The 144,179-nt window shown below is 40.9% G+C and overlaps 4 protein-coding genes across 8 annotated transcripts in view; 3 read left to right on the forward strand and 1 right to left on the reverse strand.

Moving 5' to 3' along the window:
* Nucleotides 1–3,275: 3,275 nt before the first annotated feature.
* LOC137790842 (protocadherin-16-like) lies at nt 3,276–75,426 on the reverse strand. Its single transcript, XM_068585393.1, has 21 exons — nt 75,178–75,426; nt 67,690–69,510; nt 22,150–22,338; nt 21,187–21,418; nt 20,765–21,001; nt 19,305–20,333; nt 18,196–18,383; nt 18,010–18,106; nt 17,529–17,686; nt 15,278–16,133; nt 12,563–12,802; nt 11,622–11,747; nt 11,273–11,482; nt 10,281–11,147; nt 10,063–10,176; nt 9,777–9,988; nt 9,303–9,454; nt 8,809–8,939; nt 8,238–8,524; nt 7,970–8,111; nt 3,276–7,591 (listed from the first exon to the last, which is right to left on the reverse strand). Exons 2-21 carry the CDS (start codon nt 69,487–69,489, stop codon nt 5,001–5,003), a joined length of 9,858 nt encoding a protein of 3,285 aa, XP_068441494.1. The 5' UTR covers nt 69,490–69,510; nt 75,178–75,426; the 3' UTR covers nt 3,276–5,000.
* Nucleotides 75,427–91,052: 15,626 nt separating this feature from the next.
* urb1 (URB1 ribosome biogenesis homolog) lies at nt 91,053–103,500 on the forward strand. Of its 2 annotated transcripts, none has more exons than XM_068585651.1 (39): nt 91,053–91,271; nt 91,417–91,556; nt 91,643–91,794; nt 91,899–92,028; nt 92,132–92,228; nt 92,312–92,397; nt 92,487–92,612; nt 92,713–92,843; nt 92,928–93,123; nt 93,239–93,376; nt 93,498–93,671; nt 93,764–93,872; nt 93,971–94,096; nt 94,212–94,324; nt 94,446–94,565; nt 94,850–94,966; nt 95,084–95,222; nt 95,317–95,475; nt 95,695–95,894; nt 96,010–96,228; nt 96,309–96,494; nt 96,594–97,431; nt 97,550–97,754; nt 97,833–98,019; nt 98,100–98,158; nt 98,265–98,446; nt 98,539–98,649; nt 98,730–98,793; nt 98,879–99,047; nt 99,232–99,334; nt 99,430–99,590; nt 99,683–99,794; nt 99,882–99,988; nt 100,183–100,326; nt 100,430–100,539; nt 100,659–100,865; nt 101,028–101,269; nt 102,053–102,628; nt 103,255–103,500. In XM_068585651.1, the coding sequence occupies exons 1-39, from the start codon at nt 91,148–91,150 to the stop codon at nt 103,443–103,445; spliced, it is 6,750 nt and encodes a 2,249-aa protein (XP_068441752.1). In that variant the 5' UTR covers nt 91,053–91,147; the 3' UTR covers nt 103,446–103,500. The 2 variants fall into 2 exon arrangements, with proteins under 2 accessions (XP_068441752.1, XP_068441753.1); XM_068585652.1 differs by having other exon boundaries at nt 93,974–94,096.
* Nucleotides 103,501–105,457: 1,957 nt separating this feature from the next.
* LOC137790729 (SR-related and CTD-associated factor 4-like) lies at nt 105,458–125,452 on the forward strand. The gene is made up of 18 exons (XM_068585213.1): nt 105,458–105,651; nt 106,962–107,045; nt 107,350–107,394; nt 107,500–107,661; nt 107,765–107,882; nt 108,019–108,152; nt 108,247–108,393; nt 108,490–108,560; nt 110,225–110,321; nt 110,631–110,702; nt 110,920–111,005; nt 111,810–111,997; nt 114,013–114,113; nt 114,218–114,331; nt 114,436–114,592; nt 114,693–114,787; nt 124,005–124,147; nt 124,374–125,452. Exons 1-18 carry the CDS (start codon nt 105,622–105,624, stop codon nt 124,798–124,800), a joined length of 2,271 nt encoding a protein of 756 aa, XP_068441314.1. The 5' UTR covers nt 105,458–105,621; the 3' UTR covers nt 124,801–125,452.
* Nucleotides 125,453–126,097: 645 nt separating this feature from the next.
* LOC137790558 (rho guanine nucleotide exchange factor TIAM1-like) overlaps nt 126,098–144,179 on the forward strand; it is a 42,189-nt gene continuing 24,107 nt past the window's right edge. For 2 of the 4 annotated variants that reach the window (XM_068584904.1, XM_068584908.1), the window contains exon 1: nt 126,098–126,207. The gene's annotated coding sequence lies outside the window, so the exon portion shown is untranslated. Of the gene's footprint in view, nt 126,208–126,975; nt 127,033–136,209; nt 136,280–144,179 lie in introns of those variants that run through there. The other 2 variants (XM_068584907.1, XM_068584905.1) reach the window with 2 other exon arrangements.

Consider the following 144,179-nt stretch of genomic DNA (forward strand, 5'->3'; position numbering starts at 1 on the left):
CTGGTTAACTACATTTGAAAGTCTGCCTATTTTGGTAGCTTCATTATAGAAAGTGCTTTTGAGCATAAGACAGTGTGAAGGACCCGTGGCACAAGTTATTCTGCAGAAGCAATGTTAAAACCATTATATCCTCCTGTCGTTAAAGTCATTATGCCTTCAGTCCTCCCCTGCTAAAGAGCGTGAACGTTCTCTGGAACATCTGAGCGAGGGTTTACTTTTTGGCTGCCTTTAATGTCAGGTAAGCACGCCGCACAAAACTATCGGTACGCAAACAACATGTGACACTCTGGACCTCACCCTGTGTTTTGAGTTGGCAACTCCACAGAATGATTTCTCCAGAATTGGCCTGAACAAAGCAACTTGTTGGAGAGTGTAAATTCACTATTAAAAATATGTGAAGTCCGGTATTTATGCTATTGTTTTTCAGTGTCGATAGTTTGACATCTCCGAAGCACAACACAATTATGACACATGCATTTACAGTCTATTGGTATGTTTATTATGATTTTTTTGGTTCAGTATCTCTGTTTGGTAAGTGGGATTCCCACCCTGGCATGTTGAGCATTTCTGTCCCTCTATATTTTTACGAATGCAAGAACACATGACAAGACCAAAAAAGGACAAAAGGCCCATTTTTTTAAACCAAAAGTCAACAGCAAAGAGGCACTACTTTGCATATATTCAACAAAAACAAAATCAACCAAATTTGACTGCAGTGCTGTTTCTGAATGATGACCTTTAATTAACACAGTGTTGATCAAAAGATTGGCATCTTTCAGGTTGATTAAAAGGTCTGACCAGCACTGTTGTTTTAGTCACCTGCCAATGCCTAGTACGATAAATATTACCGATAATTTAAATTCTTTACTAGTTCAATCAATCCTCCATGTTTCTGGTAGAACTACATCGCTGCACCGTTTTCCATGTGGTCTATTTAAAAGGTGATTAAAATCTGCCATGTCTTGATTTTAGAATTGCTTACTTAGTTATATAATGGATTGAGTTTCTAATTCATGATGAAGCGTACTTGTGCATTGCCAGACCTCCATAATGTCAAGCTCACAGATGTCGAGAGAAAATAAAACTCAGCATTTTAAAGCGTTAAGGCGAACACTGTGTCCATACCAGACACTAATTGAATGCAACATGCAAAATTACATTATAAGACTTGTACCAACAGATAACTTGTACTGATATAAATCCATCAAACTATAAGCTAGAATGCAACCATGAAATAGGATTTAAAAAGAAAATACCTTTTTTTTTTGTTACTGATTGACAGTACGTCATGACAGTTACAAAGACAAACGTAAAATCATCTTTAGGCATGAATTCCTTTTGTTTACAGATGAAGAAAATAAAACAATATGAGACTCATCAGATGTTTACTAATGCTGCACCTTCACAAAAGGTTATCATGTAATTAGGGAAGCTATAAAGCTTTCAGCTTGCACGTTGTTTAATTGAAACAAGCAGCACCTGGATCATGAAGCTCAAAAAATGCTTCACAGAAATTGAGCATTATGTTAATACCGGAGCGGTAATAACTCATTCTCTCAAAGGGTTGCAGAAAAAAAGAGAATATTGCATTTATTCAGAAGGCTGTTCTACCGCTAACACAGGAAAAACATTCCACAATGCATGAAATTAGTGGATTGGCATATTCTTTGATCAAAGTGTGGAACTGATTAAAATGAATAACGACCCTTATATTCACCAGCAGGTTTAAGGATTTCAAACGCTGGACACTCCATCCGTGAAAAAGCAGCTTTAAGCATGAACAGCAGGATCACAGGTAGCTTAATGGCCACACCAAGAATAGAATACCAATGAGCTGTTTATCACCCTGATTGTTATCCTCATATTCATGTCCACAACTATTTGTCATGACAAAAGACAGCCACCAGCGTAGAGGTTTGGGAACTGTGAAGAGCAAGGGCAATGTTGTTTTGGTCACGGGGCGCACGCCTCCCACAGCTTCATAAACACTTAGATCTAGCAGATTATTTGAAACTCTTTTCTTTGCTTCCAACTTGAAGTAAACACAGAAACTACTCCCCTGGAAATTGAGATTGTGGTTAATTTTTTATCAGCAAATGCAAGGAATGTGTAAGTAGAAAGTAGGAAGAAAGTATCCTTTATAAATCCCCTTGGGGAAATTCTTCTTTGTATTTGACTCATCCTTGGTTGAGGAGCAGTTGGCTGCCCTGTGAGGCGCCCGGGGAGCAGCCAGGGGTTTAGCGTCTTGCTCGGGGACACTTTGACATGTGAACTATGGAAGGGACTGGGGATCAAACCGGGACGACTCGTTTCCAAGACATGTCAGCATTGAAGATTCCATAAGACACACACAGGTTGACGGGAAAATGGCGCTCTGGCACTGAAGATTGCATGTTAACAGAGCAGCCTCCTGTGTAACCACTTTGCGTTGACTGGGAAATTATAGATTTCATTTGGTTTACTCCCACCCTTTAATTTAAATTTTGAGTAATGACTTGGCTTTTGTCCTCCTACTCATATCATCTGAGTTCTGTTGTGTAAATACTGGCCTCTGATCCAAGGTGCTGGATTCGGGTCACAGCATTTGTCTCATAACCCGAGTCTGCTGTGACACTGAGTGTATCATCAACGTCCAATCCAGCCCGCTCCGCCCATATTTCCAGTTCTGGGACAACAAATACACAGACGAATTTGCCTCTGGAGAGCGTGTATGTGCGTGCATGTGTTTGTGTGTGTGCGCGTGTGTGTGTGTGTGTGTGTGTGTGATTACTCAGAATACCACAGGGTTTAGGTTTCAGCTCCACATCCAGTCAGAGGCTGGCCTTGAAGCCGATAAACAGCTCTGTTTCAGATCTGTTTCATCAGGCAGTGGGAACTGTTGTCCTGCCGCAGGCAACATGAAAGTGATGCAATGAGCCCCCATGACAGGTGGGGATAGATACTACAAAATAACACCCATTACTAACATTTGTTGACATGCATTAATTCTAACATGTGAAACAGTTTAAAAGAGCTCTGACAAATGCCTTTCTAAAGAGAGATTATTACACGACTTTAACTTTAAGAGTTTGAGAGGATAATACAATTATCTTGTTTAGTATCTTTGAGTTTGTGTTAAACATTATCATTTGAGTGCAAGTCTTTCGTTTTCGGACCTTTCGCTTGCTTTCCAAAATCATACAGCTCTGAATACATAAACATACTAGCTGCTACCAGCTGACAAAGATGTGACAGAGACAACAATGTGTTCACAAAAGTACTTTAATCAGGCACTTTTTTCTCAAAAACATTTTTGTGGACGAGTCTAGAATAATGTTGTGGACATTTGGAGGAATTCCTCTTCTATGGCACTATGATACGCACAGTTTGGACACATATTAAACTGAAGTGGTAGGTAACACTGTTCAATACAAAAATAAAAAATAAAAAAACAACAAGGTACCTTTTATCAAATAGGTAGTGTTCATGTATATTTGGCCATAGTCAAAATAGCATCCTTGTAAATAGTCTACCATGCCTCTCATTTTCCGAGGTCTACCTATATAATAAATAAAAATACTTTAGAATGTTAGTGTTGCTTATACAATGTTAGAAAGGGTCTAAAACTGGGGATTGAGCACATGGAATACAATTATAATAATTTGAAGGTGAGAGGGATCCACAGTAGGGCTCTATACATAGTTAAAAATATGAATTATTTTATTTTGTAAAGGCTGCCAACAACACAATTATCATCACGAATGTATCTATGGCGTAGGCATTACGTGAATTATGGCATAGATGTATTCTCATCAACTAGGAAACATTCTCTGGTGGTGAACATTCATAAAACATACTTTTTTTTTCATACTTCCATCATCGTATGTAACATGTGTTAGTATTACTCTTAATTCATATACTATATTTTATAGTGCTATTGAAAAGAGGGGGGCAAATGTGATCCAATGACATTCATTATAGTGTGTAATTAAATCTATACACAAATTATGGAAAAAAAAATAGAAAACCTGTTGCAAATTTTAATGACAAGATGGCACTGAGCTTAAATAACTTTTCTGAGGACATTTGATGAGGAGACAAATGGCCGAGACCCGCTTACATTCTCTGGAATGATTATGCTGCTGACAATCCACCTTTAACCTTGGAGCTGCTTAATGTTCTCTCTCACATGGATTACTTTCACGATGCAAAATGAGAGCAAGGCTCGCCGTGAGAGTTTAAACCACCGCACCTGAAGGACGAGATCATTGGATGTCAAGTTCCATTTTCCTCGAGCAGAAAATGAACGAACGTGTGTTGAGGACGAAGACAACTTTTCAATGTTTCACATTCAAGATTACCTTTTGATGTGAGATCAAACACTAGACACCCGAGAAAATCTGATCATACAATAGTCTATTCCGATTGATGTTTCATTTGTTTAAGAAAGGACGTCTCTTCCTCTATAAATATTTACAATGACCTGTTACAAAATCCCAATCGATAAAGCATTGATGAAGAGCTTCATTAAAACCACAACGTTAAGAATTACAAGAGAGAAAAAAAAATCTTACAGTACAAACAAGTATACAGTACAAACTACAAATATACAAATATAGAAATATATTCTGAGGTTTTAGCAACCTTTTGACACTTTAATGCCATTTCTTGTCAGAAACCACATGTAAATATAAAAATATAGACAATGCATTTGTACAAAATATTGACATCATGTATGAATCTCCTTTTCAATGTGCAAAATAACACTGATCAACAGAAGAATGAGGAGCTTCTTTCACAAAAACACACACAAAAAAAGGCGTAGTCCATTTTGGCCTGGTAGTCGTGTTGTTGAGTTTTTCTTCAGTAAGCACCACAATGTCAGCTATTTGGACTTCTTAGTGTAACCGTGTGTACTCTTGAGAAAGAGAACAGCAGTGACTCATTTAAGGTTGCAGCCCCTGTGGTTATACAGTAGAACAAGTCTGGGACAGCAATGACTCAGTTTGAATTCACTGATTTTAAATCCTTAACTCTGCCTCCTCGCTGTGTTCTAAATTGTGTTCAGTTGTGCTGATCATTGATGCCGAGGGGCCCTGGGAGACATTGAAGGGTGTGATTGCAGGAGAACGTGCCGCCAATGGTGAAAGAGAGGGAGAGAAACTCGGAGACATGGCGACTGAGGAGATCGATCCCTCTGCGCTGAGGGGAGACCTTCGGAAAGAAGCCAAATGAGAGAACGTCCTCCCCACGGCAGGCTTCGGAGGTACAGTTTTGGCCCCGGGGTGGGCCACAGAGGTGATGAGAGGTGGGGGGTCGATTCTTGACTCTGCCTTTGCTTTGTGATGAAATGATCTGCGAGGATGAGGAGGAGCCGTCTCATCTTTTAAACGCGCTATTTCCGTAAAAACGTTAGCGAGGGGTTGAAACTGGGGACACCAGTTTAGCAGGTAGTCCCAGTTATAGCTGCCCCTCAGTTCCTCATCACTGGCCACGATGGCCGTCAGGGAGCCATCTACAGCAGGCTTTCCATCCTCTGGGAAAGTATAATCTTTAGGGTGGGAAATGCTGAGTCCCCGTCCCACACCCACGTACCCACCCCCGTCATCCCTGTAGACTGGCACCTGGCCAGATAATAAAGAACCGTTCAGACTGCCCAATTTCTTCCCTTTGAACCAATCTATGGAAGGCTCACAGGACACGTCCGACAGCTGATCTGCATCTTGCTGGATTCCTGAGTCCGGACCTCGGGCAGAGATGCGCTCCTGCATCGAGGAGGAGATACTTGACACCCGAGGGTATTCATTAATCATTCTGATCTCATCATCCTCTGCTGCCTCTGCCTCCGCAGAGCCACGCCCACTGGAGTGGGATGGATCCAGGGATCCTCCACGAGTGTATGGACCCCCGGCGCTGCCACTCTGATCGGCCGTGTATCCAGGAAGGGCCTGATGGTAAATCATTTCACTTGCTGCTATCTTTGTTTCCTCAAACTTGTGCAGCATGGTACCTGGGGCTTGTGTTCGTCCGTGTGCCTTTCGCTCCTTTCTCTGACGCCTTAATTTAACAAAAAAGAGCGCCACAGCAATTATTATTAATATGACTATGGTCCCAAGTGAAACTGCAATGACACTGACAAGCAGCATATTCATGTCTGTCGTGACACCAAAGGATGTATGGGTCACATCCACGGAAACTTTGGCCACTGCTACACGGGACGTCTCCAGAGGGCTGTGAGCGTTCACCTCCAGTGTCATTAGACGCACCTCTCTTTTAGAGCGACTCCCATGTCTACTGTAGCTGTCCATCGTTAGATAAATGGCTCCTGTTGATTTATTGACTTCAAAATAAGGTGAACTGTCTGCGAGAGAGTAGAGGACAATGCCATCAACGCCCTCGTCCTCATCTCTGGCTTGTACTTTGCCAATGATCTGACCTTTTTTTGCTCCCTCAGGCACTTCAAATGAGAACTCTGACGAGGTGAAAACGGGATCATATTCATCCTCCCCAGTAACATAAATCTGCACGGTAACGGTAGCGGAGTAGTTGCCAGCATCCATGGCAAGAGCCACAAAACGGAAGGAGTTTACCCTCTCAAAGTCAAAAGTAGAGCGAGTCCGTACTTCCCCTGAAGTTTGGTTCATGAGGAAGGCATCTCTTCCCTCTTTAGGGTTGTCTAACATGTAATACCTCAAATGTCCAAAAACGCCTCTGTCATGGTCAATTGCATGAAGCATGGTGACTAAAGCATTCTGGGGCTGGTTTTCTCTGACGCTCGCTGTTACTAGTTTAAGGGGAAAGAAGGGCCGGTTGTCATTGATGTCCTTCACCTCAATGCTGACTGTGGCCAGAGCATAGTGACCTTGACCGTCTGTGGCCTGGACAACAATCATATGGGACCACTGTTTCTCGCTGTGCAGAGGCCTCTGCAGCCTCAAGGCTCCGGTCCACTGGTCCACATGGAACAGGTCGGTCTCGTCCCCAGAGCTTATGGAGTACTGCACCTCGCCGTTAGGAGCAGAGTCTGGATCTGTGGCAGACAGATGCAAGAGCTCTGTCCCTGCTGCCGCGCCCTCATTCAGTATGACACTGTACTCTGCTCGGCTGAAGGCTGGAGGGTTGTCGTTGGCATCTGTGATACTGATAATAATGGGAACGCTGGAGCTGCGCTGAGGAATTCCTCGATCTGATACCACAACCGTCAGGTTATAACTTGGCACCGCTTCAAAGTCGAGCTCCTCCACCAGGATCAGGCTGCCGACTGTCTGGAAGCCCTGCCCTTCCAAGAAGCGCACACTGCTTTCAATCTGGAAGGTATTACCTGAGTTGCCACTGGCGATGGCAAAATCAAAACCGCAGTTTTCCCGCGACAGGTCTACGTCCACAGCTTCTAAGGTGAGAACAGTTGATCCAGGCAGCCCATCTTCACACACAGTGGCTCTGTACTCTGACTGGTGGAAGATGGGGGCGTTGTCATTGACATCGGATACTTGTACCTGGACAGTGGCAGTTGATGAAAGGGATGGGGTGCCCTGGTCCCGCACCTCAATGGTCACCAAGATGGAAGGATTTTTAAAATCAAACTCTGTTCGTTGGTTGACAAACAGAGTGCCTGTGAGATTAAAAGAACACGGTCACAAAAGGAGAAACTTCATTTTAATCTTCTGTCCAGAGCCCATCATTTAATTATCCAAGTTAGATTTGTGGCTCATTGATATAAATAATTCAATTGCAATTTCATTTTCATAACTCCTCTTTTAAAATGTAATTATTTTGTGATGCTATCTCAAGCTAAACATCTGAGGCAAATCATATTAAATTTGGCTTTTAATGACTTTTAATGAACAAATATGTCGGCAAAGCCTGTCGCAAATATATCCAAACCCCAAATGTGTATCCAAGAAGAGCCTCAGGGGATAACATTTTTTATGAAGGCTAATTAAGGAGTTCGAGAACTGAACAACTATAAATGTGCACACAGTAACCTCACCGTTGCTCGGGTCGATGTAGAAGATGCCCCTGGTTGATGACGTTACTCTGTAGGTTATCTTCCCGTTCTCCCCAGAGTCACGGTCAGTGGCTGTTACTGTGATGACTGCACTGCCTGCTGGGAGGTGCTCTGATATAGTCACCTAACAAAAAACACATCATGCAGATAAAAGGCATACATCTATTAGAGATACTTTAACGATTTGACATGTTAATTCTCAAAAAGGTGGAGGTAAATGCAGGTGTGAGGACCGGTCAGGTAGCTGTACCTGATACAAGTCTTGAGTAAAGGTGGGCGCGTTATCGTTGACATCGTCCACCAGCACAGTGATGTTAGCCTCGCTTTGATGTATAGAGTCAGATGAGCGGACTGTCAGAGTGTACCACGTCCTCTCCTCATAGTCCAGAAGGCCAGTCAGAGACACCCCTCCTCCATAACGATGAATCCCAAACATGCCTTCGATGTTTGTGTCCAGGTGTAGCGTGTAAGAGAGAGCTGGCCCTGAGTCAACGTCATTTCCTGTGACTTGGGTAATAACGGTGCCAATCAGAGTATCTGTATGAAAGAAAGGTGCAGAGACAGGAGAGAAACAAAACATTTAGGTTGCAGCTAAAATAAAGAAAGAAAGATTTTTGTTTTTCATTATTCAGAAATATCCTGTTTCTGAGAGCCTTGATCTAATGGACAGGAAATGAACAGGGGAACTTGGCAATAGCCTGTTTCGTAATAGGGTCAGACTTTCTTTCTCTCTGAGCTGTACTGAGTGAGCTGCCAGGGAGTGTGATGTGAGGCTTTATGATAAGATCACTGGACTAACTTCCACTGTGAAGCTGACTTACCCTCGGGCACTCGGATCTCCCGATGCAGAGGAATCATGGGACTGTTGTCGTTAAGGTCGATGATGATCACAGTGAGAGTGGCAGAGCCAGCCAGCCGCGGGGATCCTCGGTCTGTTGCCGTAACAACAAGTCTGGTGGCAAATAATGAATGTCAGTGTCCAAACTTTTAATGAACCCAGTTATCTGACAATTCACCCCCTACGAAGATCAGCCTAGAATGACCATTAGAATATATATATGTATATATATATATATATATATATATATATATATATATATATATATATATATATATATATATATATATATATATATATATACATATATAAGGCTCACTTGTTGCCGTAAAATAAAAGCCAATACTTAAAAAAAATCCTTTCCACTTTTTAATAAACATATACAAAATAAAGGATCTAACCATTTCATCTACCATATGTTCATTATAATAAACAATAAACATGCACGTGTCAAGAGATGGAAAAAAAAACACTAACTTTGTTTGAGTCCAGATCTCTCTGTCCATTATGGCTGCTGTGGTAATGCTGCCGGTCTGTGGGTCTATTTTAAACAGGCCACTCATGGAAGATGACCTGATAGAGTAGGTCACCTGACCATTTTGTCCTTGGTCCAGGTCATCAGCAGCAACCTGAGGAAATGACCAACCCATTTTAGACAATGAAAATATAGAAATATGTGCTGCAGCTGTTTCAGTGTAACATGAACTAGTGAGCAATATTGTACTTGGAAGTCAAGAGTTAATAAAAAAATGGACCTGGCTTCATGCCACAAATGATTATCTAGTATATTCAGAGGGGACACTGACAACACATGCACTTGAACAGAGTCATTTCTCTACACTGCTGAAACGATCCAGATTTCTGAAGCATGAGTAACTTTTTTTTAACCAAAAACGTAACACTTTAAAGACAGCCAACCATAATAGACGTGTGGGGGACAGCCTACTGCACCTGAATAATGGGGAAATCGTAGCCCTGTGCCTCTCTAATGTAGGCCACATAGTTCTGGAGTTGGAAGCGTGGCAAGTTGTCATTGACGTCCTGCAGGATTAAGTTGACAGCCATGTAGGAGCTGGAGGATGCAGTCTCAGCTTTCACCACCAGGCGGAGTTTAGGGGTCTCCTCAAAGTCTAGTTCTTGAGATTTCTGGACCCAGATTTCCCCTAGTTCACAAAAATAGTCAGTTTAGATTTGGAAAACATTGTTGTCTAGCGTATGCTGCCATCTCAGCACTTACCAGTAATAGAGTTTATTCCAAAAGATTGCATTCTGTTTCCACTGAAAATATTGTAGCTGATACCCATTTGGGAGCCATCTGGGTACTGGGCCTGACTCTGCGTTACTACTGTGCCTGAAAAGTGAAAAACACACTTGTTTGAAACATTTTACTTCCACTTAATGTTTAATTGGCACATTCACAAATTCACAAAGTAAAAAGATTTGTCTCTAATATACCTTTTGCAGCGTTCTCCTGCAGACTGACGTCCCGAGCCGTGCGAGAGAAGCGAATCCCTCTGTAGCTCTGTTCCCTGATGTAAATGATAACCACCCCCAGGGAAGATTGAGCCGGGTTGCCTTGATCCATGGCTTGAACTATCAAAGTTCTCTGGTTTTGGGTCAGAGTCTGTAGCTTCTCTGTGGCCTGAATGTCTCCCGTCAGTGAGTTGATGGTGAAGCCCCTCACAGGGTTGGCAAAACGATAAAACACAGAGCCATTGGCCCCGAAGTCCTTATCCTCTGCCCTCATGGTGGCCAGCACTCGACGGCTGGATACACTGCTGGCTGAGATGTTCACAATAAGTGGGTCCTGAATGAAGAAGGGTGCATTGTCGTTCACATCCTGAATGTAGACGATCACCTGAACGGTGGCGTTACGTGGATTTGCAGGGGAGGAGTCAGTGGCACACACATCAAAGGTGTAAGAGGCGGTTCTCTCTCTGTCTAGGGGTGCTGTTGTAATGATGCGGCCTGTTTTGGGGTCAATGATGAACATGCTCTTTGTTCCGCGGCTCAGAAAGTACAGCACCTGGCCGTTGGGGCCCTGGTCCAGATCAAGGGCTTTCACCTCAAGGACCAGTGAGCCGATGGGAACATCTTCAGAAACGTCTGCAGTGTAGCTGCTACTCTGAAACTGGGGGCTGTGGTCATTGATGTCCATAACGGTCACTTCCACCGTAGCAGAGCTGCTGAGGGGAGGTTGGCCCTGGTCCTGAGCTGTGACTGTGAGCGTGTATCCAGCCCTCCTCTCTCGATCCAGAGGCCTTGAGGTGGACAACACCCCTGACTGTCTGTCCAAGCGGAAGTCTCCCGATGGATCTCCAGCTGCGAGCAGAGCAAATGGCAAATGGTTGTGAAAAAGGGATAAATGTCTAAGAAATGTTACATCCTGGAAGTTGCACTTATCATTTAGAAACGCGATGGTACAAGAAAACAACATTCTAAATCACCTGTGATTTTGTAGTTTATTTCCCCACTATCTCCTGCATCCTGGTCTGTGGCTTTCAGGGTAAACAGAGGCAATGTTGCCAGGTTTTCAGGCACCTCTATGCTGTAGTAGAGACGTCCAAAGAAGGGGGCGTTGTCATTCTCATCAAGCACTCTGATCTTCACCATGGCTTTGGCATAATTGGGGGGAAGGCCTTCATCTTTTGCATAAACTGTCGAAAAATAGTTTGGAAAAAACACACACACACAGTATGACTTTAAAGAGATGGTGAAAATTGAATATTTCCTATCTTAAAGCAGTCATCTTAGAGCATGTTTTATCTGTGCTGGTGAACATCAGTCAGAGGTTACCTGTCACGGTGTAATACTCCTGGAGCTCCCTGTCCAGCGACTTAGTGGTAGTTATTACACCTGTCACTGGGTTGATGCTGAATCCCTCCTCTGAGATTCCCCCATATATCACCTGCCCATTGGTCCCTATTGAGAAATGTCATTGTTAAAAACAAAGCTACCAGATGTCACCATAGATCACAAAGTTAATGCCAACGACCCGTAAATAATTGATTAAAAAAACAAAGCGGATTTGGCTTTCTCTTGTTAATGGCTTGTATACCTATTTGTTTGTTTGTCATTAGTTTAGCTGACAAAGCGTTTTGCTGTGACGGGCCTCCCTCAGGTGTCTGGATGCCAGATTGGCTGACAGAGAGTAGTCTGGCAAACTCCCCTGTTTTCTTCACTAATTGCTTTTGTGGAGAAAGTTTTTAATTCTTCTTTTTTTATGTGTTTCTGACTAAGGCTGAGAAAATGCACCCTTTATTTACCCCCATGCTACTGTGTCTTCAATTGAAGAGAGAGAGAGAGAGAGAGAGAGAGAGAGAGAGAGAGAGAGAGAGAGAGAGAGAGAGAGAGAGAGAGAGAGAGAGAGAGAGAGAGAGAGAGCATGATTTAGGTAAATAGTGCAAAATATGTCTGCTTGTCTTGGTTAAAACTAGGTTAAATTGAGCTAAAACCCTTTTTTAGACATCTGGGTTACATGCCAACATTTCTATGATGATGATTTATCATGTAGTTAGGACCTTTTTCACATCAAAATATAGTTATTTCAATTATGTTGAAACAAAAGTTATGTAAGTTATGTACATTGATTTTCCAACAACTCAGTTTTAACCTTAAGGTATTCTGACCTGAAAATGAGCAAATCAGTTATTACTAGACAATAAATGTTGATTTATAGGTACGATTACCTGCACCAAAGCTGCAGTAACTAAGTCAGTGCACGTTGCATGTCTCACCTTGGTCCAGATCAGAGGCGGACACCGTCAACACACTAATTCCTGGGGGCTGGTTCTCAGAGATCTGGGCTTCGTACTGGCTCTCCTCAAACCAGGGTACCTCATCGTTAACATCAATCACGTGGACACACAGCAGCTGGCTGGACGAGTGTTGGGGTATCCCATGATCCTCAGCGGTTACTGTGAGGTTAAAGACGTCCTGCTCCTCACGGTCCAGAGGTTTGAAAATAGACAGAGAGCCTGCAGAGAGATGAATCAGGGGTGAAATGTGAGAAGAGATTTCCTTAATGTGCGTGTGTCTGTGTGTGTGTGTGTGTGTGTGTGTGTGTGTGGGAGTGCTTTATTATAGCCCGTTTCACTGAGGCAGTTACAAACGACAACTATGGTACGACAGAAAGCTATATCAGAGGCAATAAAACTTTCCACTTTCCATGGTTGTGTGTAGTCATGTGATTTAAAAAGCGAGTGTGAAAAGATGCCGTGTGAGGACCAAATCAGAGCTAATCTCCTCCACACACACAGCTTTGCCTACCTGAGCGTTACCGCCACCACTGCTCTAACAGCCCAACAGTCTGGCCACAGTTTACGAGATTTTCCATTGGAGAATGCCGCAGCCATCGAAAAAGAAGCAGTAAACACACGCTCTAGACACGCAACAGCCAGGCCTGCCGTGCTCAGTAGAAATTAGGGGCACCCTTGCCTTTTCATTATCCCGCCTTAAGAGAGTAGAGCATTGATTCAATTTCAATTTCATGTTTTAAAATGAGCTGCAACTGTTAAAGAAATAGCTTCAAGGCTGTATTGGTTTTAACTTTTTTTGTGAATGTTTTTGCTTTGTATTTTGCTAGGACTGAGATAACTTGCCCCTAAGCCTTTAATCTGGTAGGAGTTACAGGCTGGAATATCTTTACAAAATTTGACTCCTCTGTGATCCTGCCGTATCCTTGGTCACTGATAACACATGGGCAGAAAAAAAGAATAGGTTGGGAACAGGAGAAAGTTTTTATTTTGGATGTTTTCAATTCCAACATCTTGACCCTTTGGGAGCCTTTTTGGCGTAGAAACGTTGGACTGCCGTGTGAGGGTTAGCTGAGGTTGCTCATACAAAGAAAACATTGTTCTTGTCTTATATGCAGAAGTCTTTTATCACCATTTGATGTGTTAATCCATAAATGGTGCTGTCTTTTGCTAAGAAGCAATTCACCATATTGCCGGTGTAATCTCCCTTTGCTCCAAAAGTGGAATAAATAACCTCTCCTCTGACAATGAGTGATGACAATCACTCACTATGACTTTATACAGTCCTAATAATAGCTTGATAGTTCTCTCTATTGTGGTCAACTGAAGGTAGAACTACTGAAAACATAGTGCGCAAAGATGCTACCTGGTCTCTGGTCACTGACCCCAAAACAGGAGCCGACCAGGTGCTCAGAGGATTAACACTGTCAGTATTCTAACAAATAACCAGTGTGCTAGAAAACACTTCAAGATGGGAGTACATTCAGGGCTGAAGCAGAAGTGGCATGCATGACAGACGCTGAATGTTTCCATCCCCGAGTTGCTCTCAGGGCCATCCCGGTTGGCGACTTGAAGGGGAAGGCGTAGGCAACGTTGACACGTGTCTCAAACGCCACAACAAAGCCCACCGGCCTAAATAGCCCAAGGTCAACGTTGACTAAGTGACAGAGTCTCATGCAAGCAGACAAACACATATGTGCTTGCCTACACACACACACACCTACACACACGTGCGTACACACAAACACGCGTAACTGATCCCTTCTCTAATGGTTCCCAGAAGCCCGAGCAGGAGGTTCTTTGGTCTTTCATGGGAATAGATCCACAATAACAGATGATAGGTTGTGTGTGTGTGTGTGTGTGTGTGTGTGTGTGTGTGTGTGTATGTGTGTGTGTGTGTGTTTAATACTTGGCAAGCTGCTCTGACTGTCTGGCCTCCAACTGAGAGAAATAAGTCAAGAAAGGTGAAGCAAGAGTTGTGCAGCACTAAGATTTAAGCAGAGTATTACAAGAGTGTGTGTGTTTATATAGCGGGAGGTTTGGTAATTCTTCTAGGGGGCTGTGTGTGGGAGCACATGGGAAGGTGGGTACACATGCTGTGAATGTGTGAAATTCAGAGATGGCACAAATGCTTAAAAAGTACACGAAAAGACTCAAACAGAGGTGAACAGATGCAGATTCGCTTGTCGGCTTGAATTGAAAATATTTCAACATGAGCAGAGAATTTGCAAGATACAGTAATTCTTAAGCACTGGGTTTCCCCACAGGTGACCGACATATAAAGATAAAGGACAAGCTAAACATTTGAACATTATTATAATGAAAAAAACAGGAGTGAAAAAGAGTGGACCTGGTGGAAAATAAGTAAACAGCTAAAAGTCCAAGCTCTGAAAAACTTTCCGTGTAATACCCTGGTAACAGTAATCGTCTCAACATTTACAAAATGGTGATATACAATGCAAAATGTGCTGTTCTGATATTGCATAATGCACAAGGAAAGACATTACAGAGAAGGAAATAAAACTTCATCTTCATAATTTTCTTCCAAAACGTTCTCTCAGATAATACTACTTACGCTACACTACCACCCGACAATACATGTTGTATCCCTAAATGATGTTCGATAGCATTATTTTTCAAATGATCTAATTCACCAATATCAATATATTCACTGCATTGGCACTGGGCTGGACTTACCAGTGTTAGGGTTGAGGCTGAATGTTCCCCCAGTGTTGCCTGACTGGATGCTGTATGTCACTCTGCCATTCTCCCCCTGGTCTGCATCTCTGGCCATGACGTACAGCGCCACGAAGCCCACCGGCTGGTCTTCCATCACACTGACAGCTGTTGGCGAGCTGAACACCGGTGGATTGTCGTTCTCATCCGTTACATACACCCTTGCCGTGACCGAACCCCAGCGCCTCTGGCTGGCATCGTGGGCGGAGTCTGTTGCTTTCACAACTAGAATCAGGTTGGACGTGACCTCATGGTCCAGCTCCTGGCCCAAGTAGAGAACCCCGGTGGAAGGATCGAGGGTTAGTAGGCTAGGGGTGTTGGGCCACTGGTGGAAAATAGTGTACTTCAGCTCGCTGTTGGGTCCACTGCCATCCTTATCTGTGGCCTGGAAGGTATAGACAGAAGAGCCGGGCTCCATGTTTTCAGAGATGACAATTGTGATGGGGTCCTCTGGGAACTGTGGGGCGTGGTCATTGCTGTCCTCTATGTCAATGTCCAGGTGGACCAGGGTGCTGCTGGGAGGCCTGAGAGAGGTCTGAGAGAGATTGTCCACCTCAATCTCCAGGGTGTATCGTGCGTCTCGTTCATAGTCAAGAGGACGGGCGAGGTACACGTCTCCGGTCAGACGGTCCACGACAAAGGTCCCATCTCGGTCCGTACCCCCCACCACCGTGTAGGTCACCTCCCCTTCTTCAGGGGTTTCTCTGTCATGAATGCGGACTGAGCCAATAACAGATCCGGGCTTGGCCTCCTCCACAGAGTTGAAGGACATGGCGAAAGAATTGGTCTTAGAAGTTGGTCTGTTCGTGCTGAGAACCTGCATTGAAGAAGAACACTGTGTGATTATTTGAGGAAAGAGTTACATAACAGTGTAATGTTTCATTGAGATGCCTTGTGGCAACTTAAGTTTGTAAATGTCAATACAAAGTAATATTTAATGGATTTGGGGCAAAACAAAAACAGATTGTGTCCTCTTGTCTCACTTTATGTCTTCACTGGGAACAAATGAAACCCATTACAAGAGAGGTTTTTATAGACTTAAATAACACGTCTGCTAACCTTAATCACACTTAATCTGATACTCATGCCGCTGCCAGGAAAAATAATAGATGATAAAAAGTAACACAATCAAGAGGTGAAAATGTTGAGAGGGTTTGAATCCAACACTGGGACATATCCCCATACTGTGTATAGCTTTACACTTCCTTTCATGGGCAATTCAAGTGTCTTCAAAGACTAGAACACTACTACTTCTCTCCTTTGTATGAAAAGAGCACCATAAGTAACACACATGACACATTGTTTGAATAAACCATAAGCAGCTGTGAATGGGGAGGGGAAGGGAGAGGTTATGCTGATCACATTTTCAGCAGCATTACTGAATGCTTTTCAAGCTGGAGGCGTGATCCAGATACTCAGCACTGTATCCTACAGAAGAGTTCCCACAGTAAGTAGGCACGCAAAAAAATATGCTGTGTTTGTTGTGAAATCATACATGACAAGCTGTAAATTGCTTCCATATTTGATGGAAAAGGAGTGTTCCAGAAATAAATTGGTATGGTCCCGTCAACGGATTTTAAAAAATCAGTCTCAAAAGATGATTAAAGGAAATTACAGAAATGCGTCAGCAGGCAAGAAAAACACTGCACTGTTTATTCCAATTAACTAATAATTATGACTTTCATTTTTTGTTTTTGGAAAGGAGGAAAAACTGAGCTGGCACTTAATGGAGCTGTTTATATTGCAACTCATTTTTACTGGAACACATGAACCTATGTTCCTTCGAGGCTTCTTCCATTGTGTAGCTTTTCTGTTCTAAATTACATATTAACTGAATTATGCTGTGTTTTACGTGAGTGTATAGCCCTGCTGCTTGTTGCGAAAAGGGCTACTGTATTAAAAAAGTGTTGAAGTCATTGAGTATGACCTTGATCAGAGCCGTCTACAGCTGGCCCTCATCACAAGCCAGCTGGGAGTATTTGATTCAGACCCACTTTTCCATTTCAGAAAGAAAGTTCCCTTTTGAAAAGTCACAGGGGAAGAAAAGGGAGGGGATGGTAGGAAGGCTTGTCAAAAGTGAGGGTGATATGTCTGCAGCTAGTCTGAGGGGCCCACAGACATGGATCCTCTCAGCCCCAAAGTCTATTCTTTGATATTAAATAGGTGACTAGTGAGGGTGTTTGTGCTGGCCGAGCTCCAAATAAAGTCTGACCTGAATGCTGAGGGGGCAGGAGGTGCTGCGAGGGGGAAGTCCTCTGTCAGTAGCTGTCACCGTCAGAGTGTACTCCGCTCGCTCCGAGTGGCTCAAAGGGGACGATGAACGCAACTCCCCGGTGGTTGGGTTTAAAGAGAAACGCTCAGCTCTGGGACCTGGGAGAGAAAGACGGTCCCAACTTAGACTGGAGACCATGTACATGGGGGAGCCAAATGCACTTTACTTCACTGAATGTATTAGACAAAATCTTTACAGTATGTTTACACTATTTAAATACATTGACATCAATAATGATTCATTTTATTTATTTTAAAATCTTTAAAAACATGTGTGGCAGATAGCCCTTAAAGGTGTCCGGATATGTTTTCTTCTTTTCCTTTATTATCAGGACACCTCACCGAGTTCTTAAAACACAACATGTACTACATTTGCATACATGTATTACATATTTTGCACACATGAGTACTCTCTGTACTACCTGACAAAGAGTAGAATACGGTTCCATTCTCCCCTTCATCTGGGTCTTTGGACTGCAGCATGCCCAGTAAAACCCCAGACGACTGACCTTCCATCACCTACGGGTTATAACACAAATCGATGTCACCAAAGCAATGAAAGCAATTTCCTTTTATGTCTGTCTGTGTTTTGAGTCTTATTGCATCACCTGTATGATGAGGTTTTTGCCCGACTGGCTGTGGGTGAAAGCAGGATCATTGTCGTTGTCATCCAGGACAGTGATGAAGGCGGTGCCTGTGGCGCTGCGAGGGGGCGAACCTCCATCTTGAACCACCAGCGGCAGCTGGTAACTCGACTGCTGCTCCCTGTCCAGAGCAGTCCTTGTACTGATCTCACCTGGAGAGAGAAGGGGGTGGATGAGAGGGATTTTATGCCGAGGCACAAGTCCAGAGCGTTGGAATAATGATGGGAGACTTAAGAGCCAGCAGACTATGATCAATGATACACAAATAACAGACGCGTGTACGTCTGCATGCATACAAATAGGAATTTTGGAAGACCGGCAGATGCTGTAGACAGTCACAACTCAGCCAGAAAGTAATCACAAATCAGAGTCGGAGTCTCCACCCACAGACTAACAGGCCCAGCAGGCCAATTAGGGCTCAGCAAGATGCTTAGTGCTACAGTCACCATCATCTGACTAATTTATGACGGTGGGGAAGAGGCAACTGTATGATCTCTCATCTTTTAGAGATGAATAAACATTGAATGAGATTATTTCACAAATAATTTATATTTTCGATGATTCAAAGTCATTCTTGTGGAATCATGACAGCTTGTCCTTCACACTGATGGATGATTTTAGAGCCCAGCGACTTGCTCGGTTGTTTTTTTCTCAATCGACAGAAACTACATTCAATACATAAAAAAAACAACAACTGAGCATTCTGCATTTTTGGGGTAAACTGCCTTTGAATAATCTAGATAGAAGACATCCAATATTTACCAGCAATATCTGCAGCCTTTCTGTTCTTGTGCTGTCCTTAGTCAACAGCAGCTTTTTTCAAATATGGCATATCAGTCAACTATCTTTTTTTTATTTATACCTGCTCTTTTCTATAAGCATCTCGCTCTTAAATATCTCCAAACACATCTTTACACAGAGAGTGTAGTTTTTCTGCATAAATGCACATATTCTTTTAGTTGCCTTGTTAAGTAAAGCTAAACTATCACAATTTTAACACTCTGGTTAAAGAAGCCAGCAGTGACTCCTGCAGGGATTAATTTAACAATTACTACATCATATTTTTAATTAACCTGTGTGGGAGTTAATCTGGAAGTGTCGATCGGGGTGCAGAAAACGGTAGCTGAGGCGTCCGTTGGGGCCACTGTCTCGGTCTGACGCCGTCACGTGACCAAAGCCGGTTCCTGCGGGCAGGTTTTCTCTTACAGCCATGAAGACCCTCTCCTGTGTGAGCCGAGGAGAGTTGTCATTCTCATCAGTCACCGAAATCCGCACCGTGGCACTACCCGTCTTCTTCAACTGTCCATGACCTTGGCTGGCCAGCACTGTTAGGAGATACATGTCCTTGACTTCTCTATCCAGGGAATTCTTCACAAACAGCCAGCCACTGTCTGCAGCAATGCCAAACCCTGCAGCATCTCCATCGGGACGCAGGTGATACGCCAGGGGACTGAAGTAACCTGACCCAGAGGTTTCTCTGTTCAGAGCCCTGACCTGCAGGAAGCGTGTGTTTATCAGAGTCCCTTCCTTTAGCTCCACACGGTAGGTGAGGGTATCAAAGACAGGTCCCTGGTCATTCTCTGCCTGGATATGAACCACAAGCACAAAGGTGGCGCTGAGTTGGGGTACTCCACCATCCTTGGCAATCACCTGGAGGTCATAACGGGGAACACTCTCATAGTTGAGGCTCCCTACCAATCGGATCTCTCCACTGCCGCGATCTATGCTAAAAGTCCTCTGGATTCCACTTGGAGAAGACAGGTCAAAAGTAAGTTGTCCGTTGACTCCGGAGTCTCTGTCCTCAGCTTGGACAACATACACCACTGTGCCCATTTCTGTATGTTCAGGCAGCAGCAGGGACTCAGAGGACGAGGGCAGGAAAACAGGCAGGTTATCGTTGATGTCTGCAATGGTAATGTGGACACGGGTCTGGCCAAATGCAGGGGGGTTGCCACTGCGGGCTTGCACCTCCAATTCAAGAGCTGACTGGGCTTCGTGATCCAGGGACAGACTGGTTCTTAGGGCCCCAGTGTCTGGGTCCACTGTGAAGTAGCCTCCTGGGTCTCCAGAGCTGATGGTGTAGGAGATATCTCTAAAGGTGCCTAGAAAAGGAAAAAAGATGACACAAACCAGAGACTTGTCACCATGGCCCATGAGGCTGTGCTGAAAGCATTAAAGTAACAGTATTCTTCAAAAATGTCATTTTTCAATTTCCATGGCTGTAATAGAGCCTTAAATACTTAAAAAAAATGAATATATAAACACAGTTGTGAAATGTTTTTTTTGATTGATGTTATTTCAGACTAAAGTGTGTATAGTGGCCCAGCGCCTATTTGTAAAAGTGATGTCGGGAGCAGAAAAGAAACTCTTTTAAGCCTGATCCAGTGTGAATTCTAAATGTATTCTGAAGTATTCAATATGGTCTGTGGAAGTCAAATGTGGGTGTTTGTGAATGTGTGAGTGGATGAGTGAGTAAGTCAGCTAGTGAGTGAGTGACAAAGAAGAATAAAGGGCATGTGTTTGTCATCCCCACCTATCTTACTGCTGGCCTGGACGATGCCTATGACTGTCCCCTGCAAGACGTCCTCTGATACAGTAAAGTGGTACTGAGCCTGCTCAAAAACAGGTGGAGCCACCAGCCCTGCCACCACGCTAATGTTGACTCTGGCACTGATGAGGGCAACCAGACCGCCACCATCCTGAGCAGAGATTCCCATGGCAATGACAGAGTTGGCCTTCCCATAGACAGATCGAGACAGGGAGATCACTCCTACAAAATTAAAGCCGTAGATAAGGTTGAGACAAACGTTGCACAACGGTATAAACCACGAGCAATAACGATAATGTTATGGAAATTTCAGAATTAAATTGCAGCACAAAATCATTCAGCTTAAATAATTGAAATAAAACAAAACGAAGTATGCAGGAGGGAACTGTAAAATGACTTGTGCCTACCTGTGTCTTTGTTGAGAGTGAAGTAAGGGGAGGCCCCTCCAGGGACTGTTTTGTATGTAATTCTACCGTTCTCGCCTAAGTCTGGGTCATAGGCAGTCACTCTGACAACAGATGTCCCAGGGGCGCTTTGCGTGCTCAAACTGACAGCATAGCTGACTGGGTAGAAGGCGGGTCTGTTATCATTAATGTCGGCCAGATCTACCTTCACATAGGCTACTGAGCTCAGTCCACCCTGCAGAGGAAACAAAAAGCTCCTTTGTTATATCTTCAGTAGCCATTAAATCATGAACAGTAAAAACACACCTGAAAGCAGGATTTAGGCCAAATTAATGGTGCAAGTAGACCACATTAACAGTGAAATTCAGTAAAAGTAAAAACCAGCAGTAAACCCTGTTAAAATTTAAATGTATAGCAGCGGCCTCTTAAATATAGTCCCTGCAGTTTTGTGCAGGGATACAGAGTGATAGTTTCCCTCGGGACAGAGCAATATGTCATGACCCGTGAAGGGTGAGAGGGCTCGCCGCAACAGAACAATCAGTTTCAAAGGCTTTTCATTTGCAGAAAATACAGTGCAGGCTTTTCATTTCGACCAGGTGGCAAAAACGAGGGAGGCGGCAGTCCAACTTGTTAAAATATTACTGCCTTGACAGTTGAAGCATTTCTCCATCTGATTGCTTTAACATTGCTGCAATAATTTTCTTTCATTTTAAACCTTTTATTTGTTAAGTATTATTTGGCATAAAGTGAACAGGATATACAGTACTCTTTTGATTAAGCCTGCCACGGTGAGCCATTCAAGATTCAGTTTTATTTTCTTGGCTGCTCAAATCATAAGTTTTTCTGCGCTGTTGGCCATGTCTCTGCTCTCCCTTCTGTATGAATAGCATGGCTGCTGTGTTTATAGGATTACTCTGTGGCTCAACCGATTCATATTAAGCATGATTTCAAAATGTGGTGGCTCACCCCATCTACTGCAGTTACAGTAAAGTCGAAGCTGGCTGGGCCTTGATCTCTGTCTAGCGCGGTACTAGTGCAGATCTGGCCTGTCTCCTTGCCAATGGTGAACTGAGATGGAACCACACTGGAAACGCCAGAGCCAAGGGAGTAGGTAATGGAGCCAAAGGAGCCGCCGTCTGCATCTGTCGCAGTCACCTACAGGGAAGAAAACATGCTATTGGTTAAACGTTCCAACATTGTGCATTAAAATGTGAATTTATTAACTTGGACGAGAAACATCCTACTGGATAAACTCAGCAGTTTCCATACTCATTAATAATACTACTCTAAAGCCGCAGCAGATCAAATCTAAATTATATTAGAGGGATATAAGAGTGATGGCGATCCACAAACTGAAATTAGAGCACCATACCAGGTGCCTTTTGAAAGCATCTTTGGACCTGGTCTTTGTTGTTTATCTGAACCTGAGCATGAGCCAAACAGGCCCTTTGGCAGAAAGGGTCTCCAAGGGAATGAAGGAGGGTATTGAGGAGGACGATGACTTCTACAGGCTCTGGGAGAGTTGCCAGCAGGGAAAATTGCCTGCTTCGGGAGTGGCGTCTGTCTGCAAAGGACAGTGACAGGGATGGCAGAGGAACAATGGGATACCACACAGTATGCTTCAGTGCAGCGCATTAGACCCCACTGTAATATCCCACTTGCGGTCTGGTTTTAATAATGCAGCACATCTACAGAGGGCTGCAGCTATAAAAGCAGCTCACAAGCCATTGACCAGGGAGCCGACTCAATTACCACAGGATCTCCCAAGACAGCGCAAGAGCAAATACACCAATCAGATTGGTCCCCTCGGTACCAGCAGTATAATTGTTTGCAAGTGTTGCCGCTGGATTGCAGTTTGCCAGAGATTACAGTCGGCCTAAACTTCACACAAGTTGATTAGAATGTTCCTTCCTTCCATCTTTTATAAATAGATCTTTTTAGGAAAACACTAATTGTAAGAAGAAAAAAAAAAAGCTCAGTTTGTGCTCTCGAGCTCCGCAACACTCAGTATCAGGCAGCCTCCTCTGTGTAAGACAGAGTAGTTATCAGGAACATTGCCAAGAAAAATAAGGCAAGCCATGCTTATCATCAAGAGCCGACTTTTTTTTTAATAAAGATGTCTTAAGTATGAGTGTGAATAGATGAAAATCATTCATTCAAGGCAATGAAGGTTTGGCCGCTCCGTCTCTTTCCTGAGCAGATGGCAGACGGGGGACTCAGCAGAGAGCATGCTCCACACTCTTGACTGTAACTCCTAACAGAGGGTGAGTAGTGTGTAGGAGTGAGGGAGTTGTAAAGCTGGCAAAGACGCAAGCCAAAGAGAAGAATAATAAACCGCATGAGGAAAGGGGAAACCAAGAGAAATACAAGAAAGCCACTCCATCTTTTAACGTGCGAAGGCTGCAGCTTACTGTAATATTTTATCATTTTGCAGTGGGACAAGTTATTTATAACAAGCCCGCAGCTTTATATGCTTGTTTTCTTTCACAGTTTTGTGATGAGTGTCAGCTGGAGAGAAAGTTGAATGAGCGTTCTTGCAATACCTAGGTAAGGAAATATTTCCCCCATTGTGACTGACTCACGTGGCAGACATTGAATGTACGAGCTATTTGAGGAGACTCTGTGTTACTATCCATAAAAAATATTTTTACAAAAGTACACCCACATGCAGTCAAAGAATATCCAGTGTAAAAACCTCACATTTACTGTATATTTATGATACAAAAACTTAAAAAAGGAAGAAAAAAAAAGATGGAAAAAAAAGAAAGGATCATTAAAGTTACTTTTAGTGTTCTGGAAGTCGAAGCTATTTTGAACTCTAAGAATCCATAATGACACACAGTAAAACGTACTGCCGTGTTCAAAGTTAGCTCACAACTACATTACCAGTCAGGGTTCCCAGTAAGTTTAAAAAGTTTAAACTTAAGCAAAATGTAGTGGTGCAGTGTGTGCACCAGAGATACTGAGCAAAGAGACAGGGGATTGAGTGATGCGTAGGCCATGAAATTACTTTGCATGAGGAGGATCCAGTGCTTCAATAATTACACTTCTCCCAGTGCTGCGGCACTGCACAAAGTGGTGAGCAAATTTGAAGCCATATGTGGTTTGAACAATATGTTCCATGAGTTAAGCGTATGGCGTATGGGTAATCTAAGATAATAAACCACAATCACATTTGCATAAATCCTTACCCCTGTAAGTAGAATGCCTGAAGCAATCAGTCTATTGTGAAATCTGTTGAGACTGTGATTTCAATTCCACTCTCATTTCTGAGTTAATAGCAGCCTATCACTGTCATCTTGCTGGAGTGCAGACTTCTCTGTCCAGGAGATTATAATTTGCCAGTCACACATATGAATTGACAAATGAGGCCATATGAAAAGGAGAAAATGAGCAGGACAATTAGCCAAACCCCAAACCATGAAGCCTGAGGGATAAACCAATCTAAATGTGGCCAAATCAAAGATCAAGATAAATCAGTAACAAAGTCGGTATGAATCTCAACAGATGAAACCAGATTCTCACAGAATCTTAGATAAATTCTGAACGTTTCTCAGGATGATACATAATGCTTCAGTTCCGCAGCATTGTAACAGCATAAAGTCATCCAATATTCATTTCAGTTCCTAGACAACACACTTTTCCCCCCATTAAAAAGCTTGTTTAAATTAATTCTTTTCAGAAACAAAGTCATATGTACGCATGAGTACATTATTATTGATTAATGCCTCCGCTACGTCTGCATACTGTACATTTTGAGGAAAAGGAAATAGCTCAAACAAAAAACATTTTTGAAGATGGGCCAGTCATAAGTAGGAATTATCGACCCTGCAGGGGCGGGACAAATACCACTCACTACCTAATGGTATCCATGGTGACATGGATATTAGGGGCCTCACATTTGTTTCGCACTGACTTTTTACACTTTCTACTGCAATCTATAGGTATTATGCAAAGTCTCTATTTCTATTGGATTGAAAGTTCAAAAGCAGGAGTAATCTTAGATCATCAGCAGCAGCCTGCAGTATTCTCCCTACACTGTGTGTGTGAGTGAGGCATGATGGGAGCTGTCTTATCAGCAGGGGAATGGCAACGTTTTGCCAAGTCCTTAGTTAAACAAGCTGGGGGAATCCAAAGATAACTGGGACACTTGTGGTTCTCCCATCAGATTCCAGGAGCCTTCCACAGGAGACTTTCTGACTGACTGACTGTCCAATCAAAGAACAGGATTCACACAAGAGAACATGTTTTGTATGTTTATGTAGAATATGTTCAAATGTAATAATGATCCAGAGGTTTTTAGATGCTCCAAGTGTTCTGGCCCATGTCCTCACTCTGTGGTCTGAGAGAGAGCCAGGCCTGGAAAAGAAGAAGCCCAGGATTTAGGCGCTTTCTATTTTTAGAGTTGCATTTCCCAACAGGCCAATTAGAATGATCATACATGATTGACCACTGTGGCTTTCTAGTTCTTGATCTTATACTTTTGTGGATAAGGCGAAAGCACGTATGTCAGCAAGCTGCTCTGCTTCTATTCATCTCCACTGTGCGAGCATGCAAAACAGTTCTCCCGTGGAAAGAACTGGTGCAAAAACCTGTGAAATGAATGATGTAGAGCCGAAACCATTGAGGCAAACAAGGGGTGAAATGAAGGAGATGTAGGTTTTCAATCATGCTCCCCGTATTTTAGAGTGCCCATTCAAACAAATCTGTCTCACGTAGTCTTCAGTGAGACCAGCCAATCAGGAGTCCTCCTATGCCAATCCAAATAGGCCAGAAATGACGCAGTGCTCATGGAGATGTTTGCCAACTGGGAAATTATCACACACATCAATCAAACTCTGCATGCATGGGGCTTTGAGTATGGTCCAGACGCAGAAGCAAAGACACCAACCTACAAGCACTCATTCTGCACTCTGATTACACACAAAAATCCTCTCTGTTCCACCAGGATATGCATGAAATACTGGATCACATTTCTAAAACCAGTTGGCCATGCAACTGTGATGGGCATAAAGAAGTGATTCAATTGCAGAAATCAGTGTCAATATTGAACCAGAACACGTTTCCATCTCTTCGGGTGTAGAATAAAGAGGACTTTATTTGCCAAGCTGCGGAGACTTATAAAAGTTGAGGAAGCTGAGTACTCCACCTAATCGAGAGATTCTAGTTGGCATCTTTAGTATGAAGGATAGGGTGCCTTAAACTCAAGTAATGCCACAATTTACTGTATGTCAATACAATTTACAGCAATATCAATCCCAATCATTTGCCTATTCTCCAAAAGTGGAAACTATCCAGATATTAATTAAATAATGTTAGAAATGAATAGTGACAGTTTTACAGACCCGAGCGATTAATACTGTAATAGCATGATTCCCACAAGAGCAATCACATGCAGGGTCTGATAGATTGATGGAGTGACATGGAGATCATTAAAAGACAGTAAAGGCAAAGAGGAAAGCGTAGGCTCAAAGAACTCAAAAGAGTGGGTGCGTTGCAGAAATCTGGACCGGGAGTTTCTTTGAGCTTTCACAGCTGGTGTGAAGCCGTGCACACTCCTCTCCCTCCATTGTCCTGGCATCACTTCTGAGGAGAGCAGAGATGAGGAAAGCAAGGCAGAGACTTCCTGAAGCCCTCATTCAAAGTAGCAGGCAGACAGGATAGGGACTTCGTGACATGTCCACCACCACACTAAAGACCGAGACAGAGACCACAGCGGTCCGGTGGAAGTAAGATGCCCACACATTGTTGACAAATCCATCCAAAAATGTAAACATTTGCCCCACAAACAGGATTGTCTGGATCATAAGCAACCATGTGTGAGAGATGGTGACGGTTACTCAGGAGACAAAAAGCTGTAATAGTCACGGCATAGGTTAAGACATATGCAAGGTCTAAAAAATTCAATGAATACTACCAAACTGTGATGTGATGTCTGGCTGCTTTGTACAAGGAGGACAAAATATAGAAATTTCAAAAGAATATCCCAGCTGAAAAAGAATGAAGGTTGTTTGAGAAGCATGCCAGCAGCCTTCTAGTGTTTTTCAGTTTGTCTAGTGTTAAACAATTGAAGTACTGAAGGACTACTGGATGCTATGTGACACTCTTCTGTGCTGTCTAAGGAACAATTGATGTGAGGTGAAGGTGACATGAAAAAGGTCTTTCGGTTCTTTTTTTGTTTGTTTTGTGCTTTACTTTGTATTCCACCAATTTCTGGTGTTAGTACATTTAAGTTTGAAGCCAAAAACAGAGCTTTGACTGTGTAAAAGTGACAGTTTAACAAGTGGCTATATACTACATGTTTAGATGCAATTTAAAGGTGTGTGGCACTTGAGAAATGCCATGATTTCAGTCATGGCATCTGTCTGATAGATTTTGATTTTTTTGCCTACAAATGGAAATATTGGCATGAATTCAACAAAATCAAGCCAACTGTTTCTGAGACATTGCATCATGTGCCGGTGTTTGAAAAAGGCAAAATGTTGACCTGAAGGAAGCACAAAACAAAAGGCCACAGGGGCCATGTGTTGAAAGGTTAGATGGACTGAAACACCAACATGCTTCAACCTCCCTGCTGTTGGCGAAAACATATTTTTGATTGTGAGCAAGTCTTTGTGTGTGGTCTTCCAAACAAATGCTATTCACAAGAAATGTTCAAAAACAGCAATTTGAGCGTGACTCCTTTGAATGAAAATTCTCCATCAGCTCTAAATTACCCTTTGCATGATTTCATCAATTTCTAAGGTAAAAGCCTCAGAAAAGTTTCACTGGCAATTGGAACAGCAACATATATGTTAAAATTACAGACCAAGCAGCTATGTAGAGCTGTATTATTAGCAATTCAAATACCCCAAACCTCCTTAAGTATCCCTACAAGACTTCACATGAACAATCTCTTCCAGATTTGTCAAGCGCTTTTCTCCATCCAGATGGTCATTAAACTACATCTGTTGTATTGGGGTATCCCTGTGAAACACCATATAACTGTCAAGGTCAGTAACCATCTTAATCACACTGATTTCTCTAAAAATATACAGTTCTGTGCCAGTTGCCAAATCATATCGTCCAGACCTGTCCATTCACTCTGGAAATGAGTTCCAAGTGTCCTTACAGGGCTAATGAGTCGACCAGACTAGAACTTTATTACGCATGTGCTGAAGGATAAACATGACAACAGATAATACTTCACATTACATTTTCCAGAATGACATGGTCTTGATATAATTCAGCTAAGTTACTTTTGGCTGAAACGAGCAGTCTGCAACAAGAAAGCAGCATTTTGCCAAGACTTTGGTCCCAGCAGGTCTTCCCGTCCTAGTTATGATGGGATTGTCTAAGTTCAAGACATAAAAGAACCACAGTCTGACAGGAGGAGACAAAAAAGGTATTGATTTCTAAATCAACAAGGGTCCCATGAACTGCAGCGTTTCATGTTTCTCTGTGTAGTTCACTGACATGAATGTGGAGGACTTGTGTAAAAGGAAGGTTAAGGGTTAACCCTTAACCCTTAATGCCATACCCACCAGCAGGTTGGTATGGTGTTCGGTCAACATATCTGGCAGAGGAACAGAGGCGAGGAAATACAGCAGACATGGATATAATCATGCTGCTAGAGTGCAGACACAGGACAGGATAAGGTTTCTGTCCCTTTCCTTTTCTCTCACAAATCACTCACCAGAGCTACTAAACTGCAGGAAAAAGTCAGTCAAAACATTGTGACAGTTTTTGTGTGTGAAGCAGGTAGTAGGTCAGTGTGTTGATTAATTCATTGCGATTACACATACCATTTAAGAATATCAAGCAGAAAGGGAACAATTGTTTACGTTATCAAATGTTGAATTGGCTATTTTAGTAACTGTTCCCATCTTTTAGTATAATTAATGCTTCCGCTTTGGAAACAAATGCATTTCTGTTGAGTAATAAAATCAAGAACAACCTGTTGAGTGGCATAAAGCTTCCAACAGAAGACTGAGAAGTAGTTCAAAACTAGATACCTTATGAAGTTGTTTGGCATTCATTCTCATATATTTCCCTAAATGAACCTCTAGTAAACAAGCAGCATGTCGGGGGGTCTATATCTAGTATCATCTAACAACGTAAATGTAGAGTCTTCAGCATAAAAACACCTCAAGATGTTTCTGAACCTGTCTGGTTCACCACACATGCTCACAATACTTAAAACATATATGCAGGCACTCTTTGTAGTTTGCAATTTAAGAGTTGTGACAAAGTTCAGTTGTTGGAAGTAAGGTGGCCTGACTTTTTTTTTAAAACTTTCATTAGACTTTCTTCTAAAAATGAAGCATCTGTCATTAATCTAAACCTTGCATCTGGAGGTGGTTAGGCATCAAACCATTTAAGGAGAAAAAGGTTCCAGAAAAGATATTGTGCAGCTAAAGAAAAAGGTAGCGCCAAGGACAACGGACTGCAATAGTGACAACAAAAAGCCCCACTAAATGCAATAGGTAGTAGAAACATGTACACTCTATACAAGTATTCAGTCTTCATGCAAGTTTGTGGTCATCAAGAAGGAATGTAACTTTACCTTGAAAATAACTTCAAGGTGTTTTTAAAAGCCCTCGTGTGTGTATACTAACCCAGTCAATATTTGATATAAGCCATGATCCTAACTGAACTTGGGTCCTTTGATTTGTAGCCCTTATTGAAAATGTCCTGTAGCAGAACATGCAGACATGTTGCTGACCTCTGTGTAGGCTCACAGCTCGGGAGGACTTTGCCATCATGTGTAGCATTCGCCACCGCTTAAAAACTCACTCACAATATCAGGGATAATTCTCAATGGAAGTTTAGCTTTAGTTGGAAAAATAAATATGACAAAAACTCCACTGAAGCATATACTGGTGCGTTAACCCTCGGCCGCCTGAAATGACAGAGGCAGCTCAAGAACCCATCTGAGAGGCTCCTGCTTAAAACATTAGCCTGTTTATTTTCAAATGGGAGAAACATAGCTGCCATTATTTTTTCATGCATGCTGACCACTAATTATCCAATGGAAAGAAAATAAAGAGAACATTGCTAGTTTGAGGATGAATAACACTTTTGAATGACAATCTGATAACAAAATGTGGAGGTTAGAGGATTTAAAACAAACAAGTGGTTAGCAGGAGCTTGCCTTTAACCCAGATTTTTTTATTCCAATGGGTGTAAAATTGTTTGCTGCCTCGCAGATGTGGAACTCCAAATAAAAAATTAAAAAAGCACACCCAGACCTTTTTTTCAAGAGGCACAGCACTGATAAAATGCTCATTAATACCACAATAATGTATGCAAATGCACTAATCTGAAGTATAAAGTCAGATTGCAGATACACGATATTTGATTCTCACTTGGTTCTCACACCTCTGAGGTGACTTCCGGTAAGCCAGAACAGCACAAAGCCACCAGTACAGCCAGTTAAAAGCTTCTGAGACCTGCCCAACATTGAGTGTGGGGGGGTGAACTGATGCTGGAAGCTTGCTGAGGAGGATCACTCTCACGAGACATCTAGCAGGGGAGGTGACCTCGTACCATGAAGCCCAGCCTGTCAGGCTCTAGCTTGGCTCTGTTTCAGCACGTTGTCCTTTTTACAGACATCCAATAGCTGCACTCAGCTCTGATCTGCTGAGGCAGGCCAGGCGGTGGATCCCAGGGTCTGGCGAGGTGGGAGGAGAGCTAATATGAACCATGCACAGTGTGTGGGGGTGCAGGAGCACTGATGTGGGATAGGCTAATGCTACAGCTGCCTGCAGTGGGTGGTAGAATGCCCACTGAGCATGGCATGCACAAACACAGCGCAGATGCGGTATCAGAGCCAGATTGGACCCTGATTCTCAGAGATCCACGAGCCTGTTTGATGAGGCGTAGGGAGAGACTCAACGCTAGAGTTTGTCCTCTCTTCTCGGTGTGAGCCAAGTCTACGGTGAAGGCTGATACATTCCTGTGATCAAGCTGTCTTTCAGTAAATTCGTGATCACAGTTGGCTACAAAGAACCCTGCATTCATCAATACGGCACTCGTGGAGACATATCTGCCTGAACCCTCTAGGAAACAGAAAACTATTCATTTTGACATGGTTCTATATCCTCCAATAGAAACATTTCAAAGCAAGTACCATGCAACCACGAGCTAATTTTATCTTTTGGTGGTAAACTCAGGGGAGCGATATAACCGCTGATAATGAATAACACACTGAAGACATCACATTTAAATTGTCTTGTGTGCGCTGAGTTTGGCTAATAACGGTACAGATCTTTCTCTTCTGCTTTGATGTTATTTAAATGAGGATTTTAATTTGCATGAAGAATTCTCCTGCACATACAGAATCACATACAGATGCTAATCTTGCAACACATATGGACATTGATACCAACATGTAGACACAAATACACACGTGGTATTCACTTTGTGTGCATTTACTGTAAAGTATTGACCCTGAAGCACAGCTGAGCTCAGCCGGTAGAGTAAGCTTGGGATGGATTGGTTCAGTTTCTCAACGCAGCAGAGGGAGCCAGATCTGTGGCGTGGCAGGGAATCAAGCCTGCAGCTCTTATTAAACTGTACCGAACCAGTAGGGCCATCATGAACCACTTTCATCTTTCAGGGGACAGGAAATGGAGAAAAAAAACAAAAAACGTTGCACAATAGGCAGCTTTCAAAATGTTTGAAGGACATGTTTACTGACGATTGTATTGCCATTGCAATTTAGTTCCAACTTGCTGGAAAACAGTAATTAAAAAAGCTAGTTTGGAAAGTATTTTGCCACGGTGTGTACTCGCTTATGTTGGAGTGTCTAGACCTGTCCAGTCTCCTGGGAGGACAACACAAACACACTTTCAACAGGAGGATGTTCTCCATGAGATAGCCAAGCATGAAGATTTTTTTTCCCGAACAATTAAGGTTTCTAAATGACTTTTTTTTGCGTGTGCTTAAAATACATAGTTTGGCATAATTGCATTTTAGATTCATGTCTGACGTGTGTTCAGTGATACACCGAGGTTGGTTCTTGAAAAAGCTTGACAGAGCCACTTACTTCAGTGTGTAAACTTAAATAAATCAATAGGTCATCAGTTCATTACTTAAATGTTTTCTAAATGCGTTAGGAAGGGGTTCCACGATGTGACATTGGACATCATTACTCAGACTTCTCGCCCCAGGCAGTGGGTGCTCCCCATAATGATGAAGTTGACAGACTCCTGCCGTAATTAATCAATCAATTAATGTTTACTTAGTGAAGAAATCAGTCAGCCATTTTCATTGGTGACCAAAGGTTTCACTGTATTCCTACTATTGAAGGGTTGATCTTCATTCTCCTGTGAAATAAAGAAGGCGATGCATTTACACATGTAAAGGGATATTGGCAGTAAATGTTCAGCTGCTTTATTAAAAGACTTGACGTCCCAAACCAGCTTATTAATATTTTCAGTTGACTGCCCTTAAGTCCAACGCCATTAAAAGAGTATCATGTTACTCACACCGAGCATATTTTCAGGTTGAGTTTTCTGACATAGTCATGGAAACTAATTTAATCAGCCATGTAAATGTTCAAGCATATTACTGAAAGCCTCCTGATTAGAAAGAGGTGATTACAACTGCAACAGCTTTACAGCACTACTACTCGTGTAGGAAAGAAATCCATCCAGAGAGAAGAGAACTGAAAAGGCTCACCCTCTAGTGTTGCTCTCGAGGAGAGGAAAAGGGGGGAATCAGGGCATCGGGGTCATAAAGGCCAACTGGAACCGTACACATAAACAGTCCCCATCAACTGATAAACACTGCAAACAAATGAAGACTTCCCAGGCGGGATTATGGCGTGCGCAAGGTTTCTCCACTGACGTCTGTTTAACTGTAAGCCCGGTCCTGAGGGAAGTCATCCCTGGTTCAGACGTGGGCTGGACACGTAACACGCTCTGGCAATGGCTGAGTGTCTGTTTGGATCGCTTTCTTTTGTTTCAACGAGTCGCATAATTGTGAATCAACACAGATATATCTGGAGAATCAAGCATGGATAGACAAATGAGTAGACACACACACACACACACACACACACACACACACACACACACACACACACGCAATATGCACTGTAACTGTCCAAACAGTCCCCTGCCAACCACAAACAGCTGTTCTTTACATAAAACTCTGGCTTCGTCACATGGAGATGGATAGAGATACTGGTGCTCTGTCATCGTTACACCTTTCATCTTGTTTTCAAACTGGAAAAACACAATGTGATAATGAGATTTTACATGTTTCCACATGTAAAACTACGTCACCACCTAAACTGGAGCATTTTCTGTTATGGTAGTACGGTACTATGTGATATTTTTATGTTTACCATCTCAGATGTTCAATCTGATTCATGAGCATTTTTTTTCACACAAATTCTTTTGAAAGCAAAGCAATACATATGTTTCATTTCCTCGCATGGATATTTATTTAGTTTCCAGCAAAATATTTAGGTGATAGAATAATTATATTTTATCTTGTATACATGTCCAGTCCCCTCCTTCATGTGATTCATTTCAAACAATCCCTTCTGAGTATACATAAGGTAGTCAGTGAGCACTTTGGTTGTTTCTCAGAGGAAAAGGGACTTCCACAGTAAACATGTCCTCCGATAGATTACACTCACGCAAGCTCCTAAAAGGAACACACACAAGTCTGAATCAAACACATTTCATCTATTTAAAAGAAAAAAACCTGTTTGGCGTTTACAAAAACTGAGCTTTGGACAGGACTTTCCCCCCAATGATCCCAATGTTATACTCATACACACCTCAAATTTACCTCACACACTATGCAAGAGCACTTATCCACAAGCCTGTGTCCGTTCAGTGATTACATTTCCTGCTTTTTGCTGAGCAATGAGACTGACATAGGACGGGGTTGTTAACATCAAGTGTCTGGACATTTGCTTCAGTATTAATTGCTTGTCCAGCTGTGCAGGAGAATGCCCTCTGTGTGCATTTGGTGGAAAGAGGCTCAGTGATGAAATTCCACAAGCTTTCCGCTCCATTAGTGATAACAAATCAGAGGTTCAGACCTATATTGGTATTTTGCCGTTCACCATTAGTGGTATCAAACATCTTTTTTGAAAGAAAAAACTGATTGTGTCCCATCAAGATTCACCAAATATATTTCCCATAAAGCAGAAAGGAATAGTGGTTTTGATTGGAGCAGCAGATAGCCAATGTGAAGGCATGCAGAGGCCACACCCAACAGATTTGTTTTGTATATTCAATAAAGGTTTTATTTGTTTTTTACAAAAAAATAAGGAAAGGGTTTCCTTCCAAAATTAGACTCTCAAGAGGCATTATAAAAATGGATGCTACTAAAACATTATTCCTTTATTGACAAAAAAGCACATGAACAATGGATCTCTCCTTTCTCATTCTTGAAAACATTGCATTCTTTGTTCTACTCGAGACCTTAATCAACTCAGTGTGACCTGCCATGAGATGAACATGAAGCCTTGGGTGTTTTCTTACCCTCTACACAATGCATTCTGGGATATGCTACAGGCTCTGTGACATCGAAGTAGACATACGTATATATTAATGACAATGATGAAATCACCTCTCTAAACCACCTGCGGTTAAAATGTTCTAAATAATTGTATTGGGCCTATACATTAATACTAATTTCTCCCATGGTTTTGTCTGTTTTTTTTCCCATTCCATTCTTGTATTAATACATATGTGATTAAAGCTAAAATTACATCTTGTCTTAGTTTAGGAATTTGCTAAACTAGTGGGCAATCTGTTAGCTCCATGCTGTTCTTTACACTAACATGTGCTTGCCATTTACACAAAAAAAGGATACGAGGCATTTCCAATCTAATCCGTTCAAGCAAGTCCTGGCTAACGTGAGGTCATAGGTCACAGGTCAGCCAAACGTCTAGCTGCCCTTTGTGACCTTTGGCCTGAAAACCTATTCTATCTTTCATCTAGTGGCCTGCCAGCCGCCACTTGTGTCAGGGAGCCACATGAGGTTATTCTGCCTTCATCAACAGCCATGATGTCAAGGCAGACAAGTGAATTATGTCACAGAAAAAAAGGAAGGGTAATTTAAATCACAGAGACATTGGCACCTAACTTCTCCCTTGAGTCTTTTGTGTTGTTCCATGATCCAAGTAAATGTTGCTCTGACTTTGTAATTAAAGACTGCTCTGATGTCCTTAAGTATGATATTACAGGGCATCTTAGACCAGTACATTATCTTCAAATAAACCGCGAGATGTAACCCATTTATTAAACAAGCGAGTGAATCCAAAAGACTACATTTCAACTAATGCTTTTATACGCAGGTCTACCATTCGGTAGCATTTACCCTCTGTCATTTAGATGGTGGAGGTAATGCTTCATTGGCTATGCTAACACCCCATGTCCAGCCTTCCTCTATGTTTCATTTCCTCTAAATTTGTGGCTACTTGTTCTTTGAGTGACGAAATTGCTGAAACGATCCGAACGAACTGAAATGAGCTAAACTGACCTCAGAACCACAGCAGAAAAACACCATCATTGTGATTGAATGCAGACATCATACACAGGGAAAGGGTCATCATCTAGCATCTCCCTATCTGCAGAGACATTCAACAAGTCCAATGCCAAGAAGTTAGTTTGTTTACGGTTGGACAGTGATTCAACAAAACATGATGTCATGGTTCTGTGGGGAATCTCAAATCCTTTTATTGTGTGCCAGCACAGCTTCACCGTCATCAGTTTCGTGTCAGTACATACTCTGCAGAATCAACCATCATCTGATGTACGTCTTGAAAGATGTATGTTGCTGATGTCAGTATGTCTCTCTTCTCTCATTTGGTCCAGAGGAACTTCTCCAACTCCAATAATGCTGATACGACTCAAATTCTTCAGTTGGTCTTTTTGAACGAAGGAGTAACAACTGCTCCTCTGTGACTGAATCCATGACATTGTACATGCAAATTAATTGCAAAAATTGTTGCAAAGCCATCAAAGTAGAGCTATCAAAATTAAAAGCTCAACAATTATTTTTTGGTATAGTATAGGATAGTATAGTATAGTATGGCATGGCATGGTATAGTATGGTATAGTATGTGACACTGTAGAGGTCATTAGCAACATGTCCTCTCCATCCTCACGCATATCTTTCATAATACTGAGCAGAAGAACATTAAAAGTGTCTTTCTTTTGAATACATATTGTATTAATAAATGATTCACAAACTCAAAAAGTATATTTCACGCTTCATTGACATGTGTGTAGAATAACCCAATTACATGAGGCTAAGCCTGTTATAACCAACTGGCAGTGGTCCTGTGTGTGGTTGAGAAACTCATTACTCTGCATTAGTTCTTCTGTCCTGCAAATGCTATTGTTCAGTTAAACTAATTATTCATAGTCATGCATATTAGTCTTCAAACCATGCCCATAATAGTAACAAATTAGCCAACCAGAGCAGTGTTAAGAAGACATTACGCATGAATTGAATGGGTTAATGTATAATATCCTGCTGGTAGACCCTGGGCACTAACCTCTGTAACTCCCTGTTGAGCACTTTGACTCAAGACCCCTGTGACAATGGCAAGAATAAATCAAAGTTTGATTCCTGAAGAAAGATTTATTGTAATGAGTGGAATGTGTCACTGGATGTAAGGACAGCCTGACCTAACAGACACGACAACAGTCAAAGGTCACCGTTTGTCTTCCTTCTCTATCAGACCTTTATAAAAAAGGAGGACGGCAAGGTTGTTATGGTGCAGTCCACGAAGCACAAAAAAGGAGGCTTAAGATCAGTGGTGAGCTACAGGAGGCCGTTTTCTAACTGCAGCAACTTTTACCAACAGACAGTAAATGTTTACTTTAATAGCCAGAAATCATATATAGATATTTGATCTTTTTTTTACCAACATAGCTGCACTGTGTTTCTCTATGTGGAAGGACACCAAATTAGGAGGAAGAAAAGTCTTTCTTTGGATGTCACTAGCTTGCTGTTTTAATGAGGCAGTTTGATATTTTGCTCATATTTAAAATGTTACTTCTCATGGGTAGCAGACAGTCCATAGACAAACCAGACTCGATCTGTGCAAATGTGGGGTTGTGAGTAAAGGGGATGTGACTTGTCTCCAGCAGCCTCTTTGATAAGTTGTATTTTCACAGCTTGAAAAGATTTTCCGCTGCAGTCATTCTTGCCCTTTTCGTTCTTCGTGTCTACTGTAGCACACCAAGGGACTAACTATGATCAAATGTGTTTCTCCTTACAGGTATGTGCTCTTGCTTTTAAACCGACTGCAGATTAGTCCTCATATGTTCTTCATATTAAGGGCAGAAATTTGTACAGTTTCTCTCGGCACCTGTTACATGAAAAATGGCCAGAGCATGTAAAAGGCTGCCTTGTACTTCTGATGAGCCTATTCTTGATATAAAACTGTCAGTATATATGAGCCATGATGTTGGTGTAGAAGCTGCGGCGTATCCTCATTTGGAGATAACAGCGGTTGTAGTGATATTTCAAGGGAGGTCACGAAAGCAGTAGAGCAGATAGACAGGGAGGACACAGACCTTGACCAGATCCAAGAGAGTAGGCTGTTTAATGACCAATAATGGCGGCTACGTGGCTATTCAAGTCGTGTAGGGAGGATAAGCTGTCCAAATAACACATGCACCCGTGTCTTACGTTTCTGGTGCCTTTCTGAAATGGGAGACGAGCCAAGACGAACACAGTGAGGTTGCCCTGGGGTCGGCAGTTTATTGGATAGTTGACGAGCTGGTCCGAGTGGCAGAGCAACTCTAAGCCAGCCAGACAAAGAGAGCAGTGCTGCAAGATTAGCTAAATAAACAACCCAATGAAAATAAACAGCAGACAGAGATTTTGCTTGGGATGAAAAAAAAAGAAGAGAGATGTTTTTCCATTTGTGACACGAAAGAAGAGGGTCATTAAACACGTTTGCCAGACTTAGCATTATTGTCACATGTCTCTGTTTGCAGCACTGAGTGATGCATTTCAAATTGAAACTGATCTTGATGAGCAGATGTAGTTTTGAGGAAAAGATACAAATGGCCAACTGTGCAGGAGAATTAGATGTAGCTCATGGCACCCCCATGGTGCTGATTAACCGTGCTTTATAAAACCATTGTCTTCATTTAAACACTACAGTTAATCCCTGAGATCGATCACATACCATAAAGTATTGTTTGAGATAGTAATGCTTTGGTGTTGGTGCCATCCATTGTTGTCCATCCTAGTTTTGGAAAATCATTAAATTTGAGATGTGGCATGGAAAAGCTATACGGTTCTCTCAAACTGTGGACCTCAAGACTGACATAAGCATCTTGCTCACATGACAGAGTAAGAAAATGATGGTATAAACTCTATTATGGTTTGAAAACTGCTGATGTCTACTCTTTATTGAAAGCATAGGAATGGAAAATAAAGCCACATTAAAGAACATCAACAACACTCAAGATAATGCATAACCATTATGTGACCGCATGCTCATAGTCTCAGTCTAAGGTTCCCTTCTGAAAGTTGAAGTTAATCTATCTGTTGATGTCCTCTGTTGTATTGATTTGGGTCTAAAAACTCAGACTGCAAACTTGATCAAACTTGATAAGAGGGACTTTCATTGTAAAGTACTTCCCTTCTATCTTAAGAAAACATGCAACAGTAACTTACATCTGCCAGTCATCCTTGTCTGTGAATGTAAAGGGTGCATTGTACGATGAGAGCAGGAGCAAATTTAGTACCTCTTCACAAAGAAAGGAAACGGGGGAAACTGTAGGGAAAAAGTGGGGGAAAGTAAAGCCAAAGACTGAGAAAAAAACACTCTAATCCTCCAACCCCCTGTTCCCAGTTTCCTCTGAGGCTGGGGCCTTCCAGGGCTCATTCAGCAGCAACTATACAATGTTTTCCTTCCCTTTAATAGATTACATCAGCACACTAGCGTCTATTCCCTTCAAACAGTTGCAGGATCTAACAAAAGTGTCTTTAACTGCGGCTGCTGTGAGGGGCCCTGGTTTTCATAGATCAGCATGATGGCAGAGACACAGGGGCGAACACACAGGTCATTGCAAAGAGCTACTAAAAGAGGCATTATCCATATGCATGTAATGCAGATGCATTGGAGATTCTCAACTGTGAAACGCTGAATCCACTAATCCAGCAGGACCACATACAAGGCTTGCTAACATTTCAATAAACGCCTGAATGTGGGGTAATGAGGGATTAGACGTGGCTTTCATAAAGAAACCCAAGGCTATGTGGGATGTTTTAGTCTTAATAGCAGAAAAGAAAAATGGTACAAAGAAAACATATTGTAATCCAAAAAGCCAATGGGAAATGGGGACTGTGGATTATTGGCAAGTCATGGGATCTCTCGAACTTTGTATAACTTAAGCTCATTTGATGGGTTAAAGATTCAGATGTCACATGATAGATTCTTTGGGGGAGAAACTGGCTCGGTGTGTAACGAAACGATAAGCAGATCAACCACTTCTCAAAGGGATTACACCTAATTTCAGGGGGCGAAGGCTCGAAACTGAGAATACTGGGTGCATGGCCAAAATTGGACGAGATGATCTTATATCGTACATTAAGTGAGAAAAATAACTTCTGAAACTCTCTAAGACACATCAGTGGCATAATATGCAAATGCACCAGCCTTTGAAACAAAGGGACTAAATACAAGTCTAAAAGGACCTTTCTGCCCGGCATGATAAAATACACAGATTTTCCTCAAGATAAAAATCTGCAGTAATGAAATGTTTCCATTCCAGTGGCTTTTCATTTCTAATGCTGATTTTGAAGTGTGAAAGCGCAAAAGATGACCCAAAAATATCAACTCTGAGCAAAAGTTTCATTCAGTGATTCATAATTAATGAGGGACGACGTCAACATCAGTTTGCACCACGCGCACAGAATGGGTCACCATGCCAACAAGCTGTTTGAGTGCTTGTAGATGACGATTACGGCCTTTTCTTAAGCAGGTTTGTGGGGAAACGGTTGTGTCTTTGCCAAACACTCACTTTGGAGATCAAAGTGTCAGTTTTAGAGCTTTTTCACTTTGTGTTCTGCACGCTGTGTGGCCTTTGCTCAGAGGTTTAGGGACAATACGGTTGGTTAGAAAACACCCTTTGCACATTTAAAGTCCTCCGCCTTTTTATTAGGAATTGACTTAAGACCTTTTGGCTGACCAGAGACCGGCTTTCATGTAAGCTTTTCTTTGTTTGATATTATACTACAGTTTGAGGTGAGGTGGGGGGAGTTTTCTATTTTTTCTTCTTTTTATAATAAGGAAGGCAGGATTATATGTAGACATTCCCGAAAATATATAACGACAGAATTAATACCATTTCTCCATTCACGCACCTGATTAGTAATTAATTAAAATAAACAAAGAACAGATTCCGCCAAGCTAATAAACCTAGTTCTAAACAATGTTTGATCATCTTTATTCTCTTCATCATTCACGATCTCTTAGATCACTGTCACTCCAGAGACAATGACTTGGCGGGTGGAGGGGCGGCTATAAACTTTCCCAGACCCGACCTCAGTCGAGTATGTGTTTATGAGGTGCTTTTGAAATGTGATGATGTCACGCACCGGCTGTGAAAACAAGTTCGGCAGCCGTCCCATTGGTCCTAATGAGAATATTAGCAATGAACACGGAGCAGGGAGGAAAAGTGCTGAAAGAGTACAGGGAGTGTGTGGCTTGTTATCACTCCCGCCTCTATAGATGTAATATTACAGATGGGTGGTACCAGACATATTTCGAAGAAGATACTGTACCATTTAATAATGATTCCAAATCAGGTTGGCAGAGAGATGTAATGCAATGCATATTGTATTGTCCCTAAAAGAGGAAACTGTTATATATGTCTTTATCAATATTATTGTTGCATATGCTTCATGTTATCAGGTTATTTTTCTTTTTAAAAAAACACACTGAGTTTCTTGGTAATGAAATGTGTATGAATAAAGTTGCACTGCCTCATCTATTTTATTTCACTCCTGGTGATGTTCAAACAGGTGGAAAAGCTGACCCGAGATCCGACTTTGAAATTGACTTCACCACGGAGTGTCTTTTATATCTTATAAACAGTACACTATGGTTTATGCTGAATTTTTATCAGACACACAGTAGGTGCATGTATTTATTTAAGGGTCTTGTAAATTTGACAGCCTCGAGAGGATCATGTCGGTAGTCACAGATGGATAGAGTTTACGTTCAACAGCAATATTTAGGTTTGCTCTATTTATAATTCAGTGAGTAAGGAGCATTAGCTGTGACAATTGTTTATCTCTGAGTGACTTTGACACATCAATGAGAAGAAATGGTTTCACATCGTCTTTAATCTGGTAAATTCATAGCATGTAGTCATTAAATTCAGTTTCACATCTCTTTAATCAGATGTGATTATTTTTATGAAAGGAAGCCGGAGGTTAAGATAATAATTGCAGAACATAGCAGTGATTTAATCACGTCCAATTCTTAAATGTATTGCACACACCTGGACTTGGTGCTGGCTTTCTGATTTTATTTTTTTCTTATTTTTCTTACCCACAGTTAATTATCTGAAAATTGACATTCACACTTATTCCGGCGGAGATGTACCTCCTCAAACTCAAAGTGTGAATGGACAGTAGAACTGAGTGTGTGAACACATGTGCCATTAAAAACACGACAAAAAGTACAGCTGTCTCTCAATGTCATTCTCTCTTTCTACACTCTTTGTGTTTCCCTGGAGTTTAATTAACTGTTCAAATGTATTCATCGGATCAAAACATTTTCTACAAGACACAGATTCTAACTCATTATTTTCCCACCTGGGTAAGGGCTGTTTTTAAAGCAGACACTTCTGCATCAACGTATCTCTGTGATCCATTACCTGCTACAGCTGTTAAGACACTAGCATTAGCTAGCTAAAGGTAGCTATAGCTGTCAAGTACATAACCTAAAGCTTTGACGCTACATCCTTTCAGATTCTGGACTCTTTTTTTTTCTAATACTGTATGTTTTCCGGTGGGACCTTAGACATGATAAATGCTTTTCCCCTTGCTGATATTTTTATGATGTACATTCTAAACAGCAAGTCATTGCTGGTGCTGTACGTGCCGTTCCGACCCCAAGTGTGGTGCGAGTTAAAAATGGCCGCCAGAAGGAATAAAGCATATTCACTACTCCCATCTTGATGTTGTTGGACACAGAATGTAAAATTCCTGTAGTAAAAATTGTATTTTCACACCTTGTCCAGAAAAATAAATCCAAATAAAAAAAGGGTCAAGGCTGAGCAGTGATGGGTCATTGTCTGATCTCACAGAATCCAGTGAAAAGTTGAACAAAGCAGTCTGGCATATATGGTAAAAAAAAAAATTAAAAAAAGAAGAAGAAGAAAAAAAGCCACCACAGATTATGAGACTCATGGACTTCAACTTCTACAACCCCAAATAAAAGCATTCCTCTTCAGAATGATACACATATACGGTCACAGGATAATTTCCAGTTATACCATTTCATGATGATCAATATAAAAATAGACTGCTGTGTTCTGGTGATCTTGTTAAAAACCACCAGGCATGACCCTGGAGCCACACATTTTGTGACCATATGTTCTCATAAGAGTTTCCCCCACAGCAGACCCCTTCATTCTCTGGGATTAGGATCTTTCCTCACACAAGCCTACTGGAGGGAGACCAAAGAGTTCCACGCCAATCTAATCAAAGGGGAAATTAAAAACTATTCTTGTTTTTATGCCGACTTATTTGAAAGTCCAACGAGGAGGACATAACAATGGAAGCAAGATGTTGTTTTTGCTCCATGTTGTTAGAATTTTTCACTCCCTTAGTATCTACTTGTATAAAGGTAAAAGCCCTTTCTGTGTGTTTATTCCCCAGCACTGCATGCATGCTTAACACTGAGCCTCAAATGTATAATTCACCTTCAGTTCACTTGTATGGGCAACCTGCCAAGGAACTCTGGTCGCTGTACTAGAAGGCGAGTGGATCATTTGTCTTTTGGTTGTTGTTCATCTCACTTATCAGAAAAGTCCAACTCAACACTAGTCCAGAACGAAGACTGTCAAAACCACACAAATTAGCTGAAATTAATTCAAGAGGTGATCTAATTAATATATCACTTTTTCTTTTTTTTCCATTATTTCCATTATTACAGCCCAGTGGCTACAAAGCAGCACATGCTTTTCTCCATCCCATGCTGTTACTTTATGTTCTCATTTTAATGAATGTGACAATAAAGCATTCAATATATAGTCATGGAAATGGAAATCAAGCTGTGAAGAGATGTCCCCTGAATTGACTGAACCAAAACTTTAGCTCGGAGCATGTGAAGTCAGTGTACCAGATGCAATCCAAAGCTAGGAGACTTCAAGATATTTGTAAGCCAGAGAGAAATTTGAAACCACGAACTCTTGCGGGGAGAGGAGGTGGGGGGGAGAAGAATAACAAAAGGCCTTCATAGAAAAGCAGTGAGAAGAAAGAGGCAGTTTTCATGCTTTACCAAATTTCAGATGAGATTTAAAAACATCAAAGAGGAACTTAAAATATAATGTGCGTATGTATTAGGAGGGCTGTTAAAGAGTCTCGGCCATAAGGAGTAAGTGAATACTTTCTTTAGAGTGACACTTATCTAAGCTTTATATTTCTGAACCCCATTGGCTGGGAAAGTTTACTTCAAGTCGAGATTTCAAAGATTTCATGATGGCTGCTTGTATTCTTTGAGATTTTTCCTTTTTGTTATGTTTTGTCTAACAGAGTTTAGTATATAGTCATTAAAAATGACCACAAATACACAACGTGAAAACCAGAAAGTATCGGTTTGAATGGAGATCATGGTAATCCTACAATAATAATATCAACCTTAACAGGGAGTTCTCCAGATAGGACAGTGTGTAACCACTGCTTGGTCCGGTACCGAAGAGCTTGACTGCGCCTTTGCTCGACAATGATCTTTGCTTTTACATAAGAGTTGTCCTGTTAGACGTCTATGTGCGGGACAAGATTCAGCCTGTCTTCTACCGAATGCAGACTCAAAGCACACCACTGTCTCTGACACATCTTCATCTACATTTTGAGTGGAGGAGCGAGTGGGAATATTTAGCCACTGTAAGTAAATGTTAGCAGTGATTGACACATGAGGCTGTGGAGAAAGACTTACAGGTATGGGCCTAAAACGTATGTGTGTGTGTGTGTGTGTGTGTGTGTGTGTGTGTGTGTGTGTGTGTGTGTGTGTGTGCATGTGTCAATATGATATTTAAGATCATGTACATAATATGTATCAATCACTTTTCTGTCATATTATTTCTTGCCAAAAAAAAAGACAAATTATCGCCAAGATTGTTAAAACTTTCAGGATATGCAAAGTTTTTACGGTTGACTATTTTGACAGAAACACAGTTTGGTTGTCTAGGGAACATCTATTGGAGCAGCATTGTTATTCTAACATCTTAGTTGGCACTTACAGACTGGGTCTGCTTTGATGGATCCTGCTGAGATAATAGGAAGAAGTCTTTGATTTGAGGTAATTCAGGTAATAGTTTCCAGAGAGAGCCATTCACCACTGAGGAATGCAAACTAATCTGGTCACATTGGTTTTGCTGAACTTCTCAGATGACCCCGGAGGGTCGTCACCCTCATAATACTAGCCCACATTTACATCCCTCTAGAATAGAAAGTTAAAGGAGGAGGGATGAAAAGGGGATGGAAAGAGGGAGGGGCTCACACATCATCAAGTGAACCATAGCTACTGTTCACATGTGCAATGGATGCATTGCAGCATGCCATTATCTGCAGGTGTGAGTTGCTGGTTGGCAAAACGGAAATAAAGGTTAAATCGCTGGACAGCATTAATGCAGAGTTAAAATAACAACTGTGGAAAATGAGTAAAAGGCACAGCTAGTCAAAACTGACTACTTTTACTTACAAATTATATTTAAGATTCTGCTTCTTCTTTATGATTCTCAAGTGAACTGCTAGGGTTTGAAAAGTCACTACTGCATAGCGAAGGGAAGACAACATCTCAGCTGCCAGAGCCCTTCTGTTTGGTGGTCTAAGCCAACAAATTAAGAACGCCTGGGATACTTTGTGAAATCCTGTTAAGGATACTGTTGATGGGCAGGGACTTTGTCACTGTGGAGACAATGGCTTCACTCTCTACCCCAGGGTCATTTTCATTAATTAAGCAACGTGGCGCTCAAAAGCTAATCCAATCACACAGCAGTCTTTTCTCACGGTTTCCGGCCCAGCTTCTGGATGACTTTGGTGGACCTGCTGCTTGACACCAAAAGCGACTTAACAATGAGCGCTGCCAAACAGAGCAGGGAGTGAGGAGTGGGATCTGGACGCAGCGGCGGAGGCATTGGAAACAACAAACCACTCATACATAAACCAACAAAGCTAAGGCTTAAGAGTTGCCGACATTCACTGCAGTATTTCAAGATTTTCTTTAATGCTCCATGGCAGCAACTCTGGACAAAAGATGAAGGACATAATACCTTCTTTCAAGTATTACGGTTTACCCTGACATGACAGCAGGCGTTATGAGTCACCGATGCACAAATACTGAGTATTATGTTGAAAAGGACTTTGAAAGGAAAAATCTGCTTTATTGTTGTAACTCGACCGTGCTCAGTTTCTGGAAAGACATTTCTACATTTTACATCAATGCATTCCTTTGGGTCAGGCAATTTTCGAGCCATTTTCCGCAGTAAGACAGTTCTGCACTGGACACATGCTCAGTGTCTTGCTTAAAGCCACTGTGCTCTGCTAAAGGGTTCCCAAATGGACTTTTTTTCTGTATTATATCAGAAAGCTTTATAGTCACTAATGAATTTGATTCGAGAAGTGGTTGGTGTTTAACCCACATTCGATTTAGAGCCCTGACAAATTCAGGCGCCTCCTTAATCCTCATTTTCTCTGTAGCTGTTTAGCTCTAAATGCAAAGGCTTCAGTATTTTCTTCAGTTTTGGCTCTTAACACTCAGGGGGGAAAAAAAATTGTACCTGGCATTAATCTCCAAATTACAAATTATTACCTTATGTTTTAAATGTCAAAGCTGAGACAAATAGTCTCCATGATTATTGGCTTACGGACCATTCAAGTTGTCTGTCAGCCTTTTAGCGATTTCTCTTTTGAAGTGCATGCTTCAATTCTCTGCTTGATGTTAAGTGCCAATAGGCTATACACTGCTAACAGTTTGACATATCCCTTCAGACGGGAAAAAGAGCCACAGGCCTCCTTGGACTAATGTATATAACAGATCACACCAGACCCAGAAAATACAAAAGTTCAACTGGAGAGAGCAGCAGAGGTGGAAAACCTGGTGAGAGAGTGTTGTATTTCTTCTTGTTACCGTTTGGAGCTTGGATTTGATTGAGGATCCTGGAACACAGCTCTGAGTAGTGAGCATGTCTTTGATTTACTCGTGTTTCGGGCTCTGCAGAGTTGCTGAGCCTATGTTGGCCAAACTCTGACCCCTGACCCTTGGCCTCACCCTGATGATCTGTGGCCAGACAAGAACAGAATAAATGCATCCAACTAATATTCAACTATTTCATGCCTTTGCATTACATTTGAATTATGCTTAATGTGTATTTTGCCACTGCCAGAAGTTAATCCTGTCTTTTCTTCTGTTTCCTTTTCTCATATCCTAAAAATCTTAGGCGGCTCGTGTTTTAAAAAGAATCTATTAAAAACAGCTGCCATTAACATGCTGCTGCACTTACTTCACTTTAAACTGTAGTGTTATATTTTCAGAACCAGCTCACCATAAAAAAAAGTAACATGGTACAAGTGTACATTCATACTATGACCAATGTATCTTACATTTTCAACAGTCTATAGATCAATCAATTTGACATTTTGGTTTTGATGACAGCAGTAATAAAGGATATATTTGTTTTCAATCAAGGGAACAACTGCAGGATTATGTCAGAGGACTTCCATAGACCGAATCAATGAAGGGAGATGTACTATATCTAACAGCCCTATTTTTACAACTGTCGGCTTCAGATTAGTGCGGCTGACAGATGACATGCGGGTGTTGATGGAATTCGTGCTAAAGCTGGCAACGCAAGTGTGCCACTCTCTCTTCAGCCTAGTCACGGATACTCCCACCTGGGCATTGTGCAATCCTAGACTGAGACAGCTGCCCAGAGAAACCACCGAGCCAATCCAAATCAGTTGGCCACTGGAGGTGTGCATGATTGCCCACAACAACTTTCTAATTTGCTGCTTAAAGAGGAGGAAAGAAAGTCAACCATGGGAACTATTGGATTTCATTGCATGGGTATTGTGGGATTGGGTGGGCCTTCACCTCAGACTCAAACAAGTCCTCATTCATGCCAGCTACTAAAATCACATTCTCTAGTTTCACATGCTAGAGATTCAATGCTTTGGCAAGAAATGTGGGACGCTGCTGATCTTTTGTTGAGAACAAATTACGCAGCCTAAATTACCTCTAGTGAAGCATTACTTGGTGGTGCTTTGGTTGTCTCGTCCAAGAAAATGTTTAGTTTATTGATATAAATGGATTCTTAATTTTTTCCAGAAAAGAAAATCTGCTTCTACATCTGATGAGCTCAAACAAGCCTGAAAGGGTAATTGAGCTTCGGGACTTTGAGAGAAAGTCCAGTGGGGTGTAATATGAGAAACTGCGCGAAGCACAACTGAAATCGATTACACAGGCAATTGTGTGTTGGAAATATATTACATCTTACCCCCAGTAAATGCACCATCCTTCAGTCAGACAGTAATCATGCAGTCTGCCCGGTGCATCCTGCGGATAAGGATAAAAGTATGCAAACCTCACTGCAGCTCCCTGTGTTGAAGGGGTAAAGTGAGACTGATAGGCTGGCACAGACAATGCATAATAATGAACTGGAAAATATGCATAATTAAACTTCTTTCAAGGATACAGTGAAAAGATGGACCAAGAAAATATCATGCAGAGTAACAAGAGGAATGTGCAAAAGTTTTGATGCCAGCATCCTTCCATTTGGCTACTGACACTTTTGGGCAATCTTGGAAAAATATTGTTCTCCAGTCTAGCCAGATATCAGCAGACTGCTGGACTAACTCAACGTGACATCTACTTGTAATGCAAAAAAGCAAAAAAGGCCCACCCTCAACACACAAATGTATAGAACTCTCTCTTTCTCAGACACACACACACACACACACACACACACACACACACACACACACACACACACGGTCTGAAGAGAAGCAGAGCAAGCCCACTGTTCACTGAGCCACTGGGGACTCTGCAGGAACACAGAGGTGAGGGGGCTGCAGACCTTCCTTCTCTGTTACGTCCCAGAGGAGTCCTGCGCTACTTCCATTTCACAAACAACCGAAGCACCGTCGTGCAGGATGAGGGAAGTGGAGGAGCCATGTAGAGGGCCAGTTTACAAAACAGAGAAACACATATAAACCTGAGCCTGGCAAGTGACCAGGTTTATAGCTGAGCAAGTGACCCCTGACGAGACAAAAAGGGAGCAAAGCTCTTAGCAGGATGGGATTGCGAAGAATGAAGATGTTACATTGAATGGCAGTTGGTGTCCAATAATGGTGAGCTTACACAACAGAGTTCACAAAGTTGCATTTCCTCCTTTGGGCTTTAGTTGAACTCTTGAATTAAATAAGAATTTCTTGGTTATTGTTTCTGACATGCAAGATTGGAAAACGTATCTGAACAGTACCTTCGTATGGTATGATTATTGCAATACGCAACAGTCAAATTAAATAAAATACTGATTACTTGGGAGGAAAATTCCTTGTATTCATTGTGTTACCCCCTTTACTTCCAAACGTGTTTAGTCTACTAAACAAAACTATAATTAACAAGGACAGATGCACATTTAAAATGTATTCTGCCACAAGCTGGTCTTTAAAATGCAGATACAGCTGCAATATTGAAACAACCAGTGCCTACGGCCCAGTCTCAAAGGGCTGAGGAGATACAAGGGCGTTATGGGATACCCAATCAGAGCGAAGCCATAACACACATGCTTGTAGAGAGAGATGAGAAGCAGCTGCTTACTGCTAGCTACTTGCTGGGCCTCACTTCGCCCTAGCTGGTAAAACCACTCTCAGTTATGTAAATATGAAAACAAAGAGGACGACAAAAGTCACCTTAAAGTATTGTTCAGGTTCTTAATCTTTTTCAAAAGTTTTCTGTGCAATTGTAGCCATTTTTGGTGAAACAGAAAGTCCCCTGAAAGCCCCCAAATTACCACAAAAGAAGTCATTTTGCTGATCACATAAAACTGTCTTCGACACATTTTTTATGTTTTTACTGTGACATGTCTGTGGCATTAGGTTGATGCAGTGTCTCAATAGACCCTCCCATGGATTACTGTTTTCCTTGAAAGGAAGGAAGAGAGTTAGCTGTTATTACTTTGTGTCTGTTTTGTTTTATAATGTTAATAGACAACTATGTTTTGTATAAAAATGTAAGATTAGGCGGAACCCCAGTATTTTCAGATTTAGCTGCATTAGTACAAATAAAAACGAAGCACAGACAACATTCAAGAAGATCTAGTTCATAAATGAAATTACAGAAAAGTGAGGGTTTCAGGCTGTTCGGAGATCTTGAAGATACAATCCATCCACCTATCCATTTTCTAAACCTGATATTCCTGATCAGGGGCCTCTCGTGCTAGAGGTCAACAGCCAGCTTTAGCTTAAATCTTGCCTCTAGTGTGCTGACATTTTCTAAAGGCATCAATCCAATAATGGCATCTGATATATAATATTACAAAGCAGTACACTGGTTGTAAATAACAATCAGCAAAAACAGTTTTTTCTCAGTGTCAGTCCTTTTGGTGGCTCTGACCAACGGACACTGGAACTCTACGGCCTTCATTCCTCGACAGGAGACATTCAATAATGTTGAAAAGAACGAGTCAGCTTGTGTTTCCAACAGCTGTGATTTGCAAGATTGTATCTCCCTGTCTGTTGCCTTTGTCTTTCCCTCTTGTTGTTTCTCGTCCTTCTCTCTCTGCGTCCCCGTATTATCCTTCTCAGTGTGTAACTTCGTCTCATCTCAAGCCACAAGTCAGTGCAGCATGCTCACTTTTCGTCTGACTCATTTTAACTGGCTTTATTTAGACACCGCTCATTTCCTTTTCTCTGTCTAGTAAGGGCAGGTATGTTGCATCCCATAATCCCATGATGCAGCGCTTCATTGACCTTCACGAGGGGACGCACTGCAGCATGGACCGCATGCTCGGGAGGGAGTGAGGAGGCTCCACGCTCGGACTGCTTTTCATCTGTTTAGACAGACATTTAATATCACCTTTTATCCCAGGTCTTACTCCTTAAGGTTTAGCGGATATGATTTGTTTTATGTGTGGGAGATAGCTGAAGGCTGTCCTGTCCTTCTATGACCTGCTGTGCTGCAATCATCTGTCCACCGGCTCAAGGCCATTTGAATTGAAAAGCATGGAACCAGTTAGCCGCCGTAGGTAAATATGGCTGCACTATGCGATGACTTTGGGAGGGATTCATAAAAAAGGAAGTACGGTCTACTCCCTTAAAGGAATACATATGGAGCATATAATCTGGCAACAATCCCTTACATTGCATGCACACAGCACCTATTTTCCATGTTTGCTTTAGAGTTTCGGCAATCTGCTCCTCATTTTCTAGATCAAACCCAAATACATTGTGGTGACATTCTCATAAAACATGAAAGAGGAACCAATTAAAACCAATGTGTTGTGTATGTATGAAATCATTTGACCATAATCCCACTGGTATTTTAAGAGTAATGAGCGGGCACGTTTAGATGTGTGTTGTTTAATGCTCTGTGTTCATCTTGAAATAAATAAGGGGTTGTTTTAAATTGATTTCCTTATTTTCCTGTTCTTCCAAAAAGCAATTATGCACAAATTAAGTTTGAACTGGTATTTTCCATTTTAAAAGAACATTATGCCTCTATGCGTTTACGCTCCCTTTCACGTTTCATTGCGGCACATGACAGTGGCTGATGGATTGGGCTTTTGGTGGCTGAAACTACTCACGGGGAGATTGCTACCAGATGAAAAGGTCTCAGAGTGCAAACGGGGCGGTTTTGAATAAAGCTATAACTCTACACTCTCCCTGGATAATTATCGAAGACCACACTAAATGAAGAACAGAAGCGAAATTCAGCTGAATTTGCTCCAAAGGGTCCCTTAATGAGAATTTGTATTAATAAGAAAATGTCTTCTTCTTGTTTGCCTGTAACCCAAAGCAACATGTTATGTGGTATTTACATTATTTTGAGGTCAACCATTTTTAAGACAATTGAAAAATAAACGATGAGCTTTACAAAAATCTGTCAGCACCATCATTTGTTGGGTGAGTTTGTAGCTCGATGAAAACACATTTTACGTAACTTAACTTGTTTACTTTTTTACTCCGACTCGGATCACCTGTGAGGTATATTGGATGACGTTTGCATTTTTAAACATCTACCAAAGATACTTTTGTCTTGGCAGACACTGAGTTGAAGAAGGAAGTGTGATACAGGTATTTGTGTATTTTTTAATCTGTTTTTAATTATCTGTCTCTTACAAAACATATTTAACCACATTTACGTTACTTTTTTGTTTAAAAACATCACATTAGGATAAACTATGGTCAGTTTGCAAAAAATCTGACACTACTCTATACGACTGTACAAAATTTGGACAACTGGATGAACCTCACACATGCTTGTGAAGAACATACACTTGACCCTTCAGTGGCAAATGCTAACAGAACATTGTGTATTTTATTTTAGTCCTCCAACATCAACATCTTTGCTTTGTAGTGAAAGGAAGTCAGCGATAAGGCTCGGGCTACAGAATCAGACTGTAATCTTGCTGTTCTTTGGTAACAAAAGAAAGACTTGACTTAAAAAATTGCTGAAATAGAAGTGTGCAGAACATGTCTCACTTCTGTGGCTTTAAAAACAAGTATAGGTATCAAATCTTGGCCATCTAATTATACTGTATGCACTTGCCTTACACGGGGAAAATGCGAAAAGGAGAAAAAAACTAAACAATAGAATTTCATATCTATTTGTTCGTATGTGCTGTATACTTCATTGCCTGATGTAATCCAGATGTTCTTTTTTTCAATTTAGGGAAAAATGTGTGTACAGGCTCCTTAATCTGCTTAATATTTAAATCTTTAAACTGTTATCAAAATATATTTTCCATCTATGTCTGGCAATATATCACAGATGACAGTAGACTTCCTGATAGATCCAACTCAGTTCATCATCATTTTTTAGTATTACTATTCGACTGCAGTCATGGTTTGTAATTGGGCAATCTTTTGCTTGCTTACACATCTGATGACCTATATAAAGGAGTTGTTGATTTTAATCACAAGACGAGATCATAATAAGATTTTTCAATTTCATTGAACGACCAGGTGCACCTACATTTTCAAAAAAATCGACTACACTCTCATTTCCAGCAGCCACATCCACTAGTAATCTCTGGATGAAAGGAAGGGATGGCAAACCTGTGGATTTTCACTCTCAGGTCAGTGACCTCCTTCCAGGTTGATGTCTGCTCCGCCGACCACCGACTTGCTGTGATTGATGTGACCCACCCTGCAGCATGCGGTCATATTGCCAGAGCAGTTCAAATGTCAGGCTTCTAACTCAGTAGCAACCAGCTCACACACTGAGTCAGTAACTTTGCTAAACCAACAGAACCAACCCAACAGTCGCAGACGTCAAAGCAAAAGAACCCTGCAGGTCTGTTGTGACACCTGGCTGGGAGCTCATCGCTCTGAAGCGTGAGGGGCTGCCCTGTCATCCTGAGAGGGGAGCCTCAGATGCCTGGCCCCTCCACGACCAGACTGGCGCTGGAGCCTTGGCAGTCAGAAAGATCTGTGGTGTGGCCCCTCCTTTTCACTGGGCTGGGATAAGCCAGGGAGTGTGGCGCCTCTGAGGTTAGTGGGCTGCCTCATCGAGACACCAGCTCCATCATGAGCCTATTTTTATTTCATTTTCTCTCGCTTCCTTTTTTTTCTTCTCCCCTATTCAGACCTCTCTTGCTCTTTTTTTGTTAACTCTCTACTTTCGCCTTCCCTTCGTCTATCTCTTTACCGCTGTCCTCTTCTTCCATGGTGTTGGGATGTGTTTCAGCCTGTATGCATGACAGAGGAAAAAGAAAAAACCTACACGGCTCGGTTTCTGGTTTGGATCCCAATATTCACTTGCTTTTTTTCCCCGCTTTCTTTCTTGCTGTATTTATTTTACGCAGTTGCTTGCCAAGATGGCAAGAGCTCCCTGTCATTGGTTTGGCAGTATCCATGCAGTGTATATATTCAAAGTGCTTTAACCCATATAGACAAATGCTATTTATCTGTATCTACAACGGAGCCATTGTAAACCCCAAAACTGTCCCATTTCTCATGTTTGTCTCCTTCCAATTTTGATTCAATCTCAACATGTAAAATCTTCCATAGAGTCACAATGAGAAGCATGATTAACATGCAGGTTGCTATCTTCCTCACAGTGGGCCAAGTATGAACAAGAAAAGAAAGCCTTGAGAAAGATTTGAACAGTCTTTGTGAGTATGCCAATGCCCTAAATGTCACGATTGTACATTTGAGGGAAATAATCACTGTATTTAACCAGCTAATCCAACATGTTGAGTCAATTCACGTACAATGTGGTTATGCTGGCGAATTAACAGGGGGTCCTCAGCTTTCAGGGAAGGGGTTTACCATCAGAAAGCAGCTGTCCCACATCAACAGTCCCTACAGACACAGACAGTGCCGTGTTTGTGCCATAAGCCATTCTATACAAGCACATTGTGGCAACTCCTCCGGCATTTTCTAACAGCCTGGCAACAGCAAGCTCACAGAGTGAAAAGGGTCTAGACTGGTCTTCTAAAGGGTCCCTCAGCTCACATTAGCACTCTGGGTTAAAAAGAAACATTGCAACAAGGATACTGATTTGTAAATAAAACCTTAATTAGAACAGGTTACAGAACTCTAGATCAGAACAAATAGTAACTACAGTATGTTTTGTAAGTAGTGAGGGGGTGAAATGGGGGGCATGACCACAATTATCAAGGTCCCAAGCACAACATAAGGTCTGGAACTATATATATATCTTCAGCACTTGAGGCGAAGATTTTAAAATAAAAGACGAAGGCAGAGTCAGAAGGTCCCTGGCAAGAGATAAAGGAATTATTTGATTTATTTAGAACCAATCTGCTTTCCTCTCAGCATCACCCATCACTCTGCTAACAACCATAGCTAAATGAGCTCTGTATCTCAAAAAAGGAGTTTCACACAAAGTATTCTATGAGCTGTCGTGGCTCACTTGAATTCATTTGAATAATTTACTTTGCAGAATAGCATGAATATGGGGAAATAGTTGATCCATCAATCTAGCCTGACACTCGGCTTTAGAAAATCACTGTTTCCCCTCTGTCCTTTGTTTTTGTATACCTAATGAGCTAAGAAATAGAAAACAAAAGTAGTGGGTTATATAATAAAGTCTTCTTTGGTGAGCTTGGAAAGGATTTGGATTTGGAAACCCTGAATTAGTTTGGTGCTGTATGAGCAAGCAATTTCCTCTCGCTCATCCCCAGAGCACACCATTGCCACGGTGTTCATTTCCACTAGCTTCCCTCTGTGCCCACATCTGAAGATTCCCAGGCTTAAGCAGGGATTGGAAACTATAGTGTCCAGCATGAACACAGCTATGTGAGCATATCATGCCACTCTTTCCAGTCAGAGCACTCTGACGTCACGCCGTTAATCTCTTTCACCATACCACCCAAGCCTCGGGGAGACCACACCAAATCCTAGAGGAGTGAGTACCACTGGGGTTGAATTAATTAGATACTGTAAAACCACTAATGAACTTAACAGAAGACAAAAGCAATGAGAGCTGCAACAGAAAAGAGGAGGTCACATGAAAGCTGCCATTGTTTGCCAATTAGAAGAGCTGATGGAAGAAAAACTCTGTGACTACAAAATCTCAAAATGACCTAAGTGGCAGTCTACAAAGGCCTGGAAGCTGCATCGCCAACTCTGAAGCACTTGCCGCAGCTACACAAAATATCCACTGGGATGGTCTTTCCTCATATACTTATTCCCATAACGATGGCCTGCCATAAACGAGATCCTTCGTTTCAGACAGCCCAAGCAGGATGCGGATAGTGCAAAAAAAACCTGCAGCTGTCTTCCATTGGCTCAAGTCTTCCACAACAAAAAAAAAGTTGTCTGTTTTAACATTTTGTTAACTCATATTTGTAGTTATCCTTGAGCGTTCATAGCCTCCATTGGCCACTACGAGACATGGCAGCATTCAGATGTCACTCTGAATTTAGACTGCAGAGTTTGTTGTTTTCTCTCTGTTGAAGTGTGTAGGGTGCCTTGCATCAAAGTAACCTCATTTCCCTCAGTAAGCTTTAAGTATTTGCCCTGTCATATAATATCATTAGCAGGCCAATGTTATGACTCAATCAGAAGCACTCTCACTGAAGATTTTGGTCAATTAAGTCATGGATCGCTTTCAGATCCCAGTGGTATGGATCTGCCGTGATTGAAGCATTGTCTCTTGTAGGTCCAGGCCAAAAATCTTTTCAGCTTGTGTGCCTTGTCCTCTTCTTGATGCACCCTTCTCCTTCTGCACAAACAAAAGACAAAACCTGCACCTTTGTTCCACCTACTAGCATGCAAACTGCTGCGCAATTCATCTTTTTCGTCCCCTCTCAAAATACAATATTCCTTACAATGTTTTAAATGCGACACACACATATCACTTAGCTAAGCAGTTGCTTTGGCTTTAAGAGGAAATCAATCTTAAGCTGCTCCATGCAAATATTCTGACAATATATATCATTACATTCATTTTTTTTCCGTAATACCTTTAATTTTATTACTTCCTGTCATGCAGTAAACATTTCCTGTCAGTAACCAGACCCAAGACCAGAGTTACATTTTTGAGAAATAAGGTGAAAATAAAGTCAAAGTAACAGTAAGTCCTCTTTTATGGAAAACCATGTTCTTAATTGGACTAACAAGATGTAGTTGAACTATTTCCCAAAGAAATAGATTGCAGGAAAACAAAGTCTCTTTGCTCAGACAGACTCCCAGCAGTCCAATGAAAGTTTAAATTGTTGTCCGGGGTGCCCATACAGGCTTTGTCCGGTCTGAGATAGCAGTTTGTTTCTTCACATGCCGAAACTGGGAGATAAAGGCTGAACGTTAGCAACCGTCTGCTCGTTTCAGTAGGTGTGGGATAAGTCTGTTTCTGAAGGGAAGTGTTTTTAAGCCTGATAACTTTTCCCTCCCAAAGTGGAAAAAGAAGGACAAATTTAATCTAATCATGCCGGCACTTTATTAGGATGCCCCCGATCTGTTATTAAAACCCAGTGGAGCTGAGTGGGACCGAGTGAAGGGAAGTCCCAGCAGCGTGTCCAAAAGCACGGACAAAGACGTCGAAGCAGAGCTGGAGTTTGAGAGAGAGAATACCTTGCGAACTCTCCCCCATGCCTGTCCCTCATGACAGATGCAGAGGCCCAGCCACTGACAAGATGCGAGGGTGGGGGGCTGAGGAGGGTGAACATGTTGAATAAACATATCCAGTCCTCTGCTACCCCACTGATCCCCCCCCTCCAAATGAAAACCTCAGTTGATATACAATATAGATTCATCTGATAGCTCAGTTTATACTCTGTGTTTATACACCAGGATAAATGTACCTTCTCTAGCCAAGAGATCATGATGTTTCTATCTCCAAACAAACATCCAAAGACCCTGCTACATGTTCCCCAGACCTCGAAAATGTGTTGATAATGTCGTGCGATAGCCGAGACAGCAGGACAGTCCAAAAGGAAACAGCGATGAACTCTGGAAAAAGGACAACTTAACTCTTAAGAATCCAGTGCTGCAGAGTAGTTTTCAGGGTTTCATGAGATCTTGTTCTCTTAGTTCAGTTCCCTTCATGATTAATTTAGGGACCGTCCAGCCGTGTAAAAACTCTTCCGTAAATACAACAGAAAAACAGACACTTGGGATGATGTGTCTATTTTCTGATGTTTTTGTTGCCACCTACCTTGTTTCCCAATATTGCCATGGTAACAAACCACCACTTCAGCTTCATCTGCACGCCACTTTTGCACATACACTGCATGAGGTACATCTCTTCTTTTTCCCCTTAGCATCTGTTTTCTTTCTCAACCTTCTGTACTCCGCATTTCCCATTTGTTTCAATGGTTTTATACTTTCTTGATTTATTCTGTTCAAAATAGAGCAGGTCGGAGTACTGACCTTTTTCTTCTGCTCAGGTTTGAATTCAGCATCTTCATGGCTTATTCTTTTCTTTACTCTGTTTGCCCAACGTTAGAGTTTCCAAACTCAAACTTTATGCATAATGAATAGCTGTAGGTTAGCTATGTAGAGATAGGCCTACGTGGCCACTATTTAAAATCTCATCATCAAATTATTGTGTTATTTTAGAGCTTTAAATCATGGACAATCAATCACAAACTGGTCTGACATGTATTTCTCCGGCACTAACAACTTTCTGCAGCGTGTCAGAGCTTGGCCCAGTCCCATAACAGCAGTGGTGCCCTTCCCCCGGCTCTTTAGCAAAAACATTCACAATACTTCTATGTGCATGTGTCCCAGTGTGATGAAAAAAGAGCGGAAGCAACAGGGCGAAGGGTGACTTCACACTTAAACAGACTGTTTACAAGTCATTTACAAAACTACAGGAGGGAGAGAAGCTCAGAGAAGTCTCCCAAAGAAAGCCCTCCTTTCACAAATACACAAGAGAGGGAAACAGGGCTGCAGAAAACACTGCCGCATGTTAAGAAAGGTTACATGAGCAGAGGACGTCTATGCAATTCACTTCATATTCTTGGGGACGATAATTCAAAGATGTATCCGTGGTAATAAGAGAAGAAAAATTCATAGATACCACTAAGCCTATTAGAGTGTAGAATTAGTATGCGTAGGGTAAAAAAGGAAGGCCCATAAATAAGAAATGGTGCAGTAGCAGCGATGACAGGAATGGTGACAGGGGAAGAGCACTGACTGAAACTAGCTAAGATTTAAAACCAGAAAACGAGCCTTCTCATCATCCCCCTGCACGGCCATGATATCGCTAATACATGAATGTTGACCAAAAAGGTAAATGTCAAAGTATTGTGACTATTCAAACCTAGAAGACCTAAATCACACGTAGTGGTATACCATGAATGCTGTGTGCCTATGGGGATGGTTAGGATGTTTAAAGACATTTTAATTTCTTTCAGAGACACCGATGATTTTTTTCATTAAAGGTCTGGGGATCTTTGAATAACGATAGCTCAAGCCTGATCCCTCTTTGAGCTCCATTCACTATGTGATGAAAGTATGTGATATACTATTGGTTGCTCCGTGATTCTATATGTTTTTTGTCTGTATACATTGTGATTCAACCCTCTTTTATGTTGTGTAAGTGTGGCATCCACTTGTAAACCTCTCAGTACTACATTCAGCACTATAAAGCTATAATTAACAGGAGGCGGAAGTGTGCGCAGGTGTTCTGCATTCGGTGAGGACATGTGCCATTCCAGCGAAATCATTTATGCTCTCATGAAGGTCCTTACGGCGGAAAGATAAAAAGTAACATCTCTGCATAGATTTAAGTGTGCGAATATCTATTCTACAGACACACCTGTGAGTGACATTTCTAATGCAGCGGCGAAGAATACCACAGGTATTACATGTTGCTCACAGTGCTGGAGTGTTACATCTTAGGGATGTACTGGAATAATAATGTATCAGCTTTTACAGTGAAACATGATCATAAATGAGCAGTTCTGCATCTGAGTATTATCTACCTTGCAACACGTGTCTGTACATCTCAACTGTCTTATAAACCATTCTGTTTGCTTTGGAGACCATGTCTATTGGATTAAGCCAAGGAGACGTTTCAGATGTTGTCAAAACTCAACTTTAAGCACCATGCAATGGCTTCCCTTGGTTGAAAACAGTATTTATGTATTAATCACAGCTTTTTTATACTTGTGATACTGAAACTGCTTCCTGTATTCACAGTGTTATCTAATCTGTCAGAAGACAAACAGGCCGAAAGCTGTGAATGAGACGCAGGAAGGCAACAATGCAATCAAGTTACTATTGGTTGACTTCCCCTGAATGAATAAGGAGTTAAAAAGACACACTACCGAATCCAAAGCAGATCTTGGCTCATAGAATAAGCTAGTGTTATTCCAGCATGCCGTGACTTTACATACAAAAGGCAAATTACAACATTAATCACCATATCCGCAGTCTGGGCTAATCAGGTCCCGTGAGCAATAAGTTGTTGACAGTAAAAATTGAGAACAGGTGACTGTTCAATTCTCTCCAGATTATTTACATCTGCACAGACCTTTTCTTTGAGATTACACGCAAGTATCCCCGCCCAACATATGAGTAAAAGGTTGAACTCAAACCCCTCCACAACTATGACGCAGAAAATAAACCTCTGAAAGTGTCCTGTTACTGGAGCAGCACTGAAACAACAGGTGATTAGAAATATTCCTTGCTTGAAAAGACGACAGATGAATCCAGAGGACATGATAAAGTTTTCTGTAGCACACGACATAACAGCAACTGGGTTGTTACGCGTCTGTGGTTGGATTGGGAACCTGATAGAATTGACTATGCATCATTTCCAGGGAGCCTCTATAAAGACACAGCCAGGTTGCAGAGCAGACGGCTTCTGAAACCAGATGTCTGGATGCCTCCAGTCATTGCTATTGATGAATTGGCTTGTTGAAAGCATCAACAACTTGTTTCTCCATTATCCCAGCTACTGACCAGCTCCTTGTCTGCATCCATTTGAGTAGTGAGTTGACTTTGCCATGGCTGCTGGAGACGATACATACTTTTGCAGGCCACTTAGCCATAACATATCTTTTTTATAGAGCCAATGAGGGTGATCAGCCTCGCGAAAGCCTTTGTACAATGTACACATGCCACTCTATGTAAAAACTAAATGTAAGTACTTTTCACTTCAAATTCCAAGGTGCTGCAACTCACTATGGTTCTGCCTCGACTGGATCATATTGTCCAGCCTTCAACCTTTGCTGGAATGGAAAGTTGGTGCCGAGCACTGATAGTTTGACCATGGGCATCCAAAACCACATGTGCTTTATACATTTCCCCACTCCTAAATCTCCTGTCTTGATGCTTCGAATCTCACAAGATGCATTTTCAAAGCAATCTGGGAGGAAACTTCCTCAAGGCACTGATTAGAGAATTTCTTCCACCCTAAAAACCCTGTCTACATCAAGACACGCATATACACACACCCCAGTCCCTGGCTTTCTGTTCGTCTTTTCTGATACCACATCACACATCTTGAGTCCTGCACTCCTGCGTACCGGCTCTGCCTAATTACAGCCGAGAGTCCCACTGCTCCCCACGCTGCCTCCGGGCTCCTCACAGCACCAGGCTATACACAACAATCTAAACAAAGATTTGGCCTTTCAACACGCTGGTTGAAAGAAGAAGCACACCACTCTCAACATAAACTCTGCAGCACCAGACCAAATTAGCCTTATTGATGAGTTAGGCAACTCTGTGGTAATTAGTTCCCCCCTTTAGTCTTTAAATCACCTTCTAGCACTCAGAGGAAGACAGCGTTAAGCTAAGCAGTTGTCTCCTTATTACGACTAATCTGCAGGGTGAATTCATTACCTTAGAATAGATAAGGCATAACAGATGTCCTCCCTTATAACAAGAGGGGCGTTTCTGCGAGATGTGGCAAGGGCTTCAAGATATAGCAACCAGCAGTGTGAGGGTGGACCACCATGGAGCATCAGTACTCACAGACTGGGAGTCTGGTTGGAGCAGCCCTGGGTGCCTCTCTGTCTGAAGCCAAGACAGACAACTCTGGGTAACCGCAATGTAAAAGTGGAGCATCTCTCCCAAAAACCTCCTTCTCCGTGTGGTTTGTTGCTTTGTCGCTCCCTCTCGCTATCTTTTTCTAAGTCTTACAAAGGTTGAAAAAAACATACTCACTGGAAAACAGAGCCAGATATATGTGTACCAGAAAATACCTTTTTGCTTGATATATGAATTGCTTTGAAAAAGAGCACAATCTAAATATCAATACTAATACAATAACAAAGTATTCATACTATAACTATGTTTTTTCTAGAAAACCCTTTTTCCATGTCAGAAAATAACATCTGACATGGAAAAAAGCACCAAATGTTAAAAGTTGTGATAAAATAAGCAGCCGTACAACAATTCTGGCTGAATAAAATACTGGCTAAAATTATCCAAATAAGCATTTTAATCTAAGAAAATGTCTGCTCAGAGACAAAATAAGGGGTAATATAAATCAGTCGTAAACCAAAATGCATCTAATCGAGAGCAGAAATAGGATGATCTGACCACACGCTCTGTAGCTGAATGCTCTACTCTTTCCATGAGCTTGTTGGGCTCAGAAACATTCTTTTCAACCGTTATTTCAACTGGCAGTCAGTGCAGCTAGGCTGGAGCAAAAGGGGGGGGACTGAGGTGGCTGGCAGACTAAAGCGATGCATTCTTTGTAACAGTCAAGTTCTGGATACGGAAACAATTTGCTCAGCGGTGAAGATATGTTAGGGCTGTGTATATATAGCGCGTGCTTTTCGAGGAAGAGGCAGTTTTGTCATAAGTGCAGAACACAACAGGCTGCCGACTAGCATCACAATACCTGCACTTCATCATCACACTAAAGAATTGGTTTGTTGCCATTTGTTTGGGACCTAGTTTCCTGGTTACTGATTTGTGTAACCTGGCAAGCTGTCACTCAGCGTCTGCTTTCCGGTCTGGTGGCTTCTGATGGACAGCAGGGGACTGGATGGATGATTTAGCACAGATTTGCTTTGGAACAGAATGAATATCGTGAGCAGATGATGCTTCCTGATGCCCAGCTTGTTTAGCAGTGCCAACTGCCTCGCACATGTGCAGGGGGACCACGGGCTGTGAGAACAGAAGGCCTGGCAGCCCTCAACACAGCGAGCCTCTCGGCCTGCTCCCCACTTCCCATTCAGTCGTCTCAAAAGAGGAGGGAGGCAAAGTGAATAATTGTCTCTATTTACAAAGGTCGAGCAAAGGTGCCTCTCTTGAGCCTGAACGCAACACTAAGACAACGTGACTGTGAAGGCACATACACACCTGCAGTGTGACTTCACTCTGTTGGTAATTTACACCCATTTCTTTCTTGCATCATCAAATTGGATAAGCCTGGTCGCGGTCTGACTGGGACCCACAAGGCAGTGTGTTTGCATCACACGAGGGAGGCCTGAATGTGTCGGCAGGCAGATGTGCTGCTCTCACCTGCTTTAATTCACATGTCACCACTCTGGAGGGAAACAGGGGGAAGTGAAGAGGTGTAATTGGATCACGGAGGGGACACAACAGTGTGGGAAAAGGAAGTGGGAAGAGATAAGATGTCTGGACGGACAAGGTGACCGAAAAAAGAGAGACAAACGTAGACAAAGAAACAGGAAGAGTGAAGGAGATCCCACCCCTCAGAGTCAGAAGAGAGATCAACAGCTGGATTCAGCTGCTGAGTCTGAGCTTTGTCACAGCTGCCAGAGTCTGACTGTCCCTCTGGAGACTTTCGACTGTTTTCTTTCTCCCTCTCTCACTCTCCTTTCACTACACTCACATCCTTTCATAGAAAGTTAGAAGTGGTGCTGAGAGGTCTGCCTCACCAGCAGCAGACAAACTGTATAGGCTACTAATGAATGTCTTGTCCTTTGAGAAAGCCGTATAAGTCCATCTTCCTTCCTTGCCAGATGTGGACCCCCTCCAGCAAACTTTTATCTCTCACACCTAGCATGTCTCATCTATATATATATATATATATATATATATGTCTAAAACCCAAGGAAAAGGAGACCAGTTCATTATTCCAAGGAAAGTTATCAGAATCAGTAATAATACTGATGGAACATTTCAAATAGTCAATTAATGGTACATTTTGATAAGTGGTACGTATACTGTTAAGCAGTCATCTTATCAAGCAGAATATGTTCTCTAGTTTCAGCTTCTGAAATTTGCTGCCAACTGAAATGATGTTGTTTAGGCAACACAGCAATTTGAGATGTCACCATTGGGCTCTGGGGAAAAGTGATGGACATTAAGAATTCAGTAACTTTCTGTCATTTTTTGTACAAGTATGGAAGCGATACAACAAACACTAGTATTTGCACTACGGTGGTCCTTTAGTCTCTTTCACAGTTTGGTGTATAAACATCCAATGAACACTATTCCCTCCTACTTGTTTTAGTCAACCTTATAATATATAATATGCATTTTACCACAATTTTTGCCTCCTTCTATATTGGTGGAAAGAGAGAAGCAGAGGATTTGCTGATAGACATCTGAGCACAATAAAATGCGCTCAGCTTTCTCAACCACAGCCACTTTGACCTGGACACCCACACTCTATCCAGATGTACATCAGTGTTTATGTTCGCTTCAGTGCCCCTGCAAGGCCCAGGAGTAAGTGTTCAAGGAAGTATTACATTTTCGAACACATTAAGTAGCACATCCAGTTTCCTGCAATTTTCCCATTCCCTGAAAATGCTGATTTACCGCAGAGCCACAGCGGCGCATGGTCGTTAGCAGGAGGACAAAGACCAAACAGCAGAGTCAGCTCGCCTCAAGCAAAACCAATCTCACGGCAGACAATCCAGTCTGGTATCAAAACAGACAAGTGGACATTTCAAGTGACACAAACCATCCCCAGAAAAAAATGTCTGGTCAAAATTGATGACATGGTTTGTGTACACAAATTCCAGTCTGAATATGTCAATTTCCTTATCATCATAGTTAGTCTCATTTGGATACTCTCAAAAAGCTTTCATTGGGATGCTAGCAAAATCCATTATTGAAGAAAAAAGTTTCAAAATGGAGCCAGAGTAGAGCAGTCCAGTGTTGCTTTCAGTCACCAAACCGTTGCATTTTACATGGAAGTTTTGCAGAACTTTAGTATGGGTGAAATAAAAAAAAATTTAAGCATTTTGCCAACTTTTGAGACCTGCAGCTAAAACACAAAAAGGAGAAACTTCTTGTAAAGGAGCAGTTCCCTACGAAACAAAATGTTGCCTATTGTTTACCAATATACCAATTGACCCCGAACTTTTGTTCTGCTTTTAATCGCAGATGACACTAAAGGATGGTAGGAGGATATATTATACAGGGAAGGTAACATTGGTCTTCTTTAACATAAAATAATAACGGCAGAGACAGAGAGGTACTGCAATTGAGCAGCAAACACCAGCTCGTTATGCTGCCGCAGCGAGCATTATGAACATTTCTGCTTTCGGGAAACTATTACACTGCACAGCACATTCTTTCATCAGGTAATTGCAGCACAAGGACAGCATGGCTGAAGATATTGGAATCAGTGTTCATATCATCTGCCTGGTGGTCACTAGTAGGTGGTCTCTGTAGTACAAAAAGACTGTGGAACATCGAGGAACTAGTGTGAACGAAATACATTCTTTCAATCATTCATACTTTTTCTCTGGGGCAATTATGAGTTTTCCTTTTCCCCATAGACTGGTAGCTTTTATGTTGGCGGGAATGGAGAAGCAATTCAGAGTGCCACTTCACTGAGGTATCTCTTTCAACTCGGCTGCCTTTCAAAATTTCCAAGAAGTAATGAATGTGTTTGAGTGGCACTCTGCATCTGCAGTTATCTAAACTAAAAACTAGCAGGCTTAGCATTGTTGCACACAAGAAATCCTAGCCAAAGCATAACAATCCTACACAATATCACCAATGTTTTTTCAAGGGAAGTGATGTGTTTAGTCAAAAGGTTGCCAAGACATCACTGCGACGGGAAGCAATTTGGGAGGCAAAGGAACTGATAGATGCAAAAGTTTGTTTTTACAGCTTCAAGAAAGAAAAATGGGAAGAAAAAAAAAGTTTGCTCCTTAACTCGCAGCAATCACTGTTGGTCTCATATTGCCAAGGGGGCTGCAGCGATGACAAGTGGCCCATTCTGTCATTAACATGGGGGAGGCCAGTTTAAAAATTAGGTCTGGCCTATCTTCACACCCAGCTAATGAGAAATGAAGTGAGATCAGATAAGAATTTGGGACAGACCAACAGACAGACGAGGAAGCCCCCCTGCCCATGTCACCTCCGCCACTCATGCCAGCGCTTGTCAGGGCTCATTTCCCCCTCCGCTGCCTGGAGACCCCCTATCCTCTTTCTGCTGGAGCCAGAAAGGCCCCCCGAAACAGACATAGGGACAATTCTTAGCAGGGACACAGTCCAAACCAACCAAAACCCACCATGATATGAGGTGTAAATTATTCCCTATTGCGAGATTCAGCCAACTGGAGAGCTTCATTACTTCACAATTGAAATAACACGTAAGGGAGTGAATGGAGAGTAATGCTCCAAGCCAAAACAACCAGACTTTGCGTTACTGAATTTGTAGATATTAAGGCTGGCTAATGTGCCTCATTATCCTTAATGACATCTTGTATTACTCGTCTTCCTCTATGTCAGGAATCAAATTAATCTATGCTTAATTACTTAATCAATGACCTTGAAGTAATGATTTTTACACAAAACACTCACAGGCAGTGTACAGTGTAACACATCTTGAGTGAATGCAATCCACAGTGTAACACTGAGATAGTAATTGGTGCAAGAGAACTTCATTTGCTATATAAATAGATAAACTAGATGAAAGCAAAGAGTTACGTTGGTATTGTGGTTCCTTCACTGCATCACCATACACAGTTTGAAAACTAATAATAGAGAAACACATTCCACAACGCAGATCGTGGTTTTAAAGAGTTGATTTTCAGGTCGTATTTGATTTCCTCTATCAAAGATGACCCATTTTTGTTGCATTACATCTTGCATATTAAATTACAAGATTGATTGCTGTTAATAGGATTAAGTCCTTTTTTTAGTAATCTTTCAGCTTCAAAAGTCATCCATAAACCAAGTGATGTACAGCAGAAAGTGACAAAATATCACAGGCACAGCTCTTTGGAGCCAGACTACATTAGAATAATCACAACCTGCTGTGCTGGTGACCTGGTGAGGGGGGAAATGTAGACACTTCAAATGTTTAAATTGATTTAAAATACATATATCGTAATGTGTTTTTGGACAGAATTTTGATGGAAAAAGGGGACATTGGGAATTTCATTTGCAGGGAAAAAAAGGCAGTGATCAGATGTCTTTCTGAGATGTTTGGATGTAGAGCTGGCCCCCTGAGTAAGAGCAGTCTGTTCTCACATGGGCCGCCAAACACACGTCGTCAGCATCCAGGAAGGCCCGAGAGAGGCCAGAGAGCAGTGGCTTTAAAGAATTACTTCATACTTGGATCCTGTGAGGCCACTGATCAACGTGTCATACTCTGAGAGTTGTTTGAGAGAAGGTAGTAATGCCCTTTGGCGGAAAGAGCAAAGGAATAACCAAATTCTGACCATGTCTAGAAAGAAAAAATACATATATTTTCATAAACATAAACTTAAACCCACATTGGAAGGAGTAAACGAAAGAAACATTTAAAATATATATATTTTGAAGAGCTGCAAAGCCCTTACAATCATTTCCAAATTCCATAATACATTTGAGTACATTATCTTATCCTTGTGGTTCCTGTTATTTATAATTAGGGGACCTCACACAAGGAGCCCTCAAAGCTTCTATTTCTGCTTTCAAGCCAGTAGTAGCGGTAAGGCCAGCGTCTCCCTTCACCCTCCCTCTCCCAAGGCCAAACCTTGGGCCAAGATCCCGCCTGCTAGGCCCTCTGTCAGAACTGCACTCTGTATCCAACTCCTTGATCCATGCAATACTACAGCAGACACTTATGATAATTGAATGAAAGTCTATACTTGTAAAGAAAACTAGCTTTCTGACTTGAGGAGTCACTTGAATGATTTAAACAATGACGAGTAGGATTTAAAAAAATTTTTTTTATCAGATTGCCAAAAAGAACTTGAGAAAAAAAAGGTTTTAACGACACAGGACTGCAGTCACTGGGGGTGCTGTAATTTGTCTGAACTGTAATTCATCTTGTCGTCTATGGCCATTTTTTCTCACGCTCAACTAGCCTAATTAAGGTGCCTTTTGAGAGTGAAGTGACAACTATTTCTTTGGATAAAGCCTTGAATTTGTCTCTGCCTGTGGGTATGTGAAAACCTCCTTTGTGCCTGGGCTGACAGAGGACTTTACACCGCCTCTGTTACCCTGGAAACCTTTTGAGAGGTGAAAGGGAGGACATCCAAAAAGGAGATCATCTTGGCCCAAAACCGCAGGTAAATCCACACCAAGGGAGTCAAATTTAAATAGTTTTACCAGTAACAATGACTGAAATCTTATCTTATTAATTTCCATTTGTTATGCTCTTCTCTACTGCGCCCAAGTTAAGTTGAGATTCTTCCATGAGCTCAGCGTTAAAGTGTGGGAGTGTGTTTATATAATTAATCAATTCACAAACTATTAATGAAATACATCTGCAAGCAAATGTCCTACCTCAAGAATGCAGGTCCCTGGAGCTGTGCTCTCCTTGATGGACACATTGTAGAAGTTTCTCTCAAAAACAGGTTCATTGTCATTTATATCCTGAAGCACAACGTGAACCACGGCAGTGGAGGACAGGGGTTGTTTCCCTCCATCTGTAGCCACCACAGTTATACTGGGATTGGGGTTCTTTTCATAATCCAGTTGGGAGAGAGTGGTGATAATTCCCGTAATGGAGTCTATACTGAACCAGTTGGAGTAAGAGCCGTGGTCTTGAAGGATGCTGTAGTTAATGTCCCCATTAGGTCCCTGGTCTTTGTCTCTAGCTGTCACCTGTAATACAAAGCTCCCTGGGAACACCACTTCAGGGATCACCTGCCTGTACACTGGCTTGTCAAATAGAGGAGGGTTGTCATTGATATCAATCACCTGGATGATGAAAGAGGACTCTGCCCTGAGAGGAGGAGTGCCTGAATCTGTTGCCATCACCCTCAGCTCGTAGCTGTCTCTCTCCTCCCGGTCCAGAATCTTGTCCACGCAGATCAGATAGATAATGCTATCCTTAGTGGTCAAGGCAAACTTTCCATCTCCGCCCTCTAGCGACACATTGACATTGGCGTACTCGCCATAGTCTGGGTCAGTGACAGAGATCCTGGCTACATACTGGCCTGGCTGTGCACCCTCTGAGATTCTGGGAGATCCATCCTCACTGAGAAAGATTATGGTCATGGTGGGCTGGTTATCGTTGTAGTCTCTGACATGGATGGTGACGAAGGCATTGGTCACTTCTGGCTGGGTAGCATTGTCTTGAGCCTGGACCACCAGCTCGTGCACTCTCCGCATCTCAAAGTCTAGCGGCTTGTTGAGCGTGATGATGCCCGTGCGAGAGTCAATGACAAAGTAGTGGTCCGGGTCGCTTTGTCTCCTGTTGATTTCATACAGCACCATTCCATTGTCTCCTTGATCGACATCAGTGGCAAACACCTGCAGGATGTTGCTTCCAGGCTGAAGGTTCTCTGATATAATGGCATGGTAGCGGCTCTGGTTGAAAATGGGAGCGTTGTCATTAATGTCTTGTACGGTAATATCTAAAGTCATCTGATCAGTCCTTTTGGGGGAACCACCATCAAAGGCCTCCAGAGATAAAGTATACGTGGATCTTTTCTCTCGGTCTAGAATGGCATTGACCACCAAATCCAGATAAAGGACCTCATTGCTTCCCCTCCTGGTCTCCAAGGTGAATGCCTGGCCAACATTTCCATCCTTGATAAGGTAACCTTGTGTTGCAAGCTGTCCTTTATCAGCATCAACAGCTGGCTCGAGAGGAAACCTGGTGCCGATGGCGGTCTGCTCAGGGATTTTAAACATGGCCCTTTTTCTCTGGAACGTCGGGGCGTGGTCATTGATGTCATTCACATTGATGGTCACTGCCACAGTCACGCCTGTCATGGTGACTGCAATAAAGTTGTATCTATCCCTCAGTTCCCTGTCCAGAACTTTGGCAGTTTTAATAATGCCTGTGCTCTCGTCTATGTCCAAATCACTCCCCACACCGGTGCCCTCATGGTCTGAGATGAAGTACATGGATGCTGTGATGCCAGGAGGAAGTCCCGCACTGATGTCACCGACAATTGTGCCTGCTGGCTGTTCCTCATCTAGCTGTAGTTCAAGAGTCCCTTGGACCATGGGCGAATGAATTGTTAGAAGCTCCAAGGCCACATACACCATGAGCACAATCCTTCTGTTCCACCAACCCTCACGGTGCGAAGGGTCCATTATAGACTTCCCAAAATCCTTGGCAGCTGTCTTCATTTTGGCTCCTTCTTTTTAAACCTGGAGACACACAAAGAGGAAAAGCTGAGCAATATCAAAACCTGACAGCAGCAGAAACTAAGAAAAGGTGTATTATGTCTGTGTTGAAATACAAAGTAAGTTAGTTTAAGAAAAATAAGGTGCACGCCTTAAACACTTTCCCATATGTTTCATGGGCTGTGTTCCCAACCACAGCACACACAATACACCCTGCACATAACACTTTCTTACACCTCTTCATTCAGGTAATAAGTCAACACCTTGTCCCTCCTACCAAGAAGGTTTCCTTTGCTAAAGAAACATCAAAGCCACAGGCCACAGCAGACCATCTCAGACAGGGAGTCTTGGCTGTGGTTATTAAACTTTGATTAAAAAGATGCAAGAATTACTCAATGTGTTCACCATGGCAATCCCCTCTTGTGTTAGGATTTTATATATATATATATATATATATATATATATATATATATATATATATATATATATATATATATATATATATATATATGTGTGTGTGTGTGTGTGTGTGTGTGTGTGTGTGTGTGTGAGTGTGTGTGTGTGTGAGTGTGTGTGTGTGTGTGTGTATACGTGTGGAACCACATTAAGCTCTCTGAGGGTGAGCAGTTTTGAAACACTCTCCCCAAGCAAACATACCTATCTTTCAATATTTCTGAGAATGAAATTCAAGCTTCAAGTGTTAAATCAAGGTGGGAAATATTTAAATACTGATACTTAAAAGTAAAAGGGTGTTAGAATTCTTTGGATAAACAATCGGCACACTCTGGAAATGGACCACACCACTGCACAGAATCTGTAACTGAGACTGAGAAACACTTTGGAGCAATGTGGAAATTATTCAACAAGACTGTCACCATCTGCAAAATAATCCAAAACCGCCAAGTGTCTGGCACACAGAAAATTATTGTGTCCTTTTTATTAAATAAAGAGAGCAGCTTCCAATTGTCTGTGGTTCTGTCTAAACGTATGTAAATCATACCTACTTTGACTTGTTTGAGAAGTAAATCTAGCTTTATTTTGAGGAAACACATTTAGAAGCACATTATTCCGATTCAATGTTGAGAAATTGAGCGTCTAGTTAAAGCTCTTTAAAGCTCCTCCCAGTGGTTAAACCGATAACTGCAAGGAAACATTCACAAAACATCTGTGTATCTGTGTGTGTGTGTGTGCGTGTGTGTGTGTGTGTGTGTGTGTGTGTGTGTGTGTGTGTGTGTGTGTGTGTGTGCGCACCAAATGCCTCCCATGTGTCCAGTGTGGCGGTCTGCCTCAGCCATGGTGGTGACAGTGTGTTTGAGCGACAGAGCAGTACAGTAGAGTTGAAGGGCTCCATGCAGTCTACCTCTTTCCCTTTTTCTGGCTCTGCAGCATTGTAATTGAGGGTTGCTGGAAATTGGCCATGAGCACACAAGATCCCGGGGCTAATTTCAGTCTGCCCTGATTCAGAGCCCACAACACGGAAGACGCTGACTTTAACTTTATGAGTTGGTTTGCATTCAAGCATTATTTGCAATATTGAAAGAAAATCTGAAAATCAGGGCTGTTAACATAGTTCTTATGTTTCGAGTTCAATATCATTTAACAGTTTAGGAATAAAAAGGAACTCAAATCAATTTGATCCATCAAATCCTAATTCATATTGCCTTTACTTTGACTGTAATGATTGCAAATGTCAGTCTCTTAAAAGCAAGCACTACAAATTCCCCGTTACATTTCGTACTTTGGGATGCTTTGGGAGTGCTGATCTTGGCAAAAAAAAAAAAAGCACATTCATGGAAGCCTGAAAATCTTGACAGCACTTGAACTTTAAAGTCTCACTATTGATTTACTTTACTGCAACACTGGGGATGCACTTTTACAAAGCTTTCTCCAAAGCAGAAAGTGAAGCTTTTCAAGGCCAACATTTTTGTCCAAATGCCACAACTGAAATCATGCACTCTCTGGTAAAGCTACAGTGGAGGGCCTCCGCCGAGCAGAGCAGCTTAATGGATATAGCAGACACAGTCGGGTAGGCTAATTGCAGAATATCAGGCTAAGAAGGATATGGTTTTAAAAGATGCAGGTTGAAGTTAAAGTAAAATGTCTGCACTTTAAAGCTAAGATATTCACCAAATATTAAATAGACTACACACCCAACCAACCACGACACCTCCATTGCTGAGGATTTTCATGTCAGAAAGTTAGTGGCCAGTTACCAGACAGGATATAAAAGGTAATTTCTCCATGCATTGGGCTTCAGGGAAAGCAATGCAAAAAAAAAAACTATTCAAAATAGCTGCTGAGGTTGGAGCCTGTTGCATTTAGTAAGCCGATCCCATTGTTGCTACTTGGTTTCAGATGTTTTTCTTGCATCACTGTCCAAGATCATTGTGAGTCCCTCAGCTCGTAGTTAAACCTCAGTAAAGAGTTGTGTTTAAGATGATGCAACTGGTGGGGTATTAAGCCCTGTGTACTGTGAACAGTGTCTAAAATATTGTATTATTACAGCTTTCCAAAACCAGCACGTGTTTGTGTGTCACAACATGTACTCATTGTGAGCAATAACTACAACATTGACCCACTTTCTATCAAATCCTGTAAACCAAGTCAACCAACCAAGCGCAAGATTTCAAGGATTTACATGCAGAATGAAACCTCTGTTTGAATACCGTCAATAGCATTCTAGGCACTTTGCTAGCATGACTGGAATCAGCATCAGAATCCTTGGCAGTAGTGAATGTTGGGCACATAAGGCCTGCATTTCTACGTCTCCACTGTGAGCTAGATCATGTTTGGCAAAATGTGTCAGATATTTATTTTTCATGATAGATTTAAATTCCTTTGCTTATTTTTTTTTTGCTTTTCAGTTTTCTGGGGAGTACTATTTGTCTTTCCTTCACGACAAGATCAAGACAAGCAGGCCTCTGGTTTGGCAAAACCTACAATCGACAATACATCTGACCAAACACGGCCGTCTCCCTTCTGAGCCAATACCTACATTACAGAAAAGAAGGCCAAAACTCTCATGAAATATAAATATGATGTCGAGAAAATGATTCTGTTAAACATCATAATAAATACAGTGGATTTATAATTTCTTCTGAGAAGGTATATCGTATGAATATTGAACAATCATCACATTGTTATCCAAGCTAATATCTGAAATTTTAATCACATATGATATGTGTGAATTAAATATTGTGCTTTTCCTGATCGAACTAGAATATCTAATTGACAGGATATAAACTAAACACTGCCGAAAATATATCCCAAATCATAAAAACAAAAAAGTTCTTCAGCTGCACTATATTAACTAACACAACCAGACCATTTCACCACCAGTAGGCCAAGAGGGACGCCTATAGTGACAGAGTATGTAAAATGAGCTCCTAATTCCACGTCATGATTCCAGTTAACTCAAAGAAAACTTCTGCGCTTTCGAGAACATGCCATGCTGCCTGAGGCTCAATGGAGCCATAATGGAAACCACAGACAGAACTGCAGATTGACTGGACACGAGGACGACAGGCTTAGCACGAAGCAAACTAAAACTCCCTGAATGTTGGCCAGACGATTACCTCTCATAAGTGATGCGTTTCTGTGCCCTGCATTAGAAACGCCAGTCCCTCGGCATGTAAAAGCCAAGAAAAGCCATCGTGCCTGAGATACACATGCACATCCAGGCCATAACAAACACAGCATTGGGAAAACACATCGGCTCTTTTTCATCACGATGAGCTAAAGGTTTCTTGGGGTCCGTGACAAAAAGGATCATCTCTTTCCCACAGCAAGAGCAGCATGGGCTACTTCAGCTGTTTGTGTAAGATGTTCCAGATAAAAAAACACACACCTCAAGTCTTTGAAGATGACACCATCTGATGTTACCTAAAAGGGGGGTACTTGTGGTTGCATCATTAGAAACACATGTGCATCGAGTTACAGTAGCAGGGGTGCAAGGAGAGTTTAGACCACATGACCAAAACTCAAGGGGTCAGAGTTCACCTCATATGTGGAAAGTCACATAAATGTGTCGAAAAACTTCAAATTGCATTGATGTAAATTGTTTATTTCAGGTGACAGAGTCTGGTCACAAATATTGAAGCAACCTCCAGAGATGTCTGACTGCTTTCTGGCACGACGCACTCACGCCATGGTTGATGTTCACTTGATTCACTTATTTTACTGAGAACAGCACTGCACGATGAGTAAAACCGCAGCGACTGCAGCCAAGCAGTCTTCAAACATGTAAGGCAACAACATACTCTCTGGGTGGAGTTGGTGTGGTCGTCCTGGGAGAAGCATATGTTGTGATTTTCATTCCTTTTTAGGAGTCTGGAACATTAACCTCATCAACAGCATATGCAAGCTACAAAGACGAGACTAGTAAAAAGATTACTTCATGCACTGCACCGAGCGTTTATGACATAATCCTTGGATTGTTATAAAAGCTGTGGAGGTCTACATTTTAGTGGTTTTGTCCGTCAGCGCTGTGTTTTTGTTTGTTTTCTTTGTGAGTTATAAGAACTCCACCCATGCAGTCGTGGAAATGTCCCACATTAGAATAATTCTCTCTATAGCTATTATCACAAACATCATTACACATGGATGAGTAATTGATTAGGTTAGGTGAATGGATGAAAACACTGTTTATTAAATAATAACAATTTTTAAAAAAAGCTTAGTATTATACAATGTTATGGCCATTTTCTGTACAATTATTTAGCAGACTGCAGCGACAACTGCTAAACATTGACTAACTTAACAGTTGTAGAGGTGGAACTCAAGTGAAACAAACAGCAAGCCTTTGCCCTGCACCTCAAACTGGGAATAAAAGCGAAAGGAGGAGCCTGCTTCTCGTGGCTCGAGTAAAAAAGAAGAAAAAAAAAGAAGAAAAAAAGCTGCATAATTACGCACAACACCATGGCAACCCATCACATTCACAAGTAAAGTGCGCGGTGATGGGACCCACTGGAGACTTAATTAAGGTATTAATTGAGGGAAAGGAACACCTATTCATGCTCAATGAACACGAGTCTGCCGACACAAGAACTGTGTCGACATGTGGATAATCATTTGGTATGTGTTCCACTGGAGGAGGAGGGAGGCCCAAAGGCGCAGCGGCAACAGCAGCACGCGGAGGACAATAGAATAACTCCGTAGGTTGACCTGTTGGAGAGGAATGTCTCACAGGGGTTTAAAGGGAGTGCGACCCGACAAGCAGCGGGAATATTTGGCTGCTTTTCAAAGTAAGCGCACGAGCTGAGCTTGTTCTGTGCAGCGCTGCGACCACGACCTCGTATCTCATATGGAACACGCAAAGTGAAAGAGCTCATGCGCGAACTCACATAATAAACTTCACCAACAGTTTGAGCCATTGATCGCTAAGACAGTTGAAGGACATTTTGGAAGTGGGTTTGATTAAATCCACTGTGTAAGTTGTTTAAAAACGAAAGCGTATAACTGTGTTTCCATTACCGCTTCAGAGAAGTCTGACTGAGCATAAAAGAACTGAGGGAAAACACTCTTCCATAAAAATAGACTATTACTGCACGCATGGGATCCACGAGTGAGTTGTAACGTGTGTTAAACATTACACAAGGGAGTAAAAGGTGTGGTTAGTATTACGGAGTTGCACTGATGGACAACTCCATCGCATGTGAGAGGATCTGTGACCAGCTGTGTGGTGATACTCACATTCATCTGTTGCTCTGCTGTGTTCAATAGAAGACGAGACGGGTCCCAAGATGTCCAGATTCTGTTCAGTATTCCCCTGCGGAGTCCAAAGTGAGAGTTACATCCATGTCAGGACTTGTATCCTTTGCCAGTGGCTGTATTGATTCCTCCTCGCTGTGTCCTTGCTCGATTCCTAATTAGTTCTCTCAGATTCCTTCCAGGATGAAATGTTTAAAAGTCAAATGGCAAACTTGTGTCTCATAAAAAACTTTCCTGCCGTCCTTTCAGACGCGGTCAACTTATCGGCCTCCACTGTCTGTGTGTGCGTGTGTATCTGCTGCTGCAGCACGCTGACTAGAGCCAAACAGTGTGGGGCTCAGCGGTGGACGTCCCTCTCCAAATCTGATTTATTCAGCACGTGACGGACGGAGCGCAAACTCCTGCTCCTCTCTTCTTCTCCAGGCTGCTGCTGCTGCTGCTGCTGCTGCTGCTGCTGCTGCTGCCACACGGAGCCGCGCCGGCTGCGGGGAGGCAGGACGGCGTACTGCTGAACTCTGGTGCCACCATGCTTTGCAAAAGGGAATTGTAAATCAGTGCCGGTGTGCGTGCGGTGTCCCATGCGTGCTGGTTTAAATGATCTAGAAGGCTGTAATAGATTTTGAAAAATAAATTGTCCAAAAGTTTGGATCGATGTGCTGTCGCAATGTGTGGAAGCACATTGCTGCGGTTTAAAACTAGCTGGAGTGAAGCTCTGAAATGTGAAACATCCCCGATTTTATCTGGCAAAGCATTCACAATATGTGCATTTTTTTCAAATATTAAGATCCTTTTGTATTAACTCTCCCAAAGGAAAAAAAAACAACATAAAGACTCATTTTGACATGAGTATGAGATTGAAGCACAAGATTTGAAATGCATTTCAAGAACATCGTTTCTCACTGTCAACGGTAACTTGCAATGGACATTCTAAGCAAATCTTCAAAAAGTATATATTATTCACAAACCTTCAAGCTTTCGAATGCCATAGTGCGGCTCGCCTTGTATCCATGCACATCATGCCTTTGACAAAACAACCTTAACAAATCCACAGTATCAGAAGGAAGTCTAGCTATCAAACCGACAGCCTATTCCTTCAGATGTTGGGAGTCATGAAACCTCCTGGAGGTATTTTCCATCTCAGTCAACAATAGAGAGGAAACAATGCCCCTAATCTTTCCTCACATCTCGTGACTCTTTAAAGAAACAATATTTATATCAACAACTCGGAGCTCAACTTTGTCTCCAATGCTGGAACCATAAGCCTGCTTCACTTTATTGTCAATCTGAATCGTTCCATTTGTGCTGAGTAAGAAAAATACAAGTTTTGAGAAGTTTGGTCAGTGTCAGACCTACAGTTCAGAATTTCTGCTGGCTAAACGTTTTCCCCTCCGAGCAACCTAGTTATGTCTCCTCACTCTCACTCTGAACCACTATATCACCAAGTTAAATGATTTCCAGCTCTGGCAGCTACTCATTATTACTGACAGCAGAGCGGAGGAAGCAGACTCACACAGACATGCACACACATTGGCGCCAATCCACACAAATTCACATCGACACGCACAATCACAAAGTCAGATGACATTCATTTATTTGCTAAGTCAGAAGGGCATCCAGCTTTACCTCTTCAGGGACAACCACAAGAATCATCTGGTTTTAATGTCACTTATACACAAAATAATGGTGAGAGATTGCAAGAAATGAAGTGGAGTCATAACGGGTGTCTAATAAATACAATCCTGTGAAGACGTAGAGTTGAAAAGGAAACAAAGGACTTTGTTGTCTTGTCTCTTCTTAGATAATATGTAGCGCTGTTTCACATCATTAACTCAATGTATGCCTAGACTCACTATCTATATAGTCTGTCACTGTGTGTTTGTTAAGCAAAGAAAACAATACACTTACTTGTCTTGTCATTTTATGACAAATATTTTCTTTCTAAATTATTTTACAAATATGTAAAATAAAAAAACCTGCCTGTTGACAAGACAATAGACTGTCAAATATCCCGTTGACAGCAAACTAATCCCACAAAGACACAAACAGAATTGTCTATTCTGACTTTGATAAAGGATGAAAGATGAACTGATGTACTGAAACTAAATGTAAAAATGTCAAACGGATGCGTGTATGTATGATTTTAAAAAAAACATCAACAAGTAGATTAGGTATTTTACTGTGGATCAATGAATTGCATCAGAACATCAGAGGAGCGTCTGTTGTTTATTTGACGGCAGCACTTTAGTTCCATACATAAAGTACGACGGTTTTCAGCTCAGATTTTGCTCTGTACATTTTAAAACTTAATCCGCACTCAAGGTCCTTCTGCACTTCAAATCAATTTTTCATGTAACTTTCCAAGCACAAGTTAATAGAATCCACTGAGTTCAGAGCCTCGTCTCCACTGAGTGAGAGAATCTTGACTGCTGCTTTGAGTCGGAGGAGACCCTGAAAAAAAAGGCAAGGTGCTGTAAGCTTGGAGAAATCTGCAATTTTACTTTGAGGTTTGATGCTGTCCACATCACAAGCCTGTGGTCTCAGTCATTTTTCTGTGATGGCTATTTTAGTGACATTTGACCATGGAAAGCACCACAGAGCTTGGCTACATTAGCCCCGCTGAAACTCCATGGACCAAATAATAAACAGATCCAGTTTAATCAAGATTAAAGTAAAGTGTGCGACAGGCCGGAAATACATGGGCATCCAACCTAATGAAATGAGAATTAATAGGTAATTAATGAGCTGGCCATGCATAATACAGTGGGAAGCTGAATATTATTAATCTGTTCCTATATTATCCTCCACAGTTATATAAGATAGTAAAATGATACTTTTTGAGATTGTTTTCTTGTAATACAATTTGTATCTTGCTTATGTTCAGCAGTCGACCCACAGATCACTGAGATCTTGTCTTTGTTACACTCACAAGATTTTTATTGTTTGCATTTGCAAGTGTGCCATAGGTAAGAATGAAATACACTTTAAATGTGTGATGCTTTGGAAAGCAGGCATGAAAGCAAATCTGAAATTCATCAAGAGTTAGAGAACACAGTAGATTATGATCTGACCTCATTGTGCTGATTCACAACAGTGAACGTGTGTGGCCTCAGTTTATTAGCATTCATCAAGACAATAAAACAAATCACGTGGACAATTCAACTTAAGCACCACTCAAACAAACATGCTCTTTCTCTGTTTCGGAAAACTGTCAAAACCATTTGAGCATTTCTTAAATTAAAAAAGTATGCATTTCACTTGTCATCATACTCAGAGTTGTTCATTTGTGTTTCTTGGATGTAAATATTCTTTTAAGCAGACTTAAGTACAAATACTGATTACAACTTACTTCTCTACAACAGCTCGATCTCAAGACAATAGATGGTCTCGGTATGAGTTGGAGGCTTTAGTTAGCTATGTGTCTCCAAGGTGGACTGTGTAGAATATTTGATGATGAAGCCAGACTGGGGGTTTTGGGTGGTTGGGCATATGCTTGAGCAGGACCCTAATGTGGAGCTTTATTCAGGCGAAACACTAACCAGAAGCACTCGTGGACCATTTCCTCCAGATTGCTGTGCATTTGAGGAAATATGAGCTTTGGTTTATTGAATGTAACTTTTGAAGGAATGTACTTCACACGCTTGATGAATGAGAAGACCTGAGATCAAGTTAAAGACTATTTTCAGTTGCTATGTATTCAAGCACATAATGTGTGGTTGTGTGTGTGCATGCATGCGTGTGTGCGTGTGCGTGCGTGTGTGCATGCGTGTGTGTGTGTGTGTGTGTGTTGTATACCCTAGGCTTACACTGTGTGAGCCTTTCCATGGGGTATTAGATCTTAAGTGCACAGGTGGTTTTCATTTGGTGAAGAACAATTCTAGAAGTTCTAGCTCTTTGTCATCTTCTGGTTAATCGTGATGTAAAAGCTCTTTTATAGGGTTCTGTTTAGTGTTACCACTGCTTCCTGACTCCAAACATTGCAACAGTAAATCTATCATGTACAGAAACATATAATCTACATTATTTAAGATACCCTGTAGCCTGGAACTGAAATCAAGGCCCACATCCTCATTATATATCAAACAATACAATACGAATGATCTAAATTTGCTCTCGGACAAAAAACAGACAGTATTTTCTAGTCCACCATGGCGGTATAGGGGAATACGTACAGTTGTTATGGATGACAGTCACAATAAATTATATGTCTTGGCACAAGAGGCCAGACCAAGTAAATCCAGTCTATAAAACAAAATGAAAAAATAAATTTGGTTTCCAATTTGTTCTATATATTTATAATAATATATGCATGGGTAGTTTGTGTTATTTGAAGGATCCTTTTCTGCAGAGCTGATCCTCCCATCACTACTATTGCTTTACTCTTATTCGCTGCTCTCTTTGAATTATGAACTATGGTATATACATATATATATATATATATATATATATATATATATATATATATATATATATATATATATATATATATATTTGCATAGTATTTTCATTGCAAAACAGATTAGATTTCAAAACAAAACCAAAAAAACGGCACAATAGTGCCATGCACATTTGCAGAATCTCACCCTCGAGCAAAGCATAACTCTCTTCCTCAACACTTAGTGTCGAGGGACCGTTGAGGAAAGCTGTGGCCGTGCTGTGGTTGTGCTGTGGTTGTGATCAGCAAGTCCGAGGTGTGAATCTGTGTTACATAAATACAAAGCAGGGCTCTGCTGACTCTGCTCTGGATTAAAAGGGGGACTAAACACAACAATATTCTGTTTCTCGAGCCTTCTCTGAAGACAAAGCCAGTAAGTTCCATGCGACTCTTCTATTTTTCTTCTACATGTTGTATGTAGATGGGCCAAATCTGTCCATCCACTGCGCAGTACGGGATCAATCAGTTTAAGATGCTGCTGCAAAACAGCCATGGGCTATATGCACCCAGTATTCCCTGGCCAATTTGGTTGTTTCTTGGTGTGTCTTCAATAATTCATGCATTTAACTGGTCAAACCGGGAGAACTTCACAACAAGGCTTTGTTGGGGCTAGTGGGTACACTTCAAGACAAAATGCATCAATGATGAATGACAAATAGTGAACAAAGTAAATCTTCCCATCAGTAGATTTCATGCTGTTTCCCCCCCTCCTCAGGCTGTAAGCGTATACAGCTGTAATATGTAAAGACTCTGACGTTACAGGGTTGAATCTGTCTTCAGTGTTGACACATGGTGTTATGGTTTCACTTTATTGGAAGTCACAGAGATTTCTCTGACACGTGATGCTAAATAACCAACCTTAAATAACAGTATTTTAATCCTGTAACCTTAAAAGGTGTTTCTAATGTCCTGCTTCAAAAGTAGAGCCTCATTGAATTGACCAAACTGGATTGTACAAACAGCTTGAATACATAAGAAAACATATGAAGCTTTTGACACCAGTCTCAGGGAAGAGAAATACACAGAACTTTTTGGAAAATCAAGAAAACTGCAATTTTTCCCCAGAGTCACGCAGCAAAGAGTTCTTCTTGTCAGTCTAAGGAATGAACTCTGCTAAAAGATCTACCAAGCTTGAGAGTAAATTGAGCATGTCAGCGAAAGGATTTATCTTGGAGAATGCAGCTCTATAAAGTGATTTGGAAATTGAACCTTGGGGTTGAACCGTCCATTGCTCAAAACCTGAGCATTTGTATTCACAAGAAATATCAAAATAGATGAATTTGTAATAATCTTTAACCTATGAATTCCACCGCTTCCAAATACTACACAGGATAAGATCTGCCTCTGGCTCTTGGCCAGTTAACAGCCGTCTGGTTTATAACAATGACACCCACTTTAGAAAAAAAAAAAAATCTTTTGGGCTGTCCAGTGTGAATGCTTTCTAATTAATATACTATCAATCAAACAGGCCAGCGTGTCGTTCTCCTGCAGGACGAAATTCCTCAGACATTGTAGGGAGTCTGAGTAATTCTGATGGAGATCACTCTTATTCTTCAGGAATGCATTCTGTTGTTGAGGCGAGGAATGCACAGCATTGAGAGAGATGCTCTGGAATTCCCAAAACAATTAAATTGTTCAAGCAAACATTTCTTTGAGAAAAGAAAGACAAAAACGTCTAATCCCATTATGCCACACTTTACAATGCCCTCACATGAGAAAGTTTAGACAAATGTTGACTCTGCCGCGGCAGTAAGACTTGGCATTGAAGTGAACAATCGCTATCAGGGTCAGCACAGAGCAACCTGGGAGAATTCCTTCTCCTCTTCAGCTTCACTGAGCTCTTACAACTCCATGCCATGACCACACAGTTTAACAACCAACATGACTAAAAAAGGGGAGCGCATTCAAACCGTCCTGCAGATGGAGCGACAGAATCAACTGAAATAATATATATTACCGTGGAAACATTTTTTTCTGCCATGAGTCAGTTGCTGTGATCATTTTCTTTGGCAAGACGTGAAATGTTGGGTTGGTTCCACAGGAAACATAAATGATCCACACCCTCCTATCACTAATAAATCATATGAACTGTATTCATGGCAAGGGGAGCAAATGTCATCTTATTCCACAATGTATTTCACATGGTCAAAACGTAATCAATACTGAAATAAAGTAAAGATTTGTCGCACGCTGTCATTGACCTTGCTTGAGTAGTTGTAAAAGGGAGGGGAAACAAATTCATGAAAATCCACGATATTGTTAACCTCTTTAAATCAGACCCATATGGGGAAGCAGATCTAATGCAAACGGTGGCTGAGTCTCATTATGCTCCACGTGAACCAGAGGTTGCCACAGTTCTTCTGAGCAATGCAATTACATTGATGGTGGAAGCACAGGTTTTTAAAGACATCAGGAGGAGTTTTTTTCGACACTGTGGTTATGATTTCCAAAAAACACATGTGCAAAGAATGTTGTTTTGCCATTTATGTATTCAGGGGAGAGGCATCAGCTCCCAAGGCTGCCAACTTCTCTAACAATTTGTCACATGATCATATGGTCATGCTCATGAGCAAACATTTACATAACAAGAAACAGGACTGAATCGTTAGAAATGGTGAGCAGTTCCTTATGGGAGATGCAAATACAAAACAGCTTTCTGAATGACGTGCATAAACCAGTTAAAAAAACTGAGGATTTTCATTTTTTTCATTTGTTAACTCAAAATAAGAAAACAACATATTGATCTAAAAGCTGTGCATACTCATATTGTTTTGCCCGCTGCTCAGCCATCGGGGGTTCTTGATTTATTCCCACAGTTTTGTTGTGATGTTTACAAAACAGTCATGCTCAATTTATTTGTTTTTTTTGATAACGGCGGCAGTTTTTTCCCACTGCACAACTCGTCATGAAGCCTATATTGAGTCAAAACTGGGTGGTTTTCCAATAAAATATGTGAATCCTGGCTTCATAAGACTCACTACCAGGTGCACAGATAAAAAGAGGGAGTGCTATTGACATCATTCAGCAACAACCAGAAACCGCAACAGGAATATGGGATAGGAATTCAAGTGTATCTGGCCATTTGTCTGAGGAAGTGTGCGCTGGAACGCATCTTTTTGGACAATTAAATTAAGGCCATCCCTCACCGGCCCCCACAGCGATGACGGAAAGAAACAGCATGTGATCAAAACCTGTCAGCCTGGAGAACTACACACTGTGTAGATGTATATATCTTCAGGGTTTGCTAGACTCCCTCTGGTCGAGTCAACGTATACTCTATGGTCCAATACTCTTTTATTATGTCTGCTCTTCCTTTGTCTGTCATACATTTTCTGTAATTCAAATTCCTCAGGTCTCAAATGTACACCTGTTCAGAGGTTTATATTTGTATAAAGTATAAACAAAACATGAATTAATCATACATTTAATAACATGAGAACAATAAAAGTAGAAAAAAATACAAAAGTGACCCCAAAAACACATGGGTAAATCGTTCTTAGATACTTATAGACGTAATACAGAATATACAATGGCCTGTTTGGCAATATCATATTGCAATTCTGTTTATCCCTAAAGGAGCTTAACGAAAATACTTTGGTTGCTATTGATAATAAGGTCTCTCATTTTGCTTCCTCTGAGGGCATCACAAACAGAAATATTTAGCAAATATAAATATTAACTGAGAGATGATGTGCTTGTGAAAATACAAAAACATCAGGCTTGCATCTTTTCTGGCTCCTTCGTGCTCTTGAGTATTTAACATCACTATTCAATCAATACCATAAAAACATATGACTCGCTGCGGTTTAATGTTTCTGCTGTATTCGTCCTTTGGGCGAAGCCTTCAAATTATAAAGACTTGTGTTTTGGCTCGACTGCTAAATGTTGGAATCTTACCTCAAATTCAGATAATCATACTGTGAGAATCTCAGGAATATAGCCACATCAAAGAGCAATAACACAGCTGTGACCATAAATATCTATTTACTGAAGTCTGAACAGCTGGTCAGTTTTGATCTATGATTTTAAATCACCAAAGTGAAAACTGCTATACCATGCATGCAACGTGTCCTGTTTTGTAAAATAAGCCCATCTTGGGAAACATAATAAAGGCTTGTCAGTAGTTTAGGAACAAAGCTACATAGAAAAGCCAAAGAAATCCATAGAACACTCGAGCTGAGGGATAACGTACAAAGGTGATGGGGAGTAAATCTTATATATAAATGGTCCAAATGGGTCGATCCTACATCAGAATGTCATATTTCAGTGTTGGCCCTGAACAGATGTTTGAGACAAAAGCTGCTATGATACCGTTAAAGCCATATGTGCTTTGGTTTGAACACACACTATAATCAGAAGCTCTCTATAAACCAGCTGCTGAGCCCACAACTAAAAATACACAAACAAGGTTTCACATCAGAAGCTACAGATATATATAGTGGTATAATAATTTTAATGGGGAAATGAATGATTATGTAACCTCAGATATAGCAAATAACCACATCCCATTTCACCCTTTGATGATTTGCTGAGGTTTTGAACCCAGATCCTCTTCCTAAAGCACAGGGAGCCATGTTATTCCTTGACTCATCAGCTCAGGAATCGAGAGCAACCGCCTGTAGCCAAATAATTAACAAATGGAGAGGCTGTCGTAAGAGGTACAGAAGTTGTATGATCAAGGAAAGTTGGAAGAAGCTTGGGATACAAGATGGGAGACAGCCCACGGCTTCTGCATGTCAGTAAGGCCGTAGTCCGGTTACCAGTGCAGAATCCATTATGAAATAACTGCAACTGAAAACACATATAGCGAAACTAGATATTCAACAAATGCTTCATTTAGTTTGAAGCAACATTTTTGATTTACATACATGCACTTGCCCGACCTGCACAGCACTTCCCATAGAGTCAAACAGCATGCATGAAAACACAAGAAAACTAATGGCTAAACCAGATCAGAATGGTGTGTTCTGTCTTCTTCCTCTTTCCTCATCTTTAAGTTATAGTTCTTGTTCTGCTCTTTCACTGCAGCTCTTGTGGGCAATGGAAGTTGAACTTTCAGATGACTGCAAAACAAAAACTACAAACAAACGTGAAGTGCGAAACTTAACTGGCATTTCTTTAAAGTATTTGAGTCTTCTTCCATTCACATTGGCGTTTCTAATACTTTTCAGTGTTGTAACATCTTTTCTCCCATCGGTTTTCTCCATTTCTTTATTTGGGATCCCAAACAAATCCTTAGCTAAAAGATGTGATCCCTCCAGTGTCTTCTGGGTCTCCCTTTTGGCATCTCCCTAATTGGTTCTACCTAAAACCCCTGCCAGGAAAAGAAGACACTTAACAGACCTCTATACCAGGAGCTCAACAGCTAAACTTATAGAGGCCACACCTCGTCAAAGTCTGCTGTAAAACCAACCAAAGTGCGGTTTCTACTGGAGAGACGCATTATTGTAAAAAACTGTGAAACACACAAGTAGTAGATCCAAAGGTTTTGTCATACCGCAATGTCAGAAAAATGGTCTGAGCTTTGTGTATCATAAAAGAAGATGTTTTGTGACACTTACTCCAAAGGAAATCTGAATGAACACGAAAAGAAGATACAGCTCCTAAGTTATTTTAAAAAGAATGGCTCAGATTCAAATAATAATTCTTCCTGCGACTTCTGCTTCATCAAGAGATTAGTTAATCATGATTATCATTGAATTGTCATCATGAGAGAGGCCTCTGAGAGATGTACAACTGTGAGGAAGAGCTCCTATATGACATCTGACTGCTGACCCTTTAACTCTCCCCATACACCTGCGCATGTATGGACCTTACAAGTAAAAAGGGAAGGATTCACTTAAGGTGACGTCTTCTGACTGATAGCCATCCCTTGAGATTCAAAGGCCCTTGGGTACCGGCATGGTCCCACTTTAAAGACCACCTGGAGGACAGGCTGGTGAAGCAGTCAGCAAAAGCAGTAGTAGAGACATGGGATCCATGCTATGGGGGAATCATCTGAATCCGAGACCAAAAACAAACGTGTATCAGGAGCACCGATGTTATCACGACCCACAAGTCTTACAAGAAGACTCTAAATCATCATGCTTACACTGCAGGGGAATCCTGAGGAAGCGATATACAGAAAGTAAAATCCAGAACAAACAGAAGACCTTCCTTTGATGTACATAAGAAAACCATTTCATTCATGAGAATGGGGAGGAGGGGGTCACGGCGAGGGTACAACACTAAACTTTACTTCCTATGTCATGCTCGGTGAGCTTGGGCCAAAGATGTTGTTTTAATGGTGTGCAGAGAGAGGGAACAGGCAGAGACAGCAGAGGGATAGAATAACAGGGTGTAATATCCACTGAAGTGTTTTTCTAATCACCACAGGGAGCCTGCAGGAGCAGAAGACTCTCTCAAGACCCTCCCAGGTCTGGTATTAACATCATATCGAGTGCATTAATATGTCAACCCTGCAAACACTAATAGGTGTCTTCACGTCTATGTATCATTAACTTTACGTCTCCACAATGGAGTCTGAAATATAATGTACACTGACACTGTTTTTATCTTCTATGTTCATCTCTCCTCGGATATCAGACTGTGTGAAAAGTTTCTTTGGACAAGTTTCTTTCAACAACATGAGAGCAGATTTGCTAATACTGTTGGGAAACATGAAAAAACCTAAAAGCTAAAATGTGTGAAACTCTCATGTATTCACTCATGGCCTTCCAAACTCATCGATGTTAGTTTACAATTTATATTTTTGATGGAATAATTGAATGTTTTACTGCACTGCATCAGAAGGTTGCACTTAATCATTTTGTAGTTACATAATTGACATAATTCATATCTGCTCACACCAGTGGTGGGCCGTGTGTTTCAGACCTTGGCCTTCTGTGAGTGCTGTATAGTCCACATCACGGGCGGACTGGGGGAAAAATAGTGTTCCGGGAGTTACTGTCACAGACCGACGCGTTCATACAGTCCACCAGCCACGCGGCCACACGGCACCACCATGAGCATCCGGGCGTGGGGACCGACCCGTGGAGCCGCTCCAAATGACGAGAAGAAAATAAAGGAGACACCGTGATCAGTTTCTGTGAAAAAAAAGCTACAACTTTTGATTCTGTTTAGGCCATCAGAGAAGGCTTCGAAGGCCGCTGGCTCACACATTGCCCTAGTTTAAACTGCTCAACACTATATGCATTAGTACAAATCAGCACCAGCTGAACCGGCTGACACATCAATGCATCAACAATTTAACACACAGAAAGGAGTACTCATCCTGAGTATATTCTATAATTACATATTACAGCTGATACTTTTTTTTTTACCGCGTATGTTTTTTCGACTTTTACCTGCAGTTGAGTGCCATTTCTGCACGTTCTGCATTTTTCTACTGTGTGAGGGTCACGGCAATAATCCAGTGAAACAGCTGTTTGGATTCGCCATTGAGGGAATATGGGACGTAATAAAGTGTCCCGTGGTAAACATTACTTCAAAAAGCCCCAATTTTAGGCTGCATATTTCCAGAAATACAATATAAGTGCTTATTATGTAGATTTAAAAGGTTCTGCAACATTCTCGCCTCTATATCATCAGTAGGGTCAGACTAGGGGGATATTTAGTGGTTCACACTCATGGATTTGTAAAGAATTTCCATTTTTGCACTGTTTTTCAAAAGCATTTTGAAAGCAGCGCTGTTTTCAATCAGCTTGCTAAATAGTGACAACCCACAAGCCAGTGGCATATCCCAAAGCACTGAACCCAATCTGGGTGCAGTACAAACATTCTAAATATAATGGTACTTCAGAAAACATCCTCCGTTGCCTTGGGCTGAGGAGCAGAAACATCTGTACCTTACGTGAGATGATCTTCACATCTGGCCTGAGTCCTGATTGGTGCTAGGGTGTGGGCATGCGCCAACAGCTGCGGCCAACCACTCCCAGATGTTTCTGATAGGCCAAGTGTCTCGCTGTTTGTTAGGCGTAGGGTGATCTTTGATCCTTCGACAGCGTTGGCTGTAGTGTTATTGTGAAGAGGGCCTGAGAGGCTCTCAGAGGCACACAACGGAAGCGCTGCAACCTCACAGAAGGGCCTGTGGTGCACTGTGGTGGAAACAGGCATGGTAAAGTGGCTTCAGCTGCGGAAAAGAACTCTTTTGGAAACCACCCAGCATCTCTATCTCGACCCAGTCGCGCTACTGGCATCGTAATGTAGGAAGTAAACACATAAGTATAGTATATAACCTTGTGATTTACAGTTGTGCCAGTTAAAGAGAGGGGTGTGGAATATGTAAGTGTGTTTTATATGACAGAAATGAAAGCCTCTGAAACGTTGTCATAAAAACTTAAAAGATGATAACTCGTAAAAACATCAATGTTAATGTATTCAGCAAAAATGATTCCCAATTTCAACATTGAAATGCTTTTTCCATCATTTATCAGTGCTGAGTAGTGTAGCACATTGTGGCATAGAGGACACCAATGTCATAAATAACCTTTTTCTCTTTTCCAGAAGGGAATAAGTTTGCCCTTCTGCTGACATGATCACTCAGCCTGAGCTCCACGTGGCTAAAACCTCTTTGAACTGATGAACATCCTGCTCCTACATCCCAGGGCTATAAAAGCCTGACCATCCCTGTCAGCGCTGTGACAGGCGTTATACACCCACCATTTTCTTTAAAAGAGAAGTGGTGCACGCCAGGCCAGAACTTCAAAAATAAACATGGCATTTATGGACCGGAAAAGGCTTTGCATAGCTATGCCACTCCTGCTTCCTCTCACATCCAACATGGTTTGGTTGGTCCCGCTGCAAGAGCATTTCAATAACAGGTCCTATAAAAGCAGCGCAGCAGATTTCTCTCATATTCATTAAATGCCCATGCCTTGAGGATCCAATACACACCAGTTTAGAGCACATATCCAGAAGCATTAATAGAGAACCATGTCTCACCAGATTAGACATGCCAGCATGAACAGCCGCCCACAAGAAGGGCAGGAAACAGCTAACGGTCAGAAAAAGCATTCATGACAAAGTGGATGGAGTTCAACAACAAATATTTAGTCAATACTTCTGGTCAAGTAAGTATCACCAGGAGCAATTTTAAAACAAATATTAAGCCATACAAAGTCTCAAAAGTATCTGGCTGGTAATAAAGTAATAAAGTCCAGAAGCTTATCTCAAATGTCAACACACCATATTTCTTATTTTTCAAACAAAGAATGTACCATACACATACATTCAACCTCAGACCAACCTGAGGTAGATATGGAGAGAACGTGTCTGTTCTGACTTTGAGCCTCTCCTACGAATGGAATCATGAAGAGCATAATTTATGAGTGCAGTAAACGTATGCATGGTTCAACTGTGGAACAAAAGTTGGAAAATGAATATTCATTACAACAAGAGCCCAGTCAAGTTTAATTCATGTGTACAGCTCAATATCACAACTTAGACTTTAAAGTCAAGCCAAAACTCCTTGACAAAACACAGTAAAGAAATTCTGCCAAATAATGTCGCCTCCGTCACAATGAAAACATCTTGCAGCTTGCTGTGTATCAACAAAGGATAGTAACAAGATATTATCTCACAAAATCCCTGAGACCTGATCTATATTCTAATTTCATATTGGCATTGTGTTTCTTTTGTCATTCATTTCAAAATACAGGAAGAACATGTGGAATTACTGCCAATCTTCAGATTATTCAGACCCCAAAATATTTGCTCAGATAGGACTCACATAAAGGTTCCTTATTTCCACGGGCCGCACCCAGGACAGCTGCTAGAATTAGAGTCAAAAAAATAAAGAATCAGGTGTAAAACTGAGAAAACAGAAACAGACCCTGCATTATATGAGCAAAGACTTTAATACTTGTTCATTCTGCTTGTTTTTTTACTAGCCAAACATTATAATGTTACTATAATACATCATTGCTCTATGCAATTCATTATTCATCATGTTGTATTTTGCATTTATATATTATCTAGCACAGTTTGGTATTCATGAACCACAAAAGAAAGACATATTTAGATCATATATCACTAAATATTCTGCTGTGAACAAGCTAACAATCACTCTATAACTATATGTTGCATCAGAGAGCAGGTTTTATTAAGTTTTAGCAATCATTAAAAGAAATGTGGTCTTGTGGACACACACACAGTATATTGTCTCTTTCACTTTGTGCACCTCAGAAATACATCACACTTTGTGTTACAGTGCACACAGTGTTGGTCTCATAACTTCTGATGTTTACTGTAACATAATTAAATATTTGTTAAATTAGTTATAATACTTTCACAAGTTTGTTTGGCTGAATATTGACAGGAGCTGTGTAATAACATTGTAAAAACAGAAGCATGAACTCAACGTGAAGCTTTACTATGCTCCGTCCTGTCATATCGCAGATAGTTCAGAGGGTATTGCATCAAAGGTAGAGCCAAATTTGCCAAAAGCCAAGAGCCAAAAGTTTAGGACCTTCATTCTATAAATGGCTTCTGAGTAATTTGGTGGTTTCTGCACCACAGGCAGATGTGTTTTATAGCATGTGCAGCAGTGAGCTGTAATCAAATTACCAGAATCCCAAGTAACATCCCAGACAATAGCAGACTGCCTGCAGGCCCAACCTCACAGTGGATCTAAAATAGTTATGTCTTACCACAGTGAATCTGGAGGCTCCTCACAGTGACTTACCTTACAACATCCATCATGTTGCACCTGCATCCCACGGTGGTCCCAGAATGTCTGTCTGACTCGAGTGTATCCTGTATCCCTTCTTGAATAATCTGGACAACTGCTGAATACACGTCTACCTGATCTTAATTAACGCAATAATGCCCCCTGGTGGCCATACAACTGAACAGCAACTAAAATGTATATTTATACTGGAGAACAAGAACTGTATAGATTTGATGCTGCGATTTTCCTTTTTGAGTGGTCAGGCAATGTCTACAAAGGTTTACTCTGCAAAGAATAACTGAAAAGAGGCTGCCATTTGGTTGTAAAACACATTCTTCAAATAGCTACAAAGCTAAACCACGTCGACATGGTCTCCAAAATTTCCCCAAAAAGATGCTGTCATGGAATGGAAGTAATTTAGTAAAGTGTCAAAACTTTACTAAATGAAATACAGTTCCTTCTGAAATAGTAAATGCCAGAATGTGAACGTGAGAGACGTTTCTATCAAGTATGTGCTATCTTTGCTATTGCCTAACCTAAACCGGATATATATGAAAAATGTAAAACACTCAAAGTGTTATTTTCGTTGTGCTTGGATATGTTGTTATTGAATTTATACACTTTCTATAGCTAGAGAACTGTATAGAAATGAGGAGGGATACGTTTCCTTTAGGAAGCGGAACACTAACAATGCGGAACTGAAGTTCAGGCGCAAACGTTTCCGACCGGACAACATTTTCGTTGGATGGATTTCTGTTTACAGACCAACGTGGGTAAATGTGACAGAACTTTTATGGCAGTGGTGTAAGAACAACTAGAAGTCACTATTATCGATTTGTATTCGTATTAAAATGGGTAAAAAGCGCCAAAGCGAAGACTCTGCGGAGTCAAACACTCCGGCGAAAAGAGAAGTCCCGGAGTTCAATGGGACTGTATTCAAAGCCATGCTTAAGGAGCCCACCACAGCCATGAAGGGTGAGTGTAAAACTTGTTACTCACGTCTCACAGCGGTGATTCGTACATTTATTTCTACATCCGTCCATCCATGTGTGCAGTTAGTATCATGTCCCCTACCCTCAGCGTATGTTTTGCTTTGGCTAATTCTTACTTTGTCCTGCAGGCCTGGAGACTTTTATCTCTACTGCTAAGAAGCTGCCATGCGCTGACCTGTATGATGTGGTGGAAGGCTATATTAAAATCTCTATGGAGTGTGCAGAAATATTTAAATTGCTTGAGAGCGAAAAGCATGTAGAGGGCGAGGTGAGTACTTTTTTCAGTGGAGGAGACAGAGGTTTTATGTGTCCTGTTTTTGTACTTGTAAAGCTCTAAATCCTGCTTCTGTCCAGATGATGCTGATTTTTGAGAGCCTGGAGATGATTCTTCTCAGGACAGCGAGTGACTTGTCCCACTTCAGCATGGTTGGCAATGCTATTGTGAAAAAGACTGTTTCTAGCTACGTGAAACTACTGCAGGGATCTTTCCATTCAGAAAATCACAGGTTAGTGGAATGTCTTCAGTACAATGCCATCACATGTCAGTCTTCAGCACAGTTTATTTTTGTCCTCTGCCCATTGCAATAATCTTGTGTTTTCCTTTGCACAGGTTTGTCCGTCAGTGCCTCAGTTTCCTGTCTGCCTCGGTCACTCAGGGCCCAGAGGCTGCCAGAGAGATCATAAGTCACATTCACATCAATAAATCTCTGTCTGGACTGGCAAAGAGAAAGGATAATAGGGTGTGTTGCCGCATTTGTCTTTTTTTTTCCCCCTTCCGTTTTCAGCATGTTTGTTGGGTTCTGCGGATATGTTTGCTTACATTCTTCTCTGTGAATTCTTCAGGGAAGACCTGATGTCCGCATGGCTTTTATCCAGTTTGTGCTGTCCTTTTTGGTATCTGGAGACAATGCAACAGTTGGACAGATATTGGAAAGCAAAGGTAATAATTAGATATGAATTGCAATTCACACAACATCCACTCATCTCAGGTTTGTTGATTACATGTTCATTTTGGTGTGTCAGAACTCCTGCCAGAGATCCTGAGCACAGGTGTGAAGGAGGACAGGATGTCCATCGTCAATCTGATTTTGTCCACACTGAAGACGAGAGTAAGTGCTTGGCAGTTCACACTTTCCATTTCAAATGAATGAATAAATGGATTCAAGGATTCTATGTGTTGGTATTTGTTTTGCTGTAGGTTGTGCTTAACAAGGCCATAAGTAAAACACAGAAAGTGCGTTTCTTCACGCCTGTTGTACTGGCCAACATAGCATCTCTGTATAAATGGAATGGGATTGTGGATGCAACCACTGATGATGACGGAGTGAGTTACTTACTTTTTTTACTTCTTGTTTGAACAAAGCCTCTGTTGTCTAAATTAGCTTTTCAACATGTGGGTCTAAATGTTATTTATTGTCTTTAAGCTGTTAGAGAACTCGGAGCATGCTGGGATATCTGTCATCCGGAAACTTGTCCACGGTTTCCTTCTCGACCTGTGTTGCTCTCGTAAGCATGGGATCAGCTTTCACGATGTCAGCTTTGGCACAGCTGGCAGGTAAGTCGCCAGAGATTCAAGTTTACATTATACTCTGCTGGAGACTCCTCATGCTGATGAAATAATTTACATTTTTTTTTACAGATCTGGAAACATTATCTTGCTTCAGTTCTTGGTGGGGCAGAAGCAGGCAACAGAGGATGAGTTAGTGACAGATCTGGTGGTGAATGTGCTGAAAGCTAGCCCTGACATACTCGCCAGATACTTTCAAGAGACTCAGTATTCATACAACCCCCGCCTCAAAAGTGCTTGGCAGGACAACGTCAAGTTACTGAAAAAGGTAATAGTTGCTAGTAGATTTGGTTTTCATGAGACTCTTTCAGTGTTTGATCATATCTAGCTTGTCTATTTCCAAAAAAACAAATCAATAATCCTTTTTTGAATTCATATGTCAGATCTACGAAGCCCAGCCAGAAATTTCCACCATCTTCCAAACTCGTGAGGTTATTCCCCTCCCTCGCCTGATGTCCATGATTATGATGATATCTCTTCCTCCGGTCTGCAACAAGGCCTTCTTCACACAGGGCCTCAGTGTAAGTGATCGAGCCACATGGTGAAGTGAATTGATCAATGCTGTAACTGCAGTGACACAAAACACTGAAAGCTAACACAACTTTGCCACATGTTCTGGATATCTTTTCTTGTATCTGACAGCTTGCCAACACAGCAGTTCAGCTCACAACTCTGTCTATGATGAATTTCATCTTGAAAAGGGCCAACACAAATATGGAGTACCTTTTGGATAAGTCTCAGTGGCACAGCTCTGATGTATACACTATTGACATGATGGAAGATTTGTTACTGCAGTACAGAGATACCCTCAGCAAGGTAAGCACAGGAAAGAGCCGTAATAACACCCACAGATGATAATGATGCACCATTAAATAACTTAAGTCTCCACTGTTCATGCTGCTTTCCAGATTTTGCCCGATATGACAAGCATAGTTGCAAAGTGGCAGTCGCTTAGCATGAAGAAAAAGAAGACCAAAACTGAAGGGAATGCTGAACAGGCGGATGATAAAGTGCCTGGTAATAACAGTTATGTTACATGTATATTGTTTATTCTAATCAGTCCTCTAAAGTTAATGGTATGACCAGCTAAAACATTAGATTTATTTTGTGTCCAGCAGTTGCAGAGACAGGAGAGATAATCCTGCTGAAGACTCTGATTCTTCAGGGCATATGTCTTTACCAGAAGGTAGTGCCACATCTGGTTAGCCAGTGCAAGTTTGACTTCAGCAAACTCTTAAAAGGTGATGCTTTTATTTTCTTATTGAGTGTATCTAAGTTATGTTTCAAGCAGGATGCAGATTATTCTCCAACAAAGCCTTCAAAGTCGTTATTTTCATTTTTTGATACCTCCTCCAGGGATTGTGTCAGAGAAAGGAATGAGAGAAGAAGTTCCTCCTGTGTTGCAGTATCAGATATTGCAGTTGGCTTTAGATCTTCCCGCAAGCAAGTTCACTTGGTTTCGCATCCAGGTGAAAACATTGCACCGTTTTGTTTAATAACCCAAAAAATGTACAGCAATTTCTGTTCAGACGGTTTTGCTTTATTGTCAGCATTGTTCCTTATGTGTTGTGAATTGCTTTGTCTTTCTAGGATATTGCGGATACAGAATCGTCAACTGGAGAGAAGTCAGTACTTTACCTGCTTCTCAAGATGTTTGTCAGCAGCAGCAGCAGCCATCTGAAAACATCCACACAGATGCTGGTTCTAAAAGTGAGGAACTTTAGATGACGTCATTTCTAGAGGATATGTTAGCACTTCTTCCGTAACGTCAGGAAAAGGTTCCTTTCAGTTGAGAACGGTTTGTTCATTTTACTTAAAAGGGCCTGACGCTAAATTATTATGTAGTAAACTGCATAATAGTTGTTCATGAACTTCATTAAGTTAATGAAGTAAGAGCAGCATCAGCAAAATGAATAATCAACTGCAAAACATCCTATAACTGAGTTTTATGGGGGGAAATGGCTGCCGTTTTCTAATTCCTTCCTCGTATTCAGGTGCTGAAGGACAGTGGAGTGTTTGAGTACACCTGGACTGAGCTTGAGCTTTGGCTCGACCAGCTTGCCAGAATAGAGGCACACCAACAAGAGGCCGTCATCCAGTTCTTGGAGAGGGTGAGCCCATCGACGTAACATCTGTGTTTATGCGTCAACTTGTCTGTCTATTACTGTTGGTTGGATATTGTGTCTAGTCGTTATAGTTGGGAATACATTTCTGGTCTCTTTCTCTAGGTATTAGGGAAACTGGTGTGTAATTCTTACACATACACAGATAAGGTAGCCAGCCTGGTCCAGGAGGCAGCTTATCTGCAAGCAAACCTGAGTAGCCAGGAGGGCGACGCTGCGAGCATCCCAGTCTCCCACATAGATGGTGAGCATTAGAAGATGGAATCTAAGTTAATTTCTTCCAGTCACATGCGTGCCTGTGTTTTTCTTTTTTAATCTGACAACTGGCTGTCTTCTAGATGTCTTAGACATGCTGGATGTCATTCTGGAGGGTAATGAAGGTGAGATGGAGGAGCTTGGGCCATCCCTGAGTGAAGACCTCATTATCCAGACATTTCCATTCAGTGTGATGGTACCTGCTGCTCTGGAGGCCCGGAACAAACTGCCAGCGGACAAGGGTAAAGCACTTCTGCCTTCATTGGGACGAATAGCATAATGTTCAGAGCCGTGCATAGATTGTAAAATCAGTATCGGGTTGATTGCAGCTTGACAATTTGCTGCATTTAAAGTGCAACTTTACCTTTTTTTTAAGTGATTTCTCCACCCTGATAAGTATTTAACATCTAATTGTGTAGTATGATGTGACATTGATAACAATTTGTGTCTTCTTTTCTCAGGGGTGGTATATGAGTACTTGTCCGCAGTGCTTTCAGATGTCCTGCACTGTCAGAGAGAGCCGCTCCCCCTCTGTTTGGCTCTGCTGCAGTACGATAAACAGCTTGTGTCTGCAGAACTTTCCGCGTCTCCTCATCCCTCCGTCATACACCTTCATCAGTACTACTCCAAATGGCTACCACAGCAGTGCCGGGAGCAACTGGTTCGTTTTTGTTGGAACGGAGAAACAGTTTAACTTAAAGAGTGACACACTTGTTATTTCTTTCTGTAGAAAATAAGAGTTGTCTTTGCGGCTTTTTTTTTTTTTTTTTTTGCAGTTCAAGTCCTCTGAATGCCATTTAAAGGGATTGACAACCCCCGTTTCCTTCACTGCACTGATGAAAGATGCGTATAGCCGAGGACCAAGCACTTTGCTTGAGGCCACCTTCCGGGAGAATGTGGAAGGAACTTTGGCTTCCATGCTGATGACTGATTTTCCAGTAGCTATCAAGCAGATGTTACTTTACATCAAATCAACAGTGGAAAACCTTGGCACGGTAAGAGCACAAAACAAGTTTACTACTCATTCCAATACTGGGTTAAAAATAAACCCAACACGTCATATCCTTCTGCACAGTTCTCCAAAGACGTAGGAACTGCCCCTCTCAAGACCTTAATGGGGATACTCCTGGATTTGGTGATCAAGCTTCAAGGCTTTCAGAAGAACACCAGTTCTGAGCCGGCAGAAGAGAACTCCGAAGAAAGATCACACCTCTTCCTAGAAATCAATCAGTCGTCCACAGCAGAATGCAATAAAGAGCAGGTTTGGAGTTCAGCTTTTCTATGGGGAAAAAAAATGTACCCATGTTATCACGTTCATTTTGAGAACTCTTGATTCTAATATGGCACTGTCTGTGTTCAGATCCTTGTTTCTGCCCTGGACTCCATCTTCAAGCATCCGTGTTTTGAGCAGTGGTTTCTGTCTCTGGAGCTGGCTGCTTTGCCTCCTCACACTTTGGACCCCGTCAGGATAAAGCAGATGTGTGCTCAGCTGACTGATGATATTCTGGCCTTGCTGAAGACCAGCACCCCCTCTCTCCATGATCTTGGTCGCCTGGAGCTTATAAGTTGCTACATGGAGGCTATAGAAAAGGCTGTGCTCAAGGAACTGATAGAGAAGGGCTCCCAGGCAGCAACAAAACAGTCCAGACCTTTCCAGGCCCTCCTGTCTTTGCACAGCTACATGGACTCCTGCCGTCTCAGGGAGGTGGTTTCCAAGTTGCTGTTCCTCCCCCAGGAGAGCCTAATCTGCCCCAGCAGTGAGGGCACACAAGCCGAGCTTAGTGTCTACGGTCACGCAGCGCTGCAGATCCTCACAGAGTCCAAAGCGAACCCTTCCCAGGACCACGCCCTCTGTCTGTCTCAAGCACACCTCCGTGGCCTGATCACCCTGCTGCTGTCCTGCTCCAGCTCCGCTCTGGAGGCCTTTCTGCTGCAGACTCTGTCGAGTGAGCCCGGCAGTGCTAAGCTCATCCACACAGATGTGCTGCTGCACTGTCTCCAGTGGCCTCGCTCAGACACTCAGGCCATCAGCGCTCTGCTGCTGCAGAACTGCTCCACACACCGCCTCTGCTTTGAGACCTGGTGCTTAGAGCCCGCCAACACGGAGAGGCTCTCGGATCAGACGGAAACATTCCTTCCGCTCGTCAACACCTACCTCCAGGTGGCCGGTAGAGAGGATCCTGCCAGACCTAAAGATGGTTTGTACTGATACAAGTCATTTTTGGTCTTAAAGCATTGAAGATTTATGCCACTATTTTAAACCCTCAACACTACCGGTATATTCATTCAGATATGCTCCAATTCTGTGTTTTGTAGTGCAAAAAGAGGTTGTAAAGACCTTGAAGCAAGCACTGCTTCCCAAATTGTCCCAATGTGTTCTGGGAAACCTGACTGAAGACTCTGGAGCCCAGCTTCCTGAAACACTAGCCAATCTGGTCAAGCTCTCTGCAAACATCAAGGACATCCGGGACTTGATCAACACTCTGCCCAGTGCTCTTGAAAAAGTGGACAGTTTTGAAAGGTAGTAATTAACTCTCTGTACTTGTATGTAAATTATCAGTGTCACACGGTATAGGCTGAGTGTTGTTTTCTCTTTCAGATGGCAACTAGTTGATGTCATCACTGAGAAACTGGATGATTACCCCGAAGAACAAGAAACCTGGAGGAAGTCTGTCATCAGTGCTGCTCTAAAGTGTCTTCTAGCTGCTTTCAGTCACTCTAAAGATCCGGCCACTTTGTGGTTGAAGCAGGAGCAAAACATCCTGGAAAGACTGCAAGGACTCCTAGTGGGTTTATTTTCCTCACACATACTGTATGTTTTACGTTTTTTATTTCATGCATTTCATAATATATCTTCTTTACACAGACGTCAGCTGAATACATCACTGCATCTGAATGGAACAGCTTTGTAAAGAATGGACTGAAGTAAGATATTTGATATACATCCAGTTTGCTGGATGTTGGTTCAAGGGCATTTCAAGATGATGCTTCTTTTTAAATGTATAATTTAAAAGACATTATTCCACTGTAGATATCGCTACAGAGATCATCACTTTTTGAACACACTGAGCAACCTGTTGGAAGTGATGTACGGGAGCAGTGAAGTCCAGAAGGATCTGATTCCTTCATCCACCCTTCACATGATGACCAGCAGCCATTCTCTGTTCCTGCCCACCATGTTGGACTGTGATGAAGCGCCGAGCCAGACTAAAGGTACGTATGTAGCAGAATGGAATGGAGAAAAACAACAATTTACTCATCCCTTATTTTATTATTACACATAACTTATTTTGTTGTCATTTCAGAAGCGCTAGTGTCCCTACTTCTCTGTCTGGTGAAGAAAAGCCCAACAGTTTGTAGCATGAATCACTTTGTTGTTCTGTTAGGAGCATATGGAGCTACACTGAGTACTTCAGGTAAAACAGGAAATCTAAATGTTGTTGTTTATGTGCGTCTTTTTCCCTCCTTTCCTCTTACATCTTGTTTTGGTTTGCAGATCAGAAACTATTACTGCTTCTTCAGGAATATGAAAGAAACAATGTCAGTCTGCTGAAATTTCAGTAAGTTCTAGACATATTTGTAGTTTACACGTGGAACAAGCGCGCTTGTTACTCGCAAATGCTGAATGTTTGTTTTCAACTGCAGGTCGTTCTTGTGGGGTCCAGCCGCTGTGGAGCACCACAAGACCAGGAAAAGCCTCGGAGCTTCTTTGTGGAAGCAGGCGAGCTCAGACGAGCTGTTGGCCCTGCTGAGCAGTGACCAGATGCTCCACACAATTGCACACTTTCCCCAGCAACGCAGAATCATCCTGAAGGTGGATATTCATTGTTTTTAAATTGTTTGAGCATCACAAAGGAAATACTACATGCATTTTGATCAGCTTTAAAAAGCTCAAGAGATGGATGTCAAAGAAGTTTCAGCAGATAAAGGGATGAATGAGAAACATATGTTTTGGTCTTTGCATAAACCCTGGATATCTAAATATATCTCTCTTATAGGATGATAAGGAGCTGCTGTACTGTGACAAGGCAGGAAAGGACCTTAAGAATGTGTATGATCCTCGTTTTCTTTTGCCTCTATTCAGCACCATACTGCAGCCAGGTGAATATATTTAATTCACGTGTCATCGCTTCGAATCAGTTCGGGTAATCACTGCTTTATAAATGCGTAATGTATTTCCCTTTTCTGTGTGACAGAGTGTGTGATTGACTGCCTCAAGTTTGTATCCAGTCATGCCCTCGGTGTGACCGTGATGGCTCTAAGCAGCTACGACCCAAAAGTGAGAGCGGCAGCGTGTTACGTGCTGAGCTGTTTCTACCAGCACTTAGAGGCAGCTCGGATCCGAGAGAAGAGACAGGTAATATGTGAGGGAGGTGGTGAGTGAGAGTATTTCAATATTTTCTGTGTGTGAAGTCACTGAGTGTCTTTTTTTCTTTTTTTTCCGAACAGTTGCTATACTTGATGGACACGGTGAAGAATGGGATTCGGCAGCCGAATCAAAGACTGCCGTTTCTCCTGACCACTTACGTCGCCAAAGTGGCTCAGCAGATGCTTAAGCCTGGTGTGTAAAGCTTGCATTTCTGTATCCAGTATACAATGAAGGATCATTGACCTTTCTTCTTGTTCTTTGTTTTTCCTTATTTCCCAGAGGACCACATGTACATGGTGCTAAACAGGTTCCTGCTGTCCCATCAGAGTTTGGACTTCAGACGGGTCCCTGAGTTCTTCAAGTTATTCTATGGCTTTGACTTGGAGGTAATCCAAAGTATCTTCTAGTATATTCGATAATAAATGATTGTCCAAATAAACTTGTCTTGTGTCAACAACATTTAACCTTCATCTGTTTGTTTTGCTCAGCTCATGCTTTTTCTAAACTGGCGTTATCTCTTCAGGGGTGTCAGCCATGAGAGAATGAGTGATTTTTCTTTAAAAAAAAATTTCCCCTGCAGCATAAAATGGAACGGGAGTGGATCTTGACTGTGCTGGAGGAAGGCATGAGTGATGGACACTGCTATGAACTGTGTGAACAACAGGGCATCTTTCAGACCCTTTTAGGTTTCAGCAGCAGCCCTCTGTGTGATGAACACTGCCAGGTACGCACTGTGGGAATCACAATGATGCAACGCATGAGCGGTGAAGAGTCACATGAATAGAGATGTCTGACGTGCATACATTTCACATATCTCTCTCCACTAGGCACAGATCATCAGGGTGTTGTGCCAGGCCGCCCGTGTGACCAGAGCAGCGTATAACCTCACCAAGAGCTGTGGGCTTCTCGCCTGGATAATACACATGGTTAAACAAAAGTACAGTCCAATTCCAATTTTGGCTCTTTTATTTTGACCTTGTCCTTCATGTTACTACAATAACTCGTCAACCATTTCCGTATTATCTACGCTAAGCCTGCACTTACTATCCTCTTTAGGAATCTAGACCAGCAGCTGCTGAGTGCCATCATAGATCTGCTCCATGTGCTGTGGTTTACCAACCTCGGGCAGAAGGAGACCCCAGTGGATGGAGCCAAGACCAGCTCCTCTACAGAGGAGAAACCTCGGAGCTCAGTGAAGTGCCTCCCACTCCCACTCATCAGTGAGTTTCTGTGTGTGGCAACAACTATCAGCCGTCACCTCAGGTAAGAGCGGTAATGTCACAGTAAATATGTAATTTAACATTATTTTTAAATCACACTGTCGGCACTCGAGCCCAAATCTTAATAATACATATAAATGATGTCATGGACATGAACTGTTTTTTTTTTTTTGGTGAAGGATGTGTTTGTTTGATCTCCTGTCAGGTTGCGTGTGAAGGCCGCTCAGCTCAGCTCGTTTCTGCGGACTCTTTGCTCCGTACTGAAGCATTATGGGACAGCTGTCAATGCCAACAAACGGGCCGAATGGCTAACGCTCCACCCTCAGCCTCTCTCTGGTACCGAAGCGCTCACTCTGCTTCTCTGTTGGGCCTCTTTGTCCCGCAACACGGCGCTCCTCACCCAAGTCCAAGCCGTGTGTGAAAAACACCGAGTGCGGGAATTGCTCGGTGAGTGTCATTGAGCGTGTCCTTGAACAAATTACCGAGAAGGTTTTGCAAATGTTATCATGGTTTGTTCGTCTTTCAAAGGGGTGGACAAGGACTTAGTGGAAAAGGAGATGGATTGGATGCATTTCAAAGCAACAGGAGGAAAATGCTTACCAATATAAACATGACAGGCAGATACCGTTTAAAGGTTTTTGACGTCATGAAAACCTTAATATGTTCCAACTAGTTGAAGGGTTTACAAGTGAGGTTTAATTACGTCATACTTAATGTTTTTCACATGTTTATTTTGTCACTGTTGGTCAACCAGGGCTTTTGCGCAGCTTTGAAAAGGATATTCCTGCTAACTAAAGATTGTAGAACCTGGACAAAAGAAAACAAATATTTTCTAATATAGCAGAAGTCTTTTGCTATTTAATCCATTCTGTTCAAATTATTTTCTGCTGATCCGATGAGCTTTTAAAATGGCCAAAAGAGCTGACAATAATTCCCACAACCTATGCTGAATATTTGATATGAGGCTTTCAAGCCCTAAAATGAAGCAATGTCTGCGTTATATAGTTTGAACCCTGCAGGACTGCAACGGGTTACTAACTGCTCCAAGATGGCTGCTCTTTTGCTGACCCAGTGTTCTCTTTTCTGTAGGGAAATTAAAAGAAACAAGGCTTTACAACTATCAATTTGTTATGTGAGGCCATTACATGCTGTACCTTTTTAGAATCTCGATCTGTAACTAAATCATTCCTTCAATGGCATAAACATGGTTTTGTTCCTCTTGCTCCTCAGGGATTAGGAAGGATAAGGCCAGAGGTAAAGGCTCCTTTTCCAAGGCGCACACACGAAAAGAGAACCTGGCAGAAGACGCCGACACTGAGAAACAAGAAGGGAGTCTCCTGACAGAATGTAAATTTTACCTCTGCAGTATCCTTGTTCACTGGGAGCCTGTGTTTCCCCTCCCTGAACCCCAGCCGGCTAAGCCAAAAGACAAACTGGACCCGAGTCAGTTGGCTGGTGATACTGCACACCTGCTCACTAAGTGGTCTCTGAGGTGCTTGGTGGAGGACTCGTATGACGAAAACAGAACAAAAGAGTTCTTGCAGTGGGTCGAAAAGGCTGTGATAAAACACAGGGAAGTTGTGAGTGCCGTGCTTCTCGATTCTGGCATGAAAGCGGACATCCTTCGACTCTACCATCAGGCCTTTGAAGCTCAGTGTCCCTCCAGCATTTCAAGAGTGGAAACCCTCCAGCTGTTCACCACCATTATGATACGTCTACTCGAGGCCCAAGGCCAGCTTCCAGAGCTGCACCGGGCCGTCGTCTCTGCCTGCCTGCCAGAAGACGCACATGATCAGGCTAGATGTGGTAAGAACCTGCCTTCTTATTCACAGACTCTTTGTATGACTGCTAGTGTGCATACCATACCATACCAGTACCGCTAAAAAAATACTCTGCCTCACTTACTCACTTCCTACTACGAAGAAATCTGTCGTATTAAAACACTGGAGTTAGAGACTTCTAGGGCAGCGATGCCCAGCTTTTGACTGAGGGCCAAAAATGACATAAGAAGAAAAAGCCATCAAGTGGTTTATGATATTAATGGATAAAATAAACATTAACTTTGTCGAATTCAGCAGTGCACCATAAAAATGGTCAAGGACTTAAGTTTTGCAACATTTATTATGGTTTGCTTTAAATAACAAGTGAGGTCGTGCTCATACAAAACAATGGAATCAGTTGTTACACTTTGCTAGAAGTCTGTTGAATTATGTGAGTCTGAAAATGTATAAGTCTATTAACTATACATGTCCCATTTTAAATAATATGGAGGAGAATCTTGATTTTAAAAAGATATACCTACTCGATTTAAGTAAAATGTACACCAACTAAAATATTAAAAACACACAAATTGAGCAGATGCATGTTTATTTTGGAAGATGACTAAGTATAATAGTCTGGTTAAATTAAGCCTCTTGTTTTCCCCTTTCCAGCAGCGGGGCTGTTTCTGTGTTCGTCCTACATCCATGAGCTGTGGAGTGGAGCCACGTCGGCAGAGATGTTCCTGTCTCATGTCACTTTGGTGACCGAAGCCAAGAGTAAGAGACAGAAAGCATCCAAATCATCACTGACTCAAACAGCCATCAGAGCCATCTGTAATGACATCATGACCATGAAAAGTTAAATATTACAAGAGAACATTACTGTGTTCACTACATTAGACTTAATTCCAAGAACAGTTGCAAATAAATGAATAGTTGAAAGTATCTTGTAAAATCTTTTGTAATAAAAATGTTGATTTACAATAAATGTGTCTTTTTTAATTTTAAACCTGTATGTAATTATATTTGAAAATGTTGTTTTATAACAAAAGGTGTGATGGACCACATTTAGGAAATTGGACCCAATGCAGTAAAGCTGCCTTAATGAAGCACAATGATATAGTCTTTGAACTTTTAACTACTAGTACAGAGCTCACATGTACACAAACTGCAGATTATAGCTCACAATAATAGTTACATATTCTGTTCTGGTAGCATTGCACTTCGTTGATATTCAGTGAAATAGAAAGAAAGACGAATAATTAGATACTCTTTCTTACACACTGCCTTAAAACCTCTGATCTCAAATGTATTTGTGTCATCCCAACATCTTCACAGTTGCCTTTTTGTAATTCAGATTTTGCATTTGTCTCCATTGCCTCAATTTTTAACATTTCTGTTCACACCCATAAAAAGTGCTCTTCAGATTCGGTCCCACGTCAAGCAGTTGATGTTCTGTGTCGTCTTCTGAATCTGTGACTTCTGCAACAATAATAGGAAGACATTTTTTTTAAGGTTACATAGAGCTTTTTAACTCGGCCTAATTAAGCATATATGCCTGTGTGTGTGTATAGGCATACACATGTTGGTAACCACTTTCCTCTATCTTTCCTCTACTTGAGACTTTGAAAGTTCATGCTTGCATCACACTTACATTGGCAAGTTTCCACTATGAGACATTAAATTCAAACTGAGGAAGAGGAATCCCACAAAAGCAGCCAGAATTATCCAAAATATTATGACAATTGAATCTGAAAGGATAGAGAAAAAACTTATGTTATCTTCATTAACACAAGATGACAAACACAAACATCTTATAAAGCACAAAGACTTACATTTGTTGTATTTCAGTTTGCTTTCATCCACAATCACAGGATCAAGGTAATCATAATAATATTCCCATTCATAGGGAACAGCGCTGGTTGAGTTCTCCATTACAGACGTCTCAGTTGGGAAGTACCAAAAAGTTGGTCTTGACAAATGATAGCCATATAACCATGAGGAAAAAAGACATCGCTACTGTTTCTAACATCTCTAGACGGTTGGTACTGCATATTTCAGCAGGCCTGAGAAGAGCTACCTAACCCACATGCATGTCTGCTCAACTTCAGTTGTTTTCCTCTTCCCGGCACTGCTTATATTGCAGCAGATGCAGGCAGTGTGCAGGTTTGACCACAGGAGGGCACCATAGAGCTATTCAACAGGGGTCAAGATAATGCAAGGAAAGTCATAAAGATTTGGGTAGGGGAACATGACGAATAAAAATGCCTAATGTTGTGGCCTAGTGTTCTATTTTAACTAATACGTGGGTCTGATGAGGTACATCTTTTTTCTTTTTTTTTACATGTTTAGAGTAAATAATTATTACGTGGTTATTTATATTTTTAAGAGTTGGATTTTAAAAACGCGTGGTACTACACACTCCAGTACACTAGGAGGCGTCAGTGTGTGATCAGCGCAAAGTTTATCTTCACTCTTCTTTATTTATTGTTCAGGCCTGAACCAGACTGTTTCAAATTAAAAGTGGAGATAAAGATACAGTTAAACACGTGCAGAATCTAAGCAGCTGCTTTTACATTGATACTGAGAGAAAGTTTGCAATCTAAATACAGCAGGAGAAACGGGCACGAACTAGAGCTAGCTAGCACGCAGACGTGCTGCTTTCAAATACAAATTCATATTGTAGAACAACATTTTAAAATATCTTAAGTTTGTGTTCAGCACATACCTTACAATCAATGTATTTGTCATGGGACTCGTTCATGTGCCAGGCCATTCAAACCAATAACCATTTCCAATAGTCATGAAGGCAACATTGCCACGTGACATCAGATGCTGACGCGTATTCTGGGGCGGAACCTAGAAGCTAGTAGCCATACTTAGCATAGCAGAGCTATGCGAACCACACATAATCAAAACAGAACCTTTTAACGTCGCTGATTACGTTACCGATCGTTGTGTAACTATACAATGCTATGCTTTGGTAAAGTTAACGAAATACAATAGTTCGTCAACTGGTGTTCAACACAACAAACCGTTATGGATGCAGTGAACGCGTTCAACATGGAGGTAAAGTTCGCTCGTGTTTAACACAGAATGAGCTAACGCTAAACGTGAAGGCTAACGCTACCGTTATCTGTAACTGCCATTTGATTTACGTCAGCGCGAGATTACATGTTTGTTAGCTACACTAATTGTAAATATATTAAATGCAATCAGGCAAATTGATCCATTTTGGGTGGGAAATCGGCTTAAATGAACGTGGTATTTCACAACGTAAACATGACTGTTTGTTAGCCACTAGCTTATATCGAGATCAACGCTTGTATGTTAATCTCGCAAGGCCTGTGATTTCCGTTTTCAGTTAATTTAACTGTTAACTCGTGGTTTTACCACTGAGACCACGATGCAATATCAATGATAACGTTAGGGATAACACGGGCTTCTGTACCGTTCGCTTTATATCCCACTCTTGTATAATTATCGCTCCATGTGTCCTGCTGTTAAAACATGAAGAAGGCATAACGTCAGGACTGCTCACTAATGTTGCTTGTTTTGAGGAAGATCAATGAAGACTTAACGCATGCCAAACCAATATTAGTTAAGTTTATCCATACGTGTTATTATTTAGGAGTCTGAATTGGTTTGATTTGCTGTAGTTTTATAATATCTGTGTGTGTGTGTGTGGGGGGGGGGGGGGGGGGGGGTTGTTGTTGGTGGGACATGATGCATGTAGTTTAGATGCTATAACTACTACTAGAGGGCTTTTTCACCAGGAGTTGTGACGCTTCGTCAAGGTATTGCACGTGCATTAATTGCACACGTTTGACCGGACTACTGGTATTGGGTACCAACAACGATGAGCATTCCTTTCACATTCTTGTGGACATTGTTGAGTGTTAGTTAACCTGAGGAAAACGACAAATCATTGTCAAGGAGTGACCCTCCGACAGATCCACTCTCCTCAATTACATATGCTTGAATGTGGTTATCACGTGTAACTTTTTAACCATTAACAAGTAGAGTAAGATAACATAAATCCTCACGTTATTCTGTCTGCACTAAAGACATGTCGCAAAATACCTGCTCATGTGGAAATCGGGGGAATCTGTATTTACCCATGTCAGATAGTGTGTGGATATGTAGCTTAATGAAAACAAATGCAGTGCTTTAGCAGAAACAAATACAAGTGAGTTATAGAGCGAATGTTAAAGTCGAAGAATCTTGTTTAACCCACCTATTATTCAAATTATATATGCTGAGTCTACTATACTTTGTTATTGGGAAATTATTGTTATTGTAGTTGAGTGGCTTCTATGCCTATTTAAATGTTTTATTTTGAATGTAACTGATGTAAATCTTTAATTTTTTACTGTCAGTTGTTCTCCATGATTGACATGAAGCCTCCAATATCCCGTGCTAAAATGATGTCTGTAACAAAGTCAGCCATCAAAGCTATCAAGGTAAAGTAAATACTATATCATGCATTATATATATATAACACTCATGATACTGAAATCATTTTTCACTCACTGAGGCTTTTTTATACAGTAAATAAAATAATTAGAATTTTTATAATTTCTTGAATGTGTCGCTTTCCACTAAGCATAACTATATCAGGTAAAGGCTGAAAATCATTTCAAAGCTCAGTTGACTTATTACAGAAATTATGTATTAAATGGAAACTTTATCAACACATTTGCTGTTACCTACCACTATGGTTATATCTTAAATATAATATATATAATTTTTTCATTTTTTCATTAGCTTTACAAACATGTCGTCCAGATTGTTGAAAAGTTCATCAAGAAGGTATGTACCACAGAGCCTTAGTAAATTACATGAAACATTTTAATTCAAAATATATTGCACAATTACAATGCTATATTGTCTTTTTTTCTTCTTGTTTTACAATAGTGCAAGCCAGAATTAAAAGTCCCTGGTTTGTATGTGGTGGATTCCATTGTTCGACAGTCACGGCACCAGTTTGGTGTTGACAAAGATGTATTTGGGCCCAGATTCTTAAAGAACTTCACAGATACTTTCCAAAACCTTTACCGGTGCCCAGAGGATGATAAGGTACTGTATTTTGTATGTTAATCATTTTGGTATTTTCTACCATTACAATTAATGGTAATAAGAAATTTTGCAAAGGGTTGGATTTTTTTCTTGTCTTTATCAGAGCAAAATGCTTCGTGTCCTGAACCTGTGGCAGAAGAATGGTGTGTTTGACATGGACATCATTCAGCCCCTTATGGATATGTCTAATGGAGCCTTTGTACCTGCCCATGAACTGGAAGGTAAGGTTGAAATACAAATACATATTTTTGAGCAATGTTTGGAACAATACTCCTAAGTGTTACCTGATAGTAAAGTGGGGTTGTGATTTGATGACCTTCATGCAAAGAAGCCAATTTATTTATTGTATCTGAACAGTTCCTGCTGACCCCCAACCAGAGACACAGTTTCCTGTCACTAGTGCCTCAGTTGTGCCTGCTGTGTCCCAGCTACCCACACCTGACGCCTTAGCTGCTGTTGCACAGCTTTTTCAATCTCCCCATGGTCAGGAGGTAAGCAATGCATTGGTGTAAGTTCTCTTATTAGTTCTGTGTTATGGCAGGTAAAGAATAGTTTACATTTTAAATTACCCTCTCTCTTGTCTAGCTGCATAGGATGCTCCAGAACTTCCAGCAGGCAGATAAGACCCTGGCAGCCACGCTTACAAACAACATACCAAACCAACCCCAGAAGCCGGTGTCTCAGCTCAACCCGTACAGTGTACAGACCGAAAAGAGAGGCTCTTTAGCCGAGGTAACAGCATAGCTCAGTGTCGCAACATAACCTGCTTGAATCCTTTTACAAATTACTTTTTTCATTTATCTAATTGTATAATATGTAATTCTTCAGAAACTCCTCGACCGATTTGATTACGATGATGAACCTGAGGAAACGGCTACAGAAGGCAGTGCCCAGTCACAGTGAGTTTCATAAACTGTAGTTATGCTGATGCATTTGTTGTGTATGTTTTGTGTAAATGTGCTGGTGCAACATCACCACATACATTTTTAGATTGATGCTTTTGAAGAGTGTTTCATTTATCACACCACTGCATGTAATTTACCTGAGAAAAAGTGCCTTGTTTGCAATCCAAGCATTGTCCTTTCAATCAGCGGATGGAAGGAAACGTATCTGCTCTTGCATACTATAATGACTGGTGTAGCCAGAGAAACAGCTATCGGTCTGACAAGTCTTGTTTTCTATGCGCTGCTCATTGTTTACAGTTTGATTTAGCATATTTGAGATTTAAGAAATGACATGCACAACCAGATTATTTCACAAGTAGCCAGTTTACAAGCCAAAGTTAATTCTGAATCATTGTTAGACAATAGCCAGTCTGCTCTGAGATTGCATTTCGGCCAATTAACGCAGACTGTGTATACTATCGTTGTCATCTTTGACACTGGCATATTAGTAAAGATTGTCAGTGTGCAGTTGGACTAAGAGACATTATGCACTTATGTATGTTGTGGATTCTGGTTGCAATTTATAAGTACAGATGTTTGTGTTATTTAAATTTGACAATAAAGACAGATTCTTTAAATGAGTAAAACATTTTTGGTCAGTAAGGAGTAGGAATAGTTAATGATTTTTCAAATAGTCATTAAAAATTGTATTTAAAAAAGTAATAGTTTGAAGCTATTGTCTTGGCTTTATTTTATTTGACTTTGTTTTTACTGCTGCAGGTGCCGCTTGATAGTACGATTATTGCGAGGCACTGGTAAAACATGTTTGGCAACATTAAGAATGATCAAATAGAGTATTTTTGCTTAAATGCCTGTCCTCAGTAAGGAGAGCAATACACCACCTTGATCACTAAGCCTAATTGACTTGTCATAGCCTTAAAAGTGAAACTAAGAACATTATTCTTTACTGTATTAAAATGTTTCCGTAAGGCACTGAGAAAGCATGCACAACACCATGTTTTTGGAACTGGAATCCCTAAATTAATATAGATCCTATTATTGTAAATAATTCACATATAAATGCCGTTCTTGCTCTAAAACATCAGCTGTGAAAACGGCTTACAATTATACTTGTTTAGGTCTAATTTGATTGTATCCCTTCACCATAAAGGCATAATGTTTTTGGGGTTGTATGTCCGGCCCTTTCTCATGAATGCAAAATACTAGGAACACTAGGAATTTCTTCTAATTAGGCACAAACGTCCATCTGAGCTCAAGGACAGACTGATTAGACTTGTAGACCAAGGTTGAGGTCCCTTTGACCATACATCCTTCCTATTCTTGTCAACGCAATAATCTCAGGAATGACTTCCGCTAATTTTGTCAAAATTGGCACAAATACCCACTTGCACACAGGTCTTAATTGACAATTTTGGCGGTCAAAGGTCATGTGATGTCACAAAACAATTTTGGGCCGTAGTGCAGGCATTCATATGCTACCTATGACAATTTTACACAAATGTCTAATAGGAAAAACAAAGAAGTGATGACATTTTGGACAGACATCAATGCAAACTGTTACATGAAAATACATTAAATTGCATTTAGTTTCATGTATTATTGTTGTCTTTAGAGGTGGGTAGTACCCAAATTAATATCTGTATGTTTTGTCATGACAGAGGCATTCCTGAAGATGTGTTTCACCAGTTTCCTGGTCAGCTGCCCACCCCAGAGAATATTCATCCACATATGATGGGACGGAGCAGTGGTATCGAGGTATCTAATTGTAACTGCATTATGTAATAACTCAACTAAATCTTAAATATAGCAACTTTCTGGTGTAATACCTGCATGCTTTCCACAAATTGTGGTGTGCTGTCCTTATGACATCTTGTTCAGGTACGCCAAAATTACTCTATTTACTCTTTTCAGATAATTCATGCTTTGAAATGTTTATGTTTTGAATATGTAAAGGGTCAAATGTGTGGAGTGGTAAGCTTCAGTAAAACTATTCTGTGGTCAATGCTCAGTGGTATCTGTTCTTTTAACTATCTCTTGTGGTTGTCTTATTTGTCATCCCTCTAGCACGGTGGAGGTGATCATCATATGATGCTAGATGGATACCGTTCCATAAATGAGGCTTATTCACAATCACAGGTAAATATAACAGCCCAGTTTAACTTAACCTGATTGAAAGGTATCTCCTGTGACAGAAAGATTTTCAGCCTCAGCTCAAGTCTGACTGTATTTGCATTTGAATTTCAACTTTTCCTCATAAGTCAGTGTGGCAGGGACGTTTCTGTGGTTTACTTTTATAATTGGTACTTGAAATCCTCTGCTCATTAATTTGGGACACAATTTAATTGTCTAATAGGGAAATTCAAGAGAAGACTCAACTGTGAGGCGGGAGGGCAGACACAGAGGCTATGGCAGGAGATCAAGATCCAAATCTGGTTCAAGGTAAGGGCCTGTTTATCACAGGTAACTGTAATGCTGTAGAGTTCAGTTTGATGTTCATGATCAAATACAGTTGTACTCTGCAGATGTTTTGCTCACATCTTTTAAAGTGTGCATCAAGTTGGATGTTAGATGAAGCTGTCCACCTTTATTCAAAGACACACACACAGTTACTTTGGTGTGAATGTTATGTTATTTTACAGTGTGTAATTATTTGATAATTTGCAATAGTGAATGCATCCTGAAGAGTAAATGACATATCTGTAAAGCATTGAGGAGTTACTGCAAGACAAGCACTGGCAGCATAGATTGTACAAACTAGCTCAAAGTGGGTAGCTCCTATTGTCGCCATCTTGTTTCGTTGGAACCAGCATTGATTATATTTGGACGAGAGAATGGAGGCGGGTACTGAAAAATAAAAAAATAGAGCACATACTTGTTCAGTCAATCATTTTATCTGTCAAAGGACAGTTGTACATGTACAACTCCTGTGAAATGCAATCCTCTCTGTTCCTTTTTGATTTGTGCATTATTCCCCATCAAGCACAGCTTCATTCTTTTGTGCCGGAGTCCTCTGTTCTGTCAGATCGTGATGTAAAAATGTTGAATAAGAGTCAAATGATGCTGTCCTGCAGTCTCCTTTTACTGTGGGGCTCTATGGGGATTGGCTCACTATTGGAGTCAGACTCAAGTAGCAATTTAAAGATCTGTTCATGTTATTTTCTACTTGAAAACGATAACTTTTCTCCCATAAGTTGAATTATTTGGCGACAACCCATTCCAATTGTTCCATATTTTGTGTTTCAGATCTCCCAAGAGAAGAAGATCAAGGTCTTCGTCCCGCTCAAGAAGGTCAAGGCATCGGCGCTCTCATTCTCGCTCGAGAGAACAGCGCTTAAGATCTCGCTCTCGTTCTCAGGATAGGAATAAAAGAGAGAACGACAGAGAACGTAGACAGAAAGGTCTTCCCAGCATAAAGATCCAGACCCTCAGTGGTAAGTTCTACGACCAAAACAAACCTGTGAATGTCATTAATAAACCCTGTATTACCCAGAACTACTGCAATTACTACTATGTGATGTCACAGCACCAATATCCATCTAATCCCATAGAAAGGAGCCACTTTGAATTCACATGTGATCACTATAATAATGAAACTGCAGTGGTTGTGTCTACAGATAACTACAACACACAGTTATCATCACCAGTCGTTGCTCATTATTATACTTTTTGGGGTAATTATTTAATAGTTTAGTCTTTACAGAAAAGTAACAGTAAAAGTCACCAGTGGTTTTATATACTTTTTTTAATGGGTGGACTTTATTTTCTTATGCATGAGGAAGATTTGTTTAGCTTGTATGTTCATGTATTTATCTGCTTAAAAGAACCATGTGCGTGACACATCTGTACGGGTTCATTCGCATGCTGTGTTTTTTTGGACCTTCAAATCCATTGTTGTCAGTGTAGATGCAAAGGCCCACAGTGATCTATGAAGTATCCACAGTTTGTTTCAGACAATGTTTAGTTTGTCGGCGTCTGTTACCATCTGGTGGACGTATATGTTTTTTCGCCTGAAAGCAAAAGTAGTTTTAGTTTAGTAGTTTTAGGCAAAAGGACACCTGCTTTCTATCTCAGCCAAACTGTGTGGCTTTTTGGCAGATTATAATCGGTCATGTATGTGACCAATATCTGCTGTTTGGCTTTTGTGGCCAACTTCGACAAGAACATAGATTTATGTATATGTCTGTGGTGGTAAAATGGGAAGTTTGACTGCTTGGTTTCCCAGTTGACACTCGAATGCCTTATACAGGCTGGTCTCTCAGCATTTGTAGCAATATCTAAGAAAAATAATTGTAGGTATCCCAGAAAGTTTGTCCCTATGTTATCTATGTAATTTTGAACCACTGAGCCTACACTGCGCAGACGGGAGGGGATTTGGAGACTGCTGGTCATTCCCATGTGAAACAAGAAGTCTACATTAATATTTTTTCATGTAACTTGCATACTTCCGTAACGGCATTTCCATAGTTAATTAAACCCAAATGACAATCTTTTCCTAAACTTAACTAAGTAGTTTTGTTGCCTAAACCTAAATGAGTCTCCTGTTGTTGACCCAATGCCTGTAACATGCCGAACTTGATACGGTGCAGTGCGTTTCAATGCAAAGTTCATTCAGTTGCATCAGAAAGTTTGGTATTTTTTTTCCAGCAGTTCCAAGCATTAGTAGTGTAAGGGACCACTGTTGATCCGTACGGGTCTCCCCCTTCACAGTTCGGCTTACATGTGAACTGTGAATTAATTACACAGTTAAGCGGTAACCATCGCATTGTGAAACAAAGTTTTACTGATGATCTTTATCTGACAATGTTCAGTAAAATATGCAATCAGAACATCAACATTAATCATTGTCTAGTCGTCGATCTCTATCGATTCAATCCATCTATCTTCAAATCAACGTTGGTAACCGTGCTAGCACCGATAACGGTGAACGAAGGACATTACGATGCGTTTAAGCTCTGTTCAGTGAAAATGAGAATTGGGCAAAGGTCAATTATAACGTTATCATGTGCTCGAATATAATCTCGTAAAATGTAGTGTTAAGTCAGAAACTTGAATAAATCCAGTTGTCAGGAGGATATAAGGGATGAATTATAAGACGTTTACACAAGCAGCCTATAACACATCATTAAAACTACTAATGACTATTTGTTTTAATCAATAGAAATACAATATTTGGTTTGCTGACAAATTTTAATTGTGTTTTTATGAAGGAAAAAAACACTATAGATGACTAACAAAGTAGAAAAAACATGTTGACTTTTTAATGGTTTACACTGACTTCAGGGCGGTTGAAATAAACTTTGGGACGGTGGCAAAACAATAATAATACCCATGGGCCTTGTAGACCAGCTGCTATAATAAACAACAAAGGGGTCTGTATTTGCTGGTATGGGTCAGCAACTAATCACCTAAAATCTCTTCCATGTTACTCAGTTTATTTTGCTTTTAGTTTGCAGCACTACACTTTGGGTTGGTCAACTAGACAAGAAAACACAGCAGTCTGACGTGATGTCCCTTTTGGAAGAGTTTGGCCAGATTGATTCCATCAATGTAAGTTTGGACCGGTCGCCTCAAAGATACTTGTAATCCTCCATGATCTTAAGAAAATGCTTTCAAGTATTTGCACGATTACAGTTTTTCTTCTCTATACCCAGATGATTCCTCCAAGGGGTTGTGCCTATATTGCTATGGTTCATAGACAAGATGCCTATACAGCCTTGAACAAACTCAGTAAGGGTTCATACAAAGTAAATCAGAAACCTGTTAAGGTAAATTAACACAGATTGCTTCTATTTCCAGTGTTATATTGGTTCTGTCACTTCTTTTCGTGGTGATCGTCGACTTGGTCATAGCTAATCTTGTTTTTTCCTAGATTGCTTGGGCTTTGAACAAAGGTATAAAATCAACGCACAAAAAGTTCTGGGATGTGGAGCGGGGAGTTACCTACATTCCCTGGAGCAAAGTCAAAGTTGAGGAGTTGGAGAGCTATCGGGAAGGGGGTATGCTGGACGCAGAGACGCTAAATCCAGGTAAACACTTGCATTTTCTTTTAGCATTGCCTAGATACACTTTCTGCAAGCTATAACACAGTTTTCCTAACCATGTCCTTCTCTTTTCCATTGTGCTTAGAGTGGAATCATGGCAATGACCTCAGTAAGCAGGCATCTGTAAATGGAGCGCTGGAAAGTGTACCTGCAGAAGGAACTGTCACTACTCACATCCAGGTAATGCTAATACAGTCTTTAAACACCTTCTTTTTTGATATTTCAAGCACTTTATTGGTTTCATAGCACCTGTGTAGGAGGTCTACTTCACAATTTCTATTGTGGAGACTGTAAGGAAAAAACATTTTTGTTGCATATGAGTAGTGGAGCTTATCTGAACCACCCTCCCATATTTTCGTCGCAAATCAACTGCAGGTTTAGATTTAAAATGACCCAAGTGAATGACAAAAGCTATTAATCGGATATGAGTGAGATAGTACCATTAATTACAGTTTTAGAATTACTGTGCTGAAGGACTCTCCCACTTTGTGAGAAATACTGAGCAAATTAGAGTGCACACATGATACCTTTCTATGGCTGACTTCAAAGATTTCAACAAGACACACCTTGTTCTAATCGTCTGGAAAGTTATATATAAAGATTGTATACTGTATATTAATGCTCAGCCTATACTAGGTCATAAGTAACATAATATTACTGGTGCGGCTATGTTATTAATGAAATTAACTAATAGTTCATATAACTGACATTTCAAACAGAGATGCTCAACGTTTTAGCCAAGATAAAGGGTAACCATTGAATAATAGTCAATTCACCACAAGACTAAATATGCTCTTGTAGAATTTAACTTCAGCTTGCACTTACAGTTGGGCAATGAAATAAATAAAACAAATTAAATGTTCGCGATAAAAACCTCTACAATATAAAATTTATACATTTACAGAGTTTGTATTTTTAGAGCAATGGGACTCTGAGACAATGATTGACATTTTTGGCATAACTGGGTGTCGTAATAATGTGAATGATACTTGTGATTGTTTAAAAAATAATCCAAGGACCACCTTCCTTAAAGCAATGGTTTTGGATTCATTTTCACGATGGTTTTGTAGATTTCAAGTTAGTAACGGTTAAACAACGTGCCCGGGAAACGTGTAAAAGCGATAGTCGTTACTTAGAGGTTGAAAGGAGATGTATGTTTCTGCATTATAAACTGGCGTTAAAATTAGCAGACTACGGTTAGCACTATGCCATGCAAGCTACTGAAAGTATACTGAATGCTTAGGCTGCTTTTGCTTGTCCGGTGGTTTTTACAGTGAATAAAGACCTTCCTGGCTTTATAGGAACACTGTTGTCCCCTTTCATCGTCTTCTGGCTCTTAGTAAAGGGTCAACTGTAGCCTCCGCATCTGTCTAATGTTGAGGTTTAACCTTAAGCAACTGACTAGCTGTGAACTAACATCCTTTTTACCCTGGGTTGTTAGAGGATCAATGCAGACGTTAGGGACAGGTGATTTGGTGGTTGCCTTGCAAACTATTCAAAAAAGACATAGCAAGCTGCTTTTTTTTTGCATTATGGAAAAAGTGAGGCACATGTTCAAAATGTTTGACACGTCTAGAAATGTTACATAACCGTAACATTATGGTTACATAATACAATTAATTGCGCAGAACCTGTGTCTTTAGGGAACCTTCTTAGCCATGGTGTGTGCAACATAAGTGGAATATGATTATGATGGGTATTTTGAAGTGCTGAATTAAACTGTTGATAAAAAGAGAAATTTTCATGTTTTTGTCTTAAATGAATGATTATTTACTCTATAAGAGGGTTGTTGTGAATCGCGTCTTTGCTTGCAGCAGCAACCGTTGGTTTCAGAGTCACCAAATGAGGAGACAAGTCTGATTTGGTAATTTTAGACACTTTATTACAATTCAGATAAGCTCCTCTGCTCAAAGGCATTAAATCCAGCAATGCTTATATATTCATTTCTCTTTTTCCTTTGCAAAATATTTGCATCTTCATTCAGTAACCTTGTACTGTGCAGTATAACATATTCAAATAAAGTGGGAATCAAAAAAACTTTAATTACTGTGGTATGTGTAGAGGGAAGCATTTATGTGATCCTTTTCTGTTTTCGGTATCCGAGCTCTCTTATACAGAATGTCTGGGTAAAGTCATCAATAATTGTATATATAATGTGTAGTTTCACATGTACTTCCAAAAAAAAAAAAAAAGAATCCTAACAATCCACCAGATGTTATATGAAACGGTTGAATAGATTGAATCAGGTTCTTCTTGAAATAAATTATTTTGTATTGGTTGCAATAGGTGTGAACATTAAACTCATGGACTTAAGCTTGTTTTAATTAACAGCAAATAAAAGTCCTCGGGACCACATGCAGAATTATTGGTAAACAAACTAGGTCTGATAACATGATGCAGCTGGACTGTCTGCAACCTGCCATACTTGGCAGGCATGCTGGACTGCACGCCTCTCTGTGAAGAGAAAGGTCGCTCACATGTCAACAGTCAAGAGTATCTGACTATTGGCTGCTGGTGGGACTTAAAGGCCTGAGTGGGAGGAAGTGACCAAGTGGGAGACAAGGTAAGCCGACAGCATCCATAGCAACTTGCGCAAAATGTTGTGAAAAGCTGGTTCATTTACACTGGACAGAGAATTTTGAAAATTTGTTTTCAATACGTTTGTGGCAAAGGGAATCTTACCAGAACAAAATAAGCCTGAGCCATTGTTCAAGATTCAGTGTCAATGATGTACTTCAGTACACACAGCAGGTTTTAGTTATCTCTACTCATCTTTCTACGGGACATGGAGCTTGAACGTGTGCCATTGATCAAATTAGGGAAAAACTCCTCCAATCCCAAACAAAGGAAAGTACTCAAACTACTCGTGGCGTAGTCTTGGGTATCAACGAAGCCCAAAGATCTATTTGTAGGCTATCCTAATTTTTACAATGCTGTCTTTAATCGTTTACTACCAATTTAACAATTGTTCATTACCTCTCACCCTATTCTATCACTATGCCTGTGTCCTGCTGTAACATCGCTAAAATACATCTGCTGTCATTTAGCTTCGTTAAGTTATCAAAGTAGATTAGGATCATGATATGATTTAAAAAATAGCCAAGCTACAATGACCTGCTATTTCTGAGACATTGTTTAATGTCAAAGTTACACTTGCACTGTACAGTATGGTATCATGAAAATATAAAATTAGGAAAAAGGAGTACTGCTCAGGCCGTTGGCTGTTTGAAAGCAAAAAAAAAATCTTAAAAGGTGTTTGTTTTTTTCCACTCTTGGTTACAAAGACAATTATACCCAGACAACAACACAATTATATAAGTTTGTACACTATATCAATTTTCCATGGCTGTCGGATTGAAAATTTCAAATCGCGACTTGAAATTACTTGGCATAGATTTTTATTTTTTATTTTTTTAGAATGAATAAAACAAAAAGATGTGTCAAACTGTCTGCCTGCTCAATCATAATGTTGCACAAGTGATGCATTGCTAAATGTGACAGAGAAACTTAAAAAAAAAAAAAAAGTGAGTTAATCCTTGTTCTTACTGTTGCTTTCATCAGATCAGTGAGCAGATATACTTCATACTCCTGCAAACCTTTTCATGTTGCTCCTCACTGAATAGTAGCACACGGGTGCTTGAATTTAAAGTACACTCTTTTGTTGGTCTTAACACACAATGGCAGTATTCTTTTTATTGTGTGGATTTCCCGACGTGAAGCAAAAGGAAAGTTCAGAGTTGTCATTATATAGTATGTTTTCTAACAAATCTTTTCTAAAAAAAAATACATTGCAACACGACATCAGTGTGCCGTCATATTTACCCATTTTGTCACTTTTTACCAAATAATATAAAATTGACATCGAAGCAAAAAAAATCTAAAGTTAAAGCTTTATCTTGATGAACCACAAGTTTTGAAGTTGTCTGCTGTATGTGTAGTTCACGTCTGCTCAGCCACAATATATAACTGAATTTAATCGGAGCCCCTTAAAGTAGTGCTATTTAAGGGGAATGAAATGCTTTCACTCTTGATGTCTGGATATATTTTTTTTTATGAGTTATAACTATCTTTTTCCTTTGACAATGATTTGTTAGGTTTCAGATTTTACAGAAATCTACATTTATCATCTTATTAAATCTTGAGCGGTACCAATCCCCATCTTATGCTCCACAAAACTGGATTTTAAAGAGACAATCCCATTGACATGGCTTCTAAAAAGTTGCTTCTCTCAGGCTACTCACTTTAAATGCCTACAAATAATACTTAATAATTCAACTCGTCGCCTTTCATCCTTTTGTTTGAGAGTTACTTCCTATTTGCATGGTCTTCTGCCTGTGAAGGAATACTTGCCCGGACAGTTTGGATAGTAATGTAAATTGCAGTTAACCCTGTGGTTTTCAGTTATGTCGCTAGCTATAACATTATCCCGTCCATAACAATGGAGCTTTGAAAGCATAGTTTAAGATTGGTTTGGTCCAGTGACAACCTTTTCTCAGCCTGCATCGTATGACGTGCATCATAACACACACTGTTTTCTATGTATGTATCTACGTCATCCTTCACACAAATAGTGTCTAGGCACACGTGTACGTGTCAAGACACGCTGCTGTTCTTTTTTTCCTCAACATCAGTGCCTGTCAACTTTCCAAAAAGCAGCAATTTCACCACATGTGCTCCCCCTGGATGGGAAACTTGACTGACTCTTCTGTCTATAACGTGATGCGGTCAGTGTGCATGTTGCCCTTTTTAAAGGATGAAGTTTCTTTGTCAGCCATCAGGGGAAAAAAAGGTACTTGGTACAAAAAAGGTACTTGGCTAAACGGTGCCAGATAGAAGAAATGCACCTAAACATGTCGTTGAATTGAGCTGTTCTTTCTATATCTGCTCAACATAGTGGGGTGGACATGGCTTGTGCTACGCTTTTTTTTAAACTTTTGTGGTAGCTTAAAACCCCCCAAAATGAACACCGTGTCTTTTCTCCAATTTCAATGGGTCATCTTAATTGAATAATCAATATATTATAATGCTCCACTTGCATGTTACAACTATAAATGGTGTCTTCCCAGAAGTATATACTTCATAGTACTTGTAAATATATAAGTATAACTCCTACGATGGTTCAGTTTCCGAACAGTCTTTCTTTACAACCTAAATTTGTAAGGCTGAGCGTTGTAAACATTTCTTATGCTCGATTTGAAGCCAAAAATCTGCTCTTAATTGCAAGGCCAAGTTAATGATCTGTGAGCTTGCATACACAGCACTCTGTTGCCTAATCCCATGGCAGAGGGCACTATCACTCCACAACCTGTCTCTACTGTGCTTGTAGTGTTTGAAGATAACGTCTGATGTCACACCGCATTTCTGAGCTCCGTGTTGCATTGTAAGGTCGCAACAATAATTTATACATTTACTTCTTACATTAAAAAAAAAAAAGATCCTGACCCAGGATGTTTGCATCCGTGAGTCCATAGTTGGAGGTGTATTCATCAATTTTCCGTGGATAAATAACTCAAACATTACAGGATTTTTCTAGTACAACTATTCAGCATTGCTTCTACAGGTTACCAGGCATATTGAAGTAAAGTGGATGCAACAAAAAAATGTTGCCAGCCCTCGGAATGAAGTGGATAAGGTAAAAAAAACAAAGTTGTAAGCCAATCATACAATGATTTTACTGCTCATTTAGCACACAATAAAGAAAAAATGCAACTACAGAGTACAAATTATGTGGAGTTTACACAGAGAACATCTTTCATAAGCATCGTAATTGCACAATGTTATCTAGAGCATTTTCTTAACATCTTTGAATCTGTAGAAGTGAGTCACTTCTGAATGTCCCTAAGATCCAGTTTGTCAAGGCACTCCAGGGGATACATGACATTTTTATTTATATATATATATATATATATATATATATATATATATATATATATATATATATATATATATATATATATATATATATATATATATATATATATATATATATATATAAAAGCATCCATAATAAAAAAATCCTGCATTCTCTTGCAGTAAATAGGTTAAGGTAGCTCACTCATTTACCTGAACCGTAATTTAAAGTGAGCAGTCTGCTCCTGTTAGTCTTTTTCAAGTGAAGTGAGATTTTAAGGGAAGAGGGAAATTCTTCAATTAGACTCACGAGGCCTCACGGAGGTGAGTCTTATGGAAATTATCTTTGAATGTTGGCATTCCCACTCTTGGATGAAACTGGAACGGTTGGAAGGTAATGAAAGGCTCATTCATAATAAAATGTATTTAAATATCCCATTTGATTTTTCATGAATAATCAAAGACAAAGATATAGACCACTTTAATCTCATTACTGTCTTTTGACGTCTAAGTAACGGATATAAAAAAAGAAAAAAAGCAATTGACAAAAGTGGAAGTATTGAGTTGATGCGCAACAAAGCTGAGAGTCATGCTCAAAGATCCAATGCCCAGCTGCCTGGTTTGTGGTGGAAGTGTAAATAACCTGCAGGAAAAATGGAGCCGCAGAAGTCTTCGATATTCTGCTGATGGAGTGAAACACCAGGGTAAGAGCAGACCCCTCTGTTGCTATCCCTGTACGGACTGCCTCGAGGTTGTTTGATTTCATTCTAACAACTGCATTTTCTCCATTTCAATTCTATGTGAGTAGTAGTACTAGTAAAACAGCATGAAGTATTTTGCTTACAAATTTGTTTTTATCTTCTATGTTTCCTTCGTCTTTAGTTTCATTGCTGCATGTAGTTAAATTATAGTGTGTGTTTGTGTGTGTGTGTGCGCACACACACACTAGTGCTGTGAATAAGTATTTGCCCCTTCCTGGTTTCTTTTTTTTTCCCCAGTGCCTATTTGTAACACTTAATTGATTCAGATCAAACCAATTTTAGTGTTTTAGAAAGATAACCTGAGTAAATACAAAATGCAGTTTTTAATTTATTTAATTTATAAAGGGGATGCCACCCTCAGCAGCAATCAAGCTTTTGTGGTAACTTGCAATAAGTTTCATTGCGCTCTGGAGGAATTTAAGCCCATTCTTCTTTGCAGAATTGTTTTAACTGAGCCACCTTAAATGGTTTTTAAGCACAAACGGCTTGTTTGGGGTCATGGCCACCGCATCTTAAAAGGATATAAGTTAGGACTTTGACTCGGCCACTTCAAAACCTTCATTTTGCTTGCTGGTGTGTTTAGAATTATTATCCTGCTGCATAAAACATGCTGGCATGAGGTCACGACCTTATGGCCCCACATTCTCCTTCACGATTTTCTGCATAATTCCGGGTTGCATCAATCAAGGTCCTGAAGCTGCCCAGCAGCCCCGAACCATTGAGCGACCACCACCACCATGTTTGCCTCTTATGTTGTTTTCTGATAAATGTGTTAGTTTTTGCGAAAGTTCAACTTTTGTCTCAGTCCATAGAATATTTGCCCAAAAGTCTGTTTTTTGGCAAATATGAGACACGTCTTTTCTGTGTTTTTTTTAGTCAACAGTCTCTTTCGCCTTAAAACTCTCTCATTGCTGTCGCTTTCTTATTGTTACATCATGAACACTGGCCTGCAGTTCTTTAGATGTTGTTCTGGGGTCTTTCATGACCTCCTGGATGAGTCGTCGATGCGCTCTTGGAGTAATTTGGAAGGCCGGCCCCTTCCTGGCAAAGGTTCACCACTGTTCCAAGTCTTCTTCATTTGTGGATAATGGCTCTCATCGTGGTTTGCTGGAATCCTAAAGCCTTAGAAATGGCTCTGTAACCTTCTGCAGACTGATACATGTCAATTACTTTGTTTCCTGTTCTTGAATTTCTTTAGATTGTGGCATGATTTTTGAGATATCTTTCATTCATTCTGGTTCAATAATTCACCTCATGTGTCAGTCCCCCTCAGCAGTCACCTGCAGCTCCACAAATGAAAATTAATTTAACATCTAGTCACAACTGTGTGTGGGTGTCGTGTCTACAAAGTGTGTAGTGTATATTAATAAGATAAGATATACTTTATTGTCCCGCAGGGAAATCACTTTCAATCTGCTGCATCTCACGATCCACTTACACACACAGAATGTAGATATCATCCATACTCTCATGCTTAAACATATGTTCACAATAGTGACAAATAATGCAATCATAAAATCAGGTGTGATCAACACAGGTAATCAATAATCAGCTCACGATATATAAGTACGCTACAAATATTTTTTCTTGTTGCTATTTAGTAATTTGAAGAATTAAATAAATGTATTTTTGATACAGATTTAGCCTGCAGAGTGGCTTTCTAAACAATCTGCCTGAAAGCAGGATTGTTTTGGATCAGAAAGTGTCATTCAGGTTTTTTCACATAAAGGCTGAAGATGATGTTCAAATGGTATTTGATGCTGTGATAAAGCATTTTCAAACAACCGGTTTCTTAATGGTAGTTTTACCCTAGTCTTGAATTGAATATGATAAACTTCATTTCAAACATGAAAAATATATATATAAAATGATGAATATTAGCAACATTATCTCGTCTCCCTTTTCGATACTTGTTGATCCTCAATCACATAAACAAACTCAGCGCCCCAGCATTGACCTAAAAAAAACAAACATGTTTATTCTACCAAATCCCTGAATTTCAATGCACGTGACTTTAGAAAAAAAATGTGTGTTCCTCAGATTTCATATGTACATTATCCATCTAGGCTATTTCGTAGAACGTGTGATGATAGCAGGATTGTATGTATGGCCCCATAGTCCCCACAGTGATTCAGATACGGTGATACAAGTGAACAATACAGCGTGTGCTGCTTTATGATCCAGATTGGGTCTATTCTTTTACATAAATGAATGAATCCTTCACAAGTTACACCTGCCTTACAGCAGATTGTGTGCTCTAATATCACACCTTTAATTCAATATTTATTTAATATACTCTTTCTATAATAACTCCTACATACACATTACCAGTGTGCGTTCATGTTCCTCCCAACACAGATTGTTTCAAATCACATCAATTAAATGCAGCCCTTCTGACCATCCCATTTTATTTTGTGTACTTACTCTTCCATACACTTGTGTAGTTTTTTTTTTTAATTTATTTTTTTTTTTTTACAATGTTGGTCACCAGACATGATGTTTGTCCTCTTTTTCTTTTTTTAAAGTTAACATTGCATATGTTGTATGATGTGGACTCGACTGAAAATTCCCGGGGAAACTGTCAGAAATATTTACAAAAATATTTTTTGCCGCCTTATCAAACATGACATAGATAAATATTACACATAGGATGCATCAATGAGCTCCTTCATGCTATGGAATTAATTAATACAGTGTCTTCTCACAGGTCACTGCTTCCAGAAAGCTTTCCTGCTCGTTTTACTTTATTCTTAACAAGGATGCCATTGTGTTTTTTTGTCTTCCAGGTGCCACCGGTTCAACAAGCAGGACCCATGAGAAGTCCACCTGCTTTCCGTGGCCCTATCCTGCGCTCTCCGACATCCATGCCTCTCGGAGGTGCTCCTTTCATCTCCACAGAGTTTGACCCTTCAACGTTGGCACCAGGCAAGTGCATTTTTCAATCACCATCTAAAAGGGAGATGCGAGTGCTTGCATGTTTATTAAAAGTACCTTCACTTTAAAGTTGATGATGAAAAATAAACAGATATATGCTGCAGTTTTGTGACTGTTCTTGGCTTGATGTAACTTCTTCAAACGTTTGCTGTCTGATTTATTTTTTTTTCTTTCGTGAGGCAACAATACTAAAGAAACCTTATCATCTTTGCATCAGGTAGTGGAAAACCTCCAGAGGAGTCCACCAAGGATTCAAAAGGAGACACAGGCACTCACTCAGGTTTGAGCGTCGACAACCAGCTGGGGTCTCCTGCAGCACCGGGGAGGGCCCTACCAGGCACAGGAGTGATGCATGGTCCGAGACTGGGTATGCCACCTCTGCAGCCTCCTCACGGAATGCCGAATCATCATCTCCCTCCATTCCTCTCACCTCCGAACATGCAACACATGCCCCCGCAAATGATACCAGGAGGACCCATGTTTCCACTAGATCGGTTCAGAATGCCTATGCCCTTTCCTCCTCGCGGCCCTCCTTTTCATCGACATCCTTCTATGGGACCAGACGGCATGCAAGACAGAGAAGGGAGGCATTTCAGAAACGGGAGAGCAGGCTTTGGGTGCCCACCCTTCCAGAGAGGGAGGTGGTAGAGGTAGGCTGAACTAAGGACTTGAGGCGAGAGGAGGCTGAATCACTGTGACGGTTAAGTATCGAAACATCTGATTCAACAAGGACTGCTGTGAATCATTGAGGGTGCATACACTTTTGTTCGGACTTTCTTTTTTACCACAGGAACCCTTTTTCCTACTGTCACACAAACAATGAAAAACAGGACACAGTGTTCTGAATGTGATCCATGCGCCTTCAAGTTCACCAAAAAAAAAGAGACTCTTTTGCTGTAAATACTTAATGTGCCAGTAGCTGTTTGCTATCTTTTTGTATATTTGAAGTTGTGTAGTTTTAAGATTAAGTCTAATCTTAGTAGTTGGAGGGGAAAACAAAGGCAAAGTCTGTATTTTGGAGCTCATTCCCTCACCATAGGTTTTGTGTATGGAAGGAGACAAAAATATATATAATTCATTCACTTTTTTGGTATTTAGTTTTTAGCAAAATACCTTTGTAACAGACTAATGATTAATTCTCCAGTTAAGAAGTGTGATTTCATTTGATGGAGAATACTTCATGTCCTGCCAGCAGAGGGTAGTGTAAACCCTGTTACCATGGCCAACCTCTGTTGTACATAAAGGTCACACCTTGTAGGATCATGTGCAGTGAATATTAAAAAAAATGGGTACAATTTGATCCAATGGTTTTATTTGTGTTGATCAAACTGGCATTTTCTACACTGTCATAAAACTACACTGTGTTGATAAATTGACTTGCATGTGAAGTTACAATTAATTTGAAACGTCACACTATCAGCTGTTGCACATTCTCTGTGGAACATAGGGCTAAAGATAATTGGTACATCTACGTGTCATCTTATTACAAATCATAGTTGTGCATCTTGATAACGAGAGGCTTTGGCATGTTAAAGCTGGCTAAACCATTGTCCCTTTAGTTTCCCAGTTTCAGTCAGTGCAGCCTTCATTCTCCATCACTTTTCTTGTTGCATGTTTGCTGAAATGGGTGAAAAAAGCAGCTGCGCGTGAAGGAGGTGGGATGCCCAGACGGACTGCACCAAAGACAATTTAACTGACGCGTTCAGGGGTAAAAAAAAAAAAAAAAAAGATTATTTCGCCGTGTTTGCTCGCGTAATCCCAAACCTAAACAAGCTTCAGCTACAGTATATTTCACACCGTCATTGAATGCCTAGTCGAGGTGAACCGCGGCTGATTGGCTCCGAGAATAAATAAGTGGCGTTCTCGCGGGCCACTTGGACGCCGTCTCCAAAGACAGTGGGCTCCGCCCCTCTCGGCGGTGTGGAGACAACACGCGTGGTCTGTGGACGAGCAGACCTTGGACGGGCGGCAGGATTCAGAGACGCGGAGGGGCAATACTGGTGTGTGAGACATGAAGATTTCAATGTCAGAACGGACGCAGTCGGATCCGGACGGGTATGTACGGAGACCAGGACGCACGCGGTCTTAATCATGACAAGGATAATTGGCTCGATGTCCGATCATATTTCCGCGTGGTCCTAGCGCCGTTTTTGTCACGCACGGCCGCGTCACTCAATCATACAAGTTTATCAGAGGTGACAGGTACTGCCGCACTGGGGCGGCTGGAGTGGTCCAGAGGAAAGGGCCGACACGCTGCGTTATGTTTTTTTTTTTTTTTTTTACATGAGGGGTGTTGCGCATCTGTAATCGATTCATTCATTCCTACATTAGTGATCTGGGGGTAAAAACATCCACGTCGCCAGCATGACGGCGGACACAGGCTCCAGCACTGTCACCTGCATGTGCAGACATTTCCAGCCCAGTCAGTGCATGAATGCGCATCCTGCACAGATGCTCTACTGACAAATAGCGGATTTCCTTCAGCAATATGATATTGGTTTGACAATGCATGCAGCAAAAACAGCCATTGCAACCTGCCGCTGTAATGCATTCGAGGTGTTGTGTTCATGACACTGTTTGGGAGAGGAAACGGCGCGTATGGCCTCAGTGCGGTAAATTGTTGCATGAAGCGGAGACATTCGGTCCGACTCGTCGCATCTCTTCGTTGTTTCTGGCTCGTGCTGCTCTACATTTACACGTTGCCTGTTCAAATGGATCGTGTGCAGGTGACTCAACCGAAAGGCGATAGCTTATTTGTGCAGTTGCTTTACTCCGCGCTGACCTTATGGTGTCAAGTTGCAGCGTCACTGCCACAGTCTGCTGCTGCAAGAGGTGCCCTCCTGTCATGTTTCTGTGTGGTGGCTGTGATCATCGTAGCAGGTGTGTAATTGCAGAGGTGACTAAGCGAATGCTTGTTTGTGGTGCGGCAACAGATTATACTCATGGCACACAATGTCTCATTGAAGTGTTTTAAGACTGAACAGCAATGCGATGCAACAGCTTTTGTACTGAAGTGTAAAAACAATGTACACATTTGGAGTATGGGTCTAGTGTTTGCTGTCACTGTTTCTGTTTTTTTCTTCTTCTTCTGCAATTTTGTGCTGCAAAGAGAAATATCATTTATGCTATGACAACAACAAAAAATATTCCCTCTGGATCACAAGGTGCTGTTTTTTTTCTCAGTCAGCAGCTTGTGTTCATGGTGAGTCTAGTATGACCTGACATCCGTCAAAGGGAGATGAGGAACTCTGGTATTCTAACTGTTACACAAAGGACCAATTACTAGCTACAGAATCATTTCAGTGATAGAAGTTGAAGTAACAATTTGACTTGTAGGGAAATATAACGAAGCAATTATCTGTTTTTAAATAGGGAATTGTGGCATCATTTGAGTATCAAACAACTCACCTGTGGCCTTAAAGATGGCTTTTGAGAGCAGTGGCTTAATTTCATGTTGGTAGATGGTCGTAGCATCAATAGACATCTTTTAAACCACTTCTTCAGCCTTTTTCTTCACTGTCTGTCGGTTAGGTGCGGCCATGTAACTTTGCTAAATGTATGTCTTCAGTCTTTCTGTAATGTTCAATAGAGAATTATGTATGTTTTGTAGCGGCTCCTACATTATTTATCATTCAAATAATTGACATGTTTTTAAGTATCCAAAGCGTTCTGGTTTCCTGTGGTTGACCAAGTAGTATTGACAAAAGAAGCTCGAGCAGGCTTTGGTTGAATACAGGTATACAGTTGTTGTGCAGAGCAAAAGAGTCGGAACGCAGTGGCTGAAATGCAATCTCTGAACCCACTGGCTATTGCCTGTTGCCTTTTTATTGGTTTAAAGTTGATATGTATAATGGCTCCTTGTGAAACAATTTGTTCGTACACGTCGTCTCTCAACTCCAACTTCAGTCCTGCATCTCAAGTTGCTAATTGGACTGTAAGTCAGCACAAAGACAAATAAGTCTTGGCCCGGATTTACGCTGGCAAGACCAGAACCCCAGAAATGTAGCAGATTCCCCCCAGAGGCTTATTTGCCATCAGACTAATAGTCAACGGGTGCTGTAACTGCATCCAATTAAACAGAAGGCAAGAAACCAAGACAAGTGAGAATTGTAAGAAAATTGAGAAATGTGACTACTTTCTGATGAGTGTATTTCCTGTGCGTTGTGATTTTTATTTCTATTTTAACTCTAACTAGTTTGCTGTTTTGACCAGGCCTCTCTCGCAAAGCAGATTTTTATCGCAAGTGGCTCCCTGGTTAGATAAAGATTAAATTATAAAAATATACATTTATGATGTAGATTTCATTGCAGAACATGAAAACAAACGCCACAGTTTTGAAATATTATATTGTTGACTTTGCTAAAGGGGCTTTGAGTGAATATTTTAAATACATAGGGAAAGTAAATTGTAAGGTAATTGGATAAATTGTTTCACTGTCAGATTACGTTGTCCACAATAGATTCCAATGATGACAATATTTCAAATCCAATTTGCATGTTTAGACTTAAGGCGCTGTATAAACAATTGCATTAATTTCAACGGCACCACTGTGTTGACTCGGCAGTGGTTACCTATACTAGAGAACTCTGTAGCAAAATTGGCTGAATTCTACTCTGAAGCAATCAGAAAATAATTGTTGCTGAGTTGTGTTTTGGCATATAATACGTTTATGGATTAATTACTCAGTCATTATGTTCTCACCTGTAACTGAAATAACAAGTTCCAATATCAACACTGACCTTTTGTTTTTAATAAACTGCTTTTTTTGGTTTGGATGTCTGCTAATTCACCTTTTCTGTCTCGATCTATCCAGTCATTGGTTTATCCAGTTAAATGCATAAACATTTCACAGTCGGTGTGTGGAACTTTAAAAGATGCTTTAGAGTTGAGGTGGATTAATCATTTTAAGTTTGGCACGTCGCAATGTGCAATAGTTGTTTCGGTGGAAGACCTCAAAGTTATCCAGGTCCCAAGTTGAGGCAGTGATTGACCGTTGGAAGGTGTTCTCTGCAGTAGTGTGAACTCTGAAAGACAGCTAGAGTATGAAGAACCAGAGGAAGAGAACCAGAGTGTGGAGCAGCCAGCAGAATGGTTCCAGTGCTGTTGTGTCCTCGGCTGGTAACCTGAGCTCACCTGTGTGACATGCCTGCACAGAGACCTCACCGTCTTTCTGTCTTTGTGTGGTCAAGTTGGAACTGGTTTTGCTCACCCTCTGGCTTGTGTCCACACTCTTTAACTCTCCATCTCAAAAGTTAACCGAACGCGAGGCCGTGTAGCGACTAGCGTAGCCACACATAAAAGAATGTCTACACATTCATATGGTAATTCGGTGGCTTTTTGTACAATCCACGACTTTGTTCTTCATGTGCGTATAGCCATGTATTTACCAAACAGATGATTTCTTGAAATGCGCATAATTTAACCCCCGATAAGTCCTCTGGGTGAATTATTCATCTCCCTCCCACTTGCACATAACTCTTCATGTATTTTCAAAGTAATGCAAAGTAAATACTGAAGGCAGTTTCGTGTTGTTCTTATGTCAAGTCAACAATGTACTGAGCTGAGTGTGATAACCGAAAAATGTGTCATTCCAAGAGAAAGTCACTAATATCATCTTTATTATGTAGAGTGGTTCGGAATTTTGTAAAAATATTTTTTTTTATCTTTAATACCAGAGTGTTTTTACACGTTTGATTTCTGTAATTGCTAGCTTTGTTCCTTAGTTGAGCTTTGAAGTTTAAGTTTGAAATAATCAACAAATGAGAAGAGGAAGTGTGCTGTGGGAAAATTAAGTACTCAAGTTAAACCAATAACCACAAAGCTGGAAATATTAAGCACCAGGAAACCTGTGATGACTTGAAAGTGACTGATTGTAGTGACCTCACTGAGCTGAGCTTAAGCCTCAGTGCCCTGCAGACATGTATCCAGATGTGTTAGGAAAATACCATTTTAAAAGTGATTAACAGGAGATTCTGAGCATTTCTATTGCCTCTCAACATGGCAACAGCCGGCGCAGGCATGTCAACAAAGAACGGAGAAGCTCGGATTACAACACACGCAAAGGGAGAGCACAATTAATTCTGTGTAATTAAAAGAGTCAAAGTTTAGTTTGACGTTCCAAAATGTTTAGTTTTAAAAAAAGGCTAAATATATATTATGTAATTAAAAGAGTCATAGGATTGTTTGTCCTTTTTAAAAAATCCCCCTAAAGTATGTTATGAAGACATGTCACGAAAGATTATCATATACTAGATGACAGATGTCATGAAAGAAGATCTAGTATAGTGTGTCAGGCAAAAGTCAGCAAAAAGTCATAGATTTTAAAGATGTTACAAAAATAGTCGTTGTAAAATATGTAATTGAAATTATGGTGCTAAAAGTATAGAATATAGAAAATGTTATTAAAAAAGTCAGGCTCATTATTAAAGTCGTGGTATAGCATGTCATTTTTTATGTATGTATGTATGTATGTGATAATATTATGGCTTGAAATTTTAATTTAAAAAAAAGGTTACAATGTCATAAAAAAATTCTAATTTCATAGTCTGTCACAAAAGAAGCAGGAAAAAGTCAGTTCATATATGGTTTTTACAAAAAAAAAGTAATGGCATATTTTTCTGTAAAATTGCTTTACAGAATATGAACCTCAATATAACTTAAACAGTAACTATTAGTTCATTAACAGGAAGTTGATGAACAACAATTCTGCCAGAAAAAGTCAGTGTGTCATGAAAGTTTCAGCAGGCCTTAAGTATCATAAAAAGAGCCCATAGTCATAATTCATAGAAAAGATCATAGTATACACCACTGGAGTTCACATGGATATACAGTGCAGACATGTTTCAATATTTGAATAAACTCTGGGCTTTGGTGATGTGTCTCTTTCTGAATATTTCATATTGGCTGATGCTGAATAGAAGCTCTGTTCAGTGAATGGAAATCCCATGCTTCAGCTTTTTCAATAAAGATAAACCTCAAACTATTTTAGTACAGTAACAATTAGTTGATGATTAGATTAGTTGACAAGTTTCCATTTCCATCTTCTCAAATGTGACTATAAACCCTTATTGTATCCCAAAAATATTTTCCGGTTGTCTTTTTCAATACCGATATACTTTTTTTTTCTACAACTGGAGTTCTACTCTGCATTAAAATTGTATTGAAGAGTTTGTTTATTTCCAAACCAAGTCGTCTTTGTTCCCTCTCAGCCAAAGTTGATGGATGAAGGAGAACCATGCGTTTACATCCATGTTGTATTGAGTTTCAGACAAAAGCTCAGTCTTCCCTTGTTCCTCCTGACAGGACATCTGTCTTCATTAGAGAGTATTGGTGTGCTTCGCTCTCAGCCTGTCTTCCACAATATTGCCTTCCGCCATATTGACTGGAGGACTCCCCTTGTTCCCCACAATCAGCTAGATTGTACACATCTGAGAGACTGTGATATTGTGTTCTTCTGGCACATGTGCTACTAAGCAGGTGATTCCCGAAATTTCTTAAACCCGACTTTGGTATTTCACATGCATTAAAATATGCACATATTTATTACGGATGAGAAGACTAAAAGCTGCCACATATTCCAGCATCTGACAAAGTGAAGTCATGTGATGAATTCATGATGTGATAACAGTCAGAAAGGGCTTGCCAAGATTTGAAAACCACTTCTTTAGCAGCACTGCACTTTAGACTGATTTTGCACTTCGGTTGGGTTTTGTTCTCCCAACTTTGAATAACCTAACCCTAACTTTGAATAGCAAGGACCAAACTCAAGGCTGTTTCACATTTTAAGGTAAAGCTTGGAGCAGATGACTGCTGCAGATACATTTTGTATGATTCTTGACTTCCAAGCATAAGGTGGAAGGCATGGGTTTTCTTATGAATAATAACAAACTCAATTTAATAGTCTCATCAGAGTCAAAATGAGTGGGCCCTGTGCCGTGGCCCACACCTTTTGTAGTGTTGCCCACAAATGTTGTCGACTGGTCTGCACTGTTGAGTATTGACTCAATCTTCAAAGCTTCCTTTGAGGTTGTGTTCGCCTTGGAAAAGGTAGGTGTGTGTGTGTGTGTGTGTGTGTGCGCGTGTGTGTGTGGTGTTCAGCACCATGTTCATTTGTCTCCACAATGGGGGTTTGGAAAGACGTGACGGTGGAGCAAACATATGACCGGCTGTCAGGAATGCACATGGTGACGTGACGATCATCAGTTTCACGTGCTGTATGTCACTTTTGGGAGATTGGAATTAGGCAAACTTCACCAGAGCATCTGCCTTGGGATATGTTTTAAAGTGACATATCCTGCAATAATGTGTTATCCTCTGTGTGCATCTGAACCTCTCTCAGTAATCATTTATTTGGTGATATGGGGTCAAAAGATGTCTAGTCAATGTTAAACTACACTAATTTTGGTGTCAGAAGTCTAGGTTACATTTTAAATAACTTTTCATTTAAAAGACTATTTTCTTATAAGGCTGGTCGTAACTTAAATGAAACAAAAAGTGTCCTGAAAGAAAATATAATTTTTTTTTAAAATGGCCTAAACATTTTAACTAATTCATGCAGGAACAATTTGGGAATATGGTGCGTTCTCTTTTTTTTAACATCATAAATCGAATATTTTGTGGTTTTGAGATGTTGGTTGAACAAAACAAGTACATTCATAGATGTTGCCACAGGCTCTCAGAAATGGTGACTCTTTTTTTTTGTTGCTAAATCTTATTAGCTTTAGACACTTTCATGCTGCTGTAGCGAAAACAATTCGCTAAAATAATATCTATTCATTTATGCAGTTCACAAATTATTGACAGCCTCCTATATGGTCAGTGTGTTCTCTGTAACTATATTATGTAGCGTAATTGAGTCTACCCAGCAGCTTGATACGTTTATGCAACTGCAACATGTCCCACTGGTGTAGCAGAGCTACCCACAATGTGTATATATGTGCAGCTCGACCAGTCAATTGCAGCTTTTCCCCTGCATTCTAAATTATTTCCCCCTCTGTACCGGTGTCTTTGATGTCGACTCTTGAGAGGCAACTCACTGCTGGAGACCACTGGATCCTCTGCTAATGATCTCTACACGGGCTGGGGTTACTGCTTTCATGTCTTGCGTAACAGTTGCATTTTTCTCTTTAGATATCAGTTGTACATAGTGTTCTTTTTCCATATTATGGATCATGTGTCTCCTCAGACGGGCACTAGTGGGACACGTGTAGTTGTGATGAGGAAATCTCCAAAACAATAAAATAAACAATTGAACCATTGTGGTAATGAATATTCTTTTCATTGTTGTTGTCGCAGATTACAAAAACTTGCCCATACTGAACAAAATGTTGTGTACAGCCAATGACTGGTTTGTGTTTATAGTGTACAGTTGTGGAAATGAAGCTTGAATATGCAGAGAGATGCTGTTGAATCTACTTCTTGATACATCATTTTGGGCCCCTGTATGTTAAGTGTGAGTTTAATCATGAGACACAAGAAAGCATGTTGGCTGTGTAGGTCAACGTTCTTGCTGTTGCTGATAGACTGGCATTTTATTTTTACATTCTCAAGCTGGCCAGGGAAAGTCAACCTACTGCTATTTGTTTTGTCTTGACCTCCTAATGAAATCAGCATTGTGTATGTATCAGTAGTGTTGTTAATTGTATCTCTCAGTATGTCCTTTTTTTAAATGAATACATTATGCAATGTAGTTTAACATCACATGATGTGTCGTCTTTTGGTCCATTCTGAATTGCTATATTAAACCAGTGTGTAGTCAATTATTAACTGACCTTTATTTAAAGCTCTTCTGAGGAGCCGTGCTGTGATTCATCCTGTTAGACATTCAGGTTCCAGAGCCTTGAGACGGTATTAAACCCGTCTGATTATTGATGGTAAATAATCACCATCATCACATCTGAAAGAATAGAAATGTGAAATCAACTTTTTAAATGAGGCTTTTTCTGTTAAAGTAGAAGCACCTGTATAAAACTGTCCCTGATGTCCCTCCATGCTGGAAGCATCAGCTGTTTTTACAGCAGGTAAGGCACATGCAAAATAAATGGGGGAATCGACTTGAATTGCATTGGAACAACTGTGGAATTACTGTAGAATAATTAAAAGCTCTCCTGACTAACTTGGGCTAGTTGTGTTGAGCCAAAGTGTTACTATTAATCCAAGTAGAATGCAAACAATATTACATGGAACAAAATGATTTAGGGTAAAACCAGATTATTGTATAGTTGTAAGGAGGCCCACGTAGTGAACTATGCTGGGGAAAGGTTTGCTATCGTTCCTTTTTTTCTTTTCTTTTTCCCTTCACTGTGGCTGAAGGTGATTGGCAGGGATTGCAGTGGGTTGTGACACCTGGACAGCATCAGCAGTCTTAAATGTTCCCGTAAATCTGTAGATACAATCTCACCTGCCAAATTGCTCGGGCAGTTTTTAATGGCCTGTCGATGTATTGGATGTCCAATTCAATCCGCTACACTGAGTGTGGGTAGCACTGGGTTTAATAGCCTTGTCTGTGATTAGGGTGCAGCAGAGTATTTTTGTTTAGCTGGGCTCCATGCAAGCAATCTTCATTCCTAAAATTCCTGTGGCAAGAGCAGACGTGGATTCAGCATTGGCCCAAATTTCACCGATTGAGTCATTTAACGTAACATCAACTTTTATTCATTTATGCTTTGGGTTAATATTTGGTTGTAAGTTACCATGCTCAAAACACACCATCCGGGAACTACATCAATATCTTTTTTTGACATTTGTATGTAGATTATGAGTACAAATAATGATCTCTCAACACCATGTCTTCAGATTGTATCGCGTGTTTTCAAGTCTTTTGTTGTCATTGGATCTCGTCCCAACAAATTGTCTACTAATTACAATTGGCACAGGAACTCAAAGAAAATTCAGTTAACCTGGAAGATGCTGCGCGAAATCGAGCTTAGTAAGTTGATAAGAACACAGGCTGTCATGTCTGGTTGCTTCTGCAGACCAGACATTCCTGTCTTTACTAAGAAACTCCAGTGGTTAAGTTTAATATCAGGGTCACAACCTTGGCAGGACATGAAAATGCACTGAGAGGAAGTCATCCTGACCATGATGCTTTTGGTCATAGTCATCGGAAAGTCTAGACATAGCAATTCAACCCTCCAATCTCTCGACTCCTTTCAGACGGACTAAGCTCAGTGCTCTCTCTGCCTCCCTTCTGCATGGTTGTCATGGTGTCGCCACTAGCTCGGAGCATGTTTCACTCTCTTCTGGAGCACATGATGCAGGCTGCAGCTGAACAGACATCTCTGTGCCCTCAATCCAACATCCTTCCCTTCCCCTTCCTCTCTCCCCTGTTCCATCACCTCAAAATGAATCCGGCACCCCTGTCACTGCTGACGTGATAGCCACACGACATCAGTGGTGCTATGACAACCGCAAGTTCAGCCCATTTCTCATTCACAGGTCCATTCGGGGCTGTCACTGAATAATCCACATTATGCACCGCAACACATTAAGACTGCAACCTTTCAGCCCTTCTTGCGTTTGAGGCAAAAGGAACATGAGGTTAAATTTGCAGAATCTTGTCGCTACAAATCCTGTTATTTAAACCACAAAGAGATGAAAGAAAGGTTGTTTTCTGTCCAAGCCCAAAAAGGTAATGTGTATATTTAAGGTTTAAGTAACCCTTCTGATCCAGACTGAGAAATGCAGCTGCATCTGACAGTTCTTCTAATCAGCTTTTTGTCAAATTTTAAAATGCAACATTTAGTGTAAATAGCTTCTCATAGTAGAGCGAGGGGCAATGGCAGAGGAGACAAGGGAGGGAACATGCATTCCTGCTAGCAGTAGGTTTGTAGTTAAGGGGGGTGGAATTATAGAATGAAGGAGGGAGCAAGAAGGGAGGAGGAGTGTGGGGGGGTGAAGAGTGTGAAAGAGTCAGAGGAGGTTGGGAGGTGGGGGGTGCAATCGGTCACCTCCCTCCCTCACTTCTTCAACTCATCCTTGCATAGTCAGTCTGCTGTGGACTTGTAGGACGGGTATCAATGAGCTTCTCATGTGAGGCTTGACATTTTCCCCTTTAGTGATGCGTATGATTTCTCCTGTGGCTTCTGTTGCAAAGCAGAAGTGACATTTCCTCGTGGTTCACAGTAAGGTAAGTCCTTGTATTTAGCTGCTGTGTGTTTTTTTTTTTATAGCACTGTTTTGGTTGTGTCAGTAGATAGAGACAAATGGCCGTCCAGACTCAAATTCCTACTTTCCAGCAGAGGTGCTAAATCACTCCACCAGTGACACACAGAGTCAACATTTGGCCTGTAAGCATAGGTTTCAGTGCTTTCATAATGTAGTTACATTTATCAGGTGCAACCAAGGCTATTCTGATCTTGTTGTGTCTTTTAGGGTTTGTATTTTCCTTAGTTTCCAACTGTGTTTTCATTTGCATGCCCTCGGCCTGTAATTTCATGTTTTGTGTGTGTGTGTTTTATAACCATGTCCTGAGGTCTTAACAGCCTGTCTATAGGGTGGGGTTTCCACCTCGTGTTTGTACCTGTAGCTCCCCTGTGTAGGGCCGAGCTTTACCTACAACGGCAGGCAGCGAGCCATTGTCTTGCTCTGCATTCACTGCCAGACACAAACAATACAGCTTGTGTCTGCGTAATTGTAATGACAAAGAAGTGGTGGTGGTGGCGGTGGTTTTGTGATGCTGAGAAAGAGACGATGAATTGCAAATGTAAGAGATGGTCAAAGTCAAGGAGAATTCCCAAAGCGCAACCTGGAGGGGGGCTGGAGGACTCGCATGATGTGTGAGTTCATCTAAAATCCCAGCTTTGTGTTTTGAAAGCCTGTTGTGACACCTGCGGTGGGGAGAGGGGCATGAAATGGTCATCTGGTGTCATAGTTATGGAAATGTATTGACCGTTCGAGGCTTAGCAGGACAGGAGGTCAGCCTCTGCTTTCAGGCTTGTAAATCTTGATAATGTTCCCATTATGAATGGAGGAAAGCCAGCTTAAAAAAAAACAACTAACACTTTTTAAAAGCTTAATATTAAAAACGTACACTGCCGGCTTTTCCTCAATCTTACAATACTCTCCTGAGAGGAAAATAATTGTAATCACAGATGGGTTTGCATGGTCTTGTCATAATTGAAAGGCACAGTTGCAGTAGAACAAAGGTTATATTGTAGATTCATAAGCCAGACGAGTTCATCAGAGATCAGGTGCTCTTTCAGATACTTGGCTTATTATAAAAGTTAGATGAAATACAGAGCAAAATGTCTCTTTTTCTTTTGAGTTGGATAGCACACAACTCAAACTGCTGCTCTTTGATAGTGTTAAAGCATGTAGCACTACGGAGAATGAATACTCGTTATTTGGCTTATACATTTTATATACCTTTTTGATTTGAGGCCAGTCATCATTGTTGCTGTTTTGCCTCAGGCACATGCTAATTAGTTTCTATTCAAATACACATTCCTCAGTCCAAACTGTGGAGCCGCATGAGCTTCTGTCACCAATTGTTCTGTTTGCCGACAGCCAAAGTAAGATTTTTTATCATCCATGAATTAAGATTTTCGGTCTGCCATTTCACTTGTTGCCACAAGCTATGCTGGATCTAAGAATAAGTCGTACATTTGTAATGCCAATGCACAGATTGCTTGTGACCGTGAGTCTTCAACGAGACGAGCCAGACCCAATTGCCTAATGGAAGCTTGAAATTTGTGAGGACTAACAAAAGCCATATTTATGGATTACGTCATTTAGATGTGAGTAGTTTGATACGATTAGCGATGGAAACTCTCGTGGTCTTGTCCTCCAGCAGTTAATGTGCCCAAAAAAAAAGGGAAAACTTCACAATTAATAACTTTGGTCAAACCAGTAAGGATTTAAAGGAATACCACTTTGCAGTTTGAGTATTACCTCTACAATATGCTGACATTGAAACCACAAAAGTAGAGAGGGTCTCTTTTTATGTACACGTATCCTCCTGCTTACACATCTTTACATGAAATATAGCGTTTACTAGCCCGTTTCAAGGTCCTGGACTACATATGAAATGTGACATTCTAAGTGACATTTTCCCACAGGGCATTAAAGAGGCCTGTACTGGAAAATGCGATCAGGGCTGCTCGGAGGTAGTGGTAACATTTGCAGCTTTGTGTTGTCATGTGTGTTTCAGGATCTACTGCAGCTCTGCTTCAGTGCACAATGCAACACTGTAAGGAGCTCCAGGAGTGCTTAAGCTGGCAATGAGGCATGGCTTCTCCACATGCTCTGTCCATAGATATTATTTAGATAAAATGTATATATTACTGCATGGAGATGTTGGTGATAAAAGAGCAAAAAAGTCCAGAGTGCACACGTTTTTCTGTAAACTAATTCTCATAAAGAGTTCACATTATCCCTTATCCCTTCTGAAGTGTAACTAAATTGATTACTATTGTAATTAAAATGACCAGAAATGGGCCTCGACTTTGAACCAGATGTGATTTTTGAATGGAGTTTGAAATGTGTGCCTGCACTTGTGATGCTGCATAAAAAGTATTCCTACTTATTGACATGAATGATTCCCTCTGTGGAAGGAAATCCTGAGTGAACCACATTTTAGAAAACACATTTCTAATGCAGGCTTGCTGCTCCTCTATGTCCTTGGCTTTGCGTTTATTCTGCTGCCAGCAAAGGGGCATTCAGGCAAAGACAAGGCAGCTGCCATACGGAGATTGCTAAGTGAATGGCTCAGCCAGCAGTGGACTGGCTTCTGATCTGAGGACATCAACATCTATTTCACGGCTGTTTTAGTGCTATTGCTGCCTTTCTGAATATGAGCAAAACATATTTGTTTGGATTTTAAATTAATAAAAGGCAAAGATTGCATGGCCGGCTGGGGTCAGTGGAAGTGTGCTGAACTCCATACTGACATGAAATGTCTCTTTTGCATCTATTTTTACATTGTCTCATTACTCATTTATCCTGTGGTTTGTCCTTTATAGTTGCATACAGTATACGCCTCCATACTTTCTTTTTCTTCCTTTTCTTCGACACACTCGAGCGGAGTATTGACCCACCTCGCTATTGAGCTGAGGAAGCCATCAAGACATTGGCGGTGTTAGGGAGGATGGATTATAAAGAGATAGAAAGATAGATTATTCTCACTCTGAGTTGTTTCCACCAATATCTGATTTCAGCTTGCAGCTGTTTTTCATACATCATGGTGTGCCAGTGCTCCGTAGATAATCTTCCCTGGTGAAATTACCATTGCAACAGAACCTGTGTTTTGGTAACCTGTGTGTTCCAGGATTGATACGATTGATGACCAATCTATAAACATAAAACTGTCAAGCACATTTGTTTCTTGTGTGAGGGGGAAATTGTCGGGTGTGTTTGGAGTCAGACGGTGGAGGAGCAAATTGTAAAAGTCTGGAATGTGAAGTATGTAAAGGCAGACTGGTGTTGATGCTCCATGTAGCCAGGGGAGACCTTTTCACTTACAGTGACAAGCTATGAGAAGGTCACCGGCTGAAAGTCTCTGGTGATTGTGATGTTTTGTCTCAGCGGCTGCAGTCTTTTTTATTACATGAGGCATTTTGATCCACTTCCCAGATGAATACATCAATTGCAAACTGTTAAATATTGATCTTGAATCATTGTGTGATCCTTCTGTCACTATCTCGCTGTGAACATTTCTTCATTCTTCAGCATCTGATGTAGGTTTTGCAATATTGGGAGAGAAGTTGAAATGACTCAAAAAAATACATTTTGCCACTTTTGCTTCCATCCAAATTCAAAAGCTCCGCTACCAGAACTAAAGAAAAAGGAATATTAAAGCTCTGACAACGTGTTTTACATAATGAACACGGGAGCTATTAGATCAAATTTAAGAAGACTGAAATAAATGGGAGGTTAATTTATGAAGGTTGTTTTCTTAAATTCAGTTATTCAACATGTCTTTGTTCTCCAAATAATCACAGACAATAAGTGGACCTTTCATGTATCTATCTGACATGAAACATTCAAGTTTCAAACAGTGTTGTCGGTTGTCCTTCAATCTGAACAAGTAATACAAACCAGAAAAATATTTTTAGATACTCTATGATTTGATATGTCATTTAAAACTATTAGTTTTAACAGAAATTGCCCCCACTCTCTAAATCAAACAGAATCACAACCTGTATCCATCCCTCTGTCTTAACAGTGGTGTCTGGCTCACGTAATCCTCCAATTAATGGCTGTTTTAAGGACTTCAAAGGTTGTCAATGAGGAGCTAAAGAGCCGTAAGCAGGATGTGGTCTGATGGCACCTCAGTTGTTTTCCTAAGAACAAACAAATTGCTGGCACTGATCATAGAGATGAAAGTACTCAAAGACCTCCCAAGATCATGTACCTTTTGAGCAGGTTGGAAAAGAAAGAAAAAGACAACTGCTGTGCTTTGCATGTCATCTATTTATGTGATGTAATATATCGTTGAGTTCTCTTTTGAATGTGTATCTTATCTCAGTGGTAATTGCACACATCTCCCAGTACAACCAATGTGAAAGAACCAGGATCCGCAGTTAAAAGGATCAGATTTTGCTGAGGTATGTGCGCAAAGAACATCTCTATACTTTAAAAAAAAAACTTTTCACCAATGGCCATATGTAGCCTCTAAAGCATTCTTAAGCTATAGAGTGGACAAAAGACTTGACCCCAAAAAAACCTGAAGCATCTGCTGTACACAAACCCCATACAGCTTAAACACCAGCTGAAGCAGTGACCTCTGCACACATTGGTGCCCTAGAGAAAACACTGGCAGGGACAAAGGTGCCACCAGGCTAAACGGCACCAGCTGCTGCTCAACAACAGGCCCCAAAAGCAGTGCCTGCAGATTTATTGCAAAGAATGTAACACACAGTTGAGGCTTATCTTTTGCATAGACCCATAGTAAACTCGGACGAGGATGCAAAAAGGTTTTCTTGACAATTTTTTTTTTGTTGCCATAATAGAGTAGCATTATGAAAATGAAGTAGAATATATCAAGGCTTGGTTTTTAAAAGGTTAAGCTTGGGTACATACAGAAAAAACAGTTTTAATTAGAGCAAACAGGGCAAACGTCTCTTTACATTTAACCCCTGACTGCTCGTCACATTGGGTCAGTAAAGCCTGCGTGGTTGTTCAGAGTAGCTCAAATCATACCCTAGTTGGTTCCTGAATAATGTAAATGAGGGTTCTAACTCACTCAACCCTTACTATCTGTCCCAAAAAATAGCTGTTCTGCTTTGCATACTGAGCAATATTCACAGAGAAAAAGCATCAGTTTGCATAAAAACCTCCCGCTGTATACAAAATTTGAAGGCAAATTGCCACTCTTCCTCCAGGATCCACCTTCTCCAATCAACAGTTGCTGCCTTCTTGCCAGATCTCGCATCTAATTTACTGTCAGACATTATTCTGCCTGCTGTGTGTTGGCATCCTTCTAAATTCCCATAACACACAACCACCTGAGCCTATCTTGACGGGGTCACACAGGTCATACACAGCACCATCATTTGCCGCCATTCTCTGAACATGAAAACCTTTCTGCAGCAAATTAAAATGACTCACTGCGTGGTTTAGGTAATTGCTGTCTGTTTGTTGCAACTGCAATATGTTGTTTGAGAATGATGAAAATGCCAAATAACAGCAATGGCGGTATAATTATTTGGACCAATATTATTTCATCCATTTAGCTTTTCTAGTTGTTAAAATTCTTTTAATCCTTTTTTAAAAATTCTTGGCTGGTTGAGCCGAATGCCGCATAGCCTGTTGCATTGTGATGCACTCATTGCCACTTTTTTGGCAAGAAGCTACTCCAACTGCTTTCATTATCACTGAAAGACTCCTTTTCTAACTGTTTGCTATTCAGGGTTTTCTCAAGCTACAGATTCAAGTAACACATACCCTCCAGATGCATAAAAGCGGTGTATATAGTTTTTCAGTCAAGATATTTAATGAAGACGGGAGGAAATCAAAATCCCAAATAAATGCTCCACTGGTATGGATGTTTCTCACTGGCATGAACCATTTTAAAAGAAGATGCAAGGTCTGTTGATGCTAAATTTCCCTCTGTGGCCAAACCAAATCTTAAATACAGTTGAGCACACTCAGGAGCCGAAAATTAGTCACAGTAACAAGATATTGCTATACTCACGTTTTTTTCAGGCGCATATACTACAGCAGCAGGTAAATATGAGCTGTTTTGGGAGCAGTCTTTCAATGGTAACACCCCCCCTCTATACGACTACCTGTGTTATTATCTTTAGAGACAGGAGTGTTCAGATTACAGGGTTTTGTGTTGGAGCTTGTAACTAGTCGGCCCGGTGCATTCCTGCCTTTCACCAGTGTAGTTAGGTTAAATGAAAGGAATTTGTTTGCAGGAGTCAAAGCAACATGCAGAGTCAAAATCAGATCGTCTGGATTTAGATCCATTTGTGTTTGAATCTTCTGTCTCATTATGTGTCTAATTCCAATGGGTAAAAGTAACTCCACACATTTATATTGTGTATTATAGTATTCTTTTTTCTACATGGAGCTCATGGATATAGGAATGTGTGACCAGGTGTTTCAGACTGTCAGTAGATTCTACCTTCTTTTGAAAGTCCATAAGCTGGGTTTTAAGCCAAAGGGCATGTATTTTCAGCATTTCCTCTAATAATACAAGCAACTTGACATGTTTGTCCTGAGGGATCTAAAGGAGAAGGAGAAGAGCAGGTGGGGGTTAGCACTATTTCCCTTATTCCTGTTCCAACAGGCCAAAGTATTTGTCAAAATATAACGTGGGCTTTAAAGTGGTATTTAATAACAAAGGGACCTTAAATCTACCTGTCACATATTTCAGTGATGACCAACGGCACATGAAACGGAAAAATGAACACGACTCTCCCAAAACAGTCTCAGCTGTCATCCACATTGTCAGTAATTGGAGTGGTTCAGGCATAAATCAGAATACTTTTATCTACTAACACTGTCATGCAGATATTACAGATGAATTCAAGATACTATTTAGTGAAGTCAAACCATAAATCCAGCATTTGGCCACAGGTTGGAGAACCAAAACCTAAAATGTCTCTATGTTTATATAACTCCAATTTAACTCCAAACACTGTGTATGCATAAAATGAATAGCAGCCTCGCTCCAAAAGTGGGTTATCATTTTATAGGCATTAAAGAAAAGACGTGGATGTTTGTACATCAGCTGTTCATCTAGAAGCAGTGTTGATACTTTTCATGGATCGACTGTACAACCTCCAGAAGTGGTTAGCGGTGGTGAATCTTTGTAGCCGTTGTGTTGCCACATTGAGTCACAATAAAACTATTCATCTTCGTGATCTGTGGGTGGCTGGAATCTCCTGTAGTTATGTATTTCAATAAGAGTCTGCACAGATGAATCCTCTGAGACTCGTGCTGTCCTGTGCTCTTATGTAGCCTGCTGGAAATGACCCACTTACTTTCATCCTCACTCTGTCCCAATGCCAAATTTCTGGCAGCATTTTTTTTTGTATCTATTGGTGGATTTCAATTTATTTATTTAGTTGTGGATGAAGGACAATAGTGACGAGACAAGACAGGGATACTAACACTAGTATTTGTAAGCAGGCATTGCTAAAAGAACCCACTGGCCCCTCCTAGGGGTTTGGTGTTTTACGACATTTTTTCTAAATTTCACATTTGTTCCTCATGTATTAAAAAAGAGTTGATGATGGGTGCTGTTTAGAGAACATAGTGTTGTAGAATTGAGGCCATTTTAACATTTTATTTTAGCGTTCTGGTGATTTTTAAATGTAGTAAAATCCTTGTATATCAAAATTTGGAAAACACATGCGTTTTTATTTGTACATTTGACTTTCCTTTCAAAAGAGTTTGACATTTGATTTTATACACACTCCTCACTTCCATTCGATTTGTTTTCTGACTCTGAGTTTGAGTTTTCTCTGACTTTGCTGCTGTTATTGTAAAGGACAGTACATGTATATTCACAAAATCAGAAGATTGTTGTACTCAAACAGTCTTGCAGAATGAATCAGCTATTTTCATTCATAACTGTG

The sequence above is a fragment of the Clinocottus analis genome, unplaced genomic scaffold, assembly GCF_023055335.1.
Source record: "Clinocottus analis isolate CAN_PGR_092001 unplaced genomic scaffold, fCliAna1.0.p SCAF_2, whole genome shotgun sequence".
NCBI lineage: Eukaryota > Metazoa > Chordata > Actinopteri > Perciformes > Cottidae > Clinocottus > Clinocottus analis.

Excerpts from the sequence above, each read along its gene's own strand:
- LOC137790842 (XM_068585393.1), bottom strand. The coding sequence starts at position 69,489 with ATGAAGACAGCTGCCAAGGATTTTGGGAAGTCTATAATGGACCCTTCG. Across the intron at positions 11,148-11,272 it reads AATAAACTACAAAATCACAG|CTGGAGATCCATCGGGAGAC; the intron begins GTGATTTAGAAT and ends CTCTGCTCGCAG. Across the intron at positions 7,592-7,969 it reads CTACATCGACCCGAGCAACG|GCACTCTGTTTGTCAACCAA; the intron begins GTGAGGTTACTG and ends TTAATCTCACAG.
- urb1 (XM_068585651.1), top strand. The coding sequence starts at position 91,148 with ATGGGTAAAAAGCGCCAAAGCGAAGACTCTGCGGAGTCAAACACTCCG. Across the intron at positions 99,335-99,429 it reads CAGCACCATACTGCAGCCAG|AGTGTGTGATTGACTGCCTC; the intron begins GTGAATATATTT and ends TCTGTGTGACAG. Across the intron at positions 100,540-100,658 it reads ATACACATGGTTAAACAAAA|GAATCTAGACCAGCAGCTGC; the intron begins GTACAGTCCAAT and ends TATCCTCTTTAG.
- LOC137790729 (XM_068585213.1), top strand. The coding sequence starts at position 105,622 with ATGGATGCAGTGAACGCGTTCAACATGGAG. Across the intron at positions 110,322-110,630 it reads GACGGAGCAGTGGTATCGAG|CACGGTGGAGGTGATCATCA; the intron begins GTATCTAATTGT and ends TCATCCCTCTAG. Across the intron at positions 110,703-110,919 it reads AGGCTTATTCACAATCACAG|GGAAATTCAAGAGAAGACTC; the intron begins GTAAATATAACA and ends ATTGTCTAATAG.